Source organism: Thunnus albacares, chromosome 12, assembly GCF_914725855.1.
Source record: "Thunnus albacares chromosome 12, fThuAlb1.1, whole genome shotgun sequence".
Lineage (NCBI taxonomy): Eukaryota > Metazoa > Chordata > Actinopteri > Scombriformes > Scombridae > Thunnus > Thunnus albacares.
In genome coordinates, this window is record NC_058117.1 from 25,303,577 (window position 1) to 25,416,462 (window position 112,886).

At 38.6% G+C, this 112,886-nt stretch overlaps 7 protein-coding genes, 4 long non-coding RNA genes and 1 pseudogene across 18 annotated transcripts; 8 read left to right on the forward strand and 4 right to left on the reverse strand.

Moving 5' to 3' along the window:
* The first annotated feature begins 2,692 nt into the window (after positions 1-2,692).
* Positions 2,693-21,167, forward strand: LOC122994404 (acyl-coenzyme A thioesterase 5-like). Its single transcript, XM_044369093.1, has 4 exons — positions 2,693-5,299; positions 6,483-6,685; positions 6,856-7,389; positions 20,815-21,167. Exons 1-4 carry the CDS (start codon positions 4,723-4,725, stop codon positions 20,887-20,889), a joined length of 1,389 nt encoding a protein of 462 aa, XP_044225028.1. The 5' UTR covers positions 2,693-4,722; the 3' UTR covers positions 20,890-21,167.
* LOC122994421 lies at positions 7,350-9,373 on the reverse strand. Its single transcript, XR_006406594.1, has 3 exons — positions 9,282-9,373; positions 8,877-9,055; positions 7,350-7,447 (listed from the first exon to the last, which is right to left on the reverse strand). It is a non-coding gene; the product is annotated as an uncharacterized LOC122994421 (long non-coding RNA).
* On the forward strand, positions 8,917-9,611 carry LOC122994420 (acyl-coenzyme A thioesterase 1-like). The gene is made up of 2 exons (XM_044369110.1): positions 8,917-9,008; positions 9,269-9,611. The coding sequence occupies exons 1-2, from the start codon at positions 8,986-8,988 to the stop codon at positions 9,609-9,611; spliced, it is 366 nt and encodes a 121-aa protein (XP_044225045.1). The 5' UTR covers positions 8,917-8,985.
* On the forward strand, positions 10,302-14,480 carry LOC122994405 (annotated as a pseudogene).
* A 1,645-nt stretch (positions 21,168-22,812) lies between the features above and the next one.
* Positions 22,813-29,528, forward strand: LOC122994406 (acyl-coenzyme A thioesterase 1-like). The gene is made up of 4 exons (XM_044369094.1): positions 22,813-22,898; positions 23,447-23,949; positions 27,437-27,624; positions 28,708-29,528. The coding sequence occupies exons 1-4, from the start codon at positions 22,876-22,878 to the stop codon at positions 29,314-29,316; spliced, it is 1,323 nt and encodes a 440-aa protein (XP_044225029.1). The 5' UTR covers positions 22,813-22,875; the 3' UTR covers positions 29,317-29,528.
* Positions 29,529-37,160: 7,632 nt separating this feature from the next.
* Positions 37,161-41,190, reverse strand: LOC122994423. Its single transcript, XR_006406596.1, has 2 exons — positions 40,944-41,190; positions 37,161-37,367 (listed from the first exon to the last, which is right to left on the reverse strand). It is a non-coding gene; the product is annotated as an uncharacterized LOC122994423 (long non-coding RNA).
* LOC122994428 lies at positions 40,222-40,936 on the reverse strand. Its single transcript, XR_006406600.1, has 2 exons — positions 40,784-40,936; positions 40,222-40,751 (listed from the first exon to the last, which is right to left on the reverse strand). It is a non-coding gene; the product is annotated as an uncharacterized LOC122994428 (long non-coding RNA).
* A 329-nt stretch (positions 41,191-41,519) lies between the features above and the next one.
* Positions 41,520-51,056, forward strand: LOC122994401 (acyl-coenzyme A thioesterase 1-like). 2 transcript variants are annotated; one of them, XM_044369085.1, is made up of 4 exons: positions 41,520-42,096; positions 43,285-43,487; positions 43,658-44,191; positions 50,704-51,056. In XM_044369085.1, the coding sequence occupies exons 1-4, from the start codon at positions 41,520-41,522 to the stop codon at positions 50,776-50,778; spliced, it is 1,389 nt and encodes a 462-aa protein (XP_044225020.1). In that variant the 3' UTR covers positions 50,779-51,056. The 2 variants fall into 2 exon arrangements, with proteins under 2 accessions (XP_044225020.1, XP_044225019.1); XM_044369084.1 differs by lacking the exon at positions 50,704-51,056 and having other exon boundaries at positions 43,658-44,526.
* Positions 45,701-51,056, forward strand: LOC122994417 (acyl-coenzyme A thioesterase 2, mitochondrial-like). The gene is made up of 3 exons (XM_044369106.1): positions 45,701-45,781; positions 46,588-47,090; positions 50,488-51,056. Exons 1-3 carry the CDS (start codon positions 45,759-45,761, stop codon positions 50,694-50,696), a joined length of 735 nt encoding a protein of 244 aa, XP_044225041.1. The 5' UTR covers positions 45,701-45,758; the 3' UTR covers positions 50,697-51,056.
* Positions 51,057-51,411: 355 nt separating this feature from the next.
* LOC122994410 (acyl-coenzyme A thioesterase 1-like) lies at positions 51,412-56,107 on the forward strand. Its single transcript, XM_044369098.1, has 4 exons — positions 51,412-52,211; positions 53,043-53,545; positions 53,745-53,932; positions 55,222-56,107. The coding sequence occupies exons 1-4, from the start codon at positions 52,189-52,191 to the stop codon at positions 55,828-55,830; spliced, it is 1,323 nt and encodes a 440-aa protein (XP_044225033.1). The 5' UTR covers positions 51,412-52,188; the 3' UTR covers positions 55,831-56,107.
* Positions 56,108-61,643: 5,536 nt separating this feature from the next.
* LOC122994402 (acyl-coenzyme A thioesterase 1-like) lies at positions 61,644-68,694 on the forward strand. Of its 7 annotated transcripts, none has more exons than XM_044369089.1 (4): positions 61,644-61,757; positions 64,437-64,939; positions 65,387-65,589; positions 66,198-68,694. In XM_044369089.1, exons 1-4 carry the CDS (start codon positions 61,735-61,737, stop codon positions 66,804-66,806), a joined length of 1,338 nt encoding a protein of 445 aa, XP_044225024.1. In that variant the 5' UTR covers positions 61,644-61,734; the 3' UTR covers positions 66,807-68,694. The 7 variants fall into 7 exon arrangements, with proteins under 7 accessions (XP_044225024.1, XP_044225022.1, XP_044225023.1 ...); XM_044369087.1 differs by lacking the exon at positions 61,644-61,757 and adding an exon at positions 63,329-63,405; XM_044369088.1 differs by lacking the exon at positions 61,644-61,757 and adding an exon at positions 63,330-63,399.
* Positions 68,695-74,048: 5,354 nt separating this feature from the next.
* On the reverse strand, positions 74,049-85,683 carry LOC122994425. Its single transcript, XR_006406598.1, has 3 exons — positions 85,673-85,683; positions 84,447-84,449; positions 74,049-74,893 (listed from the first exon to the last, which is right to left on the reverse strand). It is a non-coding gene; the product is annotated as an uncharacterized LOC122994425 (long non-coding RNA).
* Positions 85,684-112,886: the final 27,203 nt, after the last annotated feature.

A 112,886-nucleotide genomic window follows, 5' to 3' on the forward strand; every position in this document is an offset into this window, starting at 1 on the left:
GATTTTGTGATTTTTTTGCAATCTGTTTGGACCCCAGTTATTGCCACTTGTGACTATATTTATTATTGTTTTTATAAATTAATTTCTTACTTAACCTGGAAAGCCTCATTGAGATGACACTGACAATCTTTTTCAGTTGTGTCCTTGCCCAGAGTGGCGATGATCATTACTATTAACTAATGATCATTATTAACTATTATTAGGTTCTTTTCTTTTCATATGCACATTTTCTTAACTTTGTCATTTTTAATAAACATTATATAGTCTGTGTAAAGATCACTAAATGTTATTCACACAACTAATCAAGGAAGGGAATAGATAGATTGAAGACATTTATTGGGTTTATAATTCAATACATTTGATCAAATCATACATAACACAGCCAATATGACTTATACACATGTTGATAGACAGAAGTTATAGCATTAAAAGTTTCATTCCTCACCATGTTGACCTTATGTACTGAAGGACTGAAGATGAGACCAGTTCAAGGAAACACAGGAGCGTTTACCAGGCTAAATAAAAACACAATCAAGCAAAATAAACATTACTTCACTAAAAACAACGTACACAAAATAATACTGCACTATGAAATAAACACAAGTGCATATTTACTTGAAAAGCAGCATCAGGTCTACGCCCCCTTATTGGATATCAGTTATTGATTGATACACATGTGTGCAAACACACACTCCATCAGAAGTTTCTACAGCTGTTAAAGCCGACTGACAGCTGATCCAGATGTGAGCAGCTGTCTCCGTCATCAGAAACGGACATCGCTTCACATGACGAGAGGAGAAGACGTCTCGTTTCCTCCTTTGGTACAATGGGTACACCCTTTGCATGGACGCATTGAACTTGACTTTGAATCGCTTCTTCTGCAGTCTTCACTTCCCGCAGAGTCAACGAGCGGAAACACAGACAGCGCCATTCTGCCATTGCAACCCACACTGTCGTCGGAGGGGGGATTACACCCGAGGGTTTAACGGGAGGCCTACGTTGTGCCAATGAACTTTCTAGTCTACAGGGAACAGTCGGACCCTCTGACCTCAGACCATATCAGGGGGTGGGGTGAAAACACCAGTTCCTGCATGTCAATAGTGTGTTTCGGCTGTGGCCGTTTACCGGAAAGTTGAGCAAGACTCAAGTTTTGGAGAAACACAATCAACGTCATCGCGGCTGAAGGCTGCGGTGGCCAATCACAGTTCCGAGAAACCTAATTTTTAACTGGAGAAAACAAGTCAAAGGAGACACAAACCGCTGGACACTTTGAACTAGATTTGACACACCGGTGAGTTTATATTATATACTAATGTTTATGACAGATTCTTGTCTTAAAGCAACTCCAGGTGAAAGAGTTCTCAACTTTAAATCGATGAGTTAGTTAAAAGTGGGGTTGATGAACTCAAACAATTTCTTAAAATAACCCCAATATCAAAGATATTGATAGATTGATAGACATTGATCGATTTTGTGTCTGTTACGGTGTATTTTCCAAAAAAAAAAAGGGCCTTTATGGTTTACTTTGTCGCAGTCAAAGGAAGAAAGTTTCAGAAGAGATGACCTCCCAAATCAGATTGCCTGTGGAATTTGATCTATGCATGACCTGGAGTTATATAACTGTGGTATGTCAGGCACCACCTGTGCACACATACATGAAATGTGGTCAAAAGCCAATTTTTTTGCTACATTTCAACGTACAAAAAGTCCAAATGGTTGCCAATTAAAAGAAACAAATTAGTGATACATTGGAAAACATTTCTCCCATCCAAACTTTGTTAATAAAACAGGGCTGATGGTAAACCCACTTCTATTTTCTCAGTAGTTCTTGGCAGCTCCGCTCAAAACTGCAGTTCTCTTTCACTGCTTCATAATTAAAGGATCACTTCACAATTTTTCGAGTCTGTCTAAATCAACAGGTGTCCATATGAACACTGAAAGAAGTTGTTCTGTAATTCACTGTAATCACTCATGTTCATACTGGCTATGCAACGATTGGTCAGTTAATCAACCATTAAATTCATTGGCAACTATTTGGGTAGTCAAAATTATCATTTTGAGTCAGAAAAAAATTCCAAATTGATTCCAGCTTCTTAAATGTGAATATTTTCTGGTTTCTTTAGGCCTCTATGACAGTAAGCAGCATATCTTTGTGGGTTGTTGACAAAACAAGACATTTGAGGATGTCATATTGGGCTTTGGGAAACATTTTTCACCTTTTTCTGACATTTTCTGGACCAAACTACTAATCGATTAATCAGGAAAATAATCGATAGATTAATCGATAATGTAAATAATCCATAGTTGCAGCCCTACTTCAAACGTGCTTTCAATGTAGCCTAAGTGATGGAGGCTAAAATCCACAGTGTGTCCACAGTCATTTTGTGCAAAAACGCATTTAAAAGTTGATCTGAAGCTTATATGAGGCTTCAGTAGTCTGAGTTAGTCATATCAAGTGGCTATCTGCCACATTTACAGTCTTTTTAGCATCAAATTTCCTCTTTGTGTTGATCTGCAGTTGAAGCACAGTAACAAAAAGAGGGACTTTGACACTTTGGACGACTGAAGCTTCATATTAGACTCAGATAAACTTTTAAATACATTTTTGCACAGACGGACTGTGGATTTTGTACATTGTAAGTGCATTATGAAGATCTTCTAATGGTCTGTATGAACAGGAGGAATGATTATGGGAAGAAAACCATGTGTCAGTGTTCATTTGGGCACCTGACAGTTGTTTTAAGACATACTATAAATAAATGTGAACTCGTCCTTCATGGGTTAATGATTGAAATGTCGTTCCAGATAAGAGCATTTTATGAATCAATAAGGGAAACTGCAGTGCTACAGCAGCAACCATTATATGGACATAACTGGTAGTTACGGGAGAAAAAAAAAGTGACGAGATTTACTGAACTAACAATTTGGACCATGCTCAGCTCTAAATATTTACAAGGACAATGTCTGGCTTTAATTTGTACCTGGTTAGTGCAAGTCTTGTTTATGTTTAATTATCTTTGTTCAGCTTTGTTGTCCTTGTGTATCTTCCTGCAGATTGTTGTGTGTAAGTACATTGAGAGCTACTAGAAACTGGAGACAAATTCTTTGTATGTGTCAACATACTTGGCCAATGAAGTTGATATGAGCCTTAAACTGTCCCTGTATGAACGTTGTTGCTAACAGTAGTTGGTGTTTGTGAATGAAACTCTGTGCAACTCAACACTTTTGCCAGCAGAGGGCACTCACCGGTCTTTAATTGTTTAAAATGTTTCAGTGTCTTTTTAAACTGCTGAGATCAAATTAAAAACATCAGAGGTGGAAAGTAATCGTACATTTACTTAAGTACAGCAGTTAAGTGCAGTTGAGGTACTTGTATTAGAGTATTTTTTATTATATGCGTCTTTATATTTTTAAAATTTCACTACTTTTCTTTGACAGCAACTGTTGCTTTCCAGATTAAGCTTTCACATACAAATTATAGGATCATCTTAAAAAATATGATGTATTACAGTATATAAAGTAGTTACATGTAGATGAATCAATGAAATTGATCCAATAATATCATGTACAGTGTATTATGATAATGTAATACTCTGCAAGGAGCCATGCTGCCATGAGTACTTTCACTTTTGATACTTTGTGTATATTTTGCTGCTAATACCTCTGTGGTTTTAAAATTTGAGTGCATGTTGATTGGTTGTTGGTGCATATATTGCTGTAAACCACTTATGTGTAAGTATCTCCTCCCTGTAAAAAAAAAAAAAAAAAAAGTCTGTCTGAACAGACAGAGAAAAGAGTCCCAGCTAAAATCACAGTAATGTAATAATAATAATAAGACGAATATGTATTAAGATCTTTGCAGATGTATTGGTTTTTTTAAGTGATAGTTTGGTGTTTTTTTAGTAAACGGTCAAAATTTAAGTGTAAGGTGAGTATTCTGGCATTTGCATTGGCCTTGGATGACAGTTGTAATGAATTATATTAACCCACATACTACAATGTGTAAATACTGAATTCTAATAAAGGTCCTGCTTTTAAAATTCTACGCAAGTAAAAATGGAAGTATAACGTAGCTGTAATTGGAAATGTTCAAGTGAAGTAAAAATATCTCATTTAAATAGTACCTGAGTAAATGTTTATACTTACTCTTTACACTTGAGCTGAACTTATACTTTCCGCGTCCACGAGGGTCCACTATGGTCTGCGTGGCCATCAGAGGGTGTAGACTCTGTGCAGACAGCCGCAAACCTGCAATTTGTTGTGTCCGCATGGTCACAAGCTGTCTTCCTGTAGACGGCGATCTATTACACATGTGTGGAACGATCCCAGAAGGTAGTATAAACAGAACAACTACCCATCTGTGGTGTCCGCAGCTGTCCTTGTAGGCGTCCGCTTGGGAGTATAAATAAAGCTTTAGGGCGCTCAGAATGGGTTCTTATCACAGTTTCTGTTGTCGATTGTAGGGGTGTTTGTTTTGTTTTCCTGTTGAACATTGTCCTCATATGAGTCACTGAGAGAACTTTGGAGCCACAATCAAACCACCACCCACTCGTGATATGCAGGAGTTAAAACAAACGAACCCTCTGCACTGAAGCTAGTTGGCGGACTTCTATTCACACAACACGCTATTCATGTATTTAATGAACCAGACTCAAAATGAACCACATAGGTCAAGTATGCTGACACAGCCAAGGAATTTACAAGAACTTTACAGGGGATGAAATGAACATTTTCTGTTTAGTTTTTTTTATCAGACAGATGAGGAATGTGATTATGCCAATTTTTTGTCGAATTTCCCACAGAGCAAAGGCGAAACTTGTAGGATCTTTAGTTTCAGAAGAGATGGCTTGCCAAGTCAGACTGACGCTGCTGCCGAGTGCCAGATGTTTGTTCGATGAGCCCGTTCAGGTGAAGGTGGCCGGGCTGAGGTCGAGGCAGGTGGTCACCATGAAGGCCAGAGCGACTGACGAGAAGGGAGTGGAGTTCAGCTCCTCGGCCACCTACAAGGCTGATGGGAGCGGGGAGGTCGATCTGGAGAGAGACCCCTCACTCAGTGGGAGTTACGTTGGGGTTGAACCCATGGGTCTGCTGTGGTCGATGAGGGCAGACACCTTGCATAAAAGGTTTCAAAAAAACAGGTCACTAAACCCTCATGTGGTGAAGTTCTCTGTTCATGAGGTAGAGGGGGAGGGCAGCGTGCTGGCAGAGGCGACCAATGAGAGGCTTTTAATTGGAGACGGCGTCACCCGGCTTCCTATTAAAGAGGGGAATATCCGTGGAGTCCTGTTTACTCCTCCAGGTTGGTTTATGTCTCTGTTGTGTTCTGAATGGTTTAATTATTAATTTAAAGCAAAATGCTGAAATTATTTTATCTTTAATTTTATAAATAAATCCCAAGGAGAGGCCAAAGTCAACACTCAGTCTATCCTACTAATAACGCGTCTTAATACCAAGCAGCCACAACCTTGGCTTGAAATTGAAGCCAATGCGGAGGTCCCTTGAAGTGCAATACCACTGACGGTCGCCAGACAGACAGTTTCAAAAAAACTTCTCTCTAGAAATACTAGGGCAATTTGGAAATTATTGCTCCGTTAATAAGATTTGAAGACTTATAGTAGCTTTGACGTCTGCCGTGTGGGCATTGATTGGCAGCTGTGATTGCCAGTTGGCTCACCTGCTGCTCTCCCCGGCTTCGGGACTCACACTGAGTCGGACTATTGTCACAATATTTCGATAAGTTTAATGTTACTTGATAATGATATCTATTCTGTTAGTTAGCTAGTGTTAGCTTCATTCCAAGGTGGCATGAAAGGCAACACCCTGCACTCCTTATTTGGAAGGTTCTGGCTCCAAATAGAAAAGATGACCAGAAGCTGCAACTTTGGGCTTTATACATTGTTCATTGCAAGTCTTTATGAAATCCTGCTGCTTCTCTTGCTCTGGTAAGAAAACATAGACCCTACAGATGCATGCTAGTCTGGTACCTGCCTATCTACCTCTATAACCTGAGGTGCCCGTAATAGTACCCAGTAATTAAAGTAAACAAATAACTAATAAGAGAGAATACTATTGAATTCTAGTCCAAATAAATTGAGAGCAACCAAGCACTCCAAACAAATACTAATAATTATTATTAATAAAACAACAAACAAACTAATAAATAACCTCATACACTTCGCATTCTCAGAATCATTGAACATATTTTACTCTGTTTTGCTGGATTCACATGTTGAAATAAATAAATTGGTTGTGTTCAACTCTTAATATCCAAATCCAAATTCATGGACCTTTTATCTATTTTATGCTGTTTTTGGATGATAATGGAGTGTTAAACTATGTTTATCAGGCAGCAAATCATTGTCTGTCACTTTGGCAAAATGAAACATTTTGTAACTAACTTTTACTTTAGTTACCTTTAATTTCTGTACTTTGTTTTTATGAATATTACAATAATTTTGTGTTCCGTGCATCTTCTGGTTCAGGAGAAGGTCCGTTCCCTGCTGTTTTGGATCTGTACACTTTTGGGGGAGGTTTGTCAGAGAAAAGAGCCGCTCTGCTGGCCAGTAGAGGATTTGTGGTTCTGACTGTAGCGCTCTACGGCCATGATGACATGGCAAAGAACATCAAGGAGGTCCATCTGGACTATTTTGAAGAGGCCATACAACTTTTAAGAAAACAAGATAAGGTGAGTTGTTTGAAGTAATTGCTATGTATTGTAGTAATTAATCTAAAAAGCTTGATTTTCTGGGGACACAGATAGTAGTTTGTTACTGAGGTGAGCCAATGTCCAAACATATTTAAATTGTTCACAGCAGCTTTCATTTTGTTGCTTTTAATTTGTCTGTTTTCCCACAGGTGGCCAATAAAGGAATTGGAGTAACATCACTTTCAAAAAGTGGAGATCTTGCACTTTCAGTGGCCTCTTACCTGCCAGGTGTTGATGCCACAGTGTGGATCAACGGCTGCAATGCCAACACAGTTTTACCACTTTACTATAAGAAACGCCAGATCCACCCTGCTTTAATGTTTGACCTCAGCAAGGTTATTCCCACTGAGTCAGGGGCCATCATAATCAAGTATTGTAATAACAATCCTCTGGTGGAGGAGAACCAGGCCACCCTGATCCCCATTGATAAGGCCAAGGGACATCTTCTCTTTGTGGCTTCAGAGGACGACCTCAACTGGGACAGCAAAGCTTTCATGGACCAGATGGTGGAGAGACTGAAGCGTCATGGGAAGGAGAACTTTGAAAGTGTGTGTTACCCAAGAGCTGGACATTACTTAGAGCCACCTTATGGACCCTACTGCCGCTCCAGCTTCCATGGTGTCGTAGGCAAGCCAGTCATGTGGGGCGGTGAGCCCAGGTCCCACGCAGTAGCTGAAGTCCACATGTGGAAGAAGATCCAGGAGTTCCTCAGATCTCACCTGAGCTGTGAAGCTTCACGGCCTACAGCCAAGTTATAGATGCATATAGGAGGATAAGAAAGACAAGGCAAAAGATCAGTCATGATATCTTAGCTGCTAATTACATGTATCATTACATATGAATGTTTTGTGACGAGGTGAACGATTTAATATTTGATGTCTAAATATTTCTTTATTGAAAGATTATGATTATAAACTAATGCAGGAGAGAATATGCCAAGATATTTTTAGTGAACTAATAGAGATTATCAGCCTATAATATAAATGTTGGAGAATATAAAGTAAAGACAAGTACAGGGTAATACTGTACTTTTTACTACATTTATTTCACAGATATGGTTACTTTTTAGATCTTGACATGTAAAACAGAATGGATTTTATATATTTATATTTTATATTTGTAATTAATTTAGATGACTTTATAGAGGACTTGATTCACGCTGACATTATGATTTTTTTCTGTTCATCAGTGTCATAAAAAGCCACAATAAATCCCTTTGATTTGATGTTATAAAACATGAAAATTTCCAAGAGGGGTGAATACTTTCTACAGGAACTGTGTATCTGTATGTATATATGTAACTGAGTGGGGACATTTTGCATAATAAGCACTTGTACTTTTGATACTTTTAAATTTTGTAAAACCTGACCCCTAGGTTGGGAACCACTGGACTAAACTAGCTAACTGTAAATAAAGTAGTTGAAACTAGCTCCACCTCCAGCAGCTACAACAGTAACATGCTGCTCTAACACTGATGCTTCAGTATTAATAATCTAATGATGTCAGATATAATAATATATCAGTCAGAGGGACCAAACCACTACTTTACCTAACCATTACTTTTAACTAACCATTGCACAGTTATGACACTGGAAAGCGGACAGTTAAACTGGCCCCATGCAGTCTATGACTGGATTTGTCTGAAGATAGTAAAAACCCACTGAGCTGAAACAATCAGTCCCTTTTGCGTCTGCTTGTCAGGTATGGGACAAACACATGCATGCTATTGTGAGAATACACCTGATGAGTACAGAGAAGAGGCAGACACACAAACATTTCATTCAGGACACAATTTCAAGATTTGAACCCTTTATTTTAGTGACATGCATATTAGTTTGGCAAGTGTGGTTGACACACTCTGTCCCTGAGCTCACAACCCCCCCGGCAGAGCCTGAGATACACAATGATGAACATTAACACATTAAAAAGAAACTTTCAACATCACAAACAACTGAATGCTAATACAGGAGGAGGCTGGTTAAATGTTAAATGCTGAATCAGGCAACTGTGTAGCAGCAAGGTCACATCACAGAGAGGACACGAGAGAGGTCAGTTGTGGACAAACTGCCGTTAGGCTCCATGTCCGCGCGTGCTGCTCATGAGCCAAATCATTCACAATAAATCAGTATTACACATGCACACACACATTCCTTGGAGGAACACACAGTACCTTCTGGACCGACAGTTAAAATAAAACTTTGAACTGGGTTGTGCACCATCAGGAGACCGTGATGAACATAAGGGACTTTTAACCCACATGACAGTCATTTTCACTCTAGATGGACACTTGCTTTAGCCACAGGTAGGTCACATTTCTACTTTTCTGACTTTTCTTTCCCTCTGCAGTCCCTGAAAGGAAATTAAAAGATGCACATGAACATGATACACTGTTAAAAAATTACTTGACAGTTCATGATGACATTACATTGTAAAAAAATGAGTCTCCTCTGTGACAAACTGCTTTCTTTACTAAACATGTGTTCAAGTCAATCATTTTGATGACTCACTTATAAAAAAGAGGATTGTAATCTTTTTTTTTTTTTTTTAATTTTATATTCACAGCACAAAGACTAACCTTGTGAAGAAAACAACAGTAGTTTCAGAAGAGAGGACCTCCCAAATCAGACTGAGGCTGCTGCCGAGTGCCAGATGTTTGTTCGATGAGCCCGTTCAGGTGAAGGTGACCGGGCTGAGGTCGAGGCAGGTGGTCACCATGAAGGCCAGATCGACCGATGAGAAGGGAGTGGTGTTCAGCTCCTTGGCCACCTACAGGGCTGATGGGAGCGGGGAGGTCGATCTGGAGAGAGACCCCTCACTCAGTGGGAGTTACGTCGGGGTTGAACCAATGGGTTTGCTGTGGTCGATGAGGGCGGACACTTTGCATTTCAAAAAAACAGGTCACTAAACCCTCATGTGGTGAAGTGTGAAGTTCTCTTTTCATGAGGTAGAGGGGGAGGGCAGCGTGCTGGCAGAGGCGACCAATAAGAGGCTTTTAATTGGACACGGCGTCACCCGGCTTCCTATTAAAGAGGGGAATATCCGTGGAGTCCTGTTTACTCCTCCAGGTTGGTTTATGTCTCTGTTGTGTTCTGAATGGTTTAATTATTAATTTAAAGCAAAATGCTGAAATTATTTTATCTTTAATTTTATAAATAAATCCCAAGGAGAGGCCAAAGTCAACACTCAGTCTATCCTACTAATAACTCATCTTAATACCAAGCAGCCACAACCTTGGCTTGAAATTGAAGCCAATGCGGAGGTTCCTTGAAGTGCAATACCACTGACGGTCGCCAGATGCTGGCTCTAAAAAGTCCCTGGCTCCAAAAGACTCCCATTTCAGCGAGTCATTATGGTCTCAATCTCTAAATTCAAGCCCTCCCATAAGTATGCTGGTGGTCAATTTGGAAATTATTACTCCGGTAATAAGGTTTGAAGACTTATAGTAGCTTTGACGTTGACAAACTTGCCCCAGGTGCACGCATGCTGCTCATGAGCCAAATCATTCACAATAAGTTTATATTACACATGCACACACACATTCCTTGGAGGAACACACAGTACGTTCTAAAATAAAACTTTTAACTGGGTTGTGCACCATCAGGAGACCGTGATGAACATAAGGGACTTTTAACCCACATGACAGTCATTTTCACTCTAGATGGACACTTGCTTTAACCGCAGGTAGGTCACATTTCTACTTTTCTGACTTTTCTTTACCTCTGCAGTCCCCGAAAGGAAATTCAAAGATGCACATGAACATGATACACTGTTAAAAAATGACCTCTTCTTAAGAAAAACTTGACAGTTCATGATGAAATTACATTGTAAAAAAACGAGTCTCCTCTGTGACAAACTGCTTTCTTTACTAAACATTTGTTAAAGTCAATCATTTTGATGACTCACTTATGTATTTACACCTCATGTATTAATTTGCACTGGACTTTTTCCAAGTGTCCTTCATAGTCACCCCTTGTCTTGTCAGCTTCCATAAGGGAATACATGCACAAGTCTTTATGTGAGGTAGGGAGAAACAGAGAAGAGAGGGCTTTGTTTTTTCATTTTGTGTCTGAGTAGACTGACACTGAAGACTGGGTGGTTTTTGATAAGCTGAGGTCTTCTATTGTTGTCTTGTTTTAGTCAGTGCTCCATCATCTGTGAACAGGACACAGATATATGTGTGTATGTGCATGATTACCTTATACATTATATTACATTCACAGCACAAAGACTAACCTTGTGAAGAAAACAGCAGTAGTTTCAGAAGAGATGACCTCCCAAATCAGACTGAGGCTGCTGCCGAGTGCCAGATGTTTGTTCGATGAGCCTGTTCAGGTGAAGGTGACCGGGCTGAGGCCGTGGCAGGTAGTCACCATAAGGGCTAGATCGACCGATGAGAAGGGAGTAGTGTTCAGCTCCTCGGCCACCTACAGGGCTGATGGGAGTGGGGAAGTCGATCTGGAGAGAGACCCCTCACTCAGCGGGAGCTACGTTGGGGTTGAACCCATGGGACTGCTGTGGTCGATGAGGGCGGACACTTTGCACAAATTGTTTTCCAAGAACAAAGTGCTAAACCCTCATGTGGTGAAGTGTGAAGTTCTCTTTTCATGAGGTAGAGGGGGAGGGCAGCGTGCTGGCAGAGGCGACCAATGAGAGGCTTTTAATTGGACACGGCGTCACCCGGCTTCCTATTAAAGAGGGGAATATCCGTGGAGTCCCGTTTACTCCTCCAGGTTGGTTTATGTCTCTGTTGTGTTCTGAATGGTTTAATTATTAATTTAAAGCAAAATGCTGAAATTATTTTATCTTTAATTTTATAAATAAATCCCAAGGAGGAGCTTTCATGGAGTCCTGTTTACTCCTCCAGGTTAGTGGCTCACTACTTTCTGTCTTCAGTATTATCTAATTACAACTTAATACTGTGTTTTTTCCTGCAATGTCTAATGAATGTGCAACGTTATTGACTTTCTTAGTTTCTGGGTTGGTCATCACAACATCAAAATATAAGAATTAAGATGTCATATTTTCTATGATCTATTGATATTATTGTGTGTGTTTCTGTCCAGGTGAAGGTCCGTTCCCCGCTGTGTTAGATATGTGCACCTTTATGTCTGAGAAGAGAGCCTGTCTGTTGGCCAACAAAGGGTTTGTGGTTCTGGCTGTGTCGGTGTACAATGACAAGCCCGAAAATGTCACAGAGTTGCATCTGGAGTTTTTTAAAGAAGCAGTTGATTTCTTACAACAACAACCTAAGGCGAGCTGTTTGAGTAGTTATTGCTTTTAAACACAGTAGCATAAAGTTACAAGCTTTTGATTTTGATGACACATTAGGTGGTCAGCAACTATTACTTTAGGATTTTAACTTTAGGATTTTAACTAAGTTAAGCAACAGTTAATTTGTTAGTGTTACAGATATCACCCGGCAGCACCAATGTAACAGCGAATAACCTGAAATTCAGGAAAGAACAAATGAGGCTGGGAGATGTGGCCTATGGTATAATGAGAGGAAAACAGAGCTCACAGACATACAGCCACAGTCTCTGGTTAAACCACAGTCTCATGCTGCCTCTTACTGTTAGGAAGTACACATAGCAAGTTTAAGTCTTTGTCATCATTCAAAGCACTCCAGCTCCTATGATTTTTTAGCATGTCAATGAAGGTATTATTGCAGCTCTTGAGCTTTGAAATCCACCATCACTGTCTTCTAATATCATCTTAACAACGTTTTGTCTAAAAGTCTGTTAAGTTGTTAACATTAAACCTGCAATGATTTTTGGCTTGTAGGACATTGTTAAAGATCCCCTCCAGACATTGTTTAAAGGGGACATAAAATGCACATTCATAGGTCTATATTTTCAATCTGGGGCTGTACTTGAATATCTTTGCAGGATTTACAGTTTAAAAAACTCTTTATTTATCTTATACTGGCCCTTTATGCAACCCCTCAGTTCAGCCTCTGTCTGAAACAGGCCCCAATTAGCCCACTGTATTCTGATTGGTTAATTTATGGAAAATGCCCCTCAGGAGAATTTGTTGACTCAACAAACCATCGGACATACAGTAGTTGTATGATTTCACTGCTTTTTCTGCTTCTCTACTCAAAATGTCAACTTCTCATATACATTCATACATTCATGTTCAAGCTGCAATCTGACAAGTTGCGGTCAGTTTGTCAGCAAGATAGAAAAATCATCACAAAGTGTTCAGAGCAGGCTGAAGAACTGCCGTTTGAGTTACAGGTAGCATTTCTGTATACATTAACCTCAAGTTTTGGAACCATGTTTAACATAGATATCTAACATCTCAACAGTAAATAAATAACAGAAAATCACAAAATGTGTGATATGTCCCCTTTTAATATATGTAAAAAAATACTCTGCTTGGTATAATAATTTGTGTCCGATAGGGTTTTCCTGCCAAAAAGTTCAATTATCTTGTTAAAATCCTTAAAATGACATCTTCACCTTCTCCTTCATTGAATCTATGAATATGCAAATATATACGTACATATTCAAAAGTTTAACTGCTGGTGAGAAGATGTCTCCTGCTTCACTCAGTGTGTGTGTGTATACTGGAGGTTTCAAGTTTCCACATCACACTTGTGTATTTGGCCGTTCACCGTTGAAAGCTGAGACAGAGACAAATTCATGTTTTTATCCAGTTTTATCAGACGATTTACTAAATATATTGGTAATGCAGTTTTTTAACTAAAAGAGCCACCTTGCCTCAAGAGACCTCTACATTTCATGCAGTTTTTATATATCATTATCCTAATTTACCCTCATCGCTCAGTTTCTAAGCTCTGTGTGTGTAAAGTTTTATTCACCTCTAATTCTTCATGTTCTTTCACAGATGAGAAATAAAGGAGTTGGTATATTATCAATATCAAAGGCTGGAGACATTGCACTTTCACTTGCTGCTTTTGTGCCAGGTGTTGAGGCAGTGGTGTGGATAAACGGCTGCAGTGCCAATGCGATCACTCCTCTCTACTATAAGAAGAGCAAAATCCTCTCACCGCTGCTGATTGACCTCAGCAAGGCGATTCCCACTGAGTCAGGGGCCGTCATAGGCAAGTATTGTCTTAAAAATCCTCTAGCAGAGGAGAACCAGGCCACCTTGATCCCCATCGAAAAAGCCAAGGGACATTTTCTCTTTGTGGCTTCAGAGGACGACCTCAACTGGGACAGCAAGGCTTTCATGGACCAGGTGGTGGAGAGACTGAAACGTCATGGGAAGGAGAACTTTGAAAGTGTGTGTTACCCAGGAGCTGGACACTTACTGGAGCCGCCGTATGGACCCCACTGCCGCTCCAGCTTCCATTTGTTCGCATGGCAGCTAGCGATGTGGGGCGGTGAGCCCAGGTCCCACGCAACAGCTGAAGTCCACTTGTGGAAGAAGATCCAGGAGTTCCTCATATCTCACCTGACCTGTGACACTTCAGGCCTACAGCCAAGTTATAGATGCAAATAGGAGGATAAGAAAGACGTGGCAACAGATCAGTCATGATATCTTGGCTGCTAATTACATGTGTATCATTACATATGAATGTTTTGTGACGAGGTGAACGATTTAATGTTTGATGTCTAAATATTTCTTTATTGAAAGATTATGATTATAAACTAATGCAGGAGAGAATATGCCAAGATATTTTTAATGAACTAATAGAGATTATCAGCCCATAATGTAAATGTTGGAGAATATAAAGTAAAGACAAGCCTTAAATATAAAAAAGGAAAAGCTCACATGTAAAAATGGCAATGAAAATACACAACAAAAACATTTGAAAACACACAAATAAAAGAGACAGCTTTAACTGACACGGGAACACAGGAGAACAAGCACAGCACTTAAAATTTTCTAGCATTTTTTGCCTCTTTATCAAAACCATCCATCAAAATGTCAGCAGCTATTGTCACATAGATAGTTTCAACATCTTGACACAATATTTTCCATAATTTCTCTCAAGTATTTCTTTGAATATAAAGGCAAAATTTATTTAATCGAGACATTATTCCATTATTTACACTTGTGTTGATTTTAGCAAAAGTATGATACAGGTTATTATTGCTTCCATATGTTAGTATGTGAATTTAATGGTACCTTTTCCTCTGTTTTGTTGTGAATATCTCAAGAATATATCAGCAGAATATCAGAAGTCTCTCTCTCAGTGTGACAGGCTACATGATTTTACACATCAAAGTTTGTTTATAGGTACTGAGGAAGATTCCTGCACGTGAAAAAAGTTAAAGCGTTTTGTGGCTTTAGAGGGATCTTTATGAAGTTTCTCCATAGTTGGAGCTGAAGACTATGTATTAAATGTAAAATGTCATGAAATTACGTACTAAGTTAATAATAATTGCATTAGTTGGATGCTAATATTCAGTAGAAACACATCTTTGCTTACAGCATGCTAAATATCAGAAAGAGAAAGACAGACAGGGGAGTCCCACTTCCTTAGCTGGAGACGGCTTCAGATGACATAAAACAGGGTAAATCAGTCAGGAAAGTGGCCAAATCATACGGCGTTTGCCATGTGTGACCCTGTACTGAATGTTGTCCTCAAACTAATCCATTTTGATTTCATGTTTAAACCTTTTTGAGGATGTATGTTCTATCCATTAAATAATTTTCTTGCATTATAATTTGATGGCTTCCCCTCTTTTTTGTCATGTAGTGTGAAGGTATTCATTTTTTTTTTTTAAAAAAAGAAGTGAATAGTCACAATAACATGAATGTTAAATAATCTTTTTCATTCTGAGCCAGTTGTAACAGTGGAGTGACTGTATTTAAATCAACTTTGCAACCTGTACATATTTCATAAAACCACTTAAATACATTGATTCACTAGTTGACACATTGAAGTTTATAATATAGCAGATGGACAGTTCCAGTGTAAATGGTTTTTGATTTATTGGGAAAATTGCAAAACATGTTACAACTGTCCCTGGTCTCCGCTATTATTAACAGTGTAAAATGTTAATAATGAATTTTAAGTGTAAACTTTAGAGTTTAAAGTGTTACTGAATAATTTCTATATATTCATAGCTGACTTCTACATATTTGATAGTTGAGATGTTGTGTGTCATGACGTCTCCTCGAAATGATGCTGGAATGAGTGAGGATGTCTCGTTTGATGAATTAAATCCACTGTGTTTAGTTATATATCTTTAAACGTTACAATTAGGGCTGAAAATGACAACAGAAATAAACAAATTTATTGATTTCACATATCTGCGCAATTCACATCAACTGCCAGTTGTCTATGGAGGACGTGACTTGTCAGGTTGGCCGCATTCAGATTTATCTGCTGATCCTTTGGAGGAGCCCGACCGCTAGGTTGGGAACCACTGGACTAAACTAGCTAACTGTATATAAAGTAGTTGAAACTAGCTCCACCTCCAGCAGCTACAACAGTAACATCAGTCCCCTTTGTGTCTGCTTGTCAGGTGTGGGACAAACACATGTATGCTATTGTGAGAATACGCCTGATGAGTACAGAGAAGAGGCAGACACACAAACATTTAATTCAGGACACAATTTTTCAAATTCAAGATTTGAACCCTTTATTTTAGTGACATGCATTTTGGTTTGGCAGTGTGGTTGACACACACTGTCCCTGCAATCCAGTCGCCAGGAGAAAACATTGGCATTGTACATTTCTGCAAACCACAGAAACGTTGAATATAAAGGGGAGAACAGGGTAAACGGAGCCAGTAGGTAAAATGAGCCACCCCCTTTATCTAGGTAACCGTAAACAAAAGTAATGATATGACCACAAATTAAGAAAGTATAGTTCACATTACTCAATCCACCTTGGACTCAAGCACATGGGGAGAGTGGTCAGCAAAACAGAGCAAAAAAAAAAAAAGATTTTTCTCATGCCAAGTGGATTCATCATGTTACTAAAGTTATCAGTCTTGTATCTTAATTAAAAAAGATAGGTTTAAATCTCTCATAGGTGTTCAATTGGGTTGAGATCTGGTGACTGTGAAGGTCATAGCATATGATTCACATAATTTTTATACTCATCAAACCATTCAGTGACCCCTCGTGCCCTGTGAATGGGGGTATTGTCATCCTGGAAGAGACCGCTCCCATCAGGATAGAGATGTTTCATCATAGGATAAAGGTGATGACTTAGAACAACTTTATATTGATTAGCAGCGACCCTTCCCTCTAAGGGGACAAGTGGACCCAAACCTTGCCAGCCAAATGCCCCCCACAGCATAACAGAGCCCCCAGACCCCCTCACTGTAGGGGTCAAGCATTCAGACCTGGACCAGTTTTTCCTTTAATTTTCTTTAAGTTAAATTCCTTGAAGTTTTTGTTTTAATTTGTCTGTTTACACAAAAGCACATTTACACACACATTCTCTCTGTAGCTAAAACACAAAGATCACAGTTTAATCTATTAATTTCCATGGGTACACAACAACCTAGGGTATATATAGTAACTATTATTTGAAACAAATACACTTTCATTTTTCAGTAAAATCATCAAATGTAAAAAGTGGCTCATGTTACCCCGTTCTCCCCTACGTTTCAACACGTGAAACACGTATCATATCAACATTTCTACAAACGTAGCATATTAACATTTCTAACCGTTGAATAATGACGTTTTATGGTGTGACAATGCTGTGGTTAACGTCTAGTTAGGTCTAGGCACAAAGACCACTTGGTTTGGGTTAGGGGAAAGATCATTGTTTGGGTTAAAATAAAATAAATAAATAAATAAATAAAAACGGCCGATGTATCACTAAAAAAGCCGGTCACTTTAGAAATGTCGAGATGATACGTATTTTGGAAATGTTGATATAAAGTTTTTGTAGAAATGTTGACATAAAACGTTTTGTTGACATTTTCATACGATACGTTTTGTAGAAATGTTGATATGCTGCGTATTTCACGTGTTGAAACGTAGATATTCAACGTTTCTGTCAGTTGTGGACAAACTGCCGTTAGGCTCCAGGTGGGCGCGTGCTGCTCATGAGCCAAATCATTCGCAATAAATCAATATTTCACATGCACATACACATTCCTTGGAGGAACACACAGTACGTTCTAAAATAAAACTTTTAACTGGGTTGTGCACCATCAGGAGACCGTGATGAACATGAGGAACTTTTAAGCCACATGACAGTCATTTTCATTCTAAATGGACACTTGCTTTAACCGCGGTTAGGTCACATTTCGACATTTCTAGCCTTCTGCAGTCCCTGAAAGAAAATTAAAAGAGGCACATGACCATGATACTTAGTTAAAAAATCTCTTCTTCAGAGAAACTTAACATTTCATGATGACATTACGTTGTGAGAAACGAGTCTCCTCTGTGACAAACTGCTTTCTTTACTAAACATTTGTTCAAGTCAATCATTTTGATGACTCACTTAGTATTTGGTGGACTAAAATAAAAGCCATTACAGTCACTCTCCTTCCTAATCCTTATGTATTAATTTGCACCGTCCTTCACAGTCACCCCTTGTCTTGTCAGCTTCCATAAGGGAATACATGCACAAGTCTTTATGTGAGGCAGGGAGAAACAGAGAAGAGAGAGCTTTGTTTTTTCATTTTGTGTCTGAGTCGACTGACACTGAAGACTGGTTGGTTTTTGACAAGCTGAGGTCTTCTATTGTTGTCTTGTTTTAATCAGTGCTCCATCATCTGTGAACAGGACATAGATATATGTGTGTATGTGCATGATTACCTTATCGCCTCTCTACTTTGTTTTGAAATCTACTGGCTATTGCATCATTTGTTAGCCATTTAGACAGGCGCTCTGACTTTATAGTTTTATATTTATGCAATAAATCAGCCCTCACGCTCTGAGTCATACCTTAAATGGCAAACCATGTAAACAAGATTTTGCTATCTAGGACTTTTTGTTTCTAAGACACTCGGGTTTTTTTTTCTTCTTTTAAAACACTTTTTTATCAAGTGTTCAATATGATTAACAAATTAATTTTTTTAAAAGAAATGGTACACTTCATTTTTATAAAGAGGGTTGTAATCATAATTTAAAAGAGGGAAGGAAGGAAAAAATATTTGAATGGAAAAGTGCAATTTGTTGTGCTGTATCTAGCGCAAAATACAAACCAAAGAACACAAAAAACACATAGTTACATAAATAATATGGTATATACCTTTATAGATGAACAAATCTAAAGATGCACAAATAATTAATTAGATAATTGGAAAAAAAATCAAACATTAACAGAACATAAAACCCTGAGATTCTACGCCGTCATGAAAAAAGATGGTCCTGAATCTTTGGTGTATTTTTCGGTGGAGAAAAATTAAAGACAAACAAGGTTCAACACAGACATGTATAATGTATCTGCTATGTCATTCTCCTGAAATAATGTAAGTTTCCTATTTATTTTTTTATACAATCACAGCACAAAGTCAAACCTTGTGAAGAAAAGTAGTTTCAGAAGAGATGGCCTCCCAAATCAGAGTGAAGCTGCTGCCGAGTGCCAAATGCTTGTTCGATGAGCCCGTTTAGGTGAAAGTGGCCGGGCTGAGGTCGAGGCAGGTGGTCACCATGAGGGCCAGATCGACTGACGAGAAGGGGGTGGAGTTCAGCTCCTCGGCCACCTACAGGGCTGATGGGAGCGGGGAGGTCGATCTGGAGAGAGACCCCTCGCTCAGAGGGAGCTATGTCGGGGTTGAACCCATGGATCTCCATACTTGTCCTGTTAGATCTTAGATCATTCGACACAATTGACCATCAAATCCTTTTGCAGAGACTGGAACATTTAATTGGCATTAATCAAACTGCATTAAGCTGGTTTCAGTCCTATTTATCAGACCGATTTCAGTTTGTACATGTTAATGATGAATCCTCTGTGAAGGCAAAAGTTAGACACGGAGTTCCACAAGGGTCTGTACTTGGACCGATTCTATTCACCTTGTATATGTTTCCTTTAGGTAATATTATTGGGAAACACTCCATAAATTTTCATTGTTATGCAGATGATATCCAATTATATTTGTCAATGAAGCCTGATGAAACCAATCAATTAAACAAACTCCAAGCATGCCTTTAGGACATAAAGACCTGGATGACCTGCAATTTTCTACTACTAAACTCAGATAAAACTGAAGTTATTGTGCTTGGCCCTTAACACCTTAGAAACACATTATCTAATGGCATTAGAAAAAGAAATCACATTTCTCCCATTTTAGCTTTGCTACATTGGCTTCCTGTAAAATCTAGAATAGAATTTAAAATCCTTCTCCTAACTTACAAAGCCCTTAATGGTCAGGCACCATCATATCCTGAGGAGCTCATAGTACCGTATTATCCCACTAGAACACTGCGCTCCCCTAATGCAGGCTTACTGGTGGTTCCTACAGTCTTTAAAAGTAGAATGGGAGGCAGAGCCTTCAGCTATCAGGCTCCTCTCTTGTGGAACCATCTTCCAGATTCGGTCCTGGGTGCAGACACCCTCTCTATGTTTAAGATTAGGCTTAAAACTTTCCTTTTTGATAAAGTTTATAGTTAGGGCCGACCAGGCTCACCTTGGATCAGCCCTTAGTTATGCTGCTATAGGCCTAGACTCTCTCTCAACCCAACCGGTCAAAGCAGATGGCCGCCCACCAAGAGCCAGGTTCTGCTTGAGATTTCTACCTGTTAAAGGGGAGTTTTTCCTTACCGCTGTCACTAAGTGCTTGCTCATGGGGGAATTGTTGGGTCTCTGTAAATTAAAGAGTACAGTCTTGAACTGCTCTATGTGAAAAGTGCCCGGAGATGACTTTTGTTGTGATTTGGCGCTATATAAATAAAAACTGATTGATTGATTGATTGATTGATATAGGTTATGTCTTATGACACAGAATTCCATTGTTGCCCAAAACCACTTTTGAAAACATATTTTCTCTTTGTGGCTCTAGAGGATGACCTCAACTGGGACAGCAAGGCTTACATGGACCAGATGGTGGACAGACTGAAGCATCATGGGAAGGAGAACTTTGAAAGTGTGTGTTACCCTGGAGCGGGACATTACTTAGAGCCACTGTATGGACCCTACTGCCGCTCCAGCTTCCATGGTGTTGTAGTCAAGCCAGCAATGTGGGGGGCCCAGATTCCACGCAGCAGCTGAAGTCCACATGTGGAAGAAGATCCAGGAGTTCTTCAGATCTCACCTGAGCTGTGAAGCTTCACGGCCTACAGCCAAGTTATAGATGCAAATAGGAGGATAAGAAAGACGTGGCAACAGATCAGTCAAGATATCTTAGCTGCTAATTACATGTGTATCATTATTATATGAATGTTTTGTGACGAGGTGAACGATTTAATGTTTGATGTCTGAATATTTCTTTATTGAAAGATTATGATTATAAACTAATGCAGGAGAGAATATGCCAAGATATTTTTAGTGAACTAATAGAGATTATCAGTCCATAATATAAATGTTGGAGAATATAAAGTAAAGACAAGCCTTAAATATAAAAAAGGAAAAGCTCACATGTAAAAATGCACACAACAAAAACATTTGAAAATACACAAATAAAAGAGACAGCTTTAACTGACACGGGACACAGGAGAACAAGCACAGCACTTAAAATTTTCTAGCATTTTTTGCCTCTTTATCAAAACCATCCATCAGAACGTCAGCAGCCATTGTCACAAAGATGTTTCAACATCTTGACACAATATTTTCCATAATTTCTTTCAAGTATTTCTTCGAATATAAGGGCAAAATTTAGACTTGTGTTGATTTTAGCAAAAGTATGATATAGAAGGTGATTTAAGTCTATATTACTCACTACAAGCATCAGAATGACTCTGCAATGTAACAAAGAACATTTACTCAAGTACTGTACTTAAGTACAATTTTGAGGTACTTGTACTTTACTTATTTCCATTTTACGCTACTTTATACTTCAGGGTAATACTGTACTTTTTACTACATTTATTTCACAGATATGGTTACTTTTTAGATCTTGACATGTAAAACAGAATGGATTTTATATTTTTATATATTTATATTTTATATTTGTAATTAATTTAGATCGCTTTAAAGAGGACTTGATTCACGCTGACATTATGATTTTTTTCTGTTCATCAGTGTCATAAAAAGCCACAATAAATCCCTTTGATTTGATGTTATAAAACATATAAAACATGAAAACTTCCAAGAGGGGTGAATACTTTCTACAGGAACTGTGTATCTGTATGTATATATGTAACTGAGTAGGGACATTTTGCATAATAAGCACTTGTACTTTTGATACTTTTAAATTTTGTAAAACCTGACCCCTAGGTTGGGAACCACTGGACTAAACTAGCTAACTGTAAATAAAGTAGTTGAAAATAGCTCCACCTCCAGCAGCTACAACAGTAACATGCTGCTTACACACTGATGCTTCAGTATTAATAATCTAATGATGTCATATATAATAATATATCAGTCAGAGGGACCAAACCACCACTTTACCTAACCATTACTTTTAACTAACCATTGCACAGTTATGACACTGGAAAGCGGACAGTTAAACTGGCCCCATGCAGTCTATGACTGGATTTGTCTGAAAATAGTAAAAACCCACTGAGCTGAAACAATCAGTCCCTTTTGCGTCTGCTTGTCAGGTATGGGACAAACACATGCATGCTATTGTGAGAATACACCTGATGAGTACAGAGAAGAGGCAGACACACAAACATTTCATTCAGGACACATTTTCATGATTTGAACCCTTTATTTTAGTGACATGCATTTTAGTTTGGCAAGTGTGGTTGACACACTCTGTCCCTGAGCTCACAACCCCCCCGGCAGAGCCTGAGATACACAATGATGAACATTAACACATTAAAAAGAAACTTTCAACATCACAAACAACTGAATGCTAATACAGGAGGAGGCTGGTTAAATGTTAAAAGCTGAATCAGGCAGCTGTGTAGCAGCAAGGTCACATCACAGAGAGGACACGAGAGAGGTCAGTTGTGGACAAACTGCCATTAGGCTCCAGGTCCGCGCATGCTGCTCATTGGTCAAATCATTCACAATAAATCAATATTTCACATGCACACACACATTCCTTGGAGGAACACACAGTACCTTCTGTACCGACAGTTAAAATAAAACTTTGAACTGGGTTGTGCACCATCAGGAGACCGTGATGAACATAAGGGACTTTTAACCCACATGATAGTCATTTTCATTCTAGATGGACACTTGCTTTAACCGCAGGTAGGTCACATTTCTACTTTTCTGACTTTTCTTTCCTTCTGCAGTCCCTGAAAGGAAATTAAAAGATGCAGGGAGGGCTTTGTTTTTTCATTTTGTGTCTGAGTCGACTGACACTGAAGACTGGGTGGCTTTTGACAAGCTGAGGTCTTCTGTTGTTGTCTTGTTTTAATCAGCGCTCCATCATCTGTGAACAGGACACAGATATATGTGTGTATGTGCATGATTACCTTATCACCTTTCTACTTTGATTTGAAATCTACTGGCTATTGCATCATTTGTTAACCCTTTAGACAGGTGCTCTGACTTTACAGTCTTATATGTATGTAATAAATCAGCCCTCACGCTCTGAGTCATACCTTAAAATGCAAACCATGTAAATAAGACTTTGCTATCTAGACTTTTTGTTTCCAGGACACTCACTTTTCTTTTTTATTTTTAAAACACTTTTCATCAAGTGTTGATGTGATTAACGAATCAATTTTTAAAAAATAAAGTGTACACTTTATTTTTATAAACAGGATTGTAAACTTTTTTTTTTACATTCTCAGCACAAAGACTAATCTTGTGAAGAAAACAACAGTAGTTTCAAAAGAGATGACCTCCCAAATCAGACTTAGGCTGCTGCCGAGTGCCAGATGTTTGTTCGATGAGCCCGTTCAGGTGAAGGTGGCCGGGCTGAGGCCGTGGCAGGTGGTCACCATGAGGGCTAGATCGACCGATGAGAAGGGAGTGGTGTTCAGCTCCTCGGCCACCTACAGGGCTAATGGGAACGGGGAGGTCGATCTGGAGAGAGACCCCTCACTCAGCGGGAGTTACATTGGGGTTGAACCCATGGGTCTGCTGTGGTCGATGAGGGCGGACACCTTGCACAAATTGTTTCAAAAAAACAGATCACTAAACCCTCATGTGGTGAAGTTTTCTGTGCATGAGTTGGAGGGGGAGGGCAGGATGCTAGCAGAGGCGACTAATGAGAGGTTTCTAATTGGAGACGGGGTCAGCCGGGTCCCCGTCAAAGAGGGGAGCTTTCATGGAGTCCTGTTTACTCCTCCAGGTTAGTGGTTTACTACTTTCTGTCTTCATCATTGTCTAATTACAGCTTAATAGTGTGTTTTTCTGCAATGTCTTATGAATGTGCAACAAAGTTATTGACATTCTTTTTTCTGCCACTATACTCTGCCTAATTGTGAACAAACCACATTATTCATCTGCATATATCATTGTATCACTGTATTGTCCCTGTAGCAGCCTGATGTGAATCAAATGAAATATTGACAAGCAAACAGGAAAAAATGTGTGAGAAACCAAATTTCTTCTAAAGGTGAAGTATTTATATAAGGATTACATTTACAAGTGAAGAACATTTTAAAAAATAAAGTGATAACGGCACACCATAAGGTCTTAGAGATCAAAAAAACTTAACTTGCATAATGTCCATCACTTGAACTCACTTTAATAACACAACGTTTCAGTCCTCAGACTTTCATACAAACAAATGGCAACATGTAACAGTATCATTCATATAAAGATGGAAAATCCTGTAAATCAGAGGATGCCAACAATCTACAGAAATCCTGAGATGCAAGTGAGAAAAAAATTCTGATTTAAATTGTTTTCTCTCCTGTGTTTATAACTTAAAAACGGGTGAGAAAAAGGTTTTGCCAGGATAATCTTTGCAAGTTCCTATATTTGTTTTTTTTCATCTGTGAAACATGTGGAAAAGGTTTTGGCACGTGAACAAAGTTTTGCCAGGATCATTTTCTAGTTTCTAGCTAAAAGTTTTAGCAGGTTATTTTTTTGTTTTGTTTTGTTTTGGTTTTGCCAGGATCATTTCTCAAAGTATTTGGTGTTGTAATACTCATTTTGGCCACAAGAGGCTGAAGTGCACCACTACCCCATGTTCTAAATAGGACTAAAATCCATCCAAGTTTTCTTCCAGTTGAGTTTTAATTTCTCCATACACTCTAAACACAAAGTACATATATTGTGTGTTAGCAAGTTATGTTATGAATTGTTGGACCCACCAGTCAATTTCCTCTGGAATATTAAACAAACAAAAATGAGCTGACTGGCCTCTAGGGTAACTGATCTAAGTCATTGGTTCTCTAAGTGGGGTTCGGAGAATAATGTTACATAACTCGCTAACATGCAATATGTGTAACTTGCCTTTAGAGTGCATGGAGAAATTCACAGATGGAAAAAAAAAGGAACTTAGAGAGATTATCCTGGCAAAACATAGGGCTTGGCGATAAAACGATTTCGATACAGGATCGCAATAAAAGTTATGTTGATTACGATAATAAACTTCAGACATTTTTTACTTGATATGGATAGATCTAACAGCCTATCACGCAGCAGAAATAAACGTGACAACAGCCAGTCAGTCTGCACTTTTTGGGTTGCATGTCAAAGTACATGCCCATTCCTGGTGAAGAAAGTGGATGTCCTCTGAAAAAGAGGGAAAAAATATGTGGGACCGAGGGGCACGAAAGCAATACGATGATACGAGCACCCTCAGATTAGCCTCTATGTCAGAGTCTGTCCCCGGGTAAACGGTGAACCCAGGCTGGCGAAGAGGGACAAACTCTGCCTCATCTGCATCATTAGCAGGGCTACAGCTAGAGTGCCTGTCTGGTCTAAAGTAACCCTAGCCGAAAAAGCTGCTCTAACTCATGGATACTTGTCTCTAGTAGAGACATTCAGTCATCACACATCATCGTTTTAATGAGGCTGCTTTTACTATGGATTCACAAGGCTAACTGCTAATCTAGGCTAAGCACAAAGCTAAGTAAACAGAGTTGCAACGTAAGGCTACTAATCATTAACACTAGTGTTGTTTCATTAAGAAAACTGGCGAATCGAGTGATACGTGAGCTAAGCACAGCAAATAATGTAGTCAGTAAGATAAATGAAGAGGTTTTTATATATATACACAGTTGAGACCCCTTTGGTCTCAGACTTTTGGACCCTATTGTATATAAAGATGTAGCATAATGGCTGATTTAGAATTTTGCACTTTTTACTCAGATTTCTACCTCTAAAACTGAGAGATGGCCAAAGGAATTTGATGTGATACTAGTCACAACTTCTAGTTTTATTTAGAGTATTTTAATAAGTTACAAGGCAAGCTAACTTGCGTTGTTTGCTAGGCAGATAAAGCATGTTTGCAAAGTTAAATGCTTACATTATGTTCTATTTATTATGTTAATAAACTATTCTACAGTTTAACTAATGAACCCTCTGGTTTCTTCAGGCCTTAGTCATTATCCGGATACTCTTCAAACTGGCAGCATTATAAAATCATATATTGTCATGAATATCGATATTGATCAACATGGAAAAAATTACTGTGGTCATATTTTTTGCCATATCGCGCAGCCCTCACCCGTTCTTAAACACAGGAGAAAAACAATTTAGATCAGACTAGGAAATTGAATCACCAGCATTTTCTTCTCATCTGTCTTCCAGGGCTTCTGTAACGATCCCTACCACTGTGTATACAGATTAAGGTCAGGATGGTTTGTATGAATTTTTCCTGATGGAGGTCTGAGTTCATGTGATGGACAGTGTGCGAGATTCTTTGGTTTTCTTTTAACAAATGAAATGAAAAATGCTTATATTCAGCTATAACTAAAAAAAGCTAAACATGGAATTGAATAAATTGAATTGCTGAATTAAATTAGTTAAACAATCAAATAACTATTCATAGCTATGGTTGTCACATTGATTGAAAGCCCTTTTCACAGGAGACATTTTGACTAGTCATAGTAGGAAAAGCACAGCTGTAAATAACAAAATGAATGATGGCTGAAGTAGCTGCTTCAGAGTCATCATTAATATTATCAGTAACATCTGTGCTTTTTCTACTATGACAATCAAAATGTCTGATGTGAGAAGGCCTATTATTTTTCAGTATTGACTGTAATATATGCTTCTTTTCGATTGTTGAAATAAACTAAGTTAAATGATCTTAATCAAATGCCTAAATATAATTATTGATGTAATAGTAGTAGTGGTACCTGTGTTACTTATTGTGTAACTACATTGTCATGACCCAGCTCTTTGCGACAACAAAATAGGAGACACAAAAAGTTAAAATCAAATCAAAAGTTCACTAAATATTTGCAATAGGGAGTGTGGATATCAGTATAATCAGTAGTATAATGTGCATGTGTGGAAGATGTATGTGGGGGTGTTGCACAGTGCATGAAAATAAAGCATAACAAAACTAAGGCGACATAACAAAACCAAAAAGTGTCTGTGGGGAAGATGGGAGAGCTGGAACAGCAGCCAAGTGCCCAAAGTGTCAGCTAGAGACTGAGCTGTGCTGCAGCCCAGAATTAAATGAACTAACAATCCCTGCAACGATCACCTAATGTGCTAATGATCACCTGCAAAAACAAAGCAGACAATCCAGTGAATTGCACAGTAAAAACAGCACACAACAGATGACCCCACAGGGGTCATCACATCGAAGTATAAGAATTAAGATGTCATATTTTCTATGATCTATTGATATTATTGTGTGTGTTTCTGTCCAGGTGAAGGTCCGTTCCCCGCTGTGTTGGATCTGTGCACCTTTATGTCTGAGAAGAGAGCCTGTCTGTTGGCCAACAAAGGGTTTGTGGTTCTGGTTGTGTCAGTGTACAATGACAAGCCCGAAAACGTCAAAGAGATGCATCTGGACTATTTTAAAGAAGCAGTTGATTTCTTACAACAACAACCTAAGGTGAGCTGTATGAGTAATTGTTGCTCTTAAACACAGCAGCATAAAGTTACAAGCTTTTGATTTTGATGACACATTAGGTGGTCAGCAACTATTACTTGAGGTTTTTAACTTTAGGATTTTAACTAAGTTAAGCAACAGTTAATTTGTTAGTGTTACAGATATCACCCGGCAGCACCAATGTAACAGCGAATAACCTGAAATTCAGGAAAGAACAAATGAGGCTGGGAGATGTGGCCTATGGTATAATGAGAGGAAAACAGAACTCACAGACATACAGCCACAGTCTCTGGTTAAACCACAGTCTCATGCTGCCTCTTACTGTTAGGAAGTACACACAGCAAGTTTAAGTCTTTGTCAAAACTACAGATTCATGAGAGGCCAGATACTGAATACTACTACTGCATGTGTGAACACACAGTTAATGGCATATGGAGCCATGATTGGCTCCAGACTAGTTGTGATGTCACAAATCCTGTTCATAAGTATATGCCTTAAACTCAGATTTAAGGTGAGCACAGATAAACTTTTCATTTTCAGCAGATGAATGTGAAAACAAACTCTGCACATCATTCTGCACAGTCAAGCTCAAAAATCCAACTGAAGTAACAATAAGCAAAACACATTTTTTTAGTGGAGGGGGACTTTGATTTCTGCTTTCTGTTATTTCAGAAATGTGTTATTACACAGTTTTTCAAAAAACAATTTTGTCTAGTCAAATTGAGTGAACAGCTCAACATGTTGGCAAGTAAGGTAATGTTCTAATAATTAATATAATAAACATAAAAGTTAGCTTTTGGCAGTTTTTGCAGTGTTGTGGTTTCTCAAGCTGCCTCTTGGAAGGGACAAATCATTTTCAGCCATTGTGTTATAATGACATACAGTGTTTTTATCCAGTTTTATCATACAATTTACAAAATATATTGGTAATGCAGTTTTTTAACTGAAAGAGCCACCTTGCCTCAGGAGACCTCTGCATTTTATGTAGCTTTTGCATTATTATCCTAATTTACCCTCATAGCTCAGTTTCTAAGCTCTGTGTGTGTAAAGTTTTCTTCATCTCTAATTTTTCATGTTTTTTCACAGGTGGGAAATAAAGGAGTTGGTATATTATCAAGATCAAAGGCTGGAGACATTGCACTTTCACTTGCTGCTTTTGTGCCAGGTGTTGAGGCAGTGGTGTGGATAAACAGCTGCAGTGCAAATGTGGCTATTCCTCTCTACTATAAGAAGAGCAAAATCCTCTCACCGCTGCTGACTGACCTCAGCAAGGCGATTCCCACTGAGTCAGGGGCCGTCATAGGCAAGTATTGTACTAACAATCCTCTGGCAGAGGAGAACCAGGCCACCTTGGTCCCCATCGAAAAAGCCAAGGGACATTTTCTCTTTGTGGCTTCAGAGGACGACCTCAACTGGGACAGCAAGGCTTTCATGGACCAAATGGTGGAGAGACTGAAGCGTCATGGGAAGGAGAACTTTGAAAGTGTGTGTTACCCAAGAGCTGGACACTTACTGGAGCCGCCGTATGGACCCTACTGCCGCTCCAGCATCCATTACATCGCAGGCACAACAGTCATGTGGGGCGGTGAGCCCAGGTCCCACGCAGCAGCTGAAGTCCACATGTGGAAGAAGATCCAGGAGTTCCTCAGATCTCACCTGAGCTGTGAAGCTACGAAGACTAAAGCTAAGTTATAGATGCAAAAACCATGATAGGAAAGATTGAGGAACACAAAACAATCATGACATCATGACTGCCAATTAACTGCTGTATCATGAATAAAGATTGAATGTTTTTGATTATTAAAATGTAAAAACAAAATAGAAAATAGGAATTTGAGATTGAAATGACAAATTGATATCATGAAATGGCAGTTTGAGCATGGAAAGTGAAATCAAAAAGCCTGAAATGGCCACAAAAAACCCTAATTGAAAAAAGAAAGACAAAAGAAAAACAACTACACTGAAACAGCTTTAATTAAAAATTAATTTAAAAAATCATTAACACTGGACATGGAAAAGACAGCATAATGTGAGACGTTTTCAAAAGTTGGCGACACCTTCAAAATTTTTAAGTAGCCTTTCACCAAGTTAGTAGGAATTTGTCCGCTCTGACTGAAAATAGTCTTTTTGTAGACGTGGAAGTGTGGCTTGAAGCTGTGGAGGCACAGAAGCAAATAGCCAATCATTGTTGGTAAAACCCAGAGTAACACTACTTTAAAATAGGAATTACACACATTAATCCTGTCCATGCAGGGCTGGAGCCATTCCTAGAATTCAAAAGAAGAGTATCCACTCTTTTTTTTTTTTTAAGTCATTTTTCTTATATTTAAAATATAAATAGGTGGACTGTTATTTTTAAATTCTTTCTGTCTGTCAAATATCAATAAATTTGAAATTTTTGTAACATCATGTCTATAATCTTGCCTGAATTGGGACATCATATAGTACATGCCATTGTATGCCTGTTAGCTCTTACTGTATTCATGCATAAATATATCTTATTAATACTAATTTCCCTCTCACTGCTAGTGTTATTATTCCCTCAGGTTGTCTCACATAAAAAACTAAGACTACCTGAACAGTTGATCTTATTATTGTCAGACCTGTGACGTTACTCAGACGAAAGCCAAGTGATAGATTCAGTTAGGATGACAGGAAAGATTAGGAACACGTTACAAAATCACAATGTCATGGCTGCCAGTTAACCTAAGATAATTATACATGTTGAATGTTTTGTGATGAATTAAACTATTTAATGTTTGATTGATGACAGAAACATATTGAAAGGTTATGACCTGCTTATCACAAGCTGGTTAACCCTCCTGTTATGTTCTGGGTCAAATTGACCCGTTTTAAAGTTTGAAGATCTAGGAAAAATAGTTAAAAGTATTTTTTCAGTATGAAACTTCTTCTGCTTGCCTTAATTAGTGTAATCAACATATAATATGAAAATGGTTCATCTCACATATTTGCAACCACCCCCTGCATGTTTATATCACATAGATACTGTTCGGGTCAATTTGACCCAGCAGTCAAACTGGAGGTAAAAGGGTGTCAGAAATGTCAGAGTATTTTTTTCTTTGCAACTGTGAGACATATTTCATCCCAATCACTCACTCACACACACACACACACACACACACACACACACACACACACACACACAGAGCACACACACACACAGAGCACACACACACACACTCAGTGCACACACAGAGCACACGCGCACACACACACACACAGGTGCAGGTGTTATGATATTTGACGAGAACCATTTATGTTCTCGCGGGAAAACTCCACCCACATTCAGTGGACAGGGGAGGGGCAAAACATATAAAAGATTCTCTACATGTTAGTCCTACCAACATTACACTCTGTCAGGCAAACCTTTACAAAATGAGCAGCAGAAGCAAAAGGATGACAGTCCCTGGTCCAGTCCAGTCCCAGACCCCAGGACCCCAGCAGCCACGGTGAGGGACATCCAGGAGAGGACTGCACCAAGTACTACACCAGTGCATGAGGTAAGTAAGTGTGTGTGTGTGTGTGTGTGTGTGTGTGTGGTGTGTACCACAGAAAAGCACAGTACTACCACAGTAGAAAAGTAATCATGGTCCTCTTGTTTCTAGGTTGCTGCTGAGGGGAAAAAAAAGAGGAAGAGGTGCCAGGTCTGCAGGCCATCTGACGATGTCAAGACAAGCATGACCTGTGTGAAATGTGCAAAATTCATTTGCACAAAGCACAGTGTGGTGACATGTCACTCGTGTGCTGTGTAGATGTACGCGCACACACACACACACACACACACACACACACACACCTAGACAAACACACCTAGACAAACACACACACACACACACACGTTCATATTGCGATTGCTTGTTTGTTGTATTGTTGTATTGTTGTATTGCGATTTTGTTTATTTCTGGTTCACAAACAGTGCATGTATGTAAAACAAAATTTAAATGTTATGTTTCAATGTTATGTAAAACTATTGTGTTTCATATGTTGGTCTGTCAAAGCAATAAAGTGGTGAAACATGTAAAAAAAAAGTTTGAACATGCATTTTTTAAATGAAAACCGAGTGAATTATCCTAATTGAACCATTACCTGTTTGAGGTAAGGAACACCATTGCACTAAATATTGACAGAACAGTTAGTAATGGAATTAGTAATGAAATATTCACACTGCTTGTCAGGATTTTTTTTGGTTTCGGACATCTTTTGGATAATTAAACATGCACTGGGTCAAATTGACCCGGGAACACGATTGCTGTTCCTGACAAATGAACATAACAGGAGGGTTAAGGCTTACTACATGTAAAAGTGAAAATAGAAAGATCATTTTAGTGCTTTAATAAAGTGTGTTGGGACTACATGTGGACCACAGTTTACCACATGTTTCAAGACTCCAAGAAACCTGAGCCCTGGGGGTTCGCACCCAAAGTGTGAAGCTCCACCCATGGATCCAGGTTATCAAAACTAGAGATTCCCCTCTTATCTTTCTTTTTTCTCCACGAGCTGCAGCAGGAGCAGCTCCTTGCTCTCTTTCACACCTCCAGCAACTGCTGGAGCAGCTCTCTGCTCTCTTGTGTGGCCTGCTCACAGCAGACACACACAGTCTTCTTTACGGCAGAAGACGCGAGAGCCTGCCTAAGACTCAGAAACTAAGTTTCCTTGTGCCAGCAGCTAACACACAAGTCTGCTGGCCAGTTTAACAAGTACAGGAGCCGCGGAATGGAGTTAGCTTGCCGCTAACTCTACACCAAGGAGTGACCTGGGCCCTCTGCACGACTGGAGTGCTCTCTCCCCAGCAACGCCTGCATCTTTCAGCTTCAGAGCCAAAGCCTTCTCAGCCTGACTCACCCACGGATTCACCAGCTACAAAGCAGGACACCACAAAGCATCTCTTCCTTCATGGACTGGTAACAACTGGGCATAGCCTAGCAACACAGTGAAGCATAGTACGGCTAAGCAAGAATGTTTAACTCAAACAATGTACTGTACGTGTATTGATTTGGTTAAGGTTATACATTGAACTGTTGTTGTGATGTCCTTGTTGCCTATAGTCAGATTACTGCATAGCCACACCGCTAGGTTAATGTTAGCATGCTTAACACATGTTACATCCAGTAGCTAGGCCTTGCATGCAACTAACCTCGTTTTAACCTGGCACCTTTAGCATACACCAATTGGCCTTGAATAGAGAACCACACAGTTAAGAGGTTAAAACCTAGTTTGGCAAACTTTGGTTCAGGCAGCACATGTGGTTCAAGACACCACATGGTCTGGCCTTTTATCAGCCAAAGTGTCGGCATGCCATGTGCTCAGTCACCAGGTGACTGCAGCCATCTTGCTATTGTCTTCCCTACACACACACACACACACACACACACACACACTCACACATTCACACTTGTATATAGATACACTTAGCTAGATTAGTATTGTGTGTTGCTTTTACCCTTTTGTTAAATAAATGCTTTTGGATATACCTGTTGTCTGTTTTAATGTTGCACAAGAATGAGTTTTGCCAACCTCTGCTCTGTAAAGAACTCCAAATCCTTCAACCTTTACTAGCTATTGATATGGTGATTTTGTTTATAGTTATTACATTAATTATTAATCAAAGTCCCAAATTCATAGATTAGTACACTTTGAGACTGAATTGGCTATCTTTTTCCCTGAGTCCAGGGTGGTGCCCCGTTATTATTAATTCTTATTAATAATTTTATTGATTTTAATAATTAACAATTATCTTTGATAATCATTAATTATTGCTGATAGCCAAACTTGTAGCCACGGCCCAACAAGTGTTTGGCATTTGTGGTGCCCCCTCAGTGTACAGTACAGTTATTGATTACCGACCAGTGCGTGCCATGAAAAAAATAAGAATTAAAGTCAAAACTTTATGAAAAAACTTTTCCCTCACTGGACACAAACAGCTTTAAAAGATAAACCAGATGCTCTAACTGTCAACTAATCCAACAAAAAGACCAAAACTGTCTTAATACTCTCTGACGTCCAATCCCAACCCCGTCTGTTGAAAAATACTACAGTTATGGAGTATATTCTTTGTATTGCTGCAGCCAAATTATGAACAGCTCAGCCTTCTTCCAGGAGTCTGTCAGTAGTCACTGTAGCCACAAGATGGAGATGTAAGCCTCTCCACTTAAGCATCCTCTCAGCACAGAGCAGACGCTGCCAGTGTTGCAAGAACAGGCTGCAAGTTTTTGGGAGACCACATAACTGTCCACATGTGATGGGAGCATTGTCCTCATACATATTAGTTACCCTGTTAAAAAATGTAATATGTAATGTAACTACTTTAAATTCTTCATCAAAGTAATTACATTTGATTACTTTTCTAACAGATTTTTTAAACTGTGGCAATTAACTTACCTGCAGATGTTTCCTCAGCTTTGACATTGAGCATTTCAATGTTGACAGCATTTTCACTGCTGGTAAACAAGCTTTACACTGAGCAGTAATGTTAGAGCCCTTTTCTGATTTCAGAAGAAAAAACACTGTTGAATTTCCAGTACTGAAAGGTGTTCTTGTCCAACGACATGGCCACCCGCCTCGACGTGGTTGGCTGGTCGCAGGCATGGTAGACTCAGGTTACTTGGTGCAATGAGCATTGATTTGATCGGCAGACGAGAGGTGGTGCAAATTCAAATGAGAGAACCAGTCAAAAACAACGCCCAAAATTTGAGCACACAGTGCCAAATGAATGGAGCCTGTCTAGTAGTAGAGACAGCTCCTTGTAAGCCATCCTAACCTTGATGGTGTTGCAGTCAAACTTGTCCCAATGGCTTTGCTGACCTGTTTTGTTCAGAAATAGAAAGAAGGCATTCCTGCAACAGAATTAATGTTATATTCTACATATAAGCTTTTTTTTACCAAAAAGAATACATTTGGATGTAATCACCAACACTTTGATTAATAACTATAACTGTAATTGTAACAGATAACAATTACAATTATTTTGTAATTTAATTTTGTAATGGCATTAAATGTAACTAATTACTCCCCAACACTGCGGATAGGTGAAGAGGGCTTTCATGACTGGAAGTAACCTCTTGCTGTCTTCTCATGCAAACACAAATCTCATCTGGAACACAGTTTTGATATTTTTTTGTTTCTTTTATATATATATATATATATATATATATATACAGATACCATGCACCATCTTATGGTAAATATATAAATATTTACTCCCATAGTCATTGATTTACTTTAATTTATCATTTTTCATATACATATTCTTTCCTCTTCTTCTTTATTTTTCTCCTCTAAAAGTGTTGGCGTTTAGTCAAAATTCTTTCATCATTTTACCTCTCAAGTCGTCTGCATCCGGTCCACTAAAAATGTCAAATTTTGCGATATTTTGCAATCTGCTTGGACCCCGGTTATTACTGCTTGCAGCTATATTTCTTTCTTTCTTCTTATTATTATTTTTCTCCAAACATCACCTAAATTGGCAGGTGGGTTGCAAATTCCACCCACTACTCAGGCACATAAAATGATACTCATTGACCTCAAAGTGGCGCTGAAACAATCAAGAAATGGTTTAGTCTGTAGTAAAAATTCTTTCATCATTTTAATCTCCCACTTCATCTGCATCTTTGCTCCAGTCTCCTGCTCTTAAATTTTGTGTCTTTAATTTCAATTTTACATGAATGCTCATAAATCACAATTTGCTTAAGCTATTGTAACCTAACAAACCAAATGGATGCTAGGTCCAAGCTTTGCTACGCAGTCCTGGGATATTCTGTCACTAGGGGGCGCAACACATGTGAAAGGTTTATATCTTGTAATTGGCTGCATGGATTTGTACGAAATTTGGTTTGCACGATCCAGAGTATTGACTCAGTCAATGCATAAAATTCGGTAATGGTTGATTAAAGTGGGCATGGCTTATTACAAAAAAAATCTAGATTTCTAGACATTTCACATTCCAGTCTTTAAAAAATCTAAATCAATCTCCCTTCAGTGTCCTACAGAGCAGATTTTTTTTTTTAGCACATCCACTGAATTGTGACAGAAGTTTACTTCAGTGCCACCTTTGGTCAATTCAGAAGTCCGTCACTCTATATTTTTCAAAATATGCAAAATCAATTAACATCTATATCTCCACAAGGCTTCATTCATATGCTACCAAAAATATCTTTGGATACCAGATATTACATGTTTCAAATGAATCGGATCGTTCAAATGATGAGTCAGCAGTGATATAAATTATCTTACTGTAATTTGTACTGTATGCACAACATTTTCTATTTCATCCCATTTTTCAACATATTTCACCAAAATATTTGACAATACACCTGAGAAACCCAGGTTGATGTGTGATTTTTTTCAGAGTTGTATCCCCAACAGGTAAATTGTCATGAATTTTTTAAAGTTTTATGACATCCCTCTAACTTCTGCTTGTGAGGTTGGTTTCAGATTCAGATTCAGATTCAGACAACTTTATTTATCCCATTTGGTTTCCTTTCTCAAGAGCTGGTGAGACAGCTGTGCTCTCCTGATGGTCTAGTAGTCTAAACACAAGCCTTATAACTGTAAGGTCACTGGTCTGCATCTAGACCGGCACCAAGCAAACTTCATGAAAATATCAGGAAACATTTCTCTGTTGATATCATGTGATTAGTCTTTCAAGTATGTATCTATAAATCTGTAATTTTGGTGAATATTTGAACTTCAGCTGCATTAAGACCCACAGACTTCCGTTGTATTCAACTTTGAGGTTGTGAAAACAAAAGACAGCCTGTTCACCAGCAGAGCCGATAATCCAGGGATTAAACTGTTGACTATGATACAGGGTTCAAATTCCTGGGTGGACAGGTCCTACTTGACAACAATGTAGTAAGTCATGCATGTGATATGTTTTCAAGTGCTAATTGAGGTCACATTAAGTTGAAAATTGCCTACTGTGACCCTGTGAAAATTTCTTTTTTTTATTATTTTTCTCCGCTAAAAGTGTTTGTGCAGCAAAAAACATAAGACCAAAAGTCACCGTAATAGGCAGGTGGGTTGCAAATTCCACCCACTACTCAGGCACATATAATGACATTCATTGACCTCAAGGTGGCGCTGAAACAAACAAGTTTATGTTTTCACAATTATCTTGAAGATGGCTTGGCTTGTAGTCAAAGTTCTTTCATCATTTTAATCTCTCAAGTCGTTTGCATCTTGTCTTCTGCTCTAAAAATGTCAGATTTTGTGATTTTTTTGCAATCTGTTTGGACCCCAGTTATTGCCACTTGTGACTATATTTATTATTGTTTTTATAAATTAATTTCTTACTTAACCTGGAAAGCCTCATTGAGATGACACTGACAATCTTTTTCAGTTGTGTCCTTGCCCAGAGTGGCGATGATCATTACTATTAACTAATGATCATTATTAACTATTATTAGGTTCTTTTCTTTTCATATGCACATTTTCTTAACTTTGTCATTTTTAATAAACATTATATAGTCTGTGTAAAGATCACTAAATGTTATTCACACAACTAATCAAGGAAGGGAATAGATAGATTGAAGACATTTATTGGGTTTATAATTCAATACATTTGATCAAATCATACATAACACAGCCAATATGACTTATACACATGTTGATGATGTTGATAGACAGAAGTTATAGCATTAAAAGTTTCATTCCTCACCATGTTGACCTTATGTACTGAAGGACTGAAGATGAGACCAGTTCAAGGAAACACAGGAGCGTTTACCAGGCTAAATAAAAACACAATCAAGCAAAATAAACATTACTTCACTAAAAACAACGTACACAAAATAATACTGCACTATGAAATAAACACAAGTGCATATTTACTTGAAAAGCAGCATCAGGTCTACGCCCCCTTATTGGATATCAGTTATTGATTGATACACATGTGTGCAAACACACACTCCATCAGAAGTTTCTACAGCTGTTAAAGCCGACTGACAGCTGATCCAGATGTGAGCAGCTGTCTCCGTCATCAGAAACGGACATCGCTTCACATGACGAGAGGAGAAGACGTCTCGTTTCCTCCTTTGGTACAATGCGGAAACACAGACAGCGCCATTCTGCCATTGCAACCCACACTGTCGTGGGAGGGGGGATTACACCCGAGGGTTTAACGGGAGGCCTACGTTGTGCCAATGAACTTTCTAGTCTACAGGGAACAGTCGAACCCTCTGACCTCAGACCATATCAGGGGGTGGGGTGAAAACACCAGTTCCTGCATGTCAATAGTGTGTTTCGGCTGTGGCCGTTTACCGCAAAGTTGAGCCAGAGTCAAGTTTTGGAGAAACACAATCAACGTCATCGCGGCTGAAGGCTGCTGTGGCCAATCACAGTTCCGAGAAACCTCATTTTTAACGGGAGAAAACAAGTCAAGGGAGAAACAAACCGCTGGACACTTTGAACTAGATTTGACACACCGGTGAGTTTATATTATATACTAATGTTTATGACAGATTCTTGTCTTAAAGCAACTCCAGGTGAAAGAGTTCTCAACTTTAAATCGATGAGTTAGATAAAAGTGGGGTTGATGAACTCAAACAATTTCTTAAAATAACCCCAATATCAAAGATATTGATAGATTGATAGACATTGATCGATTTTGTGTCTGTTACGGTGTATTTTCCAAAAAAAAAGGGCCTTTATGGTTTACTTTGTCGCAGTCAAAGGAAGAAAGTTTCAGAAGAGATGACCTCCCAAATCAGACTGTTATTGCCTGTGGAATATGATCTATGCATGACCTGGAGTTATATAAATGTGGTATTTCAGGCACCACCTGTGCACACATACATGAAATGTGGTCAAAAGCCAATTTTTTTGCTACATTTCAACGTACAAAAAGTCCAAATGGTTGCCAATTAAAAGAAACAAATTAGTGATACATTGGAAAACATTTCTCCCATCCAAACTTTGTTAATAAAACAGGGCTGATGGTAAACCCACTTCTATTTTCTCAGTAGTTCTTGGCAGCTGCGCTCAAAACTGCAGTTCTCTTTCACTGCCTCATAATTAAAGGATCACTTCACAATTTTTCGAGTCTGTCTAAATCAACAGGTGTCCATATGAACACTGAAAGAAGTTGTTCTGTAATTCACTGTAATCACTCATGTTCATACTGGCTATGCAACGATTGGTCAGTTAATCAACCATTAAATTCATCGGCAACTATTTGGGTAGTCAAAATTATCATTTTGAGTCAGAAAAAAATTCCAAATTCTCTGATTCCAGCTTCTTAAATGTGAATATTTTCTGGTTTCTTTAGGCCTCTATGACAGTAAGCAGCATATCTTTGTGGGTTGTTGACAAAACAAGACATTTGAGGATGTCATATTGGGCTTTGGGAAACATTTTTCACCTTTTTCTGACATTTTCTGGACCAAACTACTAATCAATTAATCAGGAAAATAATCGATAGATTAATCGATAATGTAAATAATCCATAGTTGCAGCCCTACTTCAAACGTGCTTTCAATATAGCCTAAGTGATGGAGGCCAAAATCCACAGTGTGTCCACAGTCATTTTGTGCAAAAACACATTTAAAAGTTGATCTGAAGCTTATATGAGGCTTCAGTAGTCTGAGTTAGTCATATCAAGTGGCTATCTGCCACATTTACAGTCTTTTTAGCATCAAATTTCCTCTTTGTGTTAATCTGCAGTTGAAGCACAGTAACAAAAAGAAGGACTTTGACACTTTGGACGACTGAAGCTTCATATTAGACTCAGATAAACTTTTAAATACATTTTTGCACAGAAGGACTGTGGATTTTGTACATTGTAAGTGCATTATGAAGATCTTCTAATGGTCTGTATGAACAGGAGGAATGATTATGGGAAGAAAACCATGTGTCAGTGTTCATTTGGGCACCTGACAGTTGTTTTAAGACATACTATAAATAAATGTGAACTCGTCCTTCAAGGGTTAATGATTGAAATGTCGTTCCAGATAAGAGCATTTTATGAATCAATAAGGGAAACTGCAGTGCTACAGCAGCAACCATTATATGGACATAACTGGTAGTTACGGGAGAAAAAAAAAGTGACGAGATTTACTGAAGTAACAATTTGGACCATGCTCAGCTCTAAATATTTACAAGGACAGTGTCTGGCTTTAATTTGTACCTGGTTAGTGCAAGTCTTGTTTATGTCTAATTATCTTTGTTCAGCTTTGTTGTCCTTGTGTATCTTCCTGCAGATTGTTGTGTGTAAGTACATTGAGAGCTACTAGAAACTGGAGACAAATTCTTTGTATGTGTCAACATACTTGGCCAATGAAGTTGATATGAGCCTTAAACTGTCCCTGTATGAACGTTGTTGCTAACAGTAGTTGGTGTTTGTGAATGAAACTGTGCAACTCAACACTTTTGCCAGCAGAGGGCACTCACCGGTCTTTAATTGTTTAAAATGTTTCAGTGTCTTTTTACACTGCTGAGATCAAATTAAAAACATCAGAGGTGGAAAGTAATTGTACATTTACTTAAGTACAGCAGTTAAGTACAGTTGAGGTAGGCTACTTGTATTAGAGTATTTTTTATTATATGCTTCTTTATATTTTTAAAATTTCACTACTTTTCTTTGACAGCAACTGTTGCTTTCCAGATTAAGCTTTCACATACAAATTATAGGATCATCTTATAAAATATGATGCATTACAGTATATAAAGTAGTTACATGTTAATGAATCAATGAAAAGATCCAATAATATGATGTACAGTGTATTATGATAATGTAATACTCTGCAAGGAGCCATGCTGCCATGAGTACTTTCACTTTTGATACTTTGTGTATATTTCGCTGCTAATACCTCTGTGGTTTTAAAATTTGAGTGCATGTTGATTGGTTGTTGGTGCATTTATTGCTGTAAACCACTTATGTGTAAGTATCTCCTCCCTGTAAAAAAAAAAAAAAAAAAAGTCTGTCTGAACAGACAGAGAAAAGAGTCCCAGCTAAAATCACAGTAATGTAATAATAATAATAAGACGAATATGTATTAAGATCTTTGCAGATGTGTTGGTTTTTTAAGTAGTAGTTTGGTGTTTTTTTTAGTAAACGGTCAAAATTTAAGTGTAAGGTGAGTATTCTGGCATTTGCACCTGACGTGGTATTCATTGGCCTTGGATGACAGTTGTAATGAATTATATTAACCCACATACTACAATGTGTAAATACTGAATTCTAATAAAAGTCCTGCTTTTAAAATTCTATGCAAGTAAAAATGGAAGTATAACGTAGCTGTAATTGGAAATGTTCAAGTGAAGTTAAAATATCTAATTTAAGTAGTACCTGAGTAAATGTTTATACTTACACTTTACACTTGAGCTGAACTTATACTTTCCGCGTCCACGAGGGTCCACTATGGTCTGCGTGGCCATCAGAGGGTGTAGACTCTGTGCAGACAGCCGCAAACCTGCAATTTGTTGTGTCCGCATGGTCACAAGCTGTCTTCCTGTAGACGGCGATCTATTACACATGTGTGGAACGATCCCAGAAGGTAGTATAAACAGAACAACTACCCATCTTTGGTGTCCGCAGCTGTCCTTGTAGGCGTCCGCTTGGGAGTATTAACAAAGCTTTAGGGCGCTCAGAATGGGTTCTTATCACAGTTTCTGTTGTCGATTGTAGGGGTGTTTGTTTTGTTTTCCTATTGAACATTGTCCTCATATGAGACACTGACAGAACTTTGGAGCCACAATCAAACCACCACCCACTCGTGATATGCAGGAGTTAAAACAAACAAACCCTCTGCACTGAAGCTAGTTGGCGGACTTCTATTCTCACAACACGCTATTCATGTATTTGATGAACCAGACTCAAAATGAACCACATAGGTCAAGTATGCTGACACAGCCAAGGAATTTACACGAACTTTACAGGGGATGAAATGAACATTTTCTGTTTAGTTTTTTTTATCAGACAGATGAGGAATGTGATTATGCCAATTTTTTGTCGAATTTCCCACAGAGCAAAGGCGAAACTTGTAGGATCTTTAGTTTCAGAAGAGATGGCTTCCCAAGTCAGACTGAGGCTGCTGCCGAGTGCCAGATGTTTGTTCGATGAGCCTGTTCAGGTGAAGGTGGCCGGGCTGAGGTCGAGGCAGGTGGTCACCATGAAGGCCAGATCGACTGATGAGAAGGGAGTGGAGTTCAGCTCCTCGGCCACCTACAGGGCTGATGGGAGCGGGGAGGTCGATCTGGAGAGAGACCCCTCACTCAGTGGGAGTTACGTTGGGGTTGAACCCATGGGTCTGCTGTGGTCGATGAGGACAGACACCTTGCATAAAAGGTTTCAAAAAAACAGGTCACTAAACCCTCATGTGGTGAAGTTCTCTGTTCATGAGGTAGAGGGGGAGGGCAGCGTGCTGGCAGAGGCGACCAATGAGAGGCTTTTAATTGGAGACGGCGTCACCCGGCTTCCTATTAAAGAGGGGAATATCCGTGGAGTCCTGTTTACTCCTCCAGGTTGGTTTATGTCTCTGTTGTGTTCTGAATGGTTTAATTATTAATTTAAAGCAAAATTCTGAAATTATTTTATCTTTAATTTTATAAATAAATCCCAAGGAGAGGCCAAAGTCAACACTCAGTCTATCCTACTAATAACGCGTCTTAATACCAAGCAGCCACAACCTTGGCTTGAAATTGAAGCCAATGCGGAGGTCCCTTGAAGTGCAATACCACTGACGGTCGCCAGACAGACAGTTTCAAAAAAACTTCTCTCTAGAAATACTAGGGCAATTTGGAAATTATTGCTCCGTTAATAAGATTTGAAGACTTATAGTAGCTTTGACGTCTGCCGTGTGGGCATTGATTGGCAGCTGTGATTGCCAGTTGGCTCACCTGCTGGTCTCCCCGGCTTCGGGACTCACACTGAGTCGGACTATTGTCACAATATTTCGATAAGTTTAATGTTACTTGATAATGATATCTATTCTGTTAGTTAGCTAGTGTTAGCTTCATTCCAAGGTGGCATGAAAGGCAACACCCTGCACTCCTTATTTGGAAGGTTCTGGCTCCAAATAGAAAAGATGACCAGAAGCTGCAACTTTGGGCTTTATACATTGTTCATTGCAAGTCTTTATGAAATCCTGCTGCTTCTCTTGCTCTGGTAAGAAAACATAGACCCTACAGATGCATGCTAGTCTGGTACCTGCCTATCTACCTCTATAACCTGAGGTGCCCGTAATAGTACCCAGTAATTAAAGTAAACAAATAACTAATAAGAGAGAATACTATTGAATTCTAGTCCAAATAAATTGAGAGCAACCAAGCACTCCAAACAAATACTAATAATTATTATTAATAAAACAACAAACAAACTAATAAATAACCTCATACACTTCGCATTCTCAGAATCATGGAACATATTTTACTCTGTTTTGCTGGATTCACATGTTGAAATAAATAAATTGGTTGTGTTCAACTCTTAATATCCAAATCCAAATTCATGGACCTTTTATCTATTTTATGCTGTTTTTGGATGATAATGGAGTGTTAAACTATGTTTATCAGGCAGCAAATCATTGTCTGTCACTTTGGCAAAATGAAACATTTTGTAACTTAACTAACTTTTACTTTGGTTACCTTTAATTTCTGTACTTTGTTTTTATGAATATTACAATAATTTTGTGTTCCGTGTATCTTCTGGTTCAGGAGAAGGTCCGTTCCCTGCTGTTTTGGATCTGTACACTTTTGGGGGAGGTTTGTCAGAGAAAAGAGCCGCTCTGCTGGCCAGTAGAGGATTTGTGGTTCTGACTGTAGCACTCTACGGCCATGATGACATGGCAAAGAACATCAAGGAGGTCCATCTGGACTATTTTGAAGAGGCCATACAACTTTTAAGAAAACAAGATAAGGTGAGTTGTTTGAAGTAATTGCTATGTATTGTAGTAATTAATCTAAAAAGCTTGATTTTCTGGGGACACAGATGGTAGTTTGTTACTGAGGTGAGCCAATGTCCAAACATATTTAAATTGTTCACAGCAGCTTTCATTTTGTTGCTTTTAATTTGTCTGTTTTCCCACAGGTGGCCAATAAAGGAATTGGAGTAACATCACTTTCAAAAAGTGGAGATCTTGCACTTTCAGTGGCCTCTTACCTGCCAGGTGTTGATGCCACAGTGTGGATCAACGGCTGCAATGCCAACACAGTTTTACCACTTTACTATAAGAAACGCCAGATCCACCCTGCTTTAATGTTTGACCCCAGCAAGGTTATTCCCACTGAGTCAGGGGCCATCATAATCAAGTATGGTATGAACAATCCTCTGGTGGAGGAGAACCAGGCCACCCTGATCCCCATTGATAAGGCCAAGGGACATCTTCTCTTTGTGGCTTCAGAGGATGACCTCAACTGGGACAGCAAGGCTTACATGGACCAGATGTTGGAGAGACTGAAGCGTCATGGGAAGGAGAACTTTGAAAGTGTGTGTTACCGTGGAGCAGGACATTACTTAGAGCCACCTTATGGACCCTACTGCCGCTCCAGCTTCCATGGTGTCATAGGCAAGCCAGTCATGTGGGGCGGTGAGCCCAGGTCCCACGCAGTAGCTGAAGTCCACATGTGGAAGAAAATCCAGGAGTTCTTCAGATCTCACCTGAGCTGTGAAGCTTCACGGCCTACAGCCAAGTTATAGAGTTATAGATGCATATAGGAGGATAAGAAAGACGTGGCAAAAGATCAGTCATATCTTAGCTGCTAATTACATGTGTATCATTACATATGAATGTTTTGTGACGAGGTGAACGATTTAATATTTGATGTCTAAATATTTCTTTATTGAAAGATTATGATTATAAACTAATGCAGGAGAGAATATGCCAAGATATTTTTAGTGAACTAATAGAGATTATCAGCCTATAATATAAATGTTGGAGAATATAAAGTAAAGACAAGTACAGGGTAATACTGTACTTTTTACTACATTTATTTCACAGATATGGTTACTTTTTAGATCTTGACATGTAAAACAGAATGGATTTTATATATTTATATTTTATATTTGTAATTAATTTAGATCACTTTATAGAGGACTTGATTCACGCTGACATTATGATTTTTTTTCTGTTCATCAGTGTCATAAAAAGCCACAATAAATCCCTTTGATTTGATGTTATAAAACATGAAAATTTCCAAGAGGGGTGAATACTTTCTACAGGAACTGTGTATCTGTATGTATATATGTAACTGAGTAGGGACATTTTGCATAATAAGCACTTGTACTTTTGATACTTTTGAGTTTTGTAAAACCTGACCCCTAGGTTGGGAACCACTGGACTAAACTAGCTAACTGTAAATAAAGTAGTTGAAAGCTCTAACACTGATGCTTCAGTATTAATAATCTAATGATGTCAGATATAATAATATATCAGTCAGAGGGACCAAACCACTACTTTACCTAACCATTACTTTTAACTAATCATTGCACAGTTATGACACTGGAAAGTGGACAGTTAAACTGGCCCCATGCAGTCTATGACTGGGTTTGTCTGAAGATAGTAAAAACCCACTGAGTTGAAACAATCAGTCCCCTTTGCGTCTGCTTGTCAGGTATGGGACAAACACATGCATGCTATTGTGAGAATACACCTGATGAGTACAGAGAAGAGGCAGACACACAAACATTTCATTCAGGACACAATTTCAAGATTTGAATCCTTTATTTTAGTGACATGCATATTAGTTTGGCAAGTGTGGTTGACACACTCTGTCCCTGAGCTCACAACCCCCCCGGCAGAGCCTGAGATACACAATGATGAACATTAACACATTAAAAAGAAACTTTCAACATCACAAACAACTGAATGCTAATACAGGAGGAGGCTGGTTAAATGTTAAATGCTGAATTAGGCAGCTGTGTAGCAGCAAGGTCACATCACAGAGAGGACATGAGAGAGGTCAGTTGTGGACAAACTGCCGTTAGGCTCCATGTCCGCGCGTGCTGCTGATGAGCCAAATCATTCACAATAAATCAGTATTACACATGCACACACACATTCCTTGGAGGAACACACAGTAACTTCTGGACCGACAGTTAAAATAAAACTTTTAACTGGGTTGTGCACCATCAGGAGACCGTGATGAACATAAGGGACTTTTAACCCACATGACAGTCATTTTTACTCTAGATGGACACTTGCTTTAGCCACAGGTAGGTCACATTTCTACTTTTCTGACTTTTCTTTCCCTCTGCAGTCCCTGAAAGGAAATTAAAAGATGCACATGAACATGATACACTGTTAAAAAATTACTTGACAGTTCATGATGAAATTACATTGTAAAAAAATGAGTCTCCTCTGTGACAAACTGCTTTCTTTACTAAACATTTGTTCAAGTCAATCATTTTCATGACTCACTTATGTATTTACACCTTATGTATTAATTTGCACTGGACTTTTTCCAAGCGTCCTTCACAGTCTCCCCTTGTCTTGTCAGTTTCCATAAGGGAATACATGCACAAGTCTTTATGTGAGGCGGGGAGAAACAGAGAAGAGAGGGCTTTGTTTTTTCATTTTGTGTCTGAGTCGACTGACACTGAAGACTGGGTGGTTTTTGACAAGCTGAGGTCTTCTATTGTTGTCTTGTTTTAGTCAGTGCTCCATCATCTGTGAACAGGACACAGATATATGTGTGTATCTGCATGATTAACATATCACCTCTCTACTTTGTTTTGAAATCCACTGGCTATTTCAACATTTGTTAACCCTTTAGACAGGTGCTCTGAGTTTATAGTTTTAAATCAGCCCTCACGCTCGGAGTCATGGCAAACCATGTAAACAGAGAGTTTGCTATCTAGGATTTTTTTGGTCACATAAATCCTGTTTCTTTTTTCTTTTTAAAACATTTTTTATCAAGTGTTCATGAGATTGACAAATTAAGATTTTTTAAAAGAAATGGTACACTTCATTTTTATAAAGAGGATTGTAATCTTTTTTTTTTTTTTTTTTACATTCACAGCACAAAGACTAACCTTGTGAAGAAAATAGCAGTAGTTTCAGAAGAGATGACCTCCCAAATCAGACTGAGGCTGCTGCCGAGTGCCAGATGTTTGTTCGATGAGCCCGTTCAGGTGAAGGTGACCGGGCTGAGGTCGAGGCAGGTGGTCACCATGAAGGCCAGATCGACTGATGAGAAGGGAATGGTGTTCAGCTCCTCGGCCACCTACAGGGCTGATGGGAGCGGGGAGGTCGATCTGGAGAGAGACCCCTCACTCAGTGGGAGTTACGTCGGGGTTGAACCAATGGGTCTGCTGTGGTCGATGAGGGCAGACACCTTGCTTAAAAGGTTTCAAAAAAACAGATCACTAAACCCTCATGTGGTGAAGTTCTCTGTTCATGAGGTAGAGGGGGAGGGCAGCGTGCTGGCAGAGGCGACCAATGAGAGGCTTTTAATTGGAGACGGTGTCACCCGGCTTCCTATTAAAGAGGGGAATATCCGTGGAGTCCTGTTTACTCCTCCAGGTTGGTTTATGTCTCTGTTGTGTTCTGAATGGTTTAATTATTAATTTAAAGCAAAATGCTGAACTTATTTTATCTTTAATTTTATAAATAAATCCCAAGGAGAGGCCAAAGTCAACACTCAGTCTATCCTACTAATAACGCGTCTTAATACCAAGCAGCCACAACCTTGGCTTGAAATTGAAGCCAATGCGGAGGTTCCTTGAAGTGCAATACCACTGACGGTCGCCAGATGCTGGCTCTAAAAAGTCCCTGGCTCCAACAGACTCCCATTCAAAAAACTTCTCTCTAGAAATACTAGGGCAATAGATTTTTTTCAGCGAGTCATTATGGTCTCAGTCTCTAAATTCAAGCCCTCCCATAAGTATGCTAGTGGTCAATTTGGAAATTATTACTCCTTTAATAAGGTTTGAAGACTTATAGTAGCTTTGACGTTGACAAACTGCCGTTAGGCTCCAGGCTCATGAGCCAAATCATTCACAATAAATTAATATTACACATGCACACACACATTCCTTGGAGGAACACACAGTACGTTCTGGACCGACAGTTAAAATAAAACTTTGAACTGGGTTGTGCACCATCAGGAGACCGTGATGAACATAAGGGACTTTTAAGCCACATGACAGTCATTTTCATTCTAAATGGACACTTGCTTTAACCGCGGTTAGGTCACATTTCGACATTTCTAGCCCTCTGCAGTCTCTGAAAAAAAATTAAAAGAGGCACATGACCATGATACTTAGTTAAAAAATCTCTTCTTCAGAGAAACTTAACATTTCATGATGACATTACGTTGTGAGAAACGAGTCTCCTCTGTGACAAACTGCTTTCTTTACTAAACATTTGTTCAAGTCAATCATTTTGATGACTCACTTAGTATTTGGTGGACTAAAATAAAAGCCATTACAGTCACTCTCCTTCCTAATCCTTATGTATTAATTTGCACCGTCCTTCACAGTCAACCCTTGTCTTGTCAGCTTCCATAAGGGAATACATGCACAAGTCTTTATGTGAGGCAGGGAGAAACAGAGAAGAGAGAGCTTTGTTTTTTCATTTTGTGTCTGAGTCGACTGACACTGAAGACTGGGTGGTTTTTGACAAGCTGAGGTCTTCTGCTGTTGTCTTGTTTTAGTCAGTGCTCCATCATCTGTGAACAGGACATAGATATATGTGTGTATGTGCATGATTACCTTATCGCCTCTCTACTTTGTTTTGAAATCTACTGGCTATTGCATCATTTGTTAGCCATTTAGACAGGCACTCTGACTTTATAGTTTTATATTTATGTAATAAATCAGCCCTCACGCTCTGAGTCATACCTTAAATGGCAAACCATGTAAACAAGATTTTGCTATCTAGGACTTTTTGTTTCTAAGACACTCTGGTTTTTTTTCTTCTTTTAAAACACTTTTTTATCAAGTGTTCAATATGATTAACAAATTAATTTTTTTAAAAGAAATGGTACACTTCATTTTTATAAAGAGGGTTGTAATCATAATTTAAAAGAGGGAAGGAAGGAAAAAATATTTGAATGGAAAAGTGCAATTTGTTGTGCTGTATCTAGCGCAAAATACAAACCAAAGAACACAAAAAACACATAGTTACATAAATAATATGGTATATACCTTTATAGATGAACAAATCTAAAGATGCACAAATAATTAATTAGATAATTGGGAAAAAAATCAAACATTAACAGAACATAAAACCCTGAGATTCTACGCCGTCATGAAAAAAAGTCTCTGAAAGGCTGGACTAAGATGGTCCTGAATCTTTGGTGTATTTTTCGGTGGAGAAAAATTAAAGACAAACAAGGTTCAACACAGACATGTATAATGTATCTGCTATGTCATTCTCCTGAAATAATGTAAGTTTCCTATTTATTTTTTTATACAATCACAGCACAAAGTCAAACCTTGTGAAGAAAAGTAGTTTCAGAAGAGATGGCCTCCCAAATCAGAGTGAAGCTGCTGCCGAGTGCCAAATGCTTGTTTGATGAGCCCATTTAGGTGAAAGTGGCCGGGCTGAGGTCGAGGCAGGTGGTCACCATGAGGGCCAGATCGACTGACGAGAAGGGGGTGGAGTTCAGCTCCTCGGCCACCTACAGGGCTGATGGGAGCGGGGAGGTCGATCTGGAGAGAGACCCCTCGCTCAGAGGGAGCTATGTCGGGGTTGAACCCATGGATCTCCATACTTGTCCTGTTAGATCTTAGATCATTCGACACAATTGACCATCAAATCCTTTTGCAGAGACTGGAACATTTAATTGGCATTAATCAAACTGCATTAAGCTGGTTTCAGTCCTATTTATCAGACCGATTTCAGTTTGTACATGTTAATGATGAATCCTCTGTGAAGGCAAAAGTTAGACACGGAGTTCCACAAGGGTCTGTACTTGGACCGATTCTATTCACCTTGTGTATGTTTCCTTTATGTAATATTATTGGGAAACACTCCATAAATTTTCATTGTTATGCAGATGATACCCAATTATATTTGTCAATGAAGCCTGATGAAACCAATCAATTAAACAAACTCCAAGCATGCCTTTAGGACATAAAGACCTGGATGACCTGCAATTTTCTACTACTAAACTCAGATAAAACTGAAGTTATTGTGCTTGGCCCTTAACACCTTAGAAACACATTATCTAATGGCATTAGAAAAAGAAATCACATTTCTCCCATTTTAGCTTTGCTACATTGGCTTCCTGTAAAATCTAGAATAGAATTTAAAATCCTTCTCCTAACTTACAAAGCCCTTAATGGTCAGGCACCATCATATCCTGAGGAGCTCATAGTACCGTATTATCCCACTAGGACACTGCGCTCCCAGAGTGCAGGCTTACTGGTGGTTCCTACAGTCTTTAAAAGTAGAATGGGAGGCAGAGCCTTCAGCTATCAGGCTCCTCTCTTGTGGAACCATCTTCCAGATTCGGTCCTGGGTGCAGACACCCTCTCTATGCTCTAAGAGTAGGCTTAAAACTTTCCTTTTTGATAAAGTTTATAGTTAGGGCCGACCAGGCTCGCCTTGGATCAGCCCTTAGTTATGCTGCTATAGGCCTAGACTCTCTCTCAACCCAACCGGTCAAAGCAGATGGCCGCCCACCAAGAGCCAGGTTCTGCTTGAGATTTCTACCTGTTAAAGGGGAGTTTTTCCTTACCGCTGTCGCTAAGTGCTTGCTCATGGGGGAATTGTTGGGTCTCTGTAAATTAAAGAGTACGGTCTTGAACTGCTCTATATGAAAAGTGCCCGGAGATGACTTTTGTTGTGATTTGGCGCTATATAAATGAAAACTGATTGATTGATTGATTGATATAGATTATGTCTTATGACACAGAACTCCATTGTTGCCCAAAACCACTTTTAAAAACATATTTTCTCTTTGTGGCTCTAGAGGATGACCTCAACTGGGACAGCAAGGCTTACATGGACCAGATGGTGGAGAGACTGAAGCATCATGGGAAGGAAAACTTTGAAAGTGTGTGTTACCCTGGAGCGGGACATTACTTAGAGCCACCTTATGGACCCTACTGCTGCTCCAGTTTCCATGGTGTTGTAGTCAAGCCAGCAATGTGGGGGGCCCAGATTCCACGCAGCAGCTGAAGTCCACATGTGGAAGAAGATCCAGGAGTTCTTCAGATCTCACCTGAGCTGTGAAGCTTCACGGCCTACAGCCAAGTTATAGATGCAAACAGGAGGATAAGAAAGACGTGGCAACAGATCAGTCATGATATCTTAGCTGCTAATTACATGTGTATCATTATTATATGAATGTTTTGTGACGAGGTGAACGATTTCATGTTTGATGTCTGAATATTTCTTTATTGAAAGATTATGATTATAAACTAATGCAGGAGAGAATATGCCAAGATATTTTTAGTGAACTAATAGAGATTATCAGCCCATAATATAAATGTTGGAGAATGTAAAGTAAAGACAAGCCTTAAATATAAAAAAGGAAAAGCTCACATGAAAAAATGCTCACATGTAAACTAGCGCACAACAAAAACATTTGAAAATACACAAATAAAAGAGACAGCTTTAACTGACACAGGACACAGGAGAACAAGCACATGCACTTAAAATTTTCTAGCATTTTTTGCCTCTTTATCAAAACCATCCATCAAAACATCAGCAGCTATTGTTACAAAGATGTTTCAACATCTTGACACAATATTTTCCATAATTTCTTTCAAGTATTTCTTCGAATATAAAGGCAAAATTTATTTAATCGAGACATTGTTCTATTATTTACACTTGTGTTGATTTTAGCAAAAGTATGATACATGTTATTATTGCTTCCATGTGTTAGTATATGAATTTAATGATACCTTTTCCTCTGTTTTGTTGTGAATATCTCAAGAATATATCAGCAGAATATTAGAAGTCTCTCTCTCGGTGTGACAGGCTAGTGTTTTGTGTCTTTAGAGGGATCTTTACGATCTTAAACTGGCTCCATGCAGTCTCTGACTGGGTTTGTCTTAAGATAGTAAAAACCCACTGAGTTGAAACAATCAGTCCCCTTTGCGTCTGCTTGTCAGGTATGGGACAAACACATGCATGCTATTGTGAGAATACGCCTGATGAGTACAGAGAAGAGGCAGACACACAAACATTTCATTCAGGACACAATTTTTCAAATTCAAGATTTGAACCCTTTATTTTAGTGACATGCATTTTAATTTGGCAGTGTGGTTGACACACTCTGTCCCTGAGCTCACAACTCCCCCCCGGCAGAGCCTGAGATACACAACATTTGATGAACATCAACACATTAAAAAGAAACAACTGAATGCTAATACAGGAGGAGGCTGGTTAAATGTTAAAAACTGAATCAGGCCGTTGTGTAGCAGCAAGGTCACATCACGGAGAGGACTGTGGACAAACTGCCGTGAGGCTCCAGGTGGGCGCGTGCTGCTCATGAGCCAAATCATTCACAATAAATCAATATTTCACATGCACACACACATTCCTTGGAGGAACACACAGTACGTTTGACAGATAAAACAAAACTTTGAACTGGGTTGTGCACCATCAGGAGACCGTGATGAACATAAGGGACTTTTAACCCACATGACGGTCATTTTCACTCTAGATGGACACTTGCTTTAACCGCAGGTAGGTCACATTTCTACTTTTCTAACTTTTCTTTCCCTTTGCAGTCACTGAAAGGAAATTAAAAGATGCACATGAACATGGTACACTGTTAAAAAATCTCCTCTTTAGAAAAACTTAACATCTCATGATGACATTACATTGTGAGAAACGAGTCTCCTCCGTCCTTCACAGTCATCCCTTGTCTTGTCAGCTTCCATAAGGGAATACATGCACAAGTCTTTATGTGAGGCAGGGAGAAACAGAGAAGAGAGGGCTTTGTTTTTTCATTTTGTGTCTGAGTCGACTGACACTGAAGACTGGTTGGTTTTTGACAAGCTGAGGTCTTCTATTGTTGTCTTGTTTTAGTCAGTGCTCCATCATCTGTGAACAGGACATAGATATATGTGTGTATCTGCATGATTAACATATCACCTCTCTACTTTGTTTTGAAATCCACTGGCTATTGCATCATTTGTTAGCCATTTAGACAGGCGCTCTGAGTTTATAGTTTTATATTTATGTAATAAATCAGCCCTCACGCTCTGAGTCATACCTTAAATGGCAAACCATGTAAATAAGACTTTGCTATCTAGACTTGTTTCTAGGACACTCGTTTTTTTTTCTTCTTTTAAAACACTTTTTTATCAAGTGTTCAATATGATTAAAAAATTAATTTTTTTGAAAGAAATTGTACATTTTTTACAAATTGTAAAACTCATTTTTATTTTTTATTTTTAAAACACTTTTCATCAAGTGTTGATGTGATTAACAAATCAATTTTTTTAAAAGAAATTGTACACTTTATTTTTATAAACAGGATTGTAAACTTTTTTCTTTTTTTTACATTCTCAGCACAAAGACTAATCTTGTGAAGAAAATAGCAGTAGTTTCAGAAGAGATGACCTCCCAAATCAGACTGAGGCTGCTGCCGAGTGCCAGATGTTTGTTCGATGAGCCTGTTCAGGTGAAGGTGACCGGGCTGAGGCCGTGGCAGGTAGTCACCATAAGGGCTAGATCGACCGATGAGAAGGGAGTAGTGTTCAGCTCCTCGGCCACCTACAGGGCTGATGGGAGTGGGGAAGTCAATCTGGAGAGAGACCCCTCACTCATTGGGAGCTATGTTGGGGTTGAACCCATGGGACTGCTGTGGTCGATGAGGGCGGACACCTTGCATAAATTGTTTTCCAAGAACAAAGTGCTAAACCCTTATGTGGTAAAATTTTCTGTGCATGAGTTGGAGGGGGAGGGCAGGATGCTAGCAGAGGCGACTAATGAGAGGTTTCTAATTGGAGACGGGGTCAGCCGGGCCCCTGTCAAAGAGGGGAGCTTTCATGGAGTCCTGTTTACTCCTCCAGGTTAGTGGCTCACTACTTTCTGTCTTCATCATTGTCTAATTATAGCTTAATACTGTGTTTTTTCCTGCAATGTCTAATGAATGTGCAACGTTATTGACTTTCTTAGTTTCTGGGTTGGTCATCACAACATCAAAATATAAGAATTAAGATGTCATATTTTCTATGATCTATTGATATTATTGTGTGTGTTTCTGTCCAGGTGAAGGTCCGTTCCCCGCTGTGTTGGATGTGTGCACCTTTATGTCTGAGAAGAGAGCCTGTCTGTTGGCCAACAAAGGGTTTGTGGTTCTGGCTATGTCGTTGTACAATGACAAGCCCGACAACATCAAAGAGATGCATCTGGAGTTTTTTAAAGAAGCAGTTGATTTCTTACAACAACAACCTAAGGTGAGCTGTATGAGTAGTTATTGCTTTTAAACACAGTAGCATAAAGTTACAAGCTTTTGATTTTGATGACACATTAGGTGGTCAGCAACTATTACTTTAGGATTTTAACTAAGTTAAGAAACAATTAATTTGTCATCATTCAAAGCACTCCAGCACCTATGATTTTTTTAGCATGTCAATGAAGGTATTATTGCAGTTCTTGATCTTTGAAGGTTCTTCTGGAGGTTTCAAGTTTCCACATCACACTTGTGTAATTGGCCGTTCACTCATACAGACTCGAAAGCTGAGACAGCAACAGCTGATATTCATTGTGAATGAGACCTGGCTTTACAGCCCAGTGCCCCCCACCAAGCTACAGAGATTACATGCAAATGTCTTCTGACACAGTGGAAGCGAGAGCCAATCACACTAGCTACTGCTCCATGCTGTTATATGACATAAATTTAAACAACATGGAGGAAAAGCTAATTGTCATCGGACCATTAAAAGAGCTACGACATGTGGAAACAAATTACAGACATTGCTGGTTCATTAGTACGACGGCTATGTCAGAAAACAACTGTCCAGCTGGAGCAGAGTATGTAAATTGTGTAATCAACGCAACACACACAGAACTACAGATTCATGAGAGGCCAGATACTGAATACTACTACTGCAACCATATGTGTGAAAACACTGTTAGTGGCATACGGAGCCATGATTGGCTCCAGACTAGTTGTGAAACTCTGCGTATCATTCTGCACAGTGAAGCTCAAACATTCAACTGAAGTAACAATAAGCAAAACACATTTTTGAGTGGAGGGGCATTCATTTTTGCTTTGTTATTTCAGAAATGTGATATTACATAGTTTTTGTAAAAACAATTTTGTCCAGACAAATTGAGTGAACAGCTCAACATGCTGGTGAGTAAGGTAATGCTCAAGTAGTTCATATAATAAACATGAAATATATTTGTATTGTCTCATGAAATTTTATTTCCAGTTAGTTTTTGGTTGTTTTGCAGTGTAGTAGTTTCTCAAACTGCCTCTTGGAAGGGAAAAAACATTTTAACCTATTTTGTTTTAATGGCATACAGTGTTAAATTCATGTTTTTATCCAGTTTTATCAGACGATTTACTAAATATATTGGTAATTCAGTTTTTTAATGAAAGAGCCACCTTGCCTCAAGAGACCTCTACATTTCATGCAGTTTTTATATATTATTATCCTAATTTACCCTCATCGCTCAGTTTCTAAGCTCTGTGTGTGTTAAGTTTTATTCACCTCTAATTCTTCATGTTTTTTCACAGGTGGGAAATAAAGGAGTTGGTATAATATCAAGATCAAAGACTGGACACATTGCACTTTCACTTGCTGCTTTTGTGCCAGGTGTTGAGGCAGTGGTGTGGATAAACGGCTGCAGTGCAAATGTGGCCTTTCCTCTCTACTATAAGAAGAGGAAAATCCTCTCACCACTGCTGTCTGACCTCAGCAAGGTGATTCCCACTGAGTCAGGGGTCGTCATAGCCAGGTATTGTGTTGACAATCCTCTGGCAGAGGAGAACCAGGCCACCTTGGTCCCCATCGAAAAAGCCAAGGGACATTTTCTCTTTGTGGCTTCAGAGGACGACCTCAACTGGGACAGCAAGGCTTTCATGGACCAGATGGTGGAGAGACTGAAGCGTCATGGGAAGGAGAACTTTGAAAGTGTGTGTTACCCAAGAGCTGGACACTTACTGGAGCCGCCGTATGGACCCCACTGCGGCTCCAGCTTCCATTGGCTCGCACGCCAGCTAGCGATGTGGGGCGGTGAGCCCAGGTCCCACGCAGCAGCTGAAGTCCACTTGTGGAAGAAGATCCAGGAGTTCTTCAGATCTCACCTGAGCTGTGAAGCTTCACGGCCTACAGCCAAGTTATAGATGCAAATAGGAGGATAAGAAAGACATGGCAACAGATCAGTCATGATATCTTAGCTGCTAATTACATGTGTATCATTACATATGAATGTTTTGCGACGAGGTGAACGATTTAATGTTTGATGTCTGAATATTTCTTTATTGAAAGATTATGATTATAAACTAATGCAGGAGAGAATATGCCAAGATATTTTTAGTGAACTAATAGAGATTATCAGTCCATAATATAAATGTTGGAGAATATAAAGTAAAGACAAGCCTTAAATATAAAAAAGGAAAAGCTCACATGAAAAAATGTTCACATGTAAAAAAGCACACAACAAAAACATTTGAAAATACACAAATAAAAGAGATAGCTTTAACTGACACGGGACACAGGAGAACAAGCACAGCACTTAAAATTTTCTAGCATTTTTTGCCTCTTTATCAAAACCATCCATCAAAACATCAGCAGCTATTGTTACAAAGATGTTTCAACAGCTTGACACAATATTTTCCATAATTTCTCTCAAGTATTTCTTCAAATATAAAGAAGACATTGTTCTATTATTTACACTTGTGTTGATTTTAGCAAAATAAAATGATACATGTTATTATTGCTTCCATGTGTTAGTATATGAATTTAATGATACCTTTTCCTCTGTTTTGTTGTGAATATCTCAAGAATATATCAGCAGAATATTAGAAGTCTCTCTCTCGGTGTGACAGGCTAGTGTTTTATGGCTTTAGAGGGATCTTTACGAAGTTTCACCAAAGTTGGAGCTGAAGACTACAAACTGCGAGTGTTTAAGTCTATATTACTCACTACAAGCATCAGAATGACTTTGCAATGTAACAAAGAACATTTACTCAAGTACTGTACTTAAGTACAATTTTGAGGTACTTGTACTTTACTTATTTCCATTTTACGCTACTTTATACTTCAGGGTAATACTGTACTTTTTACTACATTTATTTCACAGATATGGTTACTTTTTAGATCTTGATGATGTCAGATATAATAATATATCAGTAGGGTATATCAGGGACCAAACCACTACTTTACCTAACCATTACTTTTAACTAATCATTGCACAGTTATGACACTGGAAAGCGGACAGTTAAACTGGCTCCATGCAGTCTCTGACTGGGTTTGTCTGAAAATAGTAAAAACCCACTGAGTTGAAACAATCAGTCCCCTTTGCGTCTGCTTGTCAGGTATGGGACAAACACATGCATTCTATTGTGAGAATACGCCTGATGAGTACAGAGAAGAGGCAGACACTCAAACATTTCATTCAGGACACAATTTTTCAAATTCAAGATTTGAACCCTTTATTTTAGTGACATGCATTTTAATTTGGCAGTGTGGTTGACACACTCTGTCCCTGAGCTCACAACCCCCCCCCCCCCCCCCCCCCCCCCCCCCGGCAGAGCCTGAGATACACAACATTTGATGAACATCAACACATTAAAAAGAAACAACTGAATGCTAATACAGGAGGAGGCTGGTTAAATGTTAAAAGCTGAATCAGGCAGTTGTGTAGCAGCAAGGTCATATCATGGAGAGGACTGTGGACAAACTGCTGTGAGGCTCCAGGTGGCGCGTGCTGCTCATGAGCCAAATCATTCACAATAAATCAATATTTCACATGCACACACACATTCCTTGGATGAACACACAGTACGTTTGACAGATAAAATAAAACTTTGAACTGGGTTGTGCACCATCAGGAGACCGTGATGAACATAAGGGACTTTTAACCCACATGACGGTCATTTTCACTCTAGATGGACACTTGCTTTAGCCGCAGGTAGGTCACATTTCTACTTTTCTGACTTTTCTTTCCCTTTGCGGTCCCTGAAAGGAAATTAAAAGATGCACATGAACATGGTACACTGTTAAAAAATCTCCTCTTTAGAAAAACTTATCATTTCATGATGACATTACATTGTAAAAAAAATGAGTCTCCTCTGTGACAAACTGCTTTCTTTACTAAACATTTGTTCAAGTCAATCATTTATATGAGTCTCTCTCTCGGTGTGACAGGCTACATGATTTCACACATCAAGGTTTGTTTATAGGTGTTGAGGAATATTCCTGCACATGTGAAATAAGTTAAATAAAGCGTTTTGTGGCTTTAGAGGGATCTTTACGAAGTTTCACCAAAGTTGGAGCTGAAGACTACAAACTGCGAGTGTTTAAGTCTATATTACTCACTACAAGCATCAGAATGACTCTGCAATGTAACAAAGTACATTTACTCAAGTATTGTACTTAAGTACAGTTTTGAGGTACTTGTACTTTACTTGAGTATTTCCATTTTACGTTACTTTATGCTTCAGGGTAATACTGTACTTTTTACTCTTTACAGCTATGGTTATTTTTTAGATCAAGATTTCACATGTAAAACAAAATTGATTTGATAATTTTATATATTCATATTTTATATTTGTAATTAATTTAGATCACTTTATAATAGGAGAGCAGTGCTCAATCTCATGGATGTATTATAAGAACTAAATATGAGTTCAGTCTATTTTAAGGAGCTTTCTCTCAGGAGCCTGTCGTTCGTTCATGATACCACAAGATGGCGATGTAAGCCTCTCTAATGTGGTCGGGCTGTTCTTGTAATACAGCAGATCAGGAAAACTACCTGTAGGACAGGAATGAAAGCACCAACAGCAGCTGATCATATTTAGCCTATTCATAAAATAAAAAATGACCGAATCATGAATCAATCATATCAAATCAATAAATCAAAACACTCTTGTAACTTTATCATTGTTCATCATTAGCTCCTTCAAGAAAATATGACACCTCATGGTGGCATGTCTCCCATAATAACATCCTGAGCATGAAAGGGACGTCAGACTTCCACAAACTAAATAAGTAATATTTCATTTGCACATAATCTGCAGGCTGCAGCTGTTTATTGCACCTTTTCGTCGGTTCTGTGCTTTAATTGACGGATTAAAATTGTCTAATCGTGTCTTGTTCTGTGACAGACAGACGCTGTTATAGAGAGAGTTAATATAGAGTATTATAGAGAGTTAACAGTGTAAAATGTTAATAATGAATTTTAAGTGTAAACTTTAGAGTTTAAACTGAATAATTTCTACATGTTGACAGCTAACTTCTACATATTTGACAGTTGAGATGTTGTGCGTCATGATTAGTTGACGTCTCCTCAAAATGACGCTGGAATGAGCGAGGATGTCCCGTTTGGTGAATTAAATCCATTGTGTTTAACTATATAGGGGAGAACGGGGTAACGTGAACCACTTTTTACATTTGGTGATTTTAACTGAAAAACAAAAGTGTATTTGTTTGAAATAATAGTTACTATATATACCTCAGGTTGTTGTGTACCCATGGAAATTAAAACAAGTTATCTAATTATTATGGTTTTAGAACAATGTCCCATCAAAAAAAAAAAAAAGTCCTATGGCACAACTTACCCCCATGCTCATTTTACCCCTAAAGTTGGGTAAAATGAGCATGGGGGTAAATTGATCGATCTAGGGGTAAAAAGTGATACCATTAAATACTGATATAAAAATGACACAAAATCATACGATTTTGAAATAATTTTGAACCTTATTAATGCCATCAATTTAACAAAGGCAAAAACTCATATTTTTATCGTGTCCTCGTGTGATTGACAGCTGTTACTGTTGACCAACAAACCGCCCACCAACAATAAACCCTGAGACCAGCAGGAAGACCGGAGCCGCTTTCATGGGGCAGAAGAATATATGAGTTCAGGGGATGAACTGACATCAAATAATAATCTGTCAGACAAAAGACAAACAAAGTAAGTAGCTAGAAAAAATTAAAAATCTTACGTGGAACTCATGTTTTTAAAAAGAAATTAACATTTGTTTGTGTCTTGTTGTTCAACATGTTACCTAAACATTTTCAGTAAAGATTAAACTGTGATCTTTGTGTGTTAGCTACAGAAAGAATGTGTGTGTAAATGTGCTTTTGTATGTGTTTTTAAAGGAAAAACCAGTACAGGCCTGAATGCTTGACCCCTACAGTGAGGGGGTCTGGGGACTCTGTTATGCTTTGGGGGGCATTTTGCTGTCATGGTTTGGGTCCACTTGTCCCCTTAGAGGGAAGGGTCACTGCTAATCAATACAAAGTTGTTCTGAGTCATCACCTTTATCCTGTGATGAAACATTTCTATCCTGATGGGAGTGGTCTCTTCCTGGATGACAATGCCCCTTTTCACTGGGCATGAGGGGTCACTGAATGGTTTGATGAGCCTGAAAATGATGTGAATCATATGGTGTGGCCTTCACAGTCACCAGATCTCAACCAAACTGAACACCTATGGGAGATTTTGGACTGATGTGTTCGACAGCGCTCTCCACCACCATCATCAAAACACCAAATGAGGGAATATCTTTTTGAAGAATGGTGTTCATCCCTCCAGAATAATTCCAGAGACTTGTAGAATCAATGCCAAGGTGTATTGATGCTGTTCTGCTGGCACATGGTGGTCCAACACCTTACTAAGACACTTTATGTCTGCTTTTCCTTTAATTTGTCACCCGTCTGTATGTTCAGCAAGTTTGTGTGTGGATTAAACTTAACATTAGTCAACAATTAGGTATTTATTCATCAACATTGTAACACTTGAACCAGTGATCAAACATTAACATGAACAGTGTCTCTGGTCTCTAGAATATCAGAAGATAATTTTTGGTGGGTAAATTGAGCCATTGACTCAACTGGCCCCAACATCACTGGCACGTTTTACCCCACAACCTCCATTTTTGACAAAACTGTTATACACAGTGGCTCAAATCAACAATAATGCTAAGTTTATGACCTTCTTTTGGAGCTTACACTGACTTAAATTAACATGTAATAATGTCCAAAACTTATTTTAATGAAGATACAAGACTGATAATAAGACTGATAACTTTAGTAACGTGTAAACTTGGCATGACAAAAATCTTTTTTTTTTCTATTTTTGCTCTGTTTTGCTGACCACTCTCTCCATGTGCTTGAGTCCAAGATGGATTGAGTAATGTGAACTATACTTTCTTAATTTGTTGTCACATGATTACTTTTGTTTATGGTTACCTAGATGAAGGGGGTGGCTCATTTTACCCACTGCCTTGATTTACCCCGTTCTCCCCTACCTTTAAACAGTACAGTTAGGGCTGAAAATTACAACATAAATAAACAAGTTTGCCAATTTCACATATCTGCACAATTCAAATCTACCAGTTGTCTACGGAGGACGTGACTGTTGTTGTTAGCGCGACGCCACTTTGATTCTGTTTCCCATTTCAGGAAGTTGCCGACCAAAGTTGTAGGAGGACTTAAGAAAGGATTTGAGGGGGGACTTAACCGCCCACTGGTGATTGTTAGTGAATTAATTTAAATATTGCTGGGAGAAGAAAGAAGAAATACTCACCGTGAGCTCCAAGGTTAATGTGTATGGAAGCCCATTTCCACAAATGTGATGAAAAAAAAGATCCTTTAAGTCATTATACTGAGAAACTACCTCAAATTGCCCATTTTTCCGTTTTCACAAATAGAATAAAGGTTTCACAAATCTGAAACTGTGTTTTAAAGAGTCTCTGGGGTCTCCTTGGTAATCTAGTCCAGATTTGACAAGTCTAAGTGTGGTGGTTTTTTGATTTGGACCCCCCCCCCCCCCCCCCCCCCCGGCAGAGCCTGAGATACACAATGATGAACATTAACACATTAAAAAGAAACTTTCAGCACCACAAATCATTGGCAATACGTCAAGTTTGTATTTCACAAACACACCTATTCCTTTGAGGGACAAACAAGACATTCTGCACCGACAGTTGAGATAAACAGTTTACTGGGTGGTGCACCATCAGGAAACTGTGATGAACATAAGGGACTTTTAACCCACATTACAGTCATTTTCATTCTAGATGAACACTTGCTTTAACCGCAGGTAGGTCACATTTCTACTTTTCTGACTTTTCTTTCCCTCTGCAGTCCCTGAAAGGAAATTAAAAGATGCACATGAACATGGTACTTTGTTAAAAAAAAAAAAACTAACTTTTCTTTAGAAAAACTTAACATTTCATGATGACGTTACATTGTAAAAAAATGAGTCTCCTCTGTGACAAACTGCTTTCTTTACTAAACATTTGTTCAAGTCAATCATTTTGATAACTCACTTAGTATTTGATGGACTAAGATAAAAGCCATTACAGTCACTCTCCTTCCTAATCCTTATGTATTAATTTGCACTGGACTTTTTCCAAGCGTCCTTCACAGTCAACCCTTGTCTTGTCAGCTTCCATAAGGGAATGCATGCACAAGTCTTTATGTGAGGCAGGAAGAAACAGAGAACAGAGGGCTTTGGTTTTTCATTTTGTGTCTGAAGACTGGTGGTTTTTGACAAGCTGAGGTCTTCTATTGTTGTCTTGTTGTAATCAGTGCTCCATCATCTGTGAACAGGACACAGATATATGTGTGTATGTGCATGATTACCTTATCACCTCTCTACTTTGTTTTGAAATCCACTGGCTATTTTGCTTTTTTTTTTTTTTAGTCATTTAGACAGGTGCTCTGACTTTATAGTTTTACATGTATGTAATAAATCTGTATGTGATCCTGTGTGTTATGACACATATCACAACTTACAGCCCTCAAGCTCTGAGTCTTACCTTAAATGACAAACCATGTAAACGAAGACTTTTTCTATCTCAGACTTTTTTCTTGTCCACATAAATCCTGTTTTTGTTTGTTTGTTTGTTTTTTAACACTTTTTTTAAATCAAGTGTTTATATAATTAACAAATTAAAATATTTAAAAGAAATGGTACACTTCATTTTTATAATGAGGATTGTAATCATAATTTAACCCATAAGAACCCGGACCCATTTCTCCTTAAAGGAAAATTATGGGGAGTATAAAACAGACCAAATGGACCACAAGGAACACAGACTCACAAAAAATACATAGTTACATAAACAATATGGTATATACCTGTATAGATGCACAAATAATTAATTAATTAATTAGAAAAAAAGCAGCGATCCCTCCGCAGCTACGCCTCTCCAACACGCCGACAGGATCTGATGTTAATTAATGTTCTGTGTTCTTCTACACATCCAATAGGCCAGCTGTTACACACCCAGTCCACGTTGATACTGTTTGGAGTAAAGCAGCCGTCCTCCTGATAAATCCTGAGCTCCATTATGTCGAGCAGCGCAGCAAAACTAAAAACTGTAGTTATCAACTTGACAGGACAGAGGAAACTATCCAGCAACGTTTAGCCTCTGAAATATTTTTTAGACAAACAAGCGAAAAATTAATGGTTTAATTTCTATGTTAATTGTGATGAAGGACTCGTTTGTTTGTGTATAACAGTAGTTTAGTCAATCAGTTGGGTAGTCGGATCAGCCAATCAGCTCCCTTGTTGTAGTAGGTAGCAGGGATCGGCCAATCAGCGCCCTTGTTATTAGCAATGCAAGCAGTGCCGGTTGCTGTTTTCTTTTTATTTCATAGTTACCATGGAGAGCGGAAGAGAGAGAGACTGCAGTCGAGTGTATATTGTAAATAATGGCCACTCGCGAGCTATCCTCGTATGTGTGCGTTCAGAAACATGAAAGTGGATCGTGTCACGTAACTTTCTGTGACTTTACGTTTATATTAGCGATGTAAATATGTTCGGTTCAGATCAAAGCTATTAGCATAAAGTCCGCTAGCCACATGCTAACACGCGCTATAGTAAATGTAATCAGTGGCTGTTACTGCCATGGTGGAAATGTAATTGCTCACATATTCTGATATTCATACTCCGGCTGTATCGCTGGGCATGTTAGGATTAACAGTGATGTCATGACTATTATTGAAGTGCCTTATGACGGCGGTGGTCTCATGTGACCAAAGTGTACGTAATACAAGTAACTTGCTAAACAGAACTTTACCTCTAGGGTAAGTAGAGTTATGAGAGGTGCTGTTAGGATTTATTAGCATTAGCACTGCTTAATGATTCCTGTCAGCAGTGTTGCTGCCTGTGAGCCAATGCTGTTTGTTTATTCTTGTTTGTAGAACCACACAGAGCATCCCAGCATCCTTGCCGATGCACCACAGTGGTCACCTACCCCCTAACTAGCTACAGTTACAGTTTGAGCTATCATCCTCCATTATACTAATTGTCGATTTGAAGAGGAAAACCGGTTAGGGTGTCTGTTATCAGACAAGTTGAACAGCTTTGGACGGAGGGTCCTGTGTCTAGTCTGCCGGAAAATAGAGGACGTCAGCTGAGTAGGCGATCCTTCAATGTGGCTCAGGACGCATTGCGTTTACACTACTAAAAGAACGTGGTTACATGCAGCCCTGACCACCTCCGAATGTGGCTTGAGTGATCGGATCCCAATAGGTCTTCAGTGCATCTTGGGTGCGTTTACACCTGTATTTAGAGCTCACCCGAGACGCATGTTAATACCAAGTGTAGTGGGAGGGGTGTTTTGCCTCTTTTGGGGGATTTGACAGTTAAAGTACTCTTTTTAAGGAAAAACATGTTTGAGTCAACTTAAATGAATTTCTATTTGATAGTCTCCTGAAATAATGTAACTTTCCTATTTTTTTTTATTTATTTATTTTTTTACAATCTCAGCACAAAGTCAAACCTTGTGAAGAAAACAACAGTACTTTCAGAAGAGATGGCCTCCCAAATCAGAGTGAAGCTGCTGCCGAGAGCCAAATGCTTGTTCGATGAGCCCGTTCAGGTGAAGGTGGCCGGGCTGAGGTCGAGGCAGGTGGTCACCATGAGGGCCAGATTGACCGACGAGAAAGGAGTGGTGTTCAGCTCCTCGGCCACCTACAGGGCTGATGGGAGCGGGGAGGTCGATCTGGAGAGAGACCCCTCGCTCAGAGGGAGCTATGTCGGGGTTGAACCCATGGGTCTGCTGTGGTCGATGAGGGCGGACACCTTGCAAAAAAGGTTTCAAAAAAACAATTCGCTAAACCCCCAGGTGGTGAAGTTCTCTGTGCTTGAAGAGGAGGGGGAGGGCAGAATCCTGGCAGAAGTGACTAACGAGAGGGTCTTTATTGGAAAGGGGGTCACCCGGCTCCGTGTCAAGGAGGGGAATATTCGTGGAGTCCTGTTTACTCCCCCAGGTTGGTTGCTTCATTGTTGTCGCTATTGTTGTCTTTGTCAGGCTTTAACTTCATTTTTTAAATTTCAAGCACAATGCCAGTGTTATTTTATCAAAAAAGTATTATATTTTATCAAAAGTTCCTGAAAAGAGACAAAAACCCACTGATGACCTTATCCTAAAAAGTACTGTCTCTGTAGCCACAGGCTTATATATGAATCTTATGCTTTGTACCAAGTCAATTGTTGTCCAAAAACCCTATTAAAAACAAACAGAAAAGCAATATTATAGCATTGGCTGGCTTAATACCTCTTTAGCCACACTGGCTTTTCAACATCACCAGCATGCTCGTGAATAGTAATAATAGTAGTGGCAGTTCATATACTGTAAACACAATATGAAAAATGAAGATGCATCATGACATTAAAGATGTATTTAATATTGTGCTCTCATGTGTTCTCTGATCCAGGAGAAGGTCCATTCCCTGCTGTGTTGGATCTGTACACTTTAGGAGGAGGTTTGTCAGAGAAAAGAGCCTCTCTGCTGGCCAGTCGAGGATTTGTGGTTCTGACTGTAGCCGCGTATGGCTATGATGACATGCCGAAAAAAATTCAAGAGGTCCAGCTAGATTATTTCGAGGAGGCAATGCAGTTCTTAAAAAAACTAGATAAGGTGAGTTCTCTGAATTTCTGAAATTTGATTTCTAAAAGTAAGTTAGCCCGGATGCCTCTATACTTAGCTAACTCTCCCTGGTGAATCCTGAGGGACAGAAAACAGTCAGTGACTCCCTTCCTGTGACACACAGATGCATAAAAGCAGCCCTCTATAACTCTCTGCTTCAACACTGCTGTGTGTAGCGGTCAGGGCTAACTATATGTAGCTGGTATTGCTCCACCTCTTGCTCTAACTCCAGCTCCCTCCCAACTAGAGACACTTCACATCCCTGTTTACTCAGCCAAGGTTCAGCATGCTAAGGCCCCCACCTCTGACATTGCACCTGACCAGACCCCGACACTTGTGGGTGTCTGGCCCACATGAGAGCAGACTCATGTTGCTTCTTTTGGCTGAGCCTAAAATCATTGAGCTCCTGTCCCAAGTCAGTCTCAGTGAGAGAGTCCCCATATCCCTATTCCAGTCAGGGTTGCTCTTATCTGGAGATGCCATTGACGTCTTGATGAACTGCAATAGAAGAATAAATAATAAAAAAAAGATAAAGTGAAAAAGCAACTAATGTGCAGTCTGTTTTTGTAACTTGTAATCTGCACTTTGTGTTTTTACAGGTGGGCAGCAAAGGAGTTGGTGTATTATCACTTTCAAAAACTGGAGATGTTGCTCTTTCAATGGCCTCTTATCTGGCAGGTGTTGATGCTGTAGTGTGGATTAATGGCTGCTGTGCCAACACACTTTTCCCCCTCTACTATAAGAAAAGCCTACTTCACCCTGGGTTACTGTTTGACATGAGCAGGATGATTCCCACTGAGTCAGGGTTCGGCATTGTCAAGAATGTTATTAACAATCCTCTGGCAGAGGAGAACCAGGCCACCCTGATCCCCATTGAAAAAGCCAAGGGACATTTTCTCTTTGTGGCGGCAGAGGACGACCTCAACTGGGACAGTAAGGCTCACATGGACGAGTTGGTGGAGAGACTGAAGCGTCATGGGAAGATGAACTTTGAAAGTGTGTGTTACCCTGGAGCGGGACATTACTTAGAGCCACCTTATGGACCCTACTGCCGCTCCAGCATCCATTACATCGCAGGCACAACAGTCATGTGGGGCGGTGAGCCCAGGTCCCACGCAGCAGCTGAAGTCCACATGTGGAAGAAGATCCAGGAGTTCTTCAGATCTCACCTGAGCTGCAATGATACTCAGGGAACAGCCAAACTCTAGATGCAAATACGGTTATATAACCAACATCAAAACAAGTTCAGTCGAATTAAATTGATTTAATGTTTTCACAATTAAAGGTGCTACGTGTAGCATTTAGTGGCATCTAGCAGAACGAACTTGGCAGAAATGGAATATAATATTCATAAGTATGTTTTAATTAGTGTATAATCACCTAAAAATAATAATCATTATGTTTTCATTACCTTAGAATGAGCCCTTTATATCTACATAGGGAGCATACATACTTTATGAAGCTAAAATTAGTATCTCCAGTGAGAAAACAGAAACAATCACCAACAATATTTAGAAAACTATACCTTCAAGCAAAGTGGAAACAATAGGATTGGACAGATGTTAGATCTCTGAGGAGTGTTTTTGGTGACTCATCATTTGTCATTATTTGTAGATTAATTTGTTGTAAACAAGAAGGTGACAGTGAAGTATTGGACAATATTTGCATCACAGTTATGGTGGCACACTAAGTATTATAAGTTTATATTTTCTGACTGTAAGTGCACAAATTAAATTACTTTGTATATTTTTGTTCAAAAGCAAATGAAATAATGTTATTTTTTTAACTTTATAACTTCACAAAAAAAAAAAATAATATTCATAATATCCATTGATCACCAGACAGATTGAATTACATCAATCTCAGCCCCTGTACAGTACGGCTGAAAAAAAACATACCTTGGCACATTTTAATCTTAAAGAACAAAGAATTTCAGACATTGGAAGAACACTTGATACAAAATTGTGAAGCTTTTATGTGTTAATATTGTTTTAATCTTCCCTTCAGACTCACTGTATAACACTCAGCAGCTACAAATCACCCGGAAACAACCTTTGCAAAAGAGAATAAAACTAAAAAAGGAAATGAGAGGCAGGGAACAAAACACGAGTTCTTGGTAACTATATCACCCTGATCTTTCTCTCTCGCTCGCTCTGCAAAGACAAGAGATAACATGTTATTGTTCCTAGCAGGCTCACTACAACGCAGGTTAATCAAGATAGCAGAGCCAGCCTTGATCTGTCTCCTCGATTTATTAAGCAGCACTGTTGAAAAGCTTTTTTTTTTCCTTCTTGTTCTATATGTGTCTGTATTTGTGTGCTCCCTTTCCCTTTCAGTGACATAGAGGTTTCTGGCTCTTGAAAGGCAGGGGTTGATCCAAATACTGCACCTCCACTAATAGATGTACAAGCATCAGAAACTCGAGGTTGAGGTTGTACCTCAGTAAAAGTGTATTTATATGTGAGTGTTCGGGATTGATGGCGTAGTCTCCGTTGCTACTTGGTATATGTTTGAGCTGACGTGCACCTCCTCAAAAATGTAATTACATCTTTGGGCTTTTGCGCCTACGGAGACCACATGAGCTGTAATTGGTCAGCTTGGGGTGCCTGTGTTTTCTCTCACAGTCTTTAGATGTTGTCAATAATTAATACAACATCAAGCAACGCCTCATTCAGTGCTCTAGTTCATCCCAAAGGTTTTTGTTGGGGTTAACGTCAGGGCTCTGTGCAGGCCAGTCAAGTTCATTCACACTAAACTGGGTAAACCATTTCTTTATGGACCTCAATTTGTGCATTTTGTACTTTTGGCCATATAGTGTTTAAGGCACTGTATGTAAGCATGCAGAGAACCACTGAGAATAAGAATTGAATTTGTTATATATATGTGTATATATATCTATATCTATATCAGTCGGTTTAACCGTCAGTTTGGTCAATGAAATTGATTCTGATTCTAAATAATATTTGTACGCAATTGTAACGTTTGAGCACCTCATTCTTTTAATAAAGCTAAAACAGTGATTGATAACATTAGGTTTTGACAACTTCACTTCCCATTGGGCATTGATAGCTCATATCAGTGTTGTTGAATGCAAAATAATAAGGATGCTTGTTTCCCTTCTTCGCCCACAGTTCAATGTTTAAACTTTCAGTCATGAGTCCACTTCTCTAAGTCATTTCCTTCATCTTCTCTCTCATTTATTGTGACTTATGCTGGAGACACTAATAAAAGGGAGTTGCACAAAAACTCAAACACACCCTGGTGTGCTGCTCTAGCTTTCTCACTTGCATCATCAATCTCACTGCTCCGTCACAAACAGAATTCATAGGTTCCATTACTAGACTGTTGTTGTTTTGCAGTTTTCATCATTTATTTTAAAGGGGACCATGATACTTTTCCTTATATATAATATATACAGTATTAATTGTCATATATATATATAATGTTACAATGTTGGATGTTCATATTAAATGTGGCCAAAGTTTCAAATAATGAGGTAAACGTATATAGAAGTAATCCCTGTGAGCACCGGCTTCAGACTGCTCTGAACGCTCAGTTTTTCAATGTTTTTTTCTACTTTCAGCCCGAGCTGACATCAGCTCGTGACAGATTTATTTATATGGTCATCTGCTACACGCACAGCGCATGAGTTTTCTGCTCCTCTCTGCTAACATTATGGCATATTTCCATTGTTTTGAGGGTAGTCACGATGAGCCATGACTCGAGTTGAGCTGGAACACTGTGAGTATTTTCCATTACACAGCAGGGCAAAGTAAAACAAGTAGTTTACCTGTTGGAAGTGTGCTGGTTGTTTGCAGCTCTTCATCAAACATCATCATCACTGTGGCTGTTTCTGCTTGTACTATTCCTCCCTGCATTATTTCTAAATGATCCACTGAATGAATAGCTCTATCGGTTTTGACACTGCTAATGAAGCTCTGCCAATTCGGTGAGGAACATGTTTCATATCCTGTAAATTCTTCACAGTAAAAGTCTCCCGTTATTTAGTCATTTAAAAGCTTTTAATATAAAGAGGCAGACGCCTCTTCATACTGCTTGTTAGAGATGGAGACTGAACTGAGGGGCTGCATAAAGGGTCAGTATAAGCCAAATAAAGAGTTTTTTGAACTGTGAATCATACAAAGCTACTCTAGTGGAATCCCAGAGTAAAAATAAAGAGCTGGAAATGAGCATAATAGGATCCCCTTAAGCTTACAGGAGTCTGCCATTGCTTTCCTGATTGAGAGCAAATGCCGGTGCAGCTGTGACAAGCCATCCATCATGATGCTGTGTTTTGTGATTGTGGCCACAGGCCTCTTGTGTACACAGGCTATTACTGCTGTATTTTTAATGAGGAATAACGACAAGGAGGCATGTAGCAGTGCTGATGGTGAAACAAAATCAAAGAGCAAATATCATGGTACTGCAAAGTTCGTTAGAGTGATATGAATCTATTTGAAATGGAATTGGAATGTGAAACCTTATTTGCACATAGTTAAACTTAAGACAGAACTGTTAAATCAAGCAACATACAGTAGATGTCAGCAAAATCCTTGTTGCCTAAATTTGTTTTAGTGTCAGATTATGTGAGTATATTTCTTTTTTTTTCTAGTTAAATCTAGAATCTAGCCCTCTGCGAGGTTGTACTTTGATATGGTGATGCTTTGAGCTAAATGCTACTGTCAGCATGCTCACATGCGCCCAATGAGTATAGTGTGTTAGCATGCTAATGTTGTCTAATTAGCACTAAGTAGTAAGTAAAGCTGGGGGAATGTCATTAGTTTTCCATGTATTTTTAAACCAAAGTGACAAATTGAAAATTTGACCTGATGATTTGAAGAAGTTAACAATCGACATGAATGTATGTTCCGAATTTCATGGCAATCCATCCAATACAAGGCATTTAATTCAAAAGCACAACCTGCTGTTGGCACTAGAGGAAAAGTCAAGGGATCACCTTGATTAGGATTCATTGTCTCGGAAGTAAATACTGAGATATTTCCCAGGGTAAGAGAAAACTGACCTGCTGGCACTAGATGGTCCTGAGATTACGAAAATGGTTAGGATGGTTCATCCTTTAGACATTATGAACATCTGTACAAAACTTAGCAATCAATCCAATCCATCTAATATCTCCAATAGAAATATTTCAGTCTGAGCCATAGACTGTATTTACAGATAGATGTAGCAAGGTGTGATGTCACCCATTGGTTTGCATTGAAGCCAGTTTGAAGCCCAGAGTTGCTGGTTATGGTTGGCGCCATGTTTTCCATCTGGAGCCAGGACCTTCCAAATAAGGAATGTGGGGTTATACCTTTCATGTTCTGGAAACACACCCCACTCAGGCCGAGGCCAACGCTAGCATACTGGGAACACCAAGTGGTGCACAATGGCTAAGGTTAGCTACTTTAGCTAAATTATGCTAAAATGGCAGGTATCATAATCAAGTAACATTAAATTTACCAAAATATTGCAATAATAGTTCGACTCAATGTGAGTTCTGGAGCCGCGGAGAACAGCTTATGAGCCAACTGCCAATCACAGCTGTCAATCAATGCCCACACGGCAGATATCAAAGCTACTATAAGTCTTCAAATCTTATTAACGGAGCAATAATTTCCAAAATGACCACCAGCACACTTATTAGAGGGCCAAAATTTAGGGATTGAGACCATATAATGACTCGTAGAAAATAATGACTTAGTATTTCTAGAGGGAAGTTGTCGCTTTTTGAATGGGAGTCAATTGGAGCCAGGGACTTTAAGGTACTTTTAGGTTTTTGTGTCTAAACTGTGGCTTTAGCTTTTGAAAATGCGAGACAAGTATTTCGAATGGTGTCTATTTTAAACATTGTTGTCTGAAATTCAGCAAGAAATGGATAATGTTATCTGTCATACCAGAAGATAGGAGATAATAATTGTGTATTGTCAACTGAAGCTTATTTTGAGAGCAAACTCATCATCCACTGTGTGCTGTGTAGACTCATTTGATCATATGTTGTCTTGCAGAAAGTATGGGCGACAAAAAAACCTGTCTGACACATTTATTCCATGCAATTTGTCACCCTCACTGCTGAGCCTGTGTTGTGCACATGCAGGTTCATCCACCTGATTACCTCAAATATATGTCAGCTCTGACTAAATTTCAGCAATATAGTATCACACAGACCTTCTCAGATGTTTGTTTTTTTTCCATTTTCTTCTTTTTCCAGCTGTGTTTACTAGCTCTGGTTATCCAGAGTAGAAAACAGTGAGAAATCAGAGCTGTGTTGGTTTTAGCTGTGTGAATTGTACTGATGAAAATTACAAGGCTATCATGTCACCTCTGTGTATTATTAGGCTGTATGTAGTCTACACCATGTAATTAGATCAGCAGGCTATCGAGGGCTGGTGGCATCTCTGTGCTCATCTGGTGCAGATTTGTTTAATTGCGTGTGTGAGTCTTCTGCATGTCTTCATTGTGTATTATTATACTGCATTTCTGATCATGAAAAAATCAGCCCAACTTGATAGGTATTGTTGGCATCAAAAGACGGGACACAACGGTAACATAAAAAGACCCAACTGTGCTTTAAATTCAGACAGCTCCAACTCTTGAAAGCCACTGCTCTTTTAAAACTGAAACTTAAGAAGAATCTCTTGCACTCTGCTCAATAATGCATCACACGTCAGCATCCTTTTCTTCAGCACTTCCAGGATGCTTTAAAGAAAGCATTTGGTTTCCAGCAACTGTGATATTGATTACTGAATGAGGCGAGATTCCACATAACTAGTTATTTTAGTCCAACTGGGTGTCATCACTAAATTTGATAATAACCTTTTAATCGATTGAAATGGTGCTTAAAAAAAGAACAATTTTTGTTCGGTTTACAAAGTGAAAATCACTCAAACAATAGACCACAAGCTTGTTTGAAGAACATTATGTGATGACAGATTGAGACTGGAAGAGTCTTGACATCATGCTTTATAGTAAGGGACAGGCAAGTTATTCAGTCTTTTTGTTCCTGTCTTCCGTGAAATCAATAAGGGTCCATTTACATCTCATTAAACATCAGAATCACACTTGTTGTTTTAAAGGGAACATTTCAATATTTGGACCCTTGTTTGCTGGAGTTACATGAGAAGAATCATGTCATTTCAACTCCGTGTTCAGTAGATCAGTAGAGATTGGTCCTGGATGTTGTTAGCATAGCTTAGCACAAACACTGGGGGCTGTAACACAGCTAACCTCCACCAAAAGAGGTTCCAACAGCTCCAGCTGTCTTATTTACATCTTGTATCTTATTAGCAATAAAGCCATCAACATATTGAAGAGTCAGGCGGGTTCTGTTTGGAGCTGTGTGAGGTGACTGGGTTAATGTTTAAATGGCTCAATTTCATAAGCCAACTGCTTGTTAAATCACAATGTCTTCTTTGCGTCTACATGTGTTAAACACATGCATACAGTGTGTGAAAATTACCACTTTGTTGTCACCTTCGATGGAGCCAGGCTAGAAGTTTCCCTCTGCATGCTAAATGGATGCTAAAGATGCTAAACTAAGCTAAACGTATCCTGGAGCTACCTCTGCACTGAACACACAGAGGATATTGAATTAATCTAGAAAATAAACACATGGATTTCCCCAAGTGTCATAGCATTTAAGCTTTTAAAAAATGGAACTACAGCATTGATATTTAACTTGAACAGAGAATTTGCATGGTCATTCTGTTTATTTTTTCATTAACCATGAAGAAAATCCCTCTTGTAGTCTTTGATTTCATGAATAAATGAGCATCAATGAGAAAACACAGCATTCGATACACTGTTTTCATCTAGCAACATTAATTGCCTCTTCATTTACATAACCAAGAGCGGCTCAAATCCTTTTTTATCTTGTTGTGTCCTTGTTTCTTTTCCTGCATCATACATTAAGTACCAGCAGAGGTACCGTATCATCTCCTGTTTAATTCATTTAACAAGCACCCAAGGAAGCAGCGATTCCAGAAACATTTATTCAAATCCCCCGACAGTTCAGCGGCCCGTGTGTTTGGCAGCGATCCTCGGGCCTTCGCCAAGACGCAGTTGACGAACCGTGTGAGCCAGGCTTTGAAAACACAGGATCAAAGACTTCCATGTTTCTGGTAAAAGCATAAAAATTGCTTGTTCGTCCCATGAGTTCGGTTGTTTAAACTGATCCCAGTGAGACCTGCAAAGGTTCACTGAGACTCGGCAACATAGACACCAGAGAAAGACTTCCATGTGTCAGAGCTAGATAGAAGTGTTCATATTTATAGTTTTCTGAGTCATGTCTGCTAATGCTGTGTAGATTTATGCATTTATACAGAAATAGAGTATGATTATGAGCAAATGCAGCTTAACAAACTCAAACTCAATATTTTCCTCTCTTTCTGTCTCTCTGTCTGACAGGTCCATTATGATGTACGATATGTATTTTAATGATTTTGATGATGTAACACCTTATTTAGCCTCATGGAGGTGCTATAGTTGAACATATTGAACATATTGAGCTCAAACACAACTTTACAAGTGTAATTGGTAATTTGACAGCTGATTTAAAACTACTCAAGTAAAGTACAAGAGTTACTCTGTGGTACACCATAATTTGTCACTGTTCCCTGTTTCCTAAACAGAGTTTCCTCTTCTCAGTACCATGGTGTGTGTACATCTCGCCCCTCTTGGCTCTGCTGATGTGTAACAGGATGTGAGTCTGCATGAATAACTCCCAGTTAGCAGCTGATGAGTCTTCATCTTGGACCAGCTCACAAATGAAGGAACAGATAGTGCACACGGCAGGCAGCTAGAAGATCTTAGTCTGTATTTGAGGGAAATGACAGAGAGATGGATTGATGGTGTTTAAGAAGTTGATTGGATGAGTCTTTGCATGTGCGTGAATTCGCAATAAAGAAGGAAAGTGTGTTTATAAACATAGACAAGGAATACAGCTAAAAGTGCCATACAATCGTTTTACACCATACAGTATGTGAGATGATCAATTCATCTCTGCTGAGGATATTGGGTGACATTAAACAGAACAGCATGCAATATAATTGTTGACTGCAACCAACGATTATTTTCTCAGTTCATCTATAAAATGTCATAATAGTGGAAAATGCTTGTTGTAATTTTTCACGGCCCAAGGGGACATTTTCAAATGTCTTGTTCTTGTCTGATCAACAGTCCAAAACCCAAAAGATATTTAGTTTACAATGATGTAAAAGAAAAGAGAAAAGCAGCAAAGCTATGCATGTGAGAAGCTGTAACCAGCTAATATTTGGTATTTTTGCTTAAAGAATGACTAAAACGATTAATCGCTTGTCAAATAATCGCCAACTAATTGTTGAAGCTCTAAATGAATACATATAAAAAAAATGTGGTGGAAAAAGCAGTTTACACTTAAATTTTAAGTTTATTTTTTACAGTTAAAATCTGATCACTGAGATGACGACTGAGTGATTAAAAACTCTCACTATTTCTTGTTTTGTTCCTACGTCGACTTTATCTTTGAATCAGAGATGGAAGAGAGAATTATACTGCCTAATTATTATGGTAGATTTCCTGAATTATACTGTATATCCATTTGTCAAACTGTAAGGACTCGGACAAAATAAAAGATTACATAAAGAAAACCGGAGAGGCTGTGAAATCATTTCAGATCACTTTAATGAAGTATGATATAACATACATAACATTAAAATGTTAGAGATTATGGATTATATATATCTAAGCTATATTGCTGTATGGTTCTGAGGTTCTTCCTCTCTTCCTCATCATATTACTTTAAAAAATGCAATAAAATAGCATTTTGTGATTGGCTCAAGAACTGTCAGAAGACAACTTTTGGTGGAATACAGTGAAGCTTGGTTAAGTTTCCATATGCATTGAGGTGTGTGTGTGTGTGTGTGTGTGTGTGTGTGTGTGTGTGTGTGTGTGTGTGTGTGTGTGTGTGTGAAAGATAGAGAAGCCTAAAATGAACCTCTGGCCTCATTTTAAGAGCTTGTGACAGCTAGGAGACAGGAGTTCAAAAGAGAGAGGGAGTACAGCGGTTATATAATGAATCCTATAAGAATAAAGGAAAGATGAAGACAGATGAGAAGGTGTCAGGAGGGAAAAAAGGTTCCATTATATAATGTGATCTTGAGGGGTGACAATGGCAATGACACTTTCAAAATGACTGAGTTGCTTTGTGAAGATAAAGTACAAAATTATATGCATGTCACTTGTGGGATTTTGTGTGTTCTTGAACAAATTAGGTGAAGGATAAAACTATCAAAGGCAGCAAAGCAGCAGATTTTGAATCTTTGTGAGTGAAGAATATAAAGTACATGTTCCCCTCCCTTTGCAGCTGCTAGCATTGTACCCTTGTGCAAGGCATGTAACCCCTAGTTTCTACAGTGGAGTGGCTAAATGGTGATTGTTAGTTCCCAGATGTGACTGATTATTGTTGTATAAAAATGAAGAAAGGTTTTGATGAAAAAGAGAACGTAAATGTGTTGAGGTGAGTTTCCTTGGAGTCTCGTCCCTGTTAGAAGTCCCAGTTTCTCCTCCAAAGACTGTGTATTCGTCTACGCCACTGGTTCCTATCATGCAAGAACTGGATGTCGAACCAGCAGTTGTTAGTTGAGGTCAACTTTTTTTTTTTTTTTTTTTTTTTTTGTATTTTGAACTCAAAACAGAAATATACTCTCATGATTCCTGATTGTTTCCAGTGGTGGAGGAAGTATTCAGATTCTTTACTTAATGATCCCCTCCAGATATGGATTAAGACATAAAAATACTCTGCTTGGAACAATATTGTGTGTCTGATATGTTTTTTTCCACAAATAAAAGTATAATTACCATCTTAAAATCCTTCAAATGGCCTCCATTCCTTCTCCCTAATTAATATGCAAATATGTTTCATTTCAGAAGTTCAACTGTCTCCTACTTCACTGTAGAGTCCATTCTCAGTTTATGTGCATTGGTGGCTTAAAGTTAAATATTGGACCGCGACTGGCTTCCAAACTAGTTGTGATGTTACAAATCGTGCACATACATCATTCTGCAGAGTGAAGCAACAATGTTCAACTCCAGGAACAAGAATAAAAACATGTTTTTGAGTGGAGACGGACTTTCAGTAAAAGCAGCAACGCCACAATCTATAAATACTCAATTACAAGTAAAAGGCCTGCATTCAAAATGTTACTCAATAGTATGTAAATGACGTTAAAATGTACTAAAAGTATCAAAAGTAAAACTACTCATTAAAATTGTTTTATATCATATGCTCTGTATGGAAGTTAGATAAACGTAGTGGAATAAAAAGTACCAAGTACAAATTTGTATAAATTTATACATTTTTTAATTAATTTTGGTGTAATGGTGAGGTAATCATGAAGTAATTAAGTAATGACTGCTTACTAACTACTTTGTATTATGTATCACTGTACTTGGGGGTGCACAAAGAGAGTAACTAATGTTTAAGTAATTAGTAATTAATGAGTAGCTACTAGTTTTGTGCCGCTCAGCATCTGGTTCACAGTTACTCAGAAGGGACTCATGACGACAGTTGTCAATATGATCAATATTGCAGATATTGAACTAATGATTCATTAATATGATATCTCCCAGTCTGTTCTCTAGTAACTCATCATTATATAGTCCTCGTTATAAGGAAAGTATTAACGATTCATCAGTTATCAGGTCGTTGCTGATACATCATTCCTTAGTAACTATGCACAATTCTGTGTACCGTATTGTAAAGTGTTACAGAGAAATTTATAGCAGATAACTTTTTAGTTAGTTTCATTAGTTTCATTTTCAGTGTTCAGGAACACACATAAATTAATTTCCTATGATGAAGACAAACCAGTTAAACCAGTTTTGAATGTGTTTTTTGAAAGAGCAGCTAATTAGCCGCATGAATTGATGAATTATTGATGGCTGGATATCTGTGCCTGTCTCGATATGACACATCTGAGTAGGAAAGATAATAAACCTGCAGTGTTCATTGACAACAATATCAGAGGCAACAGCTCCTTGAAGCCACATTTTCAGTCATGGTATGTTTATCAAACCTCCATTTTGTGTTGTCAGTCGTGTATTCTTTGGTGCTGCTGCAACCCAATTTCCCCACTGAGATCATTAAAGTTTAATCTAATATTATTGTTTGAACTGAAGACACACACAGATGTGAGTAGAGATGATGATAGCTATTCAAATCCAAATCAATAAGTATTCAGAAAATATGAGTAGACAATTATACGAAATTGCAATCCTGAATATGTACCCCCGCTGCTGGGAGGCACTTTGGTTAAAGGCTGATTTTCTCCATATTGCGTAGACGAGGTTTGGACCCAGCAGCAGTCATAACTCAGCGTCTGCACAGGAACATTATGTGTGTTTCCTCGGGTGGTTTTGAGAGTCACGTTTGGATCTCACACCTCACTGCTCAGAGCTCTGCACAGGAGAGTCAGGAGGACGGACATAATTTACTCACTACAAACACACACCTCCATCTCTACACAGTCTGTGGTTACCCCAGAGCCACATACACTGTAGATACAATACACATAAAGGAGATAGACGCTTTCTGAACAAAACATTAAAGCTGATCTCCTTATATATTGAGTCCTTGACACTCTTTTGCACAATCCACTTCTTATTTTTCTCAACATCTAAATGACCCAACCAGTGCTTTTGCATGTTATAGCCAATTTACTATGAATCACATGTACTTAACTTCACAGCTAACAATTTGCAAAACATGCTGCTGTGTTATAAAAGTATGTATTCTTTTCTATTTGAAACCAGCATGAGTCACAATGATTTTTAAGTCTGCTTTAACCCCTTAACATGCAGTTTTTTTCCCCTTTCATGTGCCCTTAAGATTGGAAAAGTCATATCATTCCAGTGTTTGACAGTATTATATACATTCTGTAACCACTTGTTCCAGCTCTGCATTGAATCTATATGATGTTTACACTGAGTGAAGTATTTAAACCCAAGAGTTTTCCTTTGTCCATCAAACTGAAATATTCTAGATGTCTTGTGCATAATTTTATACGCCGGCCTCCGAATTAAACCTGACATATTTGCTTTCTTTGGAAACTTTGGGATTTCTGCTCGAATTAAAAATAAAGTTCTTTAGGTTGAAACAATATTTGGCTGCTAGGGTTAGGGTTAGAGTTTTTCTCTGTCGTTTTGAAGCCAGGCAGCCTAGACACGATGCTGTGATATTGATGGAAAATTATGATAACATGGTATATTATCATGAATTATGCACGAGTATGCTAATTCACTTTTAAAAGGAATCTAATCAAAATAAATGGCTGCCTTGAACGGTGGGAAAAATGCATCCAAAAATTTTAAACTGTACAGCATGCTGTTGAAAATTGCAAACACAAATGACAAGTGTACATGAGCTGTAATTAAGGGGCCAAAACTTGAAAAGATACTGGCGTGGTCCTTTAAAAATCTCAGGAAGGACTGTAAACACAACACCATTTTTTTTTTTTTTTTTTTTTTTGTCAGCTGTGTGTGTTTGTATGTAGACTGAGAGGTCTGGAAATAATTAAGATAAGGGCTTGAGGGGACGGTGAAGGGGAGGAAGGGGGAGGCTGACAGACATGCATCTCCTGGCTATATTTAGCTGAAGCTGCCTGAGTGAGGTATTCAGAGGGCGGGTCAATTCCTCTGCAGAGGTTGTTGTTTTTTGTTTTTTGTCTCTTCCTGCATGTATCTAACAACTGTACCTGAGATTTCCACAGAACAAAATGTGGAAAACAGATTGTTGGAAGAGCAGGACAGAGGGACCGGATATTAGTCTGAATATTAATCTACATTGAAACTTAACATATTAAATTGCTTATAATGGACTGATGCTACATAATGCTTTTATAATTACTGCATTTACTCAGAGGGCTTAATATTCTCACTTCCAATTAAAAAACATTATATTGAACTGCACCACAGTTGCTGCTGCACAGCTGTCAGCCCTGGCGAGTCTCTTCTCCCACACATTAAAACTCTTAGAGGAGACTCTGAAAGACTGAATCTGCTACAATGAATGTCAACACAGCTACCGTAAGTGAATAAAACATTCAGTTGCTAAATTTCCATCTTACATTCACTCCTGAGATATTATATTTTGTGAGTGTCCCTATGTAACGCTCTCTTTCTTTTTGGTATTGTACCGCTGTGCTGCCATCAGATATTGTGCTCAGCAAAGTGCTTCTGCGTCTGTTTTGAGGAGAAGATCAACATGGAGACGGTGCGCCCCGAGGCATCGTAACCAGCACATCGTAAAGACTGAAGACTCCACCTCAGCAGCATTAAAACTGGAGGAAAAAACCAGAGAGAGAAAGAGGAGAAGATGGAGGGAAAAGGGAAAAGATAGATGATATGTGAAAGACATGTTACAGTTGGGTGGAGGAGAAAGAGAAACAGAGATGAAGGAAGGTTTAGTGGTAAAACCTTCAGACATACTGCAGCTCCAGGCCCAAATCCATAGATGCATTTAAGTATGATGTTTCATGAATGTTTTCCCACCTTCCAGGCAGACAATAGTTTCAATAGTTTACAGTAGATTTGCAGTCATATGCATTGAATACACTTGAATACTTTCATCTATGCCATAGTTGCATCGTTGTTCGGTGCAGTTAAGACTTTGAAGCACTTTGTGCTTTCAAATGTCTCACCGTGCAAAGACAATGTAACTTTTGACAAATAAAATGAAGACAAGACGCTCATTACATCGCATTCACTTGGCAGACGCTATTGTTCAAAGCAACTTACTACTTTTTTGTACACATCAAGCAGCACATGGGGTTTGATGTCTTGCGCTTATGATACTCTGATATGTGAACACGAGGAAATCAAGCAATTAACAACTGACACGCTGTAGCATCCAAACTACAGCCGCCCACTATGAATACCTACAGTATCTCAAGCAAAAACCCTTGTATGGTCCTTTAAAAGCAGCTATAATTTATATATATATATATATATATATATATATATATATATATAGTAACTGTATCAAATGTCTGTAATTAAAGAGGTGATGCTCGTAGTGATGAACTCTGCAGCTCCCCTCGGCTTTACAGAGCTTTATAGCAAGTTTCAACTCATTGTTTAACTGTCCAGCTGCAACTTTACTGTTTTGGTTCACTCTCACTGCTCTCATACCATTGTTTTCAGCTGCAGCAGGCAGCTGTTTTCAGAGAGAAAGCTCTAAAAACCCACTGTACACTCCCTAATCAGCACCAAACGGCAAACAGACACAGTTAGCTGTAGACTAGCTGGCGAATATAGTGGAGCATTTAGCAGCTAAAGAGTCAGATATTTCCCTCAGGAGCAAGCAAGCAAGCAAGCAAGCAAAGTTTATTTATATAGCACCTTTCACAGACACCAGTCAAAAAGTGCTTTGCAGGAAGGACTTTGGTAGAGAGCAAAAACAGAGCTAAAAGAGAGTGAATATTGGACTTCAACAGGTGGACAGAAACATGACTCCAAATGAATGATAACTTTGACAATCATGGAAATAGACTAAAGAGAAAATTAGAGAAGGAAAATGAAATGAGGGGATGCACAAGAAGGATACAAGTGATAGGAGTTGCAATATTTGCGATCAACTGAAAATATGTTAATTTATCAAGAATCAAACACTCTTATGTCTCTTTGTGTGTGACTGTAGTGGAGAGAAAAAATGCAGGCACACAAGTGCTGGGCAGGAGGAGGTGAAAGTAGGAGATTTCTGATTTCCCAGTAAAAACATCAGTTTGAAACCACACACTCACCTGGGAGCTGCAAGAAACTGGGAACGGTTCACATCAAGACAACAGCACAGGAAACGTGTAACCCAACCCCTTCCTGTCCAGCTCTGAGGGTGTGTGTACGTGTGAGTCTGAGTGAGTGAGTGAGAGAATGAGAGAGAGAGAGCGAGATCATATCACATGACGTTTGTATAATTGTGCATGTGAGTGTAACTGTACAGATGTGAAGCTGGAGCCCGCTGCACAAGAGAGATCTGTGAGCACTGCTTATACGCAGATCGCATGGAAGCAGAGTCACGTTTCTCGAATAGTGCAGATACATTTGCAAGTCTCACAAAGCTCTCACATTCTCACGCCAGGGTCGTTAGCACGCCGTTTGTTCTGATTAGTGAAACTTGTCAACATTTGAAAAAGTGGAAATGATCTCATGTTGCAAATCACAGGCTGCATGTTGTAAGCCTACACTTGATAGATAAAGGTGTGTGTTTGTGCATATAAATAAATGTTTGATAACCTACCTGGTATATTGTGTCTTATGGTATATTTGCTTCCATTGTATGGGTTTGTGTGTGTGTGTACTTGTGAACATCGAATAAAAAACAACAATAAAGGCTTAATATTAATATATAATAAGCTTAATATCTTGGAGAAAAGAAGATTCCTTGTGTTCAAACCACTGAATCAGTACATTAAACTAAGATTTTGATCCTCATGGACCTTCATCAGACTTCATTTTGTAGGATGAAAAGGATTAAACATCACTCAGCAGTCACCGATAGGTGTCAAAAGCTAAATAAATGTCCTTTGAACATATGTTTCTATTTTATTAAGTCACAAAATGCATACATATAACTGTGTATTATTATCATTGTTATATTTCACTTTTTTACAGTTTGATTTGTTTTATTTAGGCATTTTAGATCTTCCATACTTACCAGGATAAAAACATAAAAAGGTTACAAAGCCATATATCTACTGAAGAAGCAACATTCACTCATATAAACAATATGGCAATATAGAAAAGGATAACTGTGTATTTTTATTAGCCAGAAATGTCGGTCCCGACTGAAACATTTCTTGATGGATTGACAAAATTTTGTACAGACATTCATGTTTCTCAGAGGATAAATCCTATCAGCTTTTGGTGATCCCCTGACTTTTCCTCTAGTGCCAACATGAGGTTTGTTTTAGTGAAGTGTCTCAACAGCTATTGGATGGATTGCTGTGAAATTTGGTCCAGACATTCATGTCTCATTTTCTACAAGATATTGTCCATCCCATGCGATCACTAAGTCAGATGTTCTTAATTAAGGCAGCATTAGTGACAGTAGTTACAAAAGACATCTTTACTTTTTCATTGATCATCATGCTAAGCTAAAAATTCCTCAATAAGCTTTAAGGGATTTTATTGGCGACGGTGAAGAGTTTTCTTGCCAGGAGTTTCACGGTGAGTTCCAAATACATGAAATGTGACTTTATATCCAGTCACCCCCCCAATTACTGCTTACCTCACCCCTTCTCTGAGTCATCATACATGTTTTAAGAAGGGTTTCATATGCCTATAAATATTTCTAAAACCTCTGTGAGCCAATGAATCTTTCACATTGAGTGAAACCATGACAATCAGCAGTGTGAGGTTTTCACCTTAAGACGGCGGCGTGCACGTGTGTCGGTGTAAGAGCTGCAGGTATGACATGCAGGGATGACATGCCTATAGGAAAGAAAAACAGAAACATGTGGCTTTAATGTGGAGCAGGCCTAGAGCAGGGACCTCCACGCAGCCTGGAGACCTTGAAAACACACCTCGAGATGGAAAGCGGCATGGCACACACACATTCCTCCGGCCAGCTATCTAAAGTATGCGCTGCGGTTTGATTTCAGCGCTTACCTGCAAGAGGCTGAGATATAGAGCCCAAAGCATGCAGCTTTGGTAATGATTTCAATATGGTTTCAATCCCTCTGTTTCAATAGATCAGACCTGGCTTAAATTGTTTTTGGATGCCTTTTAGGGCAGAGCTAAAAAGTCACAAGAGAATATTCAAAGATCAATATAAGATGGTTGTTTGTAAACCCCAAACTACATTAATTGCTATTTGATGCATCAAACCGGCATTAAAATGGTTTAATAGTGTAAAAATGTCATTGCAGTGTTGTTTATCTGCTGGGGAAACTCATGGATACATGTTAGAGATTTGCGAGTCCTGCTCGTCTCTTTCCCCCCTGAGAGAGACACTGCAGTATTACCCATCAGATCAAAGCAACTGAGCTGCAATTTCAGACACGACAGGACTGAGTGGATGTCTGCGATATGAAAAATACATGACAGGATCACAAGAGGAAGTTTTTGCCTAAGTATAAAGAAATTTTGATGACTGTAGGAAAAAAAAATAAATGTTTTAGGCAGAGTTGGAGAGATGAATTGATAATGTTTCATTTCACTCAAGGTAGATGAGCTCAAGATGGTTCAGTCAGAGTCAGAGGCAGGACACTTTTCTAGAAAAGTTAGAAGAAAAAGATAACTAAGTATTATCCACCTTTTATCCTGTCAAAAGTTATTTTGTGTAACATATTTAACATTTTCTATCCCAAACAGTACCCAAATTACCAATGTTGGGTGTGGTTATTTTCTACAGGAACAAATCAAAGACGCACACTTGTATTTGCACAATTGTGCAGAATTTACAACCATGTTTCCTTTGCTTTTTGTGCTTTAATTACAGAAATAAATGCATGTAGACAGTTATGAAATAATGAGAACAAACCCAAATCGACCAAAATAAGTAGAAGTTTGAAGAAAGAAAAGTGTCTCACTTTGAGACTGTTAAGCTTTTAAGATGCCATTGATTCTTTAAAATATTTTCAGTTGTTCTTAAATATCCAATAAATGTTTATTTCTGTAATCTTCTCTTGTTGGTCAGCAGCTACATGCTACATTTTAAAACTAGCATTTGTACACCAGCTATTTATCTGGATTTCAACACCAAAACCAAGTGAGTTAGTTCAAGTTATTCATGGTAGCTCAAATCAGCCTCCGGCCACATCATCGCAATCTTTCCAGGTACATATTTCTCACCAACTCTGCCGTTGTTGATATACACTCTATCTGGCCATTATCTGCACATATAAATTCTCCAGTGCAGCTCTGTGATGATAGCAGACAGTGTTGGCAGGATATATAAGATACAGTGATGTCAAACCTCCACAGTATCATTGAACCTGACAGGAGAGAAATCCACAGCATGTGAGAAAGTCCAGTGTTCATGAAGTCACCTCCGGTTTGATTCTCAACCCTTAACAGACCCAACATCTTTTCTTCTGCTGGGAAAGTACCACACCAGGTGAACACAGAAATTCACATATGTTTAAGTCATCCTCTGACCTAACGTAGGTGTAAAGTTTCCTGCTGTTAGAAGAAAATACACATACACACACACACACACACACAGTGAGGATTTCTCCCTGTCCAGCTGGAGACTATTAGTGTTTCTCCAGCCCACAGGAAGTCAGCCATCATTTCAGGCTGACAGGTACATGGAAGGATCTCACCGGTTCTCTGCTCTGCTGTTCGGTTCAGACATCAGTTGTGTAATCCTTTACAGTGTCCTGGCATTCATTCTGATCATCTGGGCTATCAGCTGAAGGGAAACAGCTTTCTTTATGGGGTCGTTTTTGTCAAGATGTGATGGAGTCCAACAGAGACAAAATAGTTTCCTTTTTTTTAACCTTTATTTATCCTGGCAGTCGACTAACAATCACCCTGTGTCACATTCATACACATGACAGTAAAACATAATATTCTGCCGTGCAGTCACTGAAGCAGTTGGAACATAACTTTTCCACACGTTGTTCCATCATGACGATGGATTCAGCTGAAAATGTCATAAATTAAAATACTAAAGACATAACTTGCCTGGAAAGGAAAACTGGAGTGGTGTTCATGTTTGACATCACATGCAACAGCTGTGGGAATGCTACATCGCTGTACGAGAGATTGAACCAATACTGAAAACAGACAACAAGTCTGGTCTGGTGTCTATGAACACCAGACCAAAACTGGCTAAAGCATCATTGACTGAGAGTCATCGACCAGGAGACCAGCAGTGGACAGCCGGAGAGAGACCAAGGACATTCACATCAGACGTCAAAGACCATTTGAAAAGAGACAGGCGTTACCATCTTCCCCCTTAGGGCTCCTTTACAGTGTGTGATTTTGGACTGTCTAAGACAAAAGTTCACAGTCATAAGAGAAAAAATGGTAAAATAAAAAAATAAAATACAAAAACAGTGTCTAGATCTCACTGTGAGACACATCCAGTCATGACCGGTTTAGAGCGGTGTGACTTTGCTGCAATTTCAAAACATATAAGCCTGTGAGTGGAAGTTTTTTAAATTACCAAAGGTTAAGAGTGAACTTCCATCATCAAACAAATTATGTCATTACACCGATATTTACTTGTGCGCTGGGTTAAGAGGGTCCCTCAGAGACCCCAAAATCCACAGCCTCTCTTCACATCCTGGCTGCCAGGTTGTAGCTGTAGACTTGAGGTTTGGACTCGAATCAGAGTTAAGTCTTAAAAATTCAGACCTGAGATTTGATCTGGACTCAACTACAGTGAGACTTGATTTACTTGAGTCTTAAGGTGCCTTTAGACTATGAGACAACAACGATTGTATAAGCTTATTGCATGTCAGATTGTGCAAGATGCCGATAATAAAATCTTGATCACAGTCTATGTCTGACTGCATTAAATCAGATTAAGGCTGTCAGATGCGCTGAATGTATCTTGAATCGTAGCAATAAGATGTAAATAGAAAAAAGTGTTTGAAAGCAGAGATACATCAGTGTGTTATTTTTGAAAATGCAGCAAAGTCACAAAAAGTTTTTTATCATTTCACCTCCATCGTTTTGGTTTTTGAGTGCCATGGACATAATAAAGAGAACGGGTGTGTTTTTCCCCTAAATTTCATTTTTAAAAAGTTCATCTATGAGATGTCAGTGTATTCTGTGTCATTTCATGTTGTATTCTGATTGGTTTGTAGCAGCAGTCACATTGTGAGAATTTGGTCATAAATTTCTGACAGAAATCGGTCGTCTGTGGACGTGTCTCACAGTGAGATCTAGGAGCACCATGCTGGATTGATGACCAAAGATTTCACCATGTTTCTCTCACGGTTGTCAACTTTGGTCTCACAGTGCAAAATTGCACAGTGTAAAGGGGCCTTTAAAAGGTATACCCTGTGGAGTTTTTGACCTCTAGGGCAGCTGTGGAGCCATTTTCTACATTCACATGTATGCAAGTTTCACAATACACATTCCTGACCCCAGTTTCATGAAACTTCACAGTTGGTGGCAGTAACGTCCCAAAGAAGTTTAGCAATGTGCCCTCAAAGGCAGTGAAGAAGCGTTAATTGTTTTTATTTTGCCCATTTTGCCTCACTTCCTCAGGCTCCTGCATTTCCATGGAACCTGGCCACCAGATGCCCTCGGACTTTCCCACCTGTCTCAGTCACATGATTCCCAACCCCCCTCCTGCTCACTTGTTTCTCATTCTTCAATCACCTCCCTCAGTCACCACCTGATCATCACCTGCCAGCACACCTGCCCCTCATTCCCCTAATCAATTGTTCACATATACATTCCCACCTACCATTGTCCTCCACCAGATCATCAGTGTTTCTGTGTACCTTTGCATTTCAGCCACCTAATCCTGATCCTGTTACTGCAAACCTGATCTTGTTCTTGTTTTCCTGTTCCTGATTTTTCTGCCTGATATCTGCGAACTGTGGTTTGACCTGCTGCCTGTTTATGACCTGCCTCGCATTGATCTACAACCAGTTCTGCCTCTGTGTCTGCATTCGGGTCCTCTATCCTGTAGCCCGGTATACACTGGTGACAAGACTGCAAGTCAGCAAATGTAGATGTAAAATCTGGACAAATATCTTTACAGATACTTTTGAGGAGGAAAATACACTCAGCATGTTTGTTAGAGTTCAAGGATGTACTGGATGTGTCTTTTTATGTTTAAAAGAAAACTCCGTGTGGCACTTCTTTTTTACTTCCTCAAAAAGACTTAAAGAGATTTGAGCGGAAACATTTTAATCTTGAGTTTTGAACTGGTAAAATCATTAAAATAATAAATAAAGACAGAACCTTACATATTTAATTATGTCAGTGCGTTGAAGGAACCTGGTCTCAACACATCTTTTAAAAATTTTGTGTTTGAATGCAGCATTAAGAGATATGAAAGACTTTTAATATACTTGTTATTTGCTTATGAATGCTTGAGACTCGACTTGTATTTGACTTTGGCCCAGAATCCATAAAGAACAATTCTGGTTTAATACAACTCTGAATTCATACTTCATAGTTTCAGTCATCATTCCTATCACCTGACTGCTAGTTTTTCTTGCCCTGTCAAACTTTGTTGCAGTCTTGTTGCTACATTATTATAATTTAAAGGAATCATGGCCAAAGCCATGAAAGTAAAACCCATGTTGTAATAAATTAAGTTATAACTAAGGTCCAGGAACAAGACCACGCCTCTCTCCCCAATCCAATCACCTGTGTATATAGGTGTGCCTAACCCCTTTCTCTCCCATTTGTCTTAGTTCTCATGACCCCCAACCCCCTTCTTCTTCTCTCTCAATACAGGAACAACAGGGGGATGATGAAGCCGGAGCTCATCGAGATACACCCCCATCCTGAGTCTTGCTCCCTGGGTTCCTCGACGTTCCAGACACATATGACATAAATTCATCCCCTCGCACTCGACCCCCTTCACTCCTCCTCTTGACCCTCAGTCATCCCACCATACATGACCCTCATCCAACCATCAAACCAAATAAACTTTTTTGTGTATATCGTACAAATAGCGTGGTCTTGTCAGTGAATCCAGAATTATCTTTTAAAAAAGGCACTGCTTTGTAATATAACATTAGAATAAAATGAGTTTTAATGAATCTCACCTGCTCTGATAGTCCCTCCTTCATCTAAATGATTCAGATCAGCAACAATACTGATTGACACATGATGTTAGTGATGTGTTTTAATTGTTTTTGTTCCAATTAATTTTGTCACCCTATGCTGTGGCTGTGTGTTTGATTTCATGCTGAGAAAGTTGACTTAAAATAGAAATGAGCCAAACTGAAATGTAGAGAAAGATGTGAAAATGATGAGAAAGGGACCAGCAATTTTATAAAAGATGGTGCATGAGAGAGTGAGATCTATGTGCATGCGTGTGTGCCAGATAATGCTCAAAATGTACACTTGTGCTCGTCGCACCAGTTTGTAAGGATGCTGGAAGTTTCTCAAACATCTGACACCGCAGATGGCTGAATGAAACAGCTGGTGAACACAGAAGCACAACATCCCTCTTCAGGAGTTCACGGCTGTCTCTTTGTATTAACTTGCCTGTAAACGCCAGCGTACCACTCCGATGCTGAGGCAGAAGAAGAAGAAGAAGACGAGGGAAGTGACTGAAGTAGGCTGCTCACCTCATTACAGTATGGTAATGAGAAATCAAACTATTTACATGAATTTATGAATTTCCTCATTAAACGGCAAAATGAGAATCTCCAACCTCAGTTTGTGTCAATCCTTGTGAGCCGTCAAGTGTGCACATCTGTTCCTGAGACACAGATTACCTTTTCCACCTTTTTGTGTTCACATGAATCAAAGTGTTCAGCTGACCAGCAACTAAAAAAAAAAACAAGAGGAAGAAGAGATTACAAATGTCTGCTGTTGACAGGACGACTGATGCAGAAAGTAGAGGGGTGTTGGGTTTCATCCCAGAGTGGTGTCTTACAAGAATATTATGTTACAGCTATTTCGAGGGTACACTGGTTGTTTGTGGGATGATATTTTAAGGTATCCAGTGAATGTAGGAAAGCAACATCAGCCTCATAACCTTGTCTCTGTCACTGCAGTCTTCACAGATGACGCAACTGTCAAAATCAAACATAGGGATGAGGAGTGATTAGTGACTCCCCACTATAAAGGTCATCTGCAGTACTGCAAGCAGGTCAAGGCCAAAAGTCCCCTCCTGCAGCCTTTGGACCAGCAGCAGCAGAAGCCTTTCCAGTCAGATTTCTGTATGAAAAATGACTAAATATATGTATTTTTAATATTATATTAATTTTGAGTGATAATTCGTAAATGTTATTATTCAAATTACCAGGGGTTCAAGTGGGATTTAGCGGGTGGGGGAACCCTAAGATCTAGTGTAGCGGTGCAGCAAGGAAAAATGACTCACCTCAAAATAACTTTGTACTGTGAGCTCTGGTGGATTTGTTTTCTTTGTGGACAGGATATGTGATCAGCTGACCTTCATTTAAGCACTCATTTCTTGCTGTGGCTCTTGACTGTGCTTCTGCAGTTACTCTGGGCTGTGCTGCATTTGAATTGACCAGATAACTTCAACAACACATCATGTACATATCCGCTGTCTGATTAAAAGAAATAAAATAAAACATTACTTACAAGACATTACTTATGCAAGCTTTAAATTTTTATCATTATCACACGCATAGCCAAGTTGCACATAAAACAGCTTGTGTGTTTAGTGATATTTGTTGAGCTCTGTTTGAAATGTTGCGTTTGAAATTACCTACCACTTCAGAAAAAAGCAACTCCGTTTTGGCTCGCTCCCCTTCTGTGGCTAGCTAGATGCTGAAGTACCGTGACTGTGAGTTTATGGACCTCTGCACGCATGAAAGGAAGTGATGAGAACAGAAAAGGGATGCGTGGGGTGACATAACTTCCTGATTTGTTGAGTGAGTATCTTGATGGCATCAGCCAGAAGGAACGCCAGGCTGCAGCACACGAAAAATGAACTCGCTTGACATTATTATGTATGAAAATATCAGATTTATTTACTTATTAATTGAAGGTGCTGAAATGACATTCCAGACCGTTCCAGCCCACTTTAACCCCTGCAAATTTCTACTAATGAATAACGCAATTTAATATAGTTAAGTTAAATAATTATTTCAAAATTATTTATGAGATGCTTTTAAAAACAGGTTCATTACAGATTGCATTAGAATAAGCAGGTTCCTGTTTTACCAGCTTCCATTACAAATCAAGTTTTTTCTTGATATTACTGATACGATTTGCTTTGTCCAAACATTTGTGGTACAGTACTGACACTTAGATAATCCCTACAACAATGTCTCTTGCAAGAATTATGTTGAACTGTTTTAATTTAGCAAAATATGTTTTTGTGGAAATGTTTCATATATTGGCTACAAGATTGAATCTGCTTGTGGCAACAAATGTGTGTTTTAAGTTCTGATTAAGTTTGCTTGGTTAAAGCTGCATTAATTGATTTTTGGCCACTAGGGGGCAGTACAGTAAGCTGTAAACACAACATTGATGTATTATCACAACACAGATGAACATTCACATTTATTTTGAGCTGTGTGTCTGTCCACCTGTGGGAATTTAAGTCCAATATTCACACCCCCTTTAGCTCTGCTTTGGTCTCCATCATCTTCTAGAGGACATTTCTGTCTCTTTAGCTGCTAAACTCTGTAAATTCATCATCGACACCTTTCATGTTACATTTGATCAATTGTCAGTGGATCATAACATTGTTTTACTTGTGAGGACAGTCTTGTATTTGCAGATTTAAGTGATTGTAATTACCTGCATGTGCAAAATACTTCAGAAATCTCTATTTTATTAAAGAAATGAAAGAATTCCACACGTTTTTGCTTCTCTTGTTGCATACATTGACAAAACCGGCCCGCAAATATTGCTTTTGACCTAACATTTCTTGACATGTGTAAGATTTTCCCCCATGTTTCTGAAAGTAGTTGTAGCAAAGATGTGAGAATTATATTTCATGATGCAGTATGCAGTATGTAGGACAGGATTTGACAGGCTGCCAGACTTGAAAAGATGTAACTCCGCAGTTGCGTTTGTACTTCAAGATTAAAGATTTCTATAAGCTTACAACACAAACGCTTTCATCTGTGACCCCAAATCTCTTCAAACATGTGAGTGAATATTTTCTGAAAACAAGAAATTGACAAAAAACATACATACCTCTCATAACGCTGAAGTCAAAGTGCTATCAAGTAATGTTGACAGGGTAAAGGTCTGGTTTCCATTTTCAAATGACAATCTGAATCATCAACATGGCTGACGTGGTCCATTCAGTCTTTCTTTTCTTTTATATTGCTGCTTTAAAGGAAAAATCTACCTTGAATTTTTTTAGAGGCAGTAAGGTGACAACAGCTGTGATTTGCCCTTCTCATTAAAAATGCCAGTGTGAGACGAGCCTCTTAAAAGCCCCCAAAGTGCAATTATCTGCAAATTAAATATGCTGTCATGCTATTATCACATCCTTTTCCCTCTGCCTCGCTGGATCTCCATTCATAATTTAATCCTTTATGCACTTCCCTTGTTCTAGGTGTTGCCAGCGCTCCTGGCAAGATAGGCAGAGACAATCAGGCAGGAGACGTCCTCCAGGCACAAAGACGAGTGGCTGGCCTTGTTGTGGGTCAATTATCAGGTAAAGTGGTTGTTCTTATTGTGTTGTTTACATGGGGGGTCAAGACTGTAGCTGGAGAGGAGCTGCGGGGTGTTTTTATGAGACAAAACTAAAGAGAGACATTCTCATAAACAACTTAACTATACATGTGCATGTGGAGAAGCTCATAATTTTGTTTTAGAGTGTTTTTTGGTTAAATTCAACACAATTTAAAAGTAAGTTTTAACAACTCTAGCACAAGAATCTGACAAAACATATGGTCTCTGTATTAAATCACTGCTATCATAAGGAAAAAATGTTAAAATTAACAGTATTCTGACATTTTTAAACATACTAACTTTAATCCAGTTCTACCTAAAAAGTCAATGTTCACAATCCAACTGTATTCTTTCAATATATTTTATTATGCCGACCCTCATTTATCCTTTATTTAACCAGTAAATCTCTTGAGATACATTCTCTATTTTACAAGAGAGAACGGGCTGATATTCAAATATAGCAGATATGTAGACGTAGTCAAGAACTTCTGATACGTTGCACAACGAAGTAGCAGAGTTGTGTCAACAGACCCACGTCCTCTCACAGGTGTGGTGGCCTCTTCCTGACACAGAAATACTTTCCAGAGAGCGAAAACTCTGCTGTTATTAGTCTTTGGAGACGTTTTAAAACAAACTACAGTGCCCATAATCTTTGTAGTGAAGGAACATGTCATCCAGTGCAGCGATGTGTCTTATTGAAGTGTTTTTAATAGTTTTTGGACAACAATGGAGGTCTACGGCACAGAGGAATAAGATATATCAGGCTTTGGATACACACACAATACTTGTAAGTAGATAAATTCATTGTTGGTTTGACTCTGCACATGAGATTTGCTGATAATAAGAAAAATATAGAAAATCGCCAGCCTTATCCTTTAAATGAGATAACTAAACTGGTAGTTTTTTTCGCACTAAAATACCCCATACAAACACACAAATGGTCAACTCTCCTCTCTTATCTCTCAAGAGCAGAACAGATCTGCATGCTTGTGAAGCACCCATCTGAGTGCACTTCACAAAAGGACAGAAAACATCGAGCTCCTTACCTGCACACGAAGGACTCTCTCTAGTGTCTCACCACTTGAATTTGCCAGCTAACACTTACACGAAAACTTAAAATATCAGTGGATTTTTACAAGTTAATGAAAATAATCACCCATTAGCTGAAGGGGTTTTCAGTATGTTTACAACTGTACAGTAACTTAGTGTTTAGAGATAAAGGTGAATCTTTAAAGTCCCCCCTCTTTTCCTCTTGTTCCTTCAGTTGGATATTTGAGCTTCACTGTCCAGAATGATGTATGTGCAGAGTTTGACTCTAGAGAGCTATTCTCACATTCATCTGCTGAAGGGAGGAAATGTTTAGTTAGTTTAAGTCATAAATCTATAGATTTACGACCTCATACAAGCATGATTTGTGACATCACAACTAGTTTGGAGACAATTGTGATCCAGTATGCAGCTTACACTAATGGGATGTGGAAACTTGAAGCCTCCAGTGCACAAACACTGACGACGGACTTTACAGTGAAGTAGAAGACATCTTGTGTCCAGCTGTTAAATTTTTGAAATGAAATGAAAAATATTTGCATATTTATAGATTCTCTATTTTTCAATGAGGTAGAAGGAGAATATGTCATTTTAAGGATTCTTAAGGATGTAATTGGACATTTTTGATGGAAAAAACATGAAAGACCCAATTTATTATTCCAAGCAGAAGACTTGTCTTAAAACATGTCTAGTGGGGATCTTTAAATTCAAATGTTGTGTTGCAATGACTGTTAAAACACAGACATTACTTTCAAATCACCTAATAAAATATATTATAAGACACTTTAGAATTAAGAGTAAAATTCAACAACCTTATTTGCTTAAAGTGAACATATTTTCTGTTTTTATACTGTTACGATGTCAGATGTTTGTGTTAAACATGACCAAGTCCCAAAACTTGAGGTGAACGTATGTAAAGATTCTCCCTGAAAGTCAAAAGCCAGGGTGTCAGCCTAGTCTGAACGCTTTGTTTGCTCTGTCTGTGTCACCTCTACTTTCTCCTCTAACTAACATCAGATTGTTCGTGTATGCCCACAAAACAGCAGACTGTTGGTAGTCTTTGTTGCGAAGGTTGTTCCATATGTAGTTCATGTTGTCCACTCGCATATTTCGGATTGGATTCAGGCTCAAAAATGTACAGATGTGTTTGAGAAGTTTCCGTTTCTAGTAAAGAACAAGACACTGAGACACAGCTTCCAGGAGCTGGCCAATCAGAACAAAGTGGGCTCATTGGGAGGCGGGCCTTAAAGAGACTAAAACGGCCTGTGTCAGACAGAGGCTGAACTGAGGGGCTGTATAAAGGGTCAGTATAAGATAAATAAGGAGTTATTTGAACTGTAAATCATGCAAGATATTCAAGTAGAGCCCCAGAATATAAATGTACATCTGGAAATGTGCATGCTATGTCACCTTTAAGATGATAAAAATGGAAAGTTGTTTCTTTCACAGTGATAGATGCTGGGAAAATCTATACAAAGGATGCTTCTTAGTCTGTTTTGTCTGTTTAAAAAAAAAAAAAAAATCTTTGCCTGTCTCTTTTTTATGACTGGTTCCTCTCTATTTTAAAGTCCTAGACTGGTTTTTGGAGAGATCTTCATCAGTAGCACCATGCACAACATGCCACAGCAGTAAGAGTACATCAAACAGTGCAGACAGTATATTTCTACTGTTGCCTACTTTGAACCAGAGCTGGCAGATTAAAGTGAGATTGTGAAGTTGAGAGGAGCAGCGGAGGTTGAAGATGGCAGGGTGGAAAAAAAAAAAAGGTTTGAATATTAAATTTGGCTTTTATCACATTGCACTAGATACCTGTCTGATGTGTGAGATATGAACCCCCTTTCAGTGACTGCCAAGTGTCAGAGTGAATTTTGGGATGTGTGGAGAAAACACTGAGAGGCAGTTTGATCTTGACAAAGTGCAATTAGTGTCAAAACATTGAAGAATGGAGGGTAGATGGTGTCTGCTGATCTGAGGGTAATGACAGGCTGAGGGTGGGTGTTACCTGTATGATGATATATGGTGCTCAGTGACTTGAAATGCAGCAATTTAAGTGTGTTTTTGTGTATGTACAGATACCTGTAAAGCGCTAATGGATAGAGCTAATGGAAATGGCCTCATCTCTAACTGTGTTGTGGTGAAGGCGCTGTCAAAGTGCCCCACAGTTTGTCTGTTTGTAGTGACAGATATGAACAGTTCTTTATTCTTATATAATTTCCATTGTCACTATATGGTTTCTTGTGGAAATTACCATTAAAATCACACTACAGGTTTGTCTCTATGGCTCACAACTTTGGTCCAGGCAGATATATCTATCTGATGGATTGCCATGAAATTTTGTACAGACATTCGTGGTGCCCAGAGGATGGTTCCTGATGCCTTTGTCATGCCTCCCACAGGTCAAAATTTTCACTTATCCAGTTAAATGTCTCAACATAATACTAGATCAGGGGTTTTCCAAGTCTGAAACTGTGAGCCTCCCCTCAGACAAAGCTTGGAAAAAGGTTCCCCCTCACCCCCGCTTCGTTTACTTAGTTTCGCTCAATTGGGATCATCATTATGTTACTTGATCCCATAGACTCTCAACAGTTGAGCCAAGATAGCCTAATATTGCTGTTTTACATAACTTCAGACTACACTAAATACAAAAAAAGTCTCTCTTGAGGCATTTATCAGTTTCTGACTTGAGGGAAGTGGGAAAAACAGTAAAATTCCCCAAAAACTACTGTATCTCTGAACTATTTTTTTAACCAAATCACACACATTCTACATGTTCTCCTTTTTATAACTAATGTCATATTTTTTCACTTCCATTCACTAAGCCTCCCCTGAAGCTGAAACACCTCCCACTTTGAAAACCACTGTACTACATGGATTGGCACAAAATCTGGTACAGATATTGATCACTTTGGGGATCCCTTAATTTTTAATGCATTATTATCGAGTCAAAATGTACAGCTGTTTATGACTAAGTACCTGCAAAACTAATGACATTCCCATCAACCAGAGAGTGAGATGGAGAACATGATAAACATCATGCCTGCTAAACATCAGCATTCAGTCAGCTAGTTGACATCTGCCAGTTGTCATTGTGAGTATGGCTGTAGACTCTTACTGTGTGTTCAGACAGAATGCAAATCGAATTTTAGAGGTGGCGCAACTGCATATAAAGTCAATGGAAAGACAAGAGTTAGACACAAGTTTGCTCGGGGCAGTGCAAATTGATATGAGGACGTGTCTCCGCAAGTTGAAAATGTTTCAACTTGAAGAATACTAATGACTTTGGTGATCCCCTAACTTTTTCCTTCAGCGCCACCAGCAGGTTGATATTTGTGGCTTTGGGTGAAATGAAACATTTCAACAGACTTGCTCCTGTGAAGCCTGAAGTTCAAGAAGTAATGTTTGTTCAAAATGGATTTACACAGTTTTGGAAATTAGCTATTTATGTAACAACTGTGTAATCTACTTTTTAGATTAGCCTTTTAAATGATGTGTGCAAAATTACAGACACATGACATTCATCCTGCGCCATGTGAGTATAAACTATTCAAGTCATTTCTGATAAAACTGCATTAATATTATGAGCTTTTTCTTTCCTTGCCTTAAACTCTCTTTTCCTTTCCCTCCAGTTATTAGTGGAAGCACGACAAGCAGCAAGTCTGACTTTCATCTTGAATAATGTCAACTGGGATGAGTCACAGAGACGTCGTCGCAGTGACTTACCCTCCACTCTGACACAGAGCACCGCTCCCTATCCCATCATACACTGGGGCTGAGGCAGGGTGAGGTCATCGCTGATGGGACATGAGACCATGGGGGATGGGTTGGGAAAAAATCTCATATTATTCTGCTGAATCCTGCAATGAAAAGATGAAAGGATCTAAGATCTGTAGCAACAAACACATACAAAAATATACCACTAAATCTCATATAGACATCTAATTAAGGTGTCTCTAAAATGTTAAACAAAGTACTAAATCATGTTTATCAATCAGCAGTAAAGATGCCACAGTTGTAAGGGTTGTAGGGTAATAATTCCTCTGCAGTGCCGTTGTTATATATACACACACCTCTACTCATATGCATGGAAATTTCATAGGCGTGTGTACATTTTACCGTAGTAGTTGGTTTAATTCAATATAATTTGCATACTGGCGTGCAGAGAATATTTAATCTTCCCACACATGTACCCACTGAGTCTATACTCAAAAGATAACATAGACTCCTGTAGTGAATCTGCAGCAAAAGATCTAACAAAAGGGGTGTAATTAAAACTTTGGCGCAGGTGTTTGTGTGTGTACATCTATTTATACATCACACACTGCATTTAAACTGGATATGAAGGACACAATAGGATTAGAAATAGGATTCTCTTCCTGAAATGATTTTAAAGTGTCACACAGCCAAACATTTGACAGCCTGTAGGAATGATGGTGGTGCTCAGGACTCGACCCTGCAGGTCTAGAAAGCCTTAGGCTTTCTAGAAAACAATTATCAGTAAATAGTTTGTCATTAAGGCCTTGCAGATACTGATGTGAAGATGTTTTTAGAAAAAGATATCATTAAAATCTTAAAACGATTCAAATGTGTAACATCTTGACTTCAACATGTTAGTGGAGTAAAAGACAAACCCTGATGAAGGCTTCCAGGGCAGTTTGGGACCTGCATTTTTGTCTTAACGAGGGTGAAATGTTAAACGAGTTATACTCAAAATGTCAAAATATGTCAAACTTTGTAAGTGAGCATATTTTAATGGATTGTGGTTTTCTGGTGTGTGTTGCATTCTAAGAAGTGTTTGTGTGTCTTCTATCACATCACATCACATGACTGTCTGAAAGCACACCCTCGTTCATTCCTTCAGTGCTGCTTATATAACAGACACCGAGCCTTGATATCCAGTAACTAATGACTATGTAAGCGATGTAAGCATGACTATAAATGTGTCATGTCAACAGGGAAAAGATTAGAAAAGATGATAAAAAAGAGTTAAAAACTACAATCATTGGTTGAGAATTATATATAAACAAAAGCCCATAAAAGACCATTTTTCACAGAGACATTTTGACTTTTCATATTAGGAAATGCACAGGTACAGACCTGTGTTATTCCTGAAAAAATCAAAACATCTGTTATTATCAAGTTCCTAATACATCTTCACAACACAACTTAATTCATTTGGACTGGAAAGCATCAGCTGAGCAGAAGGAATCTATGTAAAACCAGCATGTCAAACAACACTGAACTAAAGAAGCAGAGCACCAGAAGTGACATACTGAATAGATTGTGCAGAAGAACAGAATAGGTGACAGTCGCCAGCTCTGCTGTCAGGAGCACAGCAGGTGACTCTGCAGTGCAGATCCATTTTAACAGCTAACAAGAATGATAACACAGTTATTATTTTTCTTTGATAGAGTGACAATCTGAGAGAGTTTCAGTTCACTGCGGGGAGATTACAGCAGAGACACTAAAACATGAGTCTAAGAGGTTATAACGGGGTACTTAGCTACCTAGAATCTTTCTAGTTATCTAACCTTACTGATAAATTCAATCATTTGTAGTTTATCTTGTAAGTGCGAATCAAACTGATAAGTATTACATGTATCTGAAATTCTCAATTATCTGTTGAAGTAACACCAGAGCAGTGGTTCCAAACCTGTGGCTCTGGGGCCCTCCAAGGTGTCATAGTATTAATGTGAGGTGTCCAAGATGTTTAACAGGTTAAAAAAAGAGGAAAACACAGAAAATTATATTCTGTGTTTTCTTATTTTTCTCCAATTATTGTTTTTTCATGTGTAATACCCACAGACTGTATATAAAGATAGATGTAGTGAGGTGTGATGTCACCCATTGTTTTGCATTGGAGCTGGTTTGAAGCCCAGAGTTGCTGGTTATGGTCGGCGCCATCTTTTCTGTTTTGAGCCAGGACCTTCCAAATAAGGAGTGTGGGGTGTTGCCTTTCATGCTCTAGAAACACACCCTGCTACTTTGGACCAAAGCTACACTATCTTACTGGGAGCACCAAGCGCTGCATACTTGGGCTAATGTTAGCTACTTTAGCTAAATTGTGCTAACAGGGTATCGTAACCAAATAACATTAAACTTACCAAAATATTGCGACAATAATCCGACTCATTGCGAATCCCGTAGCGGAGGAGAACAGCAGGTGAGACGACTGTCAATCACAGCTGTCAATCAACACCAACACGGTAGACATCAAAGCTACTATAAGTCTTCAAATCTTATTATTATTATTAATTTCCAAAATAACAACCAGCACACTTATTAGAGGGCTTTTTTAGACATTGAGACCATAATGACTTGAAAAAAAATTACTGACTTTCTGAATTTCTGGAGAGAAGTTGATGCTTTTTGAATGGGAGTCAATTGGAGCCAGCATCTAGTGGCCGTCGGTGGCATTTTAAGATATTTCCACATTGGCTCCAGCCTCAAGCCGTGGTAGTTGCCGCTTGAGAATACCAGATTATTTTACCTGTTTAGGCCTCCAAAAATGAGAAGGGACAATCACTGCGTTCACAACTCACTGACATAAGCAACATGTGATGAGGGGTCACAAATAGAAACTACTTAATTTTAAGCAGCCAGAGTGAGAAGTTTAGAAGAAGTAACATTTCATAGCTTAAATCTCAAAATGTGCGCTGTGAAAATTAATTTAGTTAATTACATTTTTTGGACCATGTGCAAAAAACATGAACTTCATACAAGGAGAGGAGATGCACATTATGCGCATATACACATATTGCCATGAATTACGGAACACAATGTAAATTGTGTGTTGTATGCTGTAAATACTGTCGTTATTCAGAATATCACTATTCATTATGAGCTCTTTTTAACTAATGTACTAATGTAACTAATGTAACTAATGTTATGACTATTCTTAAGTAGAAAAGCCTAATTAGAGACAGGGGTCGCAAATTAGCCTTGGCTAGAAATCCTATATGCAACACATCTGTTTCCTGTTATTTTAACCTGTTACGTTTTTTTGCATCGTCCCTGACAAGTAAAACTAATAAAAAAAATAAAAATGTATTGCAACAGATTAAGCAACGACAGCTAATTTCCATCTACCTTCTTGGGCAGGTAGACACAGAAACTAATACAGCTATTGCAATTAATACAAATACAATAAAATTCAGTCATAGATCCAAACATACATGCAAAATTTCAATCATTATGTCCAACACTATACAATATATGTAAATAATGAATAAGAATAAGGTCAACTAGGGGTGTTGTAGCAGGAGGCTTTTGTTCCATATGGAGTTCGGAGGGCTAAAGCCATGTGACTTCCATGTGTCCGGAGCTGCAGTGTTGCAACAAATGAGGTCAGCCTCCAGGTATGGGCTCGAACAGCAGGCAGCGCCCCAGGAAGGGTACGGCTTTATACACACACACACACACGCACGCACACACAGAGGCATGCAATAAAGACACACAATCACACACATCCAGGCATGTGTGAAGGCTTGCTCTCTCACACACACACACACACACACACACACACATGCATACACACAAACAGACAGTGTGTCTGGTCCCAGCAGAGATGAAGTGATGCAAAATGACATCAGTCGCTCCTGTTTCTGCATACAACATGTGACTCATTACACTGGCCACTAAAGGCTCAACATTATCACTGCTGAGAGTGGCCAAAGAGGCCCGGGTTATCACCACAAACATCACCTGAACTGGACATGGGTTTATTGATCGCCATAGAGACTGATTGTCACTGAACAGGAAATGAATGTTGTGTAAGAGAGCGGGGGTGAGAGTGTTACTGTGTCATTCAGAGTGGAGCGTCGATTCATTTGGAGGGTGGACAGCGTGGGCGTGTGTGTATATGTTGATGTTGAGTGTTTGAGTTGAGAATGTTGTTTTTAAAAGCAAACTTTTAGCCTGGCTTTTAATTGAATTTTGTTTATTTTATTTATTTATCTGTCTTTTATCTATATGTTTTAGCCTGTTTTATTAGTTGGCATATTCTTCTATTCTATGTTTATTTTCTTGATTGTTTTCCTTTTTAGATCTTACTTATTATTTCTGGTTTTACTTACTTCAACACATCTCCTCTCTTTCAGTATTTTATTATTCTATCTTTATTATTTCATCTTTATCTTCCTTTCCTTTGTTTTCTTTTTAATGCTCTACCTTTCACTTCTGTTTTTACTCACCTCTGGTGTTTCCTCACTGAAAATTCATGAGAGTTATGATAGCGTTTCCTCAGTTCCTGTAAAGCACTTTGTGTTCCATTGTATTGGTATGAAAAGTGCTATACAAATGAAGTCTGATTGATTGGTTGACTGAGTGTGTTTGTGCAGCTGTTAGTTGCATCTGCGTATATCCTAAAAGTGGCATTACTCTGGTTTTGGCCACTAGGGGGCAGAAAAACATAACAACAAGCTGACAGACACACACAGCCACAAATATCACAGGCTACAATTTTTTATATATATAGTTAATGTGTTGATGTGCCTATTTACATATCCAGCAGACACTGAGCAGCATTAACATTCATTTGGACTCATTTCTATCCACATGACAAATGAACGTCAAATATTCGCTCTATGTTTTGGGCCCCAACTCTTGAGAAAAATGTGTCTTAAAAGGTGCAGTGGGTAGGATTTAGTGGATCTAATACCCCTCTCCTCACCTTCCCCTTCCAGGTGTGTAGGAGAACGTACAGTGGTCACAAAACTCGCAAAACTCGTGAAAGGTCCTCTCTAGAGCCAGTGTTTGGTTTGTCCGTTCTGGGCTACTATAGAAAAATGGCGGTGCAACATGGTGGGCTCCATGGAAGAGGACCCGCTCCCTATTTAAAGGGCTCATTTCAGGTGATTATACACCAATTAAAAATATACTTATGAATATTATATTACATTTCTGCCAAGTCTGTTCCGCTAGATGCCACTAAAGTCTACACACTGCACTTTTAAACTGCTAAATGCTTGACTCTGTTCACCACCTACAGTAATCGCTAACATTGTAATTCCATCGTACGCTGCTGCGCAGGTAGTTTATAACATGTTCATGTTGCTTTCTTGCCATGTCAGCAGAATGAGAAGAACAGCGAAATCTTCCCTTATTCTGACTTAGGAGCGTATTATTGTGAGACAGTTATCATAAGTGGAAATGATTATCCCCAAATTAGCTATTTTTTTTTTTACTGTATTACATATTTGTAATACATTTATATTTATGCAGCAGCTAAGAAGTAAATCCAGATACAAACAATGTATACCTTGTTTTCTAATTTGCTGAATTTACTGTATTGTATTGAAATTTATTTGCAGGGAACTGCTGGTAAACTTTGAAGCCACTTTGTCACCAGTTTAACACTGTCAGAAATGTATAACTTGGACTTACAAGTAGGAGGCTGAACAGTTTTTGTTGATTGGCCGCTTATAATTTCAGTCTGTACAAAATAACATGAATGTAGCATTATCTTATCTTTTTGCCAGGAATAACTGTCAATGAGGTTGCTCAGAGCAGCAGAAACTGAACCCTGTAATACCAAAACAATGAGCTAAAAAATGCCAAGAGTCAGGTGTTTATTCCGTAATTTCTGCACTACAGCTGTCTAACATTATACATTATCCAAAAACCCAAGGTGACATCCTCAAATGTCTTTTGTCCCGACCAGCAATCCACAACCCAAAGATATTCAGTTTACTGTCATAGCGGACTAAATGTTGACATTTGGAGAGCTGGGATCAGAGAATTTTGAAATTTTCCACTTAAAAAATGACTCAAAATGATTAATTGATTCTCAAAGTAGTTGGCAACTAATCGACAAATCATTACAGCTATTACACAGTCAGTGTTTAACTCATGGATAATGATTAATGCATGTTTAAATTAACATTGGTGGTTAGTTGGACACATCTTAACCTTTCTAATAATTAATTATCAGAATATTTTAACCAACTAAAAAAGATTCTGTCCACCTGATGTTTGTTCATTTGAATAAGGTAACATGCATGTGCAAGAGTCCACCTCATCTCTTTACCTATTACCTGCTTTTGTGTTGTGTTTAGACTGTTATCACACAGAAGAGAAGTATAGGACACACACGTACACACCTGTGACATCAGTCAGCCAACTGACCCTTGCTTTACCTGTCTACAGCCAAAAACACCCCTCCAGACTTTGTCCTGTCAAACACAGCTCTTATCTCAGGTACCAGGATGCAACTCAAAATGGAAAAACAAAAAACTTCTCTGAAGCTCAGATCGAACTGTCTCAATCAATGAGTAATCAATAAAACAAGGCTTTGTATGATAGGAAATCCCATGACCAAGTTTTAGAAATACAAGAGGCTGGTTTTACTTTAATATACAGATTAATGAGTCACCTCAAAGAATAATTATATTTGTCATGGACAATCTGTAAACAAATACACAATATCGCACATCTGTAAAGATATTTACACGGTGAACTTCAAAACTAATCTTTTAATTAACCTTGTCATTTCCTAGCACATAATTTCCATTATTCTAGGTCCATGCCCTTATTTTCATTCATAATGTCATGCGGCTATGCAGCTTTTACAGCATATTATTAACAGAGATGGAGAGAGAGGATGAATTATCTCCTGCTCTCCTACTGCCTTATAAACCCAATGTGAGGTCTTGCCATTATCATCTCCCCAGCCACTCATCCAGACAAGTGATTTGCGCCCGCATTACTCACCACGACACAAAATTACATTATTCATCTTTTAGTCACAGTGCCTCTCTATGTTGCTGTGGAGAATAGTACAAGTGAAGTTAATTGATTTGTTCGGAGGAAATGTTACATGTTTGGGTAGATTAACATATCAGAAGCAGAGCTACACTGTACCTTTGTTCTCACTTTTCACTCAAAAGCTTCATGCTAACTCACCACCTGACACACATTAAAACAAAAAAGGCATTTAGCCTCTGAGGAGAGCTGCTGCTTCAAAGGCCAGACCTGTTAGAGCCATTACACTGACATAAGAATGAAAACATTGATCACATCAAAAATATATAAAATCATAGAGGCATCAAAGCCACCAAAGAAAAATGCCACCAAAGACGAAACAACAAAAACAGCCCAGTGATGGAAGAAGAAATGAAGGAAATCAGGGAATCTATGTCAGAGGAGATAAGTAAAGTCGCCAAACAACAAACCAAACTTATGGAGCTAATGTATGAGGAGAAATACCTTAACACGCTATCAAGGAAAAAGGATAAGATTGAATCGATGACATGGAACCATACACATGAATGGAAGACTTGATTATAATCGGACTGGAGACCAAGCACCAAACATATACCAGGGCGACGTCAGTCACAGACAAAGGTGAAGATGCACCTGCACACTGGGACAACAACTCGTACAGTTTTTTGAAAGACAAAACATGTCCATTGAAAGCAACAACATCGCAGCTTGTCGTATACTTCCCTTAAAAAGGACAGCAGAGTAAATTTGTCTATTATAGTTTGTTTTGTGAATCGAAAGAGCAAGATTGAGCTATTAAAGACAAGCTAGGAAGCTGGCTGGGACGGGAGTGTATCTGAATGAACACCTCACCAAAATGAATGCTGACATTGCCAGGTAGGCACTCATTCTACGGAGAAGCAAAACAAAATACAAGCCACCTGGACAAGAAATTGGAAAAGTGATGATTCGACTGAATGGATCTCCTGAAACCGCAAAAGTGGTCATGTTAAGGGATCTAGAAGACCTAGATCTGTACAGATGATGACATACAATTTGCTCTGTCCCGTGGAACAGGAGTCATCAATAGACAATGATGTTGATGAACATATACAGCAGACACAGGCATGAACTGTGTGTGGAATTATTTGAATGGCCAAGACAGGAGTACAGTATTTCTTTGTGGAAATACTTGAATAGACGATGACTGCTACTATGAGGTCGGACAAGGATGATTCCTTTCCATTCAAAGACAGGGATGATGATGAGTTTGGAGAAATGGGATCATCTCACTGTGTGCGTAACAATTTACTTGGACATGAGAACTACGAAAAGCTGAACTTTAAAACTTTTGACTTTATATAACACAAATTGAGAATGACATTGATCCTGAGAATCACTTCTATAATAACATCAGCTGCAACTGTGAGTATTGTACAGATGAACAGTTCAAAAGCAATGTAATAATGGACGGTACATTGTCAATAATACACTTCTGTTTTTCTTTTCAAGCAGCTCCTCAATGAGCATCTAAATCTACTTCTAATATTAAAAAACTGTTTTATGCAGGCTGTTGTATCAGCTCTAACTGAAGAATTATGAATAGAGAGATGATCATGCACTGGAATAAATTCACTATTGTTAACTGTCTATTTTGACAAAACAAAAAAACTTCGATGGTAAAGTTCAATCATTTAGAATAAAAACAACGAGGATCAATGAGTGGTCATTAAGTACACACATTCACAGCTCATTTACGACTGTCTGGCTGGTGATTGATCCACTGAACGTGCCGCTGCTCTGTACCACCAACTGAACAGTCAATCCAGAGAGCCACATTAGCTCTCATTCACTGAGAAATACTGGTGACTCCCTTCAAAGAGAGGAGTTAAGGTCACTAGATATGGCACTAGCCGCTTTTTTGAAAAAAAGTCACTAAAGGGGTCTGAAAAGTCACTAAATCTAGTGACAAAGTCATTAAGTTGGCAACAGTGAACCAAGCTAGCAGCTAGAGTTAGCCTAAGCTCCACGCTCTCATCCAAATATGGTCTCTTTGCATCACTTCTGACTCCAAAAAAACCAAGATGGCGACGGTCAAAATGCCAAACTCGAGGCTTCAAAATGCGAGTCCAAAAAACCAATGGGTGATGTCACAGTGGCTACATCTGTTATTTTTATACAGTCTATGGTCTTGACACATTCAATAATAAGAAGGTTGATATGTCTGATGAATGACAAAAAAATGGTCTTTGTATGTGGGGATTTTAATGTAGATTTGTTAAACTCCAATGAAGACAAAAAGAAGAGAGACTTTGACACAATGTATTTCCTATTTCCTACTATCTTAAAAACAACTAGAACAACAAGTGACAGTGCTGCATTAATAGATAACATTTTTACCAGTGAAACTGGGGGTATAGTAGTAAGTGGACTGCATCTTAATCACATACGTGACCACCTTCCTTTTTTTGAAACCTTACAGAACTTTAAGATTAAAACTCAGAAATTCTGATACTTATAAACTGATTTGACACAGAACAGCAGAAGCCATAGGGACTTTTGTGGATCCAAACAAAGCTTATGATGAATTTCTGTTTACTTTTGCCACCTTATATGACAACCACTGTCCTGGATCACCTGAGGACTAGAAAATGCCTGTAAAAAGAAACATTTACTATATAAGCAGTTCTTAAAACATAGAACAAGGAAGCAGAAAATAAATATAAAAATGTAGAAATACATTGACATGTATAATGAGACAATAAGAAGCATTATTACAAACTATTGGAACAGCACTGAAGTAATACACAAGGTACATGAAAAATGCTTAACAGCATAATTAAAAAGGGTACAGGAAAAACAGACTACCCAAATTACTTTATTAAAAATAATCAACCAAGAAATTGTCAGGAAAGTAGCAGAAGGCGGACCCAAATGCAGGCAGTACAAACTGAAGAATAACTTCTTTATTTTAGCTTGAGTGCAGGCAAAGAAAAACTGAACTGAAGAGACTGAACAAAGGATCCAACAAGACTGAACTGAAAACCAGGACTTAAATATAAACTGAGCTAATGAAACAACAAGGAACAGGTGGCAAGACACAGGGGCAGGCTGGGAGCTGATTGGCTGGGGAAGACACAGGGAGCAGGGCAGGACTAACGAGACTGATGCAGGGCAGGTGTGGAGGGAAGAGCAGGCTGGGGAAAACAACAGGCAATAACTGTTCTGAGCTGAGGATAAATCAAAAACAGAACTTCATCCATGAGTAAAATACAAGTCTACAATATAATCATGCACATCCTCTTAATATATAAACCGTCATAAATCAAACCGTCTAGGAGTTACATGAATATAACTCATACTGAGCAAACACAGCAAAATAAACTTCAGCCTTACACTGCCAACCTAGAAACCTTTACCGTAAAGACTAGAAACATAAATTGCTGTTGACATAAACAAGAACCAATAAATCTGTCAAGCGGAGTAGGCTGCATATTAAGGCTGCATGTAACAACATAAAGAAAGACAACTGTTGCTGTTGAGTTTCAGTTCACTTTTGCACTTAGTTTCGACGAGAGTCGATGACGCAAGCTACAGTATCTCAGCAAGTGGTCCTTAAATATAACTTGCAACCTCTTATCTGAAGCCTTCTGATGGACTGGTGGAGGGACTTAGAGCCAGACTGGGATGGAAGCATAACAGAAATGAACTAGTTTATTACTTGCTTTATAAATGCATTGTATTAGCATTTGAAAAATGCTCCTCAACATGACTTGACTCACCTGATCTCTTGTCCTTTATTAACCCATTCACCTGAACATATTACTTACATATTGTGAACATATAAAACTAGTTTAACTTTAACATCTTTGTGAAAATCAGCCTAGTAATTATGTGTAATTCTGGGGAAAAAAAACAAAGTAGTTTAAAACAACTGAATTATTACATAACCTCTGTTGTTGTCCAGAAACTATTAAAAACACATCAGTGAGCAACACTGCTGCACTGGGTGACATGTTCCCTCACCACAAAGAGTTTTGGGCATTTTTGGTTAGAAACTGCTCCAAAGACTAATAACTGCCTTAGCTTGTTGTGCTACAATATAAATTTCTCAAAGAACTTTAGCACAAAGTTGCGGTTATGTTGTGATATGTAGCACAACAAACTAACGAAGCTCTAACCGTGTTCTCGCCCAGCAGCGTCTGCCTCACAAGGATCTGCTCTCCCTGGAGACTCAAAACTGTGGTCGCTGTTTAGTCTTTGGAGCTGATTTCTTAACAAACCAACTTCACCAAACTGTTCATAATGAAGGAACATCAGTGCAGCAGTGTGGCTTATTGACCTGGTTTTAATAGTTTTTGGACAACAATGGAGGTCTATGGAACAGAGGACTTTGGATGCACACACAATACTTGTAATTAGATCAATTCATTGTTGGTTTGGCTCTGCAAATGAGATTTGTTGAAAATAAGAAAAATATAAAAGATCCTTACAGACAAAATATGACCTGCAATATACTTTTTCTTTCATGTAGGGTTTCATATTGCAAGTTTAATATAGCCGCCACGGGAATGGCAGCCATTCTTTATCTTTACTCTGTATTCTGTATGCCTCAGTGCAGAATGCTGTCATATGTGACAGTAAATGATTAGAGGAAGGTGCTAACACTAAAAGCTTGAGAGGTTAAATTCCCTGTATAGCTCAGTCAGATCCACAGCTCTACTCTTAAGGTTGAACCCCTACCTGACACATAACAAAGGAAACTGCTGAGGAAGGAATAAAAAGACATTTAGCCTGAGGGCATGCCTCTTCTTCAAAGAACAATGCATATAGTCTGTTGGTTAGCTACATTGAGGAGGACTCTCCAGCAGAAATACAAATGAATTTACTAAAGAGAAAAAAGCCCAAAAGCCCTCTGAGCCAAATATTCATTTCAATACCAGATTAGCATTGAATAATGGCATCCATTTCCTCTTTCACTTCACAGGCAGCAGGACAGTGATTGCCTGTAGAGACGTTGTGATGTGGCAGGGCAGGACTCCCAGATAGGAGAGGACTCTATAGCCCTTCATATCCTGCCAGTGTGAGATTCAATTAAAACATTACTGGTGTTGTGCAAGGGGGGGTCAGAGGGGGATCCCAGATTGTGATTGCTGTGGGGTAACAGTAAGAATGCCCACAAACATGGATTTAATTCCTAAAATTAATCTTTATTTTTAGGTACATTTACACTAGTCTGTGTGCACGTGTGGTTCCTTAGATGCATGAGCACTTAAAGGGGACATATCATGCACATTTCAAGGTCTATATTTTTATTTGGGGGCTCTACTGGAATATCTTTGCATGATTTATGGTGCAAGAAAATCCTTATTTATTTTATATTGGCCACAGTGGTTTGTAATAATTTTACAATTCTGGAAAGTTTGATGGCAGCAACTGTTTTATCTTTTCTTGCAACTATCACGAGGTAAACAGTCAAGTATGGTGTTCACGTTACAAAGTAATCCACCTGGACTATGCGCTTGCACGTATGTGGGACCAGCCAGATGATGTTGGGTTGCTTTGCAACAAAAGTTGAGCCCCGTTCAACTTTTTTGCTGGACAACTGCTTCGTTTTTTTGCCAAGTTGCGGTGGCACCCCTGCTGTGTCAACGGACTTCGCCCATTCAAATGAATGAGAGGAATAATGTCGGTCTGAATACCCCCTTCTGCAGCCCCTCAGTTCATCCTCTGTTTGAAACAGGCAGTTTTAGCTCCTGTCTCTTTAAGGCTCTCCTGCCGATGAGCCCACTCTGTTCTGATTGGCCAGCTCCTGGAAGCTGTCCCTTGACAGACTTCCACCAAACCGGAGGCTTTTTGTAAACAAACAGCAGTACTAGGTTTTCACTTCTTTGTCACTTTTTCACTTCTTTTTTCTGTTTCCCCTTTACTCAAAACGTAAGCTACTCAAATACATCCGTACACGTTCGAGCCTGACCTCTGATTCGAAAAATGTGAGTGGACGACGCAAGAAGCATGTGGAACAACCTTAGCAACAAAGACAACAGAACGGCTGGCTATTTGTGGGCATGCACTCGATCTAACATCATCATGAGGAGGAAGCACAGGTAACTTTGCAAATGAAGCATTCAAAGAAAGCTGAAGCCCTGTTTTTTGCAGCATTTTCACATATGCTCAAGTTTTGCAACTTTGACCATGTTTAACAAAGATATCCAACATTATAACAGTATATAAATGACAGAAACCCACATAAAGCATGTTATGTCCCCTTTAACACAGTAACCAAAGTCTTAATGCTTCCATAGTTAAAACAGTTAAAACTCAAAATATGTGGAAAACAAATCTCTGACAGTCTTCAAGCTGAGCCTAAAACTGTGTGCTGCCACTTCAGTTAATAATTACCTCCCCATGTAATTGACTGTTGCCTACTTGACTATTTCCACTAACTACTACTATTCAGAACTCATGTGGTAGTCTGTAAAACAATATACAAGTACAAAACAATCCCAACACATTCAACTTAATAAAACAAATCATGTGTATGTGAAGCTCTGAACAGAAAGCAATTAATTAATTATCAAAATTGTAATAGATTTTGTGTTGATGCTTGTTTGACATGTTATAAGTTGGAGAAGCACAGGTGTAAATAACAAACTTAAACTTCTTTCAAGCTGGGGTAATATAAGAACATTAGACCTTAAGAGCATTGAGCGTTAAGACTTTAAACTGCTAAGTGATAAGTGGCTCATTGCAGCAGCACATTAACAATAAAGCGTTTTTGCTCCACATGTTTTCCTTCAGGATAAAACCTACACAATCCAAGCTTATTCATAAGGGCACTGTTGAGTCAGGCAGCTAGCTGAATGCACCTCACCAACAATGAAGCATGCATATCATCTCAACCTTTCTGTCCCCCTACTGAGCCTCTCCAGTCTAATTTCATCCCCCGTCCTCAACACAGAGTTGTGATACCCCCAAAGGAAGCTTGCTGGTTGTGAGAGGCTTGCACAGCGTTCGGCAGCACCTGTCTGAGCTGGAAACCTGATCATCGGCAGGTACAAGAATAGCTTGACGGGGGTGTAAAGGCCGCTCCCCTGACCTGATGTGAACTGTCATTGAACTTCTGTCCCTGCTGAGGACAAAACCGTGATCTATGTACAGTATATGTAAGCACATATCTCTTGACATTTTAACAATTGATTGTGTCACATGCTGCATTTTTTAATCAAATCTTAAACATGTGTTTATGGTAAACAAACACAGTTACCACTGAGAAGGTAACTGCTAGCCTCTATTACACATTTTACATTGTGTCTGACTGGATTAGAGTTGGCAGACAATATGTTGATTATGACATAAAAGAGGATTTATATGCAGCACAAAACAGGAAGAAGACACTTTTTAAATGATTGATCACAGACAAAACTTACTTATTTGTAAAATATATAACCAAAATGTTAAATTTGACAGATTTTGGATAGTTACAATTAAACTGAGATTCAATAAACCTATATAAAAGACCATATACTGTATAAAGTCAAATCAACTGAAAATCTAAAATTAGTAGTGTAATGTAACATACAAAGAGGTTTTTTTAGATTCATTTTTGGGCTTTATTGCCTAATTGGACATGTAAAGAGACTGTAAGTTGACCCAAAAGGACATCCTCATATTGAGGAAGCATTAGTCATAGTTGTGTATTCTGAATATTGGAATTTTATTCAATTACTGTACTTGAGTACAAAGTGGAGGTACTTGTACTTTACTTGAGTATTTCCATTTCATCCTACTTAATACTAACAACATTTCACAGGGAATAGTTGCGCTTTTTACTCTACTACATTTATTTGACAGCAACAGTTATTTCACAAATATAAAAAAACATATGATTAGCTCATAAAATATGATGTATTGTTACAGATTAAACGAACCAACAGTGTAAATAAAACAGTATTAAAACAATTACAATTAGGTCCAAGTTGACCAACTATAACAGTAAAATACTGTTATATAATTACACTATTATTTAAATACTACTACTTGCACATTAATACATCAGCCAATCCAATAACATAATATATAATGTAACACTCACAGTGGCCATTTTTGTGCATTGACAATTTTTACTTTCAACCCTTTTAGTATTTTAAGAAGGATATTTCAAAACTTAAACCTTTGCTGTTTTTCAGTATCCAATTACACAATTTATTAGGCAGCATACCCTTGAAGCCTTTTTATTCCATGTGGTTCCTTCATCATATGACTCATCGAAATCAGTGTGGGAGCATCATCTGGAGGTGAGGCAGCTCTCACACTCCTACTGAGGAAATGTGGCTTTCCCAGATTTCCTCCCTAATAGCTTTGGAGAGACTGACATACGACCTGAAACAAATGTTGGACAAATTCTGAGAAATCTGGAACCTTTTCCATTAATTTTTGTAGAGACAGTGATCAGGACCTGGTGTTTTGTTTTGCAGCGTAATGTTATTTGGGTAGGGGATGTTATTGTGTGTTATTATTTTGTGCTTGTAAAGTAAAATATGCATAAAATAAAAGGAACAGTAAGGGAGTAAACATCCATTGTTAAATATAATTTGACACTAGATATGCTGTAAGTTTCATTTTGTTGGATATTTGACTTTTTGCTCTGTCTTGAAGTTTTCAGATATGCAGTACAGCTGTAGTTACCAAGCAGTACATCAAAAAAAAAAAAAAAAAAAGCTCAGACTAATCACAGTAAGTCACATGACATTCAATATTCAAAACACAGGCAATGTAACGACATAAAGAAAACTTCTAATCTGCTACATTTTGCTAATACTTTGCAAAATGTAAAAACTTTTAATTTTGCAGTACTGAATACCATTAGTCAAGAGTAACTTAGTTTTTTTACTCAAGTACTGTACATAGGTACAATTTTGAGGTACTTGTACTCTAATATTTCCATTTTATGCTACTTTCTACTCCACTACATTTATTTGACAGCTTTAGTTACTTTTCAGATGGAGATGTGACACAATGGATAATATAACAAGCTTTTAAAATACAACACATTGTTAAAGATGAAACCAGTGGTTTCCAACTTTTTTTGGCTTTTGACGTCTTACTAAAAGCAGTGTGTAGTCGGGGTCACATTTCAGATGTCTATGAGTTGTCAACAGCTCCATCAAATAGTGATTTTTCCCTCTAAACTTCTCACATGCTTTCATTTTAATAAATGTTCAAATGATCCAATATTTCACCAAAAATCAAAGATT

Coding starts and splice junctions, on each gene's coding strand:
- LOC122994404 (XM_044369093.1), top strand. CDS start 4,723: ATGAACATTTTCTGTTTAGTTTTTTTTATCAGACAGATGAGGAATGTG. Junction 5,300..6,482: donor AGTCCTGTTTACTCCTCCAG/GTTGGTTTATGT, acceptor CTTCTGGTTCAG/GAGAAGGTCCGTTCCCTGCT. Junction 7,390..20,814: donor ACGCAGTAGCTGAAGTCCAC/ATGTGGAAGAAG, acceptor GCTGAAGTCCAC/ATGTGGAAGAAGATCCAGGA.
- LOC122994420 (XM_044369110.1), top strand. CDS start 8,986: ATGGACACTTGCTTTAGCCACAG. Junction 9,009..9,268: donor GACACTTGCTTTAGCCACAG/GTAGGTCACATT, acceptor TTATATTCACAG/CACAAAGACTAACCTTGTGA.
- LOC122994406 (XM_044369094.1), top strand. CDS start 22,876: ATGGACACTTGCTTTAACCGCAG. Junction 23,950..27,436: donor AGTCCTGTTTACTCCTCCAG/GTTAGTGGTTTA, acceptor GTTTCTGTCCAG/GTGAAGGTCCGTTCCCCGCT. Junction 27,625..28,707: donor TCTTACAACAACAACCTAAG/GTGAGCTGTATG, acceptor GTTTTTTCACAG/GTGGGAAATAAAGGAGTTGG.
- LOC122994401 (XM_044369085.1), top strand. CDS start 41,520: ATGAACATTTTCTGTTTAGTTTTTTTTATCAGACAGATGAGGAATGTG. Junction 43,488..43,657: donor TTTTAAGAAAACAAGATAAG/GTGAGTTGTTTG, acceptor GTTTTCCCACAG/GTGGCCAATAAAGGAATTGG. Junction 44,192..50,703: donor ACGCAGTAGCTGAAGTCCAC/ATGTGGAAGAAA, acceptor GCTGAAGTCCAC/ATGTGGAAGAAGATCCAGGA.
- LOC122994417 (XM_044369106.1), top strand. CDS start 45,759: ATGGACACTTGCTTTAGCCACAG. Junction 45,782..46,587: donor GACACTTGCTTTAGCCACAG/GTAGGTCACATT, acceptor TTACATTCACAG/CACAAAGACTAACCTTGTGA. Junction 47,091..50,487: donor AGTCCTGTTTACTCCTCCAG/GTTGGTTTATGT, acceptor TTGTGGCTCTAG/AGGATGACCTCAACTGGGAC.
- LOC122994410 (XM_044369098.1), top strand. CDS start 52,189: ATGGACACTTGCTTTAACCGCAG. Junction 52,212..53,042: donor GACACTTGCTTTAACCGCAG/GTAGGTCACATT, acceptor TTACATTCTCAG/CACAAAGACTAATCTTGTGA. Junction 53,933..55,221: donor TCTTACAACAACAACCTAAG/GTGAGCTGTATG, acceptor GTTTTTTCACAG/GTGGGAAATAAAGGAGTTGG.
- LOC122994402 (XM_044369086.1), top strand. CDS start 63,678: ATGACGGCGGTGGTCTCATGTGACCAAAGTGTACGTAATACAAGTAAC. Junction 63,752..64,436: donor AACAGAACTTTACCTCTAGG/GTAAGTAGAGTT, acceptor TTACAATCTCAG/CACAAAGTCAAACCTTGTGA. Junction 65,590..66,197: donor TCTTAAAAAAACTAGATAAG/GTGAGTTCTCTG, acceptor GTGTTTTTACAG/GTGGGCAGCAAAGGAGTTGG.